This window comes from Schistocerca serialis, chromosome 2, assembly GCF_023864345.2.
Source record: "Schistocerca serialis cubense isolate TAMUIC-IGC-003099 chromosome 2, iqSchSeri2.2, whole genome shotgun sequence".
In the NCBI taxonomy this organism is placed as follows: domain Eukaryota; kingdom Metazoa; phylum Arthropoda; class Insecta; order Orthoptera; family Acrididae; genus Schistocerca; species Schistocerca serialis.
Genome location: NC_064639.1, coordinates 464,426,676 through 464,546,542, shown reverse-complemented (window position 1 = coordinate 464,546,542; position 119,867 = coordinate 464,426,676). Strand labels below are relative to the sequence as shown.

The following is a 119,867-nucleotide window of genomic DNA, read 5'->3' as shown; positions in this document are numbered from 1 at the left end:
ATTAGAAGCATTCGAAATGTGATGCTGCAGAAGAATGCTGAAGATTAGATGGGTAGATCACATAACTAATGAGGAGGTATTGAATAGGATTGGGGAGAAGAGAAGTTTGTGGGACAACTTGACTAGAAGTAGGGATTGGTTGGTAGGACGTGTTCTGAGGCATCAAGGGATCACCAATTTAGTATTGGAGGGCAGCGTAGATGGTAAAAATCGTAGAGGGAGACCAAGAGATGAATACACCAAGCAGATTCAGAAGGATGTAGGTTGCAGTAGGTACTGGGATATGAAGAATCTTGCACAGGATAGAGTAGCATGGAGAGCTGCATCAAACCAGTCTGAGGACTGAAGACCACAAAAACAACAACAACAACATCACAATCCTTTTTGCATGAAATTGTCACTAAGCACCTGCTGTTTACGAAATAGTGTGCCACATGACTACTGAAAAACCTGACACCCAAGCACAAAACGAAATGATTTGTAGCTGCACCAACATTTCTGCAGGGGTATTATGACGATGGTGACGAGTTCCATCTTTTCCTGCACCTCAAAAAATTCGTGTCCTCGAGCCAGCGTTTTGTCAGTGATGAAGAGGTTAAGACAACTGTCACATGCTGGTACAGTTCACATGTGGCGGACTTCTACAACACAGGAATACAAAACTTGATCTCATGGTACAACAAGTGTCTCAATTCTTTTGGTGACTAGGTGAAAACATAGCTCAAACATTGCTGTACCTGTTGTCAATAAAGCTTTTCATGTAACTATGCTGTCTTTGTCCCAAAAAAATAGAGAAACTTACTTTTTGGATGCAACTCACAGTAGTAAAATTTTGTCACTGTTCATATCATCTGGCCACAGTAACTTCATGCAGGTGTCACACAAAGTGGCAACTGTCGAGTTGTTTGTGCTCTTGAGAGCTGCACATGTCAGCAGGAACATTTCTCCAGGCCAATAAGCTTTGAGAACATGAATAATAACATTTTAAACACTACACACACCCACATCAATTCTTTCATCTACGCTCACCCAGATCTTTTGGTCAGCACCAGTAATATGTATTTTACTGAGTACCTCCTTGTAGCACACAGATAAATAGCTATTTGTCCTTGGCTTTGCCACATGTTGAAGGCACTCACCACAGCACTCCTCAAACATGCGACAAGTCATGCAGTTTCCAAAATGCTGGTGCCGAGCCTCCAGGCCACCACAGTCTGCCCTCAATCAGACACAAATAGATTGTGTGCCTTCTGCATTCTACACATGGACATTACAGTCAGTAGAAGTAGAAGTAGAAGTTTACTGTCTCATAACATACCATTTCAAGACCTTGACTTAAAAGTACAGGAGACTTTTCAAAACACAAAAATTGGATTACAATTTTCCTTATAATATCAGTAATATAATACACAGTACTGAATAATTGCTTAATTAACCAGTTAAGAATTTTTCTTCAACAGTAACAAACTTTTAAGATTAACTGTACTAAGTACTTGCTCTCTCCTGCTCAAATTTTCAGGTTGTCATTTATGAATTCTTCTACTGAATAGTAACATTTCTGCTCTAGTTTCTCATATAAGGATTTTTTCAGTGTTTCTAAATTTATGCTGAGCAGTTCTCTTCCTTTCAATTTGTCATAAGTTTTCATACCCATATAATGTGGAGTTTGAGCATAAAGTTTTAAACAGAGGGTGGGCAGCATAACATTATTTTGATTTCTGGTGTTGTAATCAAGTTGAAAATGAATTGCTACAAATAAGTCAGGGTTACTGTGTACAAAGATAATCAGCTCATATATGTATAGTGAGGGCACACTTAGTATACTCAGATTTTTTAGGAGTGGATGACATGATTTTCTTCATCCTACATTGTGCATATTTCTAATGGTGGTTTTCTGAAGTTTTAGTATTCGACACATACGGTTTGAGGTACCCCAAAATACAATTTCATACCTAATTACTGACTCAAAGTAGCTGTGATATACTACTTCACTAAACTACATGCACCGTGCATGTGTCTGACAAGCAAAGTAGCAATCATTTTTTGCCAGATGATTCTGCTATCGACTAGACGGGTTTATATGGATAGTAGGATGGGCCTAATGCTCTGGCTGATCAGTGTACTTCAACTGTAGTATTAGTAGTAGTAGCTTTATTCATCCATAGATCTCTTTTTACAAGGATATAGGACATGTCAAAGTATTTACAAGTTTAGACCAATTTAAAATAAGCTAATTCGTATACACATATATTTACAGACTTCTAGTTAGACAGTCATTAGATTTACTTCAGATATACAATACTTTTTTACAAATAACTTACTGAATAATGTAGTGCCACACTGTACACTCATAACTCACTATCCGTTACTGCACACACTACACGCACATTGTTTCAAAACACTTCACTCATTAGACACACACACACACACACACACACACACACACACACACACACACACACACACACTGGTGATCTCTGGGCCATTTTCTGTACCACAGCTTCCCATTTGCTATCCAGAAAAACTGAGTCAGCATCCCTCCATAATGAGTGAGATGATGAGCTCAGATAGAGGAAGAGGTGTTAGTATTGTGCTGTACATAGCTTGGGGGTAAGTATTTCTAGAAAGGAAAAAAGAAGGAAGCAAACATAAAATGAATGTGTTATGTGGAATGTTGAATGTTTTATAATCATTATTATTATTATTTGTTTGTATAACATTTTTTTATCAAACCCCTACTCTGTTTTAGCTAAGTACTCCTTCAATGTATTAAATGTATTACATAACAGGTACTTTTTAGCTGCCTTTTAAAATAAGTGTATTTTTGCAATTTCTTTAATCTCTTTTGTTAATTTATTGTACAGTTTTATTCCTTGGTAGAAAATGCTGTTTTGAGTTTTATGTTTATTTTTTCTTGGTAAATGTCAGTTGAGTCTATCACTTGTTACATGGTCATGGACAGAGCTGTTTGTGCAGTAATTACCAATGTTATTTTTGATGTGTGCAACTGACTGGTTAATGTATTCACATGGAGCAGTTAAAATCCCCAGTGTTTTGAACAGATCTTTACAATGAGCCCGACTAGTATTTTTGGTTACTATTCTTATGGCTCTTTTCTGGAGTTTGAAAATTAAGTTCATATTTTGTGTGTTTGTTCCCCAAAAAGAATTGAGTGTACATATGAATAATATGTAACTAAAAGACACTGCGTGTTACACACTGATCATAGGATTCTAAGGGCATAACATGCTGATGACATTCTGTTTGCAAGTACCTTTGTGGGTTCACACCACTTCAACTGAGAATCAATATTAATTCCTAGAAATTTTAAATTTGTTACACAATTTATAGAGGTGCCATCTACACTTAATTTAACATTGTTGTTTTTCCTCTTCAAACTGAAATTCATAGCATTAGTTTTCTTTATATTCAATGTCACTTTATTGCTTATTGATTAATCATAAACTTCCTTGAGAGTTTCATTTGCTTCCTTGGCAAGGAGTTCTCTTGTTTTCTCAGTGACTGTAATATTGCTGTCATCAGCGAAGAGAATTTTTCCACCATGAGTAACACTACTGGAAAAGTCATTAATGTATATCAGGAATAGTATTGGTCCTAATATGCTACCTTGCAGAACACCTATATTAATGCATTTTGGTTCTGATAAGTGTTTTACCAAGTGTTTAGATCTATTTAAAGTATGTGTTATCTCTACTCTTCGTACCCTATCTGCTAGGTATGATCGAAATCAGTCATTAGCTACCTCTCTTATTCCTAATGCTTCTAATTTATTTAATAGAATCTTGTGATCGACTGTATCAAACGCCTTAGAAAGATCCAAAAATATGCCTGTGACACAATCGTCTTTATCGAGAGCATCAAGTACAACTTTTGTGAATTCTGCTATGGCTGATTCCATATTTTTGCAACTTCGGAAACCAAACTGTGATTCGCTCAAAAGATTGTATTTATTCATTAATCTGTCATTCATAATTGCTTCTATTATTTTTGAGAATGCTGACAGCAGGAAAATGGGCCAGTAATTTTCTATGTCTTCTGCATTACCTTTCTTAAGCATAGGTTCAACTCTTGCCCATTTTAACTGCTCTGCAAATGTCCCTGATGTGAAGGATTCATTTATTATATTTTTAAGGGGCCTTGTATAATTCCTATGAATTGTTTCAGTTGCAAAAATGTTCAGAGAAAGATTGGGAAAGAGCAATATGAGTCACTTAAGAATGAATTAAATAGGAATTGCAGGGAAGACAAGCTGAAACATCTGCAGTAAAAATGTAAACTGAAAAGAAATGTCATCCAAAGGAGGCAACATTAAGAGTGCAATGGAAATTCAACTGTTAAATGCAGAGAAGACAGGAGAAGATAAGTGGATGCCACCTTGACGATGGGGAGAAGTTTTCTGTTGATGCTGTAGAAGAAGAAATGGAAATTGATTCAGAAAACATAAGGTTCAAGTATCAGAGATTAATAGAGCATTGCAAGACCGTTGAAGTAAGGCAACAGGGATGGAAAACACTTTTTCAGTATTTTGAAATCATTTGGAGAAATGGTAAACAAACGACTTTGCAAGTAATTATGTAGAATCTATGAAATGGAGACATACCATCAGACTGTTGAAAAAAGAGCATTCATACAATTGCAAAGGCAGATAGGGACAGATGAGTGCAAGGGTTTAATGGCCCATGCATCAGAGCTGCTGACAATAATAACACACAGAAAAATGGAAAATAAAACTGAGAAGCTCTTAGATAACGATCAATTTGGCTTTAGGAATTGACACCCAGGAGACAGTTCTGATCTTGCGGTTGATACTGGAAGCAATACTTAAGAAAAATCAAAGTACCTTCATAGGATTTATAAACCTAAATAAATCGTTCGATAGTGTTAAACGGTGCAAGGTATTCGAAATTCTCAGAAAACTGGGAGTAGATGATAGGGAAACATGGGAAATACACAATACATTGAAAATCCAAGGGGGAACAATAAGAAAGGAAAACCAAGTATGAAACACTCTGATTAAAAAGTGTGTAAGACGGGGAGGAATCTTTCACCACTACCTAATGCTCAATTCCTACATCGAAGGAGCAATAAAAGGTATAAAAGAAAGGTTCAAGTATGGGACTAAATTTCACGGCGAAAGAGTGTTAATAATAAGATTCACTGAGGAGAAACATTTAAAAAAAGTTGTTTCTGGAGAGGATCTGCCTTAAGCATAACACAATTTTTATCGATTCTTTTATTTCCCAAGACATGTTTAGCTGAAGTTTCAGCATCATGAGCGGGCTTTTGTTACATTTCTGTTAAAAAGGAAACACGCTGTTTACTACTTGTTGTTGTTGTGGTCTTCAGTTCAGAGAGTGGTTCTTCTGAATCTGCTTAGTGTATTCATCTCTTGGTCTCCCTCTGCGATTTTTACCCTCCATGTTGCCTTCCAATTCTAAATTGGTGATCCCTTGATGCCTCAGAACATGTCCCATCAACCTATCCCTTCTTATAGTCAAGTTGTGACACAAACATCTCTTCTCTTCAATTCTATTCAATACCTCCTCATTAGTTATGTGATCTATCCATCTAATCTTCAGCATTCTTCTGTAGCACCACATTTTGAAAGCTTCTATTCTCTTCTTGTCTAAACTATTTATCGTCCATGTTTCACTTCGATACATGGCTACACTCCATACAAATACTTTCAGAAACGACTTCCTGACACTTAAATCTATACTCGATGTTAACAAATTTCTCTTCTTCAGAAACGCTTTCCTTGCCATTGCCAGTCTACATTTTATATCCTCTCTACTTCGGCCATCATCAGTTATTTTGTTCCCCAAATAGCAAAACTCATCTACTACTTTAAGTGTCACATTTCCTAATCTAATTCCCTCAGCATAACCCGATTTAATTCATCTACATTCCATTATCCTCGTTTTGCTTTTGTTGATGTTCATCTTGTACCCTCCTTTCATGAGACTATCAATTCCGTTCAACTGCTCTTCCAGGTCCTTTGCCGTGTCTGACAGAATTACAACGCCATCGGCGTACCTCAACGTTTTTATTTCTTCTCCATGGATTTTAATACCTACTCCGAATTTTTCTTTTGTTTCCTTTACTGCTTGCTCAATATACAGATTGAATAACATTGAGGATAGGCTACAACCCTGCCTCACTCCCTTCCTTAACACTGCTTCCCTTTCATGCCCCTCGACTCTTATAACTGCCATCTGGTTTCTGTAAAAATTGTAAATAGCCTTTCGCTCCCTGTATTTTACACCAGCCACCTTCAGAATTTGAAAGAGCATATTCCAGTCAACATTGCCGAAAGCTTTCTCTTAAGTCTACAAATGCTAGAAACAAAGGTTTGCCTTTCATTAACCTATCGTCTAAGATAAGTCATAGGGTCAGTATTGCCTCACGTGTTCCAACATTTCTACAGAATCCAAACTGATCTTCCCCGAGGTCGGCTTCTACCAGTTTTTCCATTCGTCTGTAAAGAATTCGCGTTATTATTTTGCAGCTGTGACTTATTAAACTGATAGTTCGATAATTTTCACATCTGTCAACGCCTGCTTTCTTTGGGATTGGAATTATTATATTCTTCTTGAAGTCTGAGCGTATTTCGCCTGTCTCATACATCTTGCTCATCGGATGGTAGAGTTTTGTCAGGGCTGGCTCTCCCAACGCTATCAGTAGTTCTAATGGAATGTCGTCTACTCCTGGGGCCTTGTTTCGACTTAGGTCTTTCAGTGCTCTGTCAAACTCTTCACGCAGTATCGTATCTCCCATTTCATCTTCATCTACATCCTCTTCCATTTCCATAACAGTGTCCTCAAGTACATCGTCCTTGTATAGACCCTCTATGTACTCCTCCCACCTTTCTGCTTTCGCTTCTTTGCTTATAACTGGATTTCCATCTGAGCTCTTGATATTCATAGAAGTGGTTCTCATTTCTCTTTACGACTTGTACACAAATAAATTTGAGTTATTAAGACAGTATTTACAAATTTGAGAAACAGAGAACGTTTTTTTTATGTATTATACCTTGTCACTAGGTGATGTGATTTCCCTGGATTTGTATGTTTTTTATTGCAATTGTTTTCTTTCAGAAACAGTCCAGCACTCATCAGTCACAGGTGTGTGCGGCCGGTCGGCACGCTGGAAATCGGTCAGATGTGCGACATATCTGTTGCGACGATCACAGACGCCTCGCCCAACGACTTACTGCACTTTTGTTGACTGCCAGGTCTCCATAGACTTTGTTCAAGCACCTACGAATAATTGCGATGCTCTGGTTTTCTGCCAAAAGAAACTCAATGATAGCTCTCTGCTTGGAACGCACCTCCGCTACTGGTACCATGTTCAAGGCTACGTATAGCGCCGCCACGTGTCGGAACTCCAAGAAACTATAGGAACTAATCCACGATGTCCGATAACAATTTCCGCATTTTCCAACCGAAATTGGCTGAGAAAAGAAATTTGTTGCATTACTTATTGAACGTCCCTCGAAGTTACGCCATGTCACAAGCAACACTTCGGAGCCCTCTAGCGGCAGAGGGTGTCAAATATATAGACATGGGGAATAACGATGTAGAATGTTAATGACGTTTATTCTGTGATTCTTGAAGTTTTCCCGGCGTACTGAATATTCTATGAGTTTTCTTGTGGGGAATTGCGTGCATCATGTTCGCAACTCTGCTGACTTTGTCAATAGACTGAAGTCACTTCAAATCAATGAAATTGACTTATTAGTGAGCTTCGGTGTGATCTCACTTTTCACTAAGGTTCCACTTATGGACTCTTTGTCACTCATCAGAAATTTCACGGCCGATATAACAGCACTTTTTCATCATGTCCTTTACTCAAGTTACTTTTTACTTAACAATGAATATTTTGAGGAAACTGGCGGTGTTGCCACGGGCAGCTCTCTCTCCCCTCTGATAGCAAGCTTTTTGATAGAAGACTTTGAGGGAAGGGTTCTTGATTCGGTAGAACTTAAACAGAGAATCTACTGACGAAATGTGAAATAAATCCACAAGAACATCCAGTTTAAGATGAAAATAGAGAAAGATGGTTGCTTACCGTCTTTTTGGATGTCTTGGTTAGGAGGATAGTGGTCATTAGAGCATTCTGTCTACCGTATGCCCACATGTACGGACCTCTATTTGCAAGGGTCGAGCTACCATCACGCTTCACGAACTGCCGGCGTCCTTAGAACGTTGGTGCACCCGGCACATTTTGTTTCTGATGGAGACAGCCGTACAAAGGAGCTAGAACGTCTACAGTCGGTGTTCAAAAATAATGTTTACTCTGGATATCAGATTAGTACAGAGCTAAGGAGGAAGAAACATGACCAACCACAACATCAAGAAGGTAAGGAGCCGATCAAGTTCAGGGCGTTCCTTCCATACGTCGGCAACCTTACCTCTAAAGCAGGCAGGATCCTATGGAAATGTCAAGTCAATCTTCCGGCCACCGGAGACGATAGGTGCTCTTCTCGGCTCGTAGAGGACGATCTAGGAGTGCGGAACGCCGGAATTTACGATATTCCTCGCCAGTATGGCAAAGCTTACCATAGATCAGACGATGCGCACAGTACATGAAAGGTCCATTGAAGATGAGCGCCATACTCGCCTTTCGCAGCCCAATAAGTCGGACTTAGCTGAGCATTGTATTACCACAGGACACTCTACAGATTATTCTTCCACAAAATCTTGGCCCCAGCAAGATCCTTTTGGGATAAAGTAATTAAAGAATCTGTGGAAATAGATCTAGCGTAAGATCTTATAAATCGTGGCGGCGGCTTCTAAATGGACAACGCTTCGGACCCGGTGATCTCTTTAATTTCTTCTAAGAGAAAACATTTTATGCACAATGACACGTCTGGTGGCATCTGACGTTTGTTTTTAGCGCCTCGAGTTTATGTTCCGATGGAGGGTGAACGGTTAGTTTCACCTATACGCATCCGCCTGCGCGCCACGAATGGAATAGTATTTGTAGAGGGAGCGGATTTCGATTGGGGACGCTCCTGTGACGGCCGCCAATGCGCATGCGTCTCCGCGCCAATTTTTGGTCTAAAACCGACACCGTCAACTAGCAGTCTTCCACCCCCCCCCCCCTCGCCCTTCCATCCCAGTGTTTTCTCAACTTACTCCCCCCCCCCCCCCCCCCGAGTCCTTTTTCTTTGCCCTCCACTTTCTTCCCCACTCCTTTTTCTCGCGTCCGCACTGCTCCACCCCCCCCCCCTTTTCTGAGTGTTTTTAATCAGCATCATTGACCTCTTTGTTTTTTATGTTTTCTTCACAACTTTTCCGCCTTGTACCAGTTTTAAACAGTCACCGTTTTATCATCCCTTTTTCTATTGTTCTGTCTCCTCATTATGTTTCTTTTCTTAGCTTTATCTGTAGGCTACAGAGCGGCGTGTTAAGCTGCTGCCAGGCCCCCCTCCTGCCTCTGGGGGATGGGGAATCGAAATACAATAAAGAAAAAAACTAGCAGTCTTCAGAGGCGGCCGCTCACCTGAGCCGCGCAGTGTGGCCATGTGGTTTGAGGTGCTGTGTCAGGGATTGCGCGGCCCCTCCCACCGGAGGTTCGAGTCCTCCCTCGGCTTTCTGTGTTGTTCTTAGCTTAAGTTAGTTTAAGTAGTGTACGTGTCTAGGGACCGAAGACCTCAGCAGTTTGGTCCCTTATGAATTCATACACATTTGAACACTCACCCGGCTGGTCCCAGCGGAGGTTCGAGTCCTCCCTCGGGCATGGGTGTGTGTGTTTGTCCTTAGGATAATTTAGGTTAAGTAATGTGTAAGCTTAGGGACTGATGACCTTAGCAGTTAAGTCCCATAAGATTTCACACACATTTGAACATTTTTGAACACTCACCTGAAGGTGGCTGGACGATTGCCGGCCGAAATATTGTGGCAAGAAGTCAACATGATGCGGCTGTAATCTCAGAACCTCATAGAATAATGTTTGTTTTATTACAAAGCTTTCAGGTAAAAGCTTTCACATAAGAAATCGAGAAGCATTACATTTCAGCACACCCTCGTACTTTACGAATGGATCATGTCTTAAGTAAGGTCCATTTCTCACCGAAACTGCATATACAGACTATTCGCAGTCTCACCCCACCATGGACAGGTGGCACGGTGCTCTCGATCTACATCTACATCTACCTTTACATCTACATAGCTACTGCACATATCACACTAAGTCCGTGGCAAAAAGTTCATGGAACCACCTTCACAATAATTCTCTGTTATTCCTCTCTCGAACAGCGCGCGGAAAAAATTAACACCTATATCTTTCCGTGGGAGCTTTGATTTCCCTTATTGTATTAGAAAGACCGTTTCTCCCTATGTAGATCAGCGTCAACAAAAATTTTCGCATTCGGAGCAGAAACCTGGTGACTGCAATTTCGTGAAAATATCCCGCTGCAACGATCAACGCCTTTGCTTTAATTATGCCCACCGCAAATCTTGTAGCATGTCCGTGACACTCTCTCCCCTACTTCTCGATAATACAGCACGTGCAGCCGTTCTTTGAGTTTCCTCGATGTATTCCATTAATCCTATCTGGTAAGGATCACCACCCACGCAGCAGTACTCCAAAACAGGACGGACAAGCGCAGTGTAGACAGTCTCTTGAGGCTTGTAAGTGTTCTGCCAACAAAATGCAGTCTTTGGTTCGCCTACCACACAACATTTTCTATGTGTTCTTTCCAATTTAAGTTGTGTGTAGTTGTAATACCTAGGCACTTAGCTGACTTTGCGGCCCTTAGATCTGATTGCTTTATCAAAAAAATGGTTCAATGGCTCTGAGCACCATAGGACTTAACATCTGAGGTCATCAGTCCCCTAGAACTATGTAAACCTAACTAACCTAAGGACATCACACACATCCATGCCCAAGGCAGGATTCGAACCTACGACCGTGGGGGCCGTGCGGTTCCAGACTGAAGTGCCTAGAACCGCTCGGCCACGACGGCCGGCGATTGCTTTATTGTGTAACCGAAGTTTAACGGATTTGTTTCAGCACTCATGTGGATGATCTCACACATTTTATTACTTAGTGTCAAATGTTCAAATGTGTGTGAAATCTTATGGGACTTAACTGCTAAGATAATCAGTCCCTAAGCTTACACACTACTTAACCTAGCTGGCTGGAGGGGCCGAGCGGTTCTAGGGGCTACAATTTAGAACCGCGTGACCTCTACGGTCGCAGGTTCGAATCCTGCCTCGGGCATGGATGTGTGTGATGAGGTTAGATTAGTTAGGTTTAAGTAATTCTAAGTTTAGGGGACTGATGACCTCAGAAGGTAAGTTCCATAGTGCTCAGAGCCATTTTTGAACTACTTAACCTATGCCCGAGGGAGAACTCGAACCTCCGCCGGGACCAGCCGCACAGTCCATGACTGCAGCGCCTCAGACCGCTCGGCTAAACCCGCGCGGCATTTAGTGTCAATTGCCAATTTTTGCACCATACAGATATCTTATCGGAAACGTTCTGCAATTTTTTTGGTCTTTTGATGACTTTACTAGACGACAAACCACAGCATTATCTGCAAACAACATAAGACGACTGCTCAGATTGCCTCCTAAATTTAAATACAGAATAGCAGAGGACCTATTAGACTACTTCGGCAACGGCAGAAATCACTTCTGTTTTACTCGATGACTTTCCGTCACTTAATACCAACTGTGACCTCTCTGGCAGGAAATCACGACGACATTCTATAAGCACTCAGATTGATTACTAGCCGCTTGTGAGGCTAGCGCGGTGTGCTGGGGCTGGTCACGTCGCCCCTTCCGACCTGACCAGAGAGAAGAAAGAGACGGCCGTGGCTTGGAGCCGGCCGGCGCCGGCACGCGGCCGCCGAGCTGCGGGGTCGTGGACGGCGGCCGGCCGAAGTTCGCCGATAGCGGCGGGTCGCCGGTTCAGCGGCCGGCGCGCTCCGCGTGCCCCGTACGTATCGAGCGCCAGTGGCCGGCCAACCCGCCAGCCTCCATGCGCTACGCTACGCGCACGTGACCCTGGCTCCGACATCAGGGACGCTGCGCTTACACTGCCCAGAGTTCAGCACTCTCCTGCCTGGTCGTGATCTCGTGCCTCAACCCTCTTAACTGCTCACGACACATGTACGAGGGTCACTCCAAAAGAAATGCACGCTATTTTTTTAAAAATCCATCTTTCATTCCACATGTTTGAAAGTTTTACAGTATGTAGATACATCCTTTAGGAACAATATTTTAATTTTCCACATAATTTCCATCCCTCTCAACTCCCTTACACCATCTTGGAACCAGCGCCTGTATACCCGCACGGTAAAATTCTGGACCAATCTGTTGGAGCCACAGTTTGGCAGCGTGCAAAAGGGAGTCATCATCTTCAAACCTTGTTTCACGAAGAGAGTCTTTCACTTTCCCAAAGAGATGATAGTCACACGGAGCCAGGTCAGGGCTGTAAGGCGGGTGTTTCAGTGTTGTCCATCCGAGTATTGTGATCTCTTCCATGGTTTTTTGACTGACATGTGGCCGTGCATTGTCGTGCAACACCAAAACATCCTGCTTTTGCCGATGTGATCGAACACGACTCAGTCGAGCTAGAAGTTTCTTCAGTGTCGTCACATATGCATCAGAATGTATGGTGGTTCCACTTGGCATAATGTCCACAAGCAAGAGTCCTTCGGAATCGAAAAACACCGTAGCCATAACTTTTCCAGCAGAAGGTGTGGTTTAGATTTTTTTTTTTTTTTTTTTTTTTTTTTTGCATGATGCCACTCCATAGATTGCCTCTTCGTCTCTGGTGAAAAATGATGGAGCCATGTTTCATCACCTGTCACAATTCTTCCAAGAAATTCATCTCCACCATTCTCGTATTGTTCCAAAAGTTCGCTGCATACCGTTTTTCTTGTTTCTTTGTGAGCCACTGTCAACATCCTGGGAACCCACCTGACACAAACCTTTTTTAACGCCAACACTTTCAGTATTCTGCAAACACTTCCTTCCCCTATCCCAACGTAGCGTGACAATTCGTTCACTGTGATGCGTCTGTCAGCAGTCACCAGTTCGTTAACTCTCCGCACATTGTCTGGAGTGTGTGCAGTACGAGGCCTGCCGCTGCGAGGACAATCCTCAATATTGCCGTGTCCGCTTTTATCACGTAACCTGCTTGCCCACCGACTAACTGTACTGCGATCGACAGCAGCATCTCCATACACCTTTTTCAACCTGTTTTGGATGTTTCCCACTGTCTCGTTTTCACAGTACAGGAATTATATGACAGCACGTTCCTTCTGACGAACGTCAAGTGTAGCAGCCATCTTAAAGACATGCTGTGACGGCGCCACTCACGGGAACAGGTTGAACTAAGTTTGAAAACAAGCGGGAATGATGTATCTACGCACTGTACAACTTTGACGCATGCAGACTGAAAACTGTATTTTTACAAAAATAGTCTGCATTTCTTTTGGAGTGACCATCGTATCCATCACGAATTTCCCCTCCCCCCCTCCCCCCTCTTTGCTACTCACCAGTCTATCAATCCAAGGAAATAACGAAGAAATCTTACTGCATCTGCAAAAGTTTTGCTGAAGGAAAAAAAAAATCGCAGTACCACAGAATAACTGAGTAGAGCAATGAAATTTGAAGAATACGTTTCAATGTACTGAAGTGATTAACGTTGCAAGTTTATAGGTTAATGTAAGTGTGAGATAAGCCATTGCAAATGTGAAATGCTAATTCATTAATAACTGGTGTAACTGCAAGAATATTGAATACAAGCATGCAGGCGTGGATTCATTGTGTTCTGCAGGTGCCGGATGTCAGTTTGTGTGGTGGAATTCCTCGCCTGTTGCACTTCTTCGCTCAGTACAGGGTCGGTTAATGCTGATTGTTGATGACGCTGGAGTTGTCGTCCGGTGATGTCCTGTATATGCTCGACTGGAGACAGATCTGGTGATAGAGCAGGCGAAGGCAACATGTCGAGACTCTGTAGATCGTGTTGGTTTACAACAGTGTTTATGGGTGAGTGTTATCCTGTTGGAAAACACCCCCTGGAATTCCGTTCGTCAGTGGCAGCGCAGTGGGTCGAATCACAAGGCTGACGTGCAATTTTGCTCTCAGGGTAGGTGGGATACCCACGAGAGTGCTCCGCTGTCACACGAAATCGCACCCCAGACCATCACTCCAGGTGTAGGCTCAGTGGGTCTAGCACGCAAACTATTTAGGGACAAGTCCCCAACTGGCCTCCTCCTAACCAAAACACGGCCACTACAAGCACCGAGGCAGAACCAGCTTTCATTAGAAAACACAGCAAACCTCCACTCTGCCCTCCAGTGAGCACTCGCTTGACACCAATGAAGTCGCAAATTTTGGTTGGTTTGGGGTGAGTGGAATGAAAACCACAGGGCGTCTGACTAGGAGCTGTTCTTGAAGTAATCGATTTGTAGTTCATTGTGTCACTGTGGTGCCACCTGCTGCTCAGATTGCTATTGCAGACGCAGTACGATGCGCCAGAGCCACACGCCAAACACGACGCACTTCCTTCTCGGTAGTGACACGTGGCCCTCCGGAGCCCGCGGTTGTTACGACTGTACATTCTCGTGACCACAGCTGCCACCAGTCTTGAACAGTGGCTACATTCCTGACAAGTTTTTCTGCATTATAGCGGGATAAGAGAAATTTGTGGCACAACTTGATTAGAAGATAGGATCGGTTGGTAAGACATGTTCTGAGGCATCAAGGAATCAACAATTTAGTATTGGAGGGCAGCGTCGAGGGTAGAAATCGTAGAGGGAGAGCAAGAGATGCATACACTAAACAGAACAGATTCAGAAGGATGCAGGTTGCAGTAGGAACTGGGAGATGAGGAAGCTTGCACAGGATAGAGTAGCATGGAGAGCTGCATGAAACCAGCCTCTGGACTGAATACCACAACAACGACATAGCGGAAGGAACATCCAGCTTTCCGTAACAGTATTACACGACCTCATTCAAACTCAGTGATGTGCTGACAATGGCGTATTTGTCGGCTTAAAGGCATTATTGACTAACATCAATTCACCACTTATAACCTCAAAGGTAACAGCCGCTAACAACAGTTACAGCGTGTATTTAAAGCAAACCTGATTTGCATCCTCGTAGGGGCGCTATTACCGCCCCTCTCACGAGAATGGTTCGAAATTTGAATAGGCATCATTTTTCAGATACAGAAATACGCCTATAACTTCCGCTTACGTCTCACAATTCCTTGGTGTTGCAATTTTTTTTTCCATCAGTGTATTACGAACAAAGGTCTTAGTGGTTTACCAGAAACAGACTAACTGTAAATCGCCAGAAAACAGTATTTATAAATTTCCATATAGGCCTAAAAGCGTTTGACACGGTGCCTCACTGCAGACTTTTAACGACTGTACAAATATACGGAATAAATTCCCAGATATGTGAGTGGCTCGAAGACTTCTTAATTAATAGAAACCAACAGGTTGTCCTCAACGACGAATGTTCATCGGAGATATGGACGACGCCAAGAGGACCTTCCGCTATTATTTTCTATACAGGGTGTTGCAAAAAGGTACGGCCAAACTTTCAGGAAACATTTCTCACACACAAAGAAAGAAAATATGTTATGTGGACATGTGTCCGGAAACGCATACTTTCCATGTTAGAGCTCATTTTATTACTTCTCTTCAAATCACATTAATCATGGAATGGAAACACAGCAACAGAACGTACCAGCGTGACTTCAAACACTTTGTTACAGGAAAGGTTCAAAATGTCCTCCGTTAGCGAGGATACATGCATCCACCCTCCGTCGCATGGAATCCCTGATGCGCTGATGCAGCCCTGGAGAATGGCGTATTGTATCACAGCCGTCCACAATACGAGCACGAAGAGTCTCTACATTTGGTACCGGGGTTTCGTAGACAAGAGCTTTCAAATGCCCCCATAAATGAAAGTCAAGAGGGTCGAGGTCAGGAGAGCGTGGAGGCCATGGAATTGGTCCGCCTCTACCAATCCATCGGTCACCGAATCTGTTGTTGAGAAGCGTACGAACACTTCGACTGAAATGTGCAGGAGCTCCATCGTGCATGAACCACATGTTGTGTCTAGCAGCACAGGTAGAGTATCCCGTATGAAATCATGGCGACGAAACTAAAATGAGCTCTAACATGGAAATTAAGCGTTTCCGGACACGTGTCCACATAACATCTTTTCTTTATTTGTGTATGAGGAATGTTTCCTGAAAGTTTGGCCGTACCTTTTTGTAGCACCCTGTATACATAAATGATCGGACGGAAAACATCGTAGAATTGATGAGAACCAAGCGCCTTGCATGGGCATGACATGTCAGTCGGATGGATGATTGCCGATGGTTTTCGAAAGCTGTGGATTATACTCCTTATGGAAGACGCCCACTATAGGAAGACCAAAGAAGAGATGGAGGGATGGAATCCATGAGGACGTGCTGCAGATTTGAACAGAGAATGATTGGCGCCGGGAGGCACAAAACAGAACCCAGGAGGAGGAACCTTGTAGCATCGCGCGGTCCTTTGGGCCTGATTGCGTAAAGTAAAGTAAAGTAAGTAAGTAGACGGACAGGACGGGCAGCAATCTGCGGCTGTTTGCCAATGATGTTATGGTGTACAGGAAGCTGTCGCCGCTGTGTAACTGTAGTAAGATGCAAGATGACCTAGACAATACTTCTAGTTCGTGTGGTGGATGGCACCTAGCTCTACATGTAGAGAAATGTAAATTAATGCAGATGAGTAGGAGAAACAATCCTGTAATGTTCGAATGCAGCGCAATTACTGCGTTGCTTTACACAGCCTCGTCGACTAAATATGTAGGCGTAACGTTGCAGACCGATGTGAAATGGAACGGGCATGTAAGGACTGTAGTGGGGAAGGCGAATGGACGACTTTTATTTATTGAGAAGCCTTTAGGAAAGGGTGGTTCATCTGTAATGGAGACCGCGAATACAACAATAGTACGACCCATTCTTGAGTACTACTCGAGTGTTTGGGATCCCCACCAGACATCAAAGCAAGTCAGAGGAGGCTGCTAGATATGTTACCGGTAGGTTCGAATAACATGCAGTTATTACCAAGGTACTTCGAGACACCAAATGTACACCCATGGAAGGAACGGAACGCTGTTTTCGAAGCACACTATTGACAGAATTTAGAGAACCGGCATTTGAGCCTGATTTCAGAACGATTATACTGCAGCCAACTAACATTTCGCGTAAGGACCACGAAGATGAAATTCAAAAAAATTAGGTGTCGTACAGAAGCACATAATAGTAATTTTTCCATCGCTTTGCGAGTGGAACAGGAAAGGAAATGACTATCAGTGGCACAGGGTACTCTCTGCCACACACCAGGAGTTGGCTCGCGGAGTGTGTACGTAAATCCAAATGAAATAAAAATGTTGCACAAGCAGTAATGTGCACAGATGACCAAAACCTTAGTGTTGTTACTCATATAAACTTCTTGGGATTCACATTCAAGAAAAACATGAATTAAATTCTCGTATCACATTTCCAAATTCGAAACAAGTGAAAATGATCTATATGGTAGGAATTCTTTGAAACATACTAGTGCTGAAGCAGTTAGGGCCGCATACTTTACTCATGTACATTCATTACCGATGTTCGGTATCATTTCCTGAGGAAATGTAGATCAGATCAGCACTGGTTTCAGGAAACAAAATACAATTACAAGAATAATGAAACAAACAAGCAGAATAGAACTATTCAAACCTTTCTTTAAAGATCTAAAAGCACTCCACCTTCCCTACATTTCTGAACTGGCAGTGGTTATGTAAATTACCAAAAGTATACTATGAAAACGTCTTACTAAAAGAAAAAGAAAAAAAGATGCCTATCATTACAGCTTTACTGTATGATTAAATGATGATGGCGTCCTCTTGGGTAAAATATTCCGGAGGTAAAATAGTCCCCCGTTCGGATCTCCGGGCGGGGACTACTCAAGAGGACGTCGTTATCAGGAGAAAGAAAACTGGCGTTCTACGGATCGGAGCGTGGAATGTCAGATCCCTTAATCGGGCAGGTAGGTTAGAAAATTTAAAAAGGGAAATGGATAGGTTAAAGTTAGATATAGTGGGAATTAGTGAAGTTCGGTGGCAGGAGGAACAAGACTTTTGGTCAGGTGATTACAGGGTTATAAATACAAAATCAAATAGGGGTAATGCAGGAGTAGGTTTAATAATGAATAAAAATATAGGAGTGTGGATTAGCTACTACAAACAGCATAGTGAACGCATTATTGTGGCCAAGATAGACACAAAGCCCATGCCTACTACAGTAGTACAAGTTTATATGCCAACTAGCTCTGCAGATGATGAAGAAATAGATGAAATGTATGACGAGATAAAAGAAATTATTCAGGTAGTGAAGGGAGAGGAAAATTTAATAGTCATTGGTGACTGCAATTCGTCAGTAGGAAAAGGGAGAGAAGGAAACATAGTAGGTGAATATGGATTGGGGGGAAGAAATGAAAGAGGAAGCCGCCTTGTAGAATTTTGCACAGAGCATAGCTTAATCATAGCTAACACTTGGTTCAAGAATCATAAAAGAAGGTTGTATACCTGGAAGAATCCTGGAGATACTAAAAGGTATCAGATAGATTATATAGTGGTAAGGCAGAGATTTAGGAACCAGGTTTTAAATTGTAAGACATTCCCAGGGGCAGATGTGGACTCTGACCACAATCTATTGGTTATGAACTGTAGATTAAAACTGAAGAAACTGCAAAAAGGTGGGAATCTAAGGAGATGGGACCTGGATAAACTGAAAGAACCAGAGGTAGTAGAGGGTTTCAGGGAGAGCATAAGGGAACAATTGACAGGAATGGGGGAAAGAAATACAGTAGAAGAAGAATGGGTAACTCTGAGAGATGAAGTAGTGAAGGCAGCAGACGATCAAGTAGGTAAAAAGGCGAGGGCTAATAGAAATCCTTGGGTAACAGAAGAAATATTGAATTTAATTGATGAAAGGAGAAAATATAAAAATGCAGTAAATGAAGCAGGCAAAAAGGAACACAAACGCCTCAAAAATGAGATCGACAGGAAGTGCAAAATGGCTAAGCAGGGATGGCTAGAGGACAAATGTAAGGATGTAGAGGCTTGTCTCAGTAGGGGTAAGATAGATGGTGCCTACAGTAAAATTAAAGAGACCTTTGGAGAGAAGAGAACCACTTGTATGAATATCAAGAGCTCAGATGGCAATCCAGTTCTAAGCAAAGAAGGGAAGGCAGAAAGGTGGAAGGAGTATATAGAGGGTTTATACAAGGGCGATGTACTTGAGGACAATATTATGGAAATGGAAGAGGATGTAGATGAAGACGAAATGGGAGATAAGATACTGCGTGAAGAGTTTGGCAGAGCACTGAAAGACCTGAGTCGAAACAAGGCCCCGGGAGTAGACAACATTCCATTAGAACTACTGATGGCCTTGGAAGAGCCAGTCCTGACAAAACTCTACCATCTGGTGAGCAAGATGTATGAAACAGGCGAAATACCCTCAGACTTCAAGAAGAATATAATAATTCCAATCCCAAAGAAAGCAGGTGTTGACAGATGTGAAAATTACCGAACTATCAGTTTAATAAGTCACAGCTGCAAAATACTAACGCGAATTCTTTACAGACGAATGGAAAAACTGGTAGAAGCGGACCTCGGGGAAGATCAGTTTGGATTCCTCCCCCCCCCCCCTCCCCCCCCCCCCGGCGCAGGTTCGAGTCCTCCCTCGGGCATGGGTGTGTGTGTTGTCCTTGGGGTAAGTTACTTTAAGTTAGATTAAGTAGTGTGCAATCGTAGAGACCGGTGACCTCAGCAGTTTGGTCCCATAAGACCTTACAACAAAATACATATATCTCAGCCGGCCGCGGTGGCCAAGCGGTTCTAGGCGCTCAGGTCGGAACCGCGCGACTGCTACGGTCGCAGGTTCGAATCCTGCCTCGGGCATGGATGTATGTGCTGTCTTTAGGTTAGTTAGATTTAAGTAGTTCTAAGTTCTAGGAGACTGATGACCACAGCTGTTAAGTCACATAGTGCTCAGAGCCATTTGAACCAAACATGTATCTCAGTATTTTAAGATTGGTAACAAGTAATTCATAATTTTACTTGTAGAAATAAGTTGTAAACGTACAGTATATGCTCAGATTTGTGACTATTCAATACGAGTATATGGATCCAATTTGTTATAAGAATTAAAGTGACATGTATTTTTGTCATTGTAAAACCAACAGTTAAAAGACTTCCTGTGCAATATCTTGTGTACGATGTATGTACCTAACATGAGATTTATATGGAAAAATAAATAAATCCAAAAATTACGTACATTATACAATGAAACCCCAAAGAAACTGGTATAGGCATGCGTGTTCAAGTACAGAGATAGATAAATAGGCAGAATACGGCGCTGCGGTCGGCAACACCTACGTAAGACAACAAGGGTCTGGCGCAGTTGTTACATCGGTTCCTGCTGCTACAATGAAAGCTTATCAAGATTTAAGTGAGTTTGAGCGTATTGTTACAATCGCCGCATGAGCGATGGGACGCAGCATCTCCGAGGTAGCGATGAAGTGGAGATGTTCCCGTACGACAATTTCACGAGTGTACCGTGAGACGGCCGGATTGGCCGAGCGGTTCTAGGGGCTTCAGTCTGGAACCACGCGTCCGCTACGGTCGCAGGTTCAAATCCTGCCTCGGGCAAGGATGTATGTGATGTCCTTAGGTTAGTTAGGTTTAAGTAGTTCTAAGTTCTAGGGTACTGATGACCTCAGAAGTCAAGTCTCATAGTGCTCAGAGCCATTTGAACCATTTTGTACCGTGAACATCAGGGATCAGGTAAAACATTAGTTTCCGACATCGCTGCGGCCGGAAGGAGATCCTGCAAGGACGGGACCAACGACGACTGAAGAGAATCGTTCAACGTGACAGACGTACAACCCATCCGCAAATTGCTGCAGATTTCAATGCTGGACCTTCAACAAGTATCAGCGAGCGAACCATTCAATGAAACGCCATCGATATGGGCTTTCGGAGCAGAAGTTCCACTCGTGTACCCTTGTTGATAGCATGGCACAAAGCTTTACGCTTCGCTTGTCCCCGTCAACACTGACATTGCAATGTTGATACTGGAAACATGTTGCCTGGTTGGACAATTCCCGTTTCAATTTATATCGAACGGATGGGCGGAGACAGCCAAATGAATTCATGGACTCTGCATGTTAGCAGGGGACTATTCAAACTGCGTTGTTCGCAACTGTAATATTTAGCTCTGATCAAACAGGCGGACAGATGTATGATTTTTCGGGTATCTTCACTGTGTTGCTGTTCAAACATATCGTTGGATTAATCACGAACAGTTTCGTGTATTATAAACGCAAGCTAATTATCTGTTTATGTCGTATTGTTTAAAAGGGGCAGGATTGCCTTTGGATAGATTGGTCGATATTTGGACGAGTTTTGTTATAGCAATTCACAAAATGCTCTCTTCGGAGCGCCGTTACTTGCTCTACTTTCTGGTTCTAGTGAGGCCGCGGGGCACTGACTGCTGCCTTTAATAAAACTGATACAGAACGTGCCTTTGTCAGGCTGACTGCTGTGATAAAGACGACTCTTTTCGTTAATCGCATCCTAGTTAGACTGTCATATATATGGCGAGCGCCAGCAATAGACATCGTGAACTCGTACGTGATAGCGAAAGGCATGACTTGGACGATGAAATTGGTACACTGATAACTTGTAGGAAAAAGGACAGCCAAGGCGGTGAGCTAAGACATAGGACAAAACCCCTGCAGGGGCAGTCGGTATTTATGTCAGCTTAAGATAACTGAGCAGTTCATCTGTGCCACAGACGTCTCGTCACAATGATATCGCTCTGACGGTTTCCACACACTTGTATATAGGAAGTTCTTCAGTTCAATGGCCATCACAGAGAGAACGTAGAAAGTTTAACGAATCCTAGTCACAGTAACGAGCATGTGGAACGGAAATGCAGCAGTACTAGGCAAGGGACCGTTGTGGAAAACGTGGTGAGGCAGCGACTTCGGATACCAGTTAAATGCCCTGTCGATGTCATAAGAAGCACTTAACGAATCCTGAAGGCAAGTTTGGGTGGTTCCCTAACCCGACTGATTATGATTCGAACTAGTAGCCCAGACTTCGGCTTCCTTCTTTCTGGTTAGTCCTAGTGTAACAGTGTCATTAAAGCATATTACTGGGTTGGGAATAGGAGGAGGGAGGGAACGGGAAAGAGGAGAAAGGGAGAATGAAAAGCGCAACATGCAAATATACAACATTATTCAAATGAAAAGTGCAATATGAAAATACATAACATTATTCAAATGAAAAGTGTAGCATACAAATACATAACATTATTCAAATACAATATGCCGCTATGTAATATTATTCAAATACATATTATTTGAAGAGGAAACAATGTGTCCATAACCAAAGTGTAATAGAAATGTAGACATTTAAGTTTGAATTAAATGAATTACTAAGCTAAAACCTACAGAGACCACACATGGGTCACGTCTAAAGGGCAAGACACATCATAAATAACAAATTTTCCAAACGTGTTTGGAGGGGGGGGGGGGGAATTGGACTATGGATGGATATAATGGATATAGAGTGGGGTGGAGGAGGGCGCTAAGGGCAGGGAAGGGGAGCAATGAGACGGATATTGAATTAGTTGGGGATGGGGGGGCGGGGGGTGGAGGAGTAACAGTATTAAATCAGGCAGAAGGGAGGAGGGGAGCGGCGTTGTAGGCCCGAGGAACTGGAGCGAAGGGTGGCATGAAAGGATTGGTTTCCTAATTTGTCTTTTGTGTAAATTTTGCCACTGTTATCTGATGAGTGTCATAAATAAAGTTTCTAGTGATCAAGACCTTTCCATGGTATTACTACACGCCAAGTTGGGATAGTCGCATACCTTACAAAGGGAAGCTTTCATCAGTCAAATGGAAGAAATTATGATTTTCATGTAATTCAACTAAATTTCAAGGCGCTCACTTAACACAGGAGCTTACTATGTAGTTTCCATGTCCACTGATTAACTCCACGAAGACTCCTAATCAAAATGTTGTAACTCTGATACCGATTTCTCATTGTACGAGGGTATGGCGATAGGCTCTCGACTTTGTACACTTGGGCAATAACGTAAATCAAATGACATTTAGCTGCGCGGAATGTTTAAAAATGTACGACCTTCGACAGTAGTCGAATATTTGTGTTTTTCGTTCAGATACTGAACTAAAATCTCATATCATCATAAAATTGTTTTGGAAAGTTTCTCGCCAACAGGAGTTCATACACAGTAAGGACACGGAGCATCTTTCCATCGGTTAGTAAACGGCGGCTAATGGTTCAAATGGCTCTGAGCACTATGGGACTTAACATCTAAGGTCATCAGTCACCAAGAACTTAGAATTACTTAAACCTAACTAACCTAAGGACATCACAAACATCCATGCCCGAGGCAGGATTCGAACCTGGCTCTGAGCACTATGGGACTTAACATCTAAGGTCATCAGTCCCCAAGAACTTAGAACTACTTAGACGTAACTAACCTAAGGACATCACACACATCCATACCCGAGGCAGGATTCGAACCTGCGACCGTAGCGGTCGCGCGGTTCCAGACTGAAGCGCCTAGAACCGCTCGGCCACACCGGCCGGCAACGGCGGCTAAATCCAAACGTTGCAGTGCTTTTGAAGCGTGCTGAAAACTGTTTCTACGGATCGACAGAACAAGAAAGAGTGCAGTACGGTTTTGGAAGATAGGAAAAATATTGGCGTGTGGAATAACCGACACCAAATGTATATAGAACTTTACAAGAATAAATTGTTGTAATGGTACAGCCCAACACGAAAGTACGAGGAAGTAGACCAAAATCGTTTGTCCTTCACGCCGTCGCTATACAGCAGATGACGCCGCGCGGGGTGGCCACGCGGTTTAGGGCGCCATGTCACGGATTGCACGGCCCCTCCTGCAGGAGGTTCGAGTCCTCCCTCGGGCATGAGTATGTGTGTTGTTCTTAGCATAAGTTAGTTTAAGTAGTGTTTAAGTCTAGGGACCGATAACCCTTGCAGTTTGGTCCCTTAGGAATTCACACACATATGAACACTTTTGAGCAGACGACATCTGTTAGTAGTTCGCAGCCAAAGATCTGCGAGCAGATAAACAACGGGTGCATCCAGCTTTAGAAGTAGAAAGGTGACGTTATTGTGACGTTGGATCTCTCTGCAGTTGCAACGGTTGAGAGTAGATGTATCACGTCAGTCTCTGGGCTCCGAAAATAATCACATCCCGGAAATAATTCACTAGTGTCATAAAAAGAGGTATGGATCATAAAAAAAACAAGAAGGGACGTGTAAAAACTTTTCGAAGATGTGAACGAGGAGAGTAATGTAACCAACAACTCTGTGTGAGGTATAGTTCAGTAATTACAAATACCGTAAGATACTGATTAACGAAGAGCATTAGTATTTAAAATTCAGATTGTCTAAACAATGGTTCAGCGGTCACTAAAGGAGAAGTGCTATCAAGTGAGTTACTCAGAATTTCTACTATCACTCTAAATCAAAACGAGAGCTAGAAAAGAATGTACACTGAATAATTAACTACTTAAAAGGTATCAGGTGAGTCACTCAGAATTTCTGCTGTCACTTTTCAACTCAAAATGAGAGCAAGAAAATACTACACATTGAATAACTAACTAATTAGTCCCTAAATACGCATCAACAGTAACTACGGCAGTATGAGGTTCACAATAAAATGATACGTTGTTTAATAAACAGTTTTTTACTAAGCAGTCACAGTTTATTTATAATTAGGATATTTTTTCTATACAACCCCTTGATCAACATGTATCTCACAAAACAAGAACCCCAGCCAAAATCCAAGAACGCCACTGAAAAGCTGATGCAAAAACAATCACATTCCATGTGTACAGCTGGTGAACAAAAATAAGTAAACACCAAAACCACAACACATTACTCTGTCTAACACGGTGCAGGAAAATGGTTGGCATCCAAAATAGACACATCAAAAAAAGTTTTGCATCACCTCGGTTCCGAGAGTTCCGGAGCCTGTAATAGAGATCAATATAAACATGAAAACCCCACATTGGATGTTGTACCACTGTACAGCGATATCTTCAGAGGTGGTGGTCCAGATTGCTGTACACACCGGTACCTCTAATACCCAGTACCATGTCCCCTTGCATTGATGCATGCCTGTATTCGTTGTGGCATACCACCCACACGTTCATCAAGGCACTATTGGTCCATATTGTCCCACTCCTCAATGGCGATTCGGCGTAGATCCCTCAGAGTGGTTGGTGGGTCACGTCGTCCATAAACAGACCTATCCCAGGCATGTTCGAAAGGATTCATGTCTGGAGAACATGCTGGTCACTCTAGTCGAGCGATGTCGTTATTGTGATGGAAGTCATTCACAAGATGTGCACGATGGTGGCGCGAATTGTCGTCCATGAAGACGAATGCCTCGTCAATATGCTGCCGATATGGTTGCACTATCAGTCGGAGAACGGCAATCACGGATAGTGCAGCCGTTACAGCGCCTTCCATGACCACCAGCGATGTACGTTGGCCCCACATAATGCCACCCCAAAACAGCAGGGAACCTCCACCTTGCTGCACTCGCTGGACAGTGTGTCTAAGGCGTTCAGCCTGACCGGGTAGCCTCCAAACACGTCTCCTACGATTGTCTGGTTGAAGGCATATGCGACACTCATGGGTGAAGAGAACGTGAGCGGTCCATTCGGCATGTCGTTGGACCCATTTGTACTGCACTGCATGGTGTCGTGGTTGCAAAGATGGAGATCGTCATGGACATCGGGAGTGAAGTTGCGCATCATGCATCCTATTGTGCATATTTTGAGTCTTAACACGACGTCCTGTGGCTGCACGAAAAGCATTATTCAACATGGTAGCGTTGCTGTCAGGGTTCCTCCGAGCCATAACACATAGGTAGCGGTCATCCACTGCAATAGTAGGTAGCCCTTGGGCGGTCTGAGCGAGGCATGTCATCGACAATTCTTGTCTCTCTGTGTCTCCTCCATTTCCGAACAACATCGCTTTGGTTCAGTCCGAGACGCCTGGACACTTCCATTGTTGAGAGCCCTTCCTGGCACAAAGTAACAATGCGGACGCGATCGAACCGCGGTATTGTCCGTCTAGGCATGGTTGAGCTACAGACAACACGAGCCGTACACCTCCATCCTGGTGGAATGACTGGGACTGATCGGCTGTCAGACCCCCTCCGTCTAATAGGCACTGCTCATGCTTGATTGTTTACATCTTTGGGCGGGTTTAGTGGCATCTCTGAACAGTCAAGGGGACCGTGTCTATGATACAATATCTACAGTCGACGTCTATCATCAGAAGTTCTGCGAATCAGGGTGGTGAATAACTGTTTTTGATGTGTGTAGATTCCAGTCGTCTCGGTATGGATAAATACAAATTCTGTATGGTTTTCAGTGGGAATCATATATCATTCTTTCTGGAAAATAGTAGCAAGTTCATATATAGCAATCATTCAGTGTTTTCTCCAAAGTAGACATCAAAGGCTCGAGAATATTGACGTCTGATGACTGTGGTGGCCAGGACAGATGCGACAATTCATCCTCGTGCTTACAAAACCAGTCCTGAACGATGCGAGCTACGTGAATAGACGCTCTGTTGGCTTGGAACCCCGCATCGCCGTTAGGGAACAAACATTGTGAATGGGATGGACCTGATCAGCCAAAATCGTCACATAATCCTTGGCGGCAACATGACCTTGAACAGTCATCATAGGGCCCATGGGATACCACAACACGGCTGGCCAAATCATCACCGAACCCTCGCTGTGTTTCACTTTGCGGACGTAAACTCGGCCAAAAGTTGGAAAAGAGCATGAAACTAGACTCATACGACAAAATGACTTTCCTCCAATGTTACACAGTCCAGGTTTTGTAGCCTAGGCACCACATTTTCCCTGTTATGGGCATGTGCATCACTGATGAACGCTTTCGGAATTCCAGCTTATGGAGCTCCTTTCGTGTTATTTATTTCCAATTTCTGCTACCAGTCACTTTTTTTTATTTTATGTTTAATCTAACATAATACAATGCGTTTCGAACATGTTCTGTTCATCTTCAGGCGTTTATACGTACATACGTACACACATAGGGCCTACATACATACAGAGAAATGTTACTTAAAAATAAACATTCTTAAACTAGATTAATCTAGAACTCTTTGTCTATTGTTTGTTACTATAGTGACTGATGTGGCATTCGGGAGGGGGGGGGGGGCAGTGGATGGCTAGAAATCGAAATCATTGATGTCTTCTGCTGGTTTTCTTCTTGTGGTTGACTATGTATGATATCACAGCCTGTATAGGACGCAGACAGATTTGGATCAGTATTTTGTTACGAAAATAGTGTGAAAGTCTTTTATTTGACAGTTGATCACTTTCGATTTCATCATCTTGCTGCTTCACTTGCATCACTGGTGTAATGGCGGAGCTGTTGATTGACATTACACTATTGCTCTTTGTATTTTGTCACTGATTGTCAACATAATTCACTGCAAAAATTGCTTTGACATACATGTAAACATTATGCACACAACACAAGATGGCGGACTGTAGAATGTGAGTCTGTATCGATTGTCGAGATTTTGTATCGATATTATTTGTAGTCAAGTATTCACATTGACACATCTTGAATCTATTGAGTTAAAACTGGCTTAAGACTGTTGAAGAATTTTGAGTTTTTGAATTCAGTTATCTCATTAAGAATGTTATTTCCATGCTTTGTATTATGTATGAAAATTTCCATTTCTCTCATGATAGCCATTCTTTTACTTTTTCCTATTTCGTGTAAAATTTCGAAGTTGTCTCCGATTTTCAAATGGTGGCCTGTGTCTTTAATGTGAGTTGCTACTGCTGATTTGTTATATTTATGAAGCCTGTAGCAGTCTAAATGTTCTTCGAATCGGGTTCTGAAATTTCTGCCTATTTGGCCGATGTAATATTTATTACATTGACTGCAGGTAATTTTGTGAAAGCCAGATGCATCAAGACTTGTATCTGGTGGTTTTATATCGTGAATATGCTTCCTACTTAGGTTGTTGTTGGTGCTGAAGCTGATTTTTACTTCTGTGTTTTTGAATAGTCTTGCTAATTTGTCAGGTACTATTCCAAGATATGGCATTGTTACATATTTGACTGCTGGGGCACTGTCAGTTGTGAGTGTAGTTTGATGTTGTTTGTTCAGTTTATTTTTATCTGTTATGACATGGTATTAATTAGAGAAGGATCATATCCATCGTTCATTGCGATATACAGGGTGTTTCAAAAATGACCGGTATATTTGAAACGGCAATAAAAACTAAACGAGCCGCGATAGAAATACACCGTTTGTTGCAATATGCTCGGGACAACAGTACATTTTCAGGCGGACAAACTTTCGAAATTACAGTAGTTACAATTTTCAACAACAGATGGCGCTGCAACTGATGTGAAAGATATAGAAGACAACGCAGTCTGTGGGTCCGCCATTCTGTACGTCGTCTTTCTGCTGTAAGCGTGTGCTGTTCACAACGTGCAAGTGTGCTGTAGACAACATGGTTTATTCCTTAGAACAGAGGATTTTTCTGGTGTTGGAATTCCACCGCCTAGAACACAGTGTTGTTGCAACAAGACGAAGTTTTCAACGGAGGTTTAATGTAACCAAAGGACCGAAAAGCGATACAATAAAGGATCTGTTTGAAAAATTTCAACGGACTGGGAACGTGACGGATGAACGTGCTGGAAAGGTAGGGCGACCACGTACGGCAACCACCGAGGGCAACGCGCAGCTAGTGCAGCAGGTGATCCAACAGCGGCCTCGGGTTTCCGTTCGCCGTGTTGCAGCTGCGGTCCAAATGACGCCAACGTCTACGTATCGTCTTATGCGCCAGAGTTTACACCTCTATCCATACAAAATTCAAACGCGGCAACCCCTCAGCGCCGCTACCATTGCTGCACGAGAGACATTCGATAACGATATAGTGCACAGGATTGATGACGGCGATATGCATGTGGGCAGCATTTGGTTTACTGACGAAGCTTATTTTTACCTGGACGGCTTCGTCAATAAACAGAACTGGTGCATATGGGGAACCGAAAAGCCCCATGTTGCAGTCCCATCGTCCCTGCATCCTCAAAAAGTACTGGTCTGGGCCGCCATTTCTTCCAAAGGAATCATTGGCCCATTTTTCAGATCCGAAACGATTACTGTATCACTCTATCTGGACATTCTTCGTGAATTTGTGGCGGTACAAACTGCCTTAGACGACACTGCGAACACCTCGTGGTTTATGCAAGATGGTGCCCGGCCACATCGCACGGCCGACGTCTTTAATTTCCTGAATGAATATTTCGATGATCGTGTGATTGCTTTGGGCTATCCGAAACATACAGGAGGCGGCGTGGATTGGCCTCCCTATTCGCCAGACATGAACCCCTGTGACTTCTTTCTGTGGGGACACTTGAAAGACCAGGTGTACCGCCAGAATCCAGAAACAATCGAACAGCTGAAGCAGTACATCTCATCTGCATGTGAAGCCATTCCGCCAGACACGTTGTCAAAGGTTTCGGGTAATTTCATTCAGAGACTACGCCATGTTATTGCTACGCATGGTGGATATGTGGAAAATATCGTACTATAGAGTTTCCCAGACCGCAGCGCCATCTGTTGTTGAAAATTGTAACTACTGTAATTTCGAAAGTTTGTCTGCCTGAAAATGTACTGTTGTCCCAAGCATATTGCAACAAACGGTGTATTTCTATCGCTGGTTGTTTAGTTTTTATTACCGTTTCAAATATACCGGTCATTTTTGAAACACCCTGTATGTTATGGTGTCTATTTCTTGTTGGAGTTCTGTATGTTGAAGTGGAACTTTGTGTGCTCTGTACAGCATTGATCTATAAGCAGTTTTTTGTGGGAGGAGGGATGTGTAGAGGAGTTTGGTATAGACGTGTCAGTGCCAGTAGGTTTTCTGTAAACAATGAAAGCTCCCTTTTGGTTCCGTTTTGATATTTTTATGTCAAGAAAAGGTATGGTTTTGTTTTCTTCCTATTAAAGGGTGAATTGAATATTTTTATGTAGGCTATTTAATTTGTTAAAGAAGTTTGTCATTTCATCCTCTATGCCATCAAATAGAATGAGGGTGTCATCTACATGTCTCTTATAGAATTTAACTTTGCTTGTGATGTTATCATTTAGGGTTAGAATTTTATTTTCTATATGGCTGATAAACATTTCAGCGATTAGGCCACTGAGAGGGCTTCCCATTCCTAGTCCTTGGTGCTGCTTGCAAATTTTATTGTTAAAAGAGAAGTAATTATGTGTGAGCACTAAATTAAGTACATCTACAAGTTCGACGATTTCTAGCTTGTTCATTGTCTTGTTTCTTAATAGGTTCATTCTTATTATCTCAACTGTTTCATCTACAGTTATACCGCTGTAAAGGTTTACAATATCTAGGGATAGAAGCTTGGCTTGAGGTTGTACTGTCAAATCTTTCAAACTTAATAAGTTCATAGCTGTTCTTTATGGAATATGATTTTTCAAATGTGTATTTTTCTACAAATATGCCATTTAGTTCTCTCATTAATTTGTAGACTGGGCTATTAACTGAGTTCACAATAGGCCTGATAGGTGTGTTGGTTTTATGGACTTTTGGTTGTGCTCTGAGTTTGGGGGCTGTTGGGTTCATCACAATAAGGTCTCGCACTTCATTCTTAGTGAAAAGGAAGTTACTGTTGTTGAGGCATTTTCTTATTTTAGCTTGAAACGTTGGTGTGGGGTCAACTTGGACTTCAAGTATGTGGTTATTTGCAAAGAATTCGAGTGTTTTATGTATATAATCATCTTTAAAAATAATAATTGTTGTGGAACCTTTATCAGATTTTACTGCCAGGGCATTATGGTTCCTTTCGTGTTGTTTCGGTGCTGACAAGGTTCGGGAGTGCGACATTCAGTTCTGGAGTGACTTTTGCAGCTTATTATTCATTAAAAGCCTTTTCAATGACCGTCCGTCACGATCACTCAACACACACTTTCGTTCGCGTTGGTGTCATCATCCTAATTTAAATTAGATCCCTAAATTCCTTAATTTTGCTCGGCCACTGGATAGTATTATTAGTAGATTTAATACTAATATTTTTGAGGACAGCTCTCCATACTTGAAGTGCTACAAAATCACTGATGATAGCGATTCTTTACTGTATGGGATGATTATGATGTTTGGTTTGTAGGGCGCCCGACTGCGCGGTCATCAGCGCCCGTACAAAGTCCCAGTTTTTACAAGTCCAATTTTTTTTTCACAATCCAATGTAGTCCCTGTCACGAAAGATGATGATAATGATGAGGACAACACAAACACCCAGATCCCGGGCAGAGAAAATCCCCAACCCGACCGGGAATCGAACCCGGGACCCCGTGATCCAGAGGCAGCAACGCTAGCCACTAGACCACGAGCTGCGGACGAAATATATATGAGTATAAAAGGAACAGGACTGTGTTTGCTCAAGGCAGAATCCTTCTCCAAAAGATGTTTAATTTACGTCAGATATAGAAGGTGCAGATAATGTTAATTCGTTAGAGAAACAGCGTTTCGAGGTGCATCCCGATTTTCGTCAACAAAGGAAAGATTACCATAGCTGTGGCTGAAAAAGCGAGGGGACTGCGGCCTGCTTTCTCCACTAGCCAGGATCGGCCGTTATCACTTGACCTGCTGATCCCGACTTGCAAGCTGCCGCGTATCAGGTACTTCCAATACTTTCGTTCCTACAGCGACTGCCACCTCCTGTTGTCTCATTGCGGTCCATTTAGAGTCGTAATGGTGGTGCTGTACTCCTGAAACTGTTTTACTTCTTCCGGGAACAAAATTGGACTGAAGGGTAGTTAATGTTCTTCCGTCCGAATAGACCTTGGAAGGCCCAACGGTACCGACCGGCCGCCGTGTCATCCTCAGTCCACAGGAGTTAATGTTCTTACAAAAGTAAAATTAATGTTCTTACATAAGTAATAAGAAATCTTTGGATCAATCGGCTTTCGTGGTGGAACTCTCGTTTTTCCATAACTGGTCTCAAGTCGCCTATCGACTCATCATAGTTGTTAGTAGTGGTTCATAGCACTGTGCAGGTCGTTGTGTAGCAATAGCAATAACAGATAAAAGTTCGAATGTTCTTTCTTACTGGCAGCAGTTAAAAGATTAATCAAGCTCATTACTGAGAAGAGTTATCGATAAGTCAAAAAGCGTGCTTGTCGTGTCGGAAGTTAGCAATTGTGAAAATAATATCAATACAATACGAAAGGTCGTTGGAAGGTGAAGTGGTGAGGTCTGTCAAGAAATATGATGAGGGATCAGCTACAGAAATAGACCAAATCGTTCGTGACTACATACATAGCGACCTATTTCCAAGACCTCTTCCTAAACGTAACTCCCGGCGCTTAAAAAAGGAGGATAAAATTGTTGCCGCAGGCAGTCTCTCCTTTCGGTGTTAAGGGGCGACGTTCATGAAACTGACCGAAAATGTCAATCTTCAGACTCGCGGACGACAAGTTCCCAAAGTGACAGTGGTGAAATCGCATCCCAAGCGCCTAAAAAAATGAAGTGTGTGACGCGACCTTCCTGCCACACCCACTTTATGAAGCAACACTTCAGCATCTACTGGCTCTGAGGGATAACAACCCCAACATTCACAAGGAAAGGCTTACAAATTGTATCCTGGAAGTTGTCAAGCGCACTTACAGGTTTCTAGCCGATCATGAACTTCTAAGAAAAGTGGGTTCATAGCAAAACTCAGAATCCCAATGAGGCCCTGTACTCACTCGAATGAAAACGAGGCCCTAAAACCACATTTTCATCTGCTACAATTGTCAAAATTGCAACTTATGATGCAGTATTTGTATTTAATGATGGAAACGTAGTGAGGATGAAGGTCTTAGAGAGGATGGGCTTTAAGATAGGAAATTTCATGCAAGATATCATCAGAAAACTAGATTTAAAGCGCCTCTATGCAGGTAAGAAGTCAGTTGAAGACATGGTTAAGGAAAGAGGGCAGAAAACGAGAAACCAGAAGAGAAGCGTTGAAGGGAAGGAAGACTCTTCGTACAAATCTGGGGCCTTCTGAAGAGGTGACATTTAAGAAAAACGTTAGGTTGAACTTTAAATTGCATTTCAAAGTATATCTCCCTTTATCTCAGAATATGTGATGACTACAATTATTAAATTTTGTGCGTTTATTTCTGTAAACCCAATAAATGATGCCTCAATAGTAAATTTTGAAATTCTGGGTACAAACTGAGATATGGGGCAAAGTCCTTGGAATTTTGCGTGACTTTCATATTATACTTACAGAATCACAATTAAAAAATTGTTGAAGTTCCGCTATTCGATATATTAAAAAACCCTCATGAGAGTACTTGCTATATGGAAAGAGATTCAACACATAACATTTTGAAAAAAGTTCTTGAATAGTTTCCGAGGAAAGTTACGTATATTAGTTTTTGTAATCAAAATTTTTAAACTCCATAAAAATGTTAAATATATATATAATCTAAGGAACTTAACAATAAATATGTTAATTAAATGTAAAACACGATACAAAATTTCACTGTATAGCTTCAAGATTGTGTATTTTGTGCAGTTTTAACTAGTGTGTGTTTTTCATGAACATGCCTCCTTAATCTATCTTCTTCCTCCAGGGTAACCAGGGAACTAATTATCTCTCTTGAAAGTAAAATTTCTCATGGGTTTGGTAAGATGTCAATCAAACTATTAAAAATATGTTCCCCTCATACAGCTATTGTACTCCGTTCTATAAGGCATCATCTTTAGAATGAATTGTTGTCACAGCTACATTATAGAAAGGTGTTAGGTTAAGTGGTAATGAATTCGTGTATCGTATCAAGAAATACGAAATTCTGTTCATATGCAACAGCGTCCCGTGATGCAATGGTTGAGAGAGTGAACTCACCTTCGAGAGGAACATGATTCAGATCACTGTTGGACCTTTCTGAAAATATAGTCTGTCCATCGTGATTTCCATAAATCTCTCTAAATATACAGCTATAGAATGGTTGCTTTAAAAAGCACATTGTCGATTTCGTTCTCCAACCTTGTGCAATCTCGATATTCTTGTATTCTCTTCGTCAGAGGGTTGGTTCGTTGATTTGATGGAAGGGACCAAACATCGAGGTCATCGGTCCCATCGGATTAGGGAAGGATGGGGAAGGAAATCAGCCGTGCCATTTCAAAGGAACCATCCCGGCATATGCCTGGAGCGATTTAGGGAAATCATGGAAAACCTAAATCAGGATGGCCGGACGCGGGTTTGCACTGTCGTCCTCCCGAATGCGAGTCCAGTGTGCTAACGACTGCACCACCTCTCTCGGTTCAGAAAGAATGAAGTAATTGTCTACAGTTTGCTCTCCATTTTGACATCTTGAATATAAGTGAAAACACAAATATGTCCAATAATGTTTTAAGTTTTCTCTAGTTAATTTATTGCTTCCATATTATTATTACTGTTATCATTTCGGAGACTAATTAAAAGGGTGTTGATTTTTGTATTTCGCTTCTTCTTATTTACGAAGCGTCCTCAGCGGTGATTTTTAGAGCTTATTTTCACAAATGAGTCGCGCTGTTATTTTACCCCATTTTCCTGCGTATATCAGAATGTCCGAATTTAGAAATTTGTATACACACGTATCTAACACGCGTATTTGAAAATCACACAGTGAAAGTGAAGTAATTAAGTGAAATCTGTTCCCAAACGCCGAAAATAGAACATTCTGCTGTACACAAGAAAACGAGATACAATTCATTCGCTACTCATATGTGATGAGCAGACCTCAGAAAATAAATAAAACGTTCTCGGTTTTCAAGCCGCGTCAATTCGAGTAAAATCCTCGAGCTTTCGATGACCATCTCCGTGATGAGTTCACTAACTGCAGAGGCTGCTACGGTTTCTCGCTTATATAGGCATGATGACCTCATCAGCAGCCAATCAGTTTGACGCAATGTGGAGCGCGCGCGTAAGTCGACCCGGGCAGCTAACGGAACTATTGCCCGTGGCAGCACCGGTGACGTCAGGGGCCGCCAGGGGCAGGCGCCACGTTTGAAACTGCCGCTCCCGCGTCGAGCATCTGTCTTTGTTTTCTTTCGATGTCCAACGCCCGCCCCCCTGCCCTGCTGAGTGTGTACCCCTGGTCGCTGTTGTAATTGTTGTTGTTTAAACGAATCTCGGCCGCTTCCTTTATAACGGAGTCCCAATATGTAGTTGCATGAGCCCACACTTTTGTATTTTCGAACTGTATTTTATGTCCGTTTTCTATATAAGAGAGAAACCGTAGCAGCCCCGGCAGTCAGTGAACTCCTGACGACGATGGCAGAGATGGTCATCGAAAGCTCGAGGATTTTACTCGAATTGACGCGGTTTGAAAACCGAGAACGTTTTATCCATGTATGCCGTCGCGAAAGACTCCGAGGACACCTCAGGAAATCGCCACTCACTGACACTCGGGATGCTTTCTAAATAAGACGGCGCGAAACGAACAGAAAAACAAACAGTCTTTCATTTTAGATGAATAGACGGACCTCGTCTCCAAGAAGATAACAGCATACGTAGAGTAATAATAACAACAAATATAATAGTGCACTTTACAGCCTGATAAAGCATGTGTGTGGGGGTTAAGGGCAGCACCGTCAGGTGATTTACTTAAGAAGGAAACAGATGAACGTGTTTGTCCCAATAAATTGAAAAGTAAGCAGAAGATCCACGTTTTAATGTCCAGCAAACGACGTTGAGGATAGAGACGAGCACATACTCGGAACTGAGACGTAAGGATGAGAGAAATCGCCCTTGTCGTTTCCAAAGGAACCAGTCTTGTATTCGCGTTAATCTACTTATTAAAACCACGGAAAATGTTGACCGGGCGGGAATTTTAATCCCGCTTCTATCGAATGTGACTCCAGTGACCACTTTACTCGGTTCAAATGGCTCTGAGCACTATGGGACTTAACATCTGAGGTCATCAGTCCCAAAGAACTTAGAATTACTTAAACCTAACTAACCTAAGGACATCACACACATCCATGCCCGAGGCAGGATTCGAACCTGCGACCGTAGCGGTCACGCGGTTCCAGACTGAAGCACCTAGAGCCGAATGGCCACACCGGCCGGCTTTACTCGGTAAATGGAAACTGAAACACGAAGTGAAAACCGGTACAGCCCTCTACTGTTCTCTTTAGAAATGCATTGAAAGCGTTTCTGGGCTACTTTGTAGGCAATATGCAGGTTCTATGGCCTCTGTAAACGTACCTCAAGGATGTTCCAGATGCTCCTGAGGAGACATGCGAGGGGGTAGCCAAATGAAACCAAGCTTATTTTCTTAAACTTATTTATTCACATTTTAAGCACAAAACTTCAGTTCCTTTCAAGATGTTCTTCACTTCCACCAATACACTTATCTAATCTTTTATTCCATTTTTCGAAACATTGTTGAAATTCAACTTTTGCGATGCTTGACAGAGCCTCCGTCTTTTTTTCTTCACCTCAGCACTATCAACAAAACATTTTCCTTTCATGCCTTTGTTCACTCCAGGACATAAAAAGTCAAGCGGGGATACGTCGGGTGAGTATGAGGGGTGAGGAGCTTGGGTAATACCATTTTTATCAAGAATTGTCCTACAGACAGCGCTGTGACTAAGGGCATTGTCATGATGAAAAAACCAGTCACCCGACTGTCACAAATCAGCTCCCTTCCGCCGCACATTGTTGGCAATCTTTTCAAAACTTCCAAGTTGAAAGCCTGGTTAACTGTCTGACCTCCCACATCGAAAAAACAAATCAGCGTTGTTTTGATGTTTGAATTCACCTGACGAACTTCCGTGGGGCGAGGCGAATTTGAAGAATTCCACTGGCTTGATTGTTGCTTTGATTCAGTTCGTAAGTATAGAACCAAGTTTCGTCACCTATTTTGAAAAAAAGTTTGTATCATTTCGAGACTTTTTTCAAAGCACAGCATGCCTCCACATGACCTTGTTTTTCTTCACTAGTCAGCAGTCGTGGCACGAATTTGGCAGCGACCCTCTTCACTCCCAAATCTTCTGTCACAATTCACTGCACTGAACTCGAAGTCACTGCCGACAGCTCTGAAATTTCTTCAGTGGTCCGTCGTTGATCTTCGTTGATGATTGCGCGAATGCTTTTTCATGTATTCGGGCCGTGGAAGGACGACCAGAACGCGGTATGTCATCGATTGACTTTTCACCATTTTTGAAATGGAAAACTACTCAGGCACTTGAATTTTCCCCACAACATCGTCCTTGTACTCTGTTTTCAACATTTCAAGAGTTTATGTTCCACTTTTTCCGAGCAAATCAGCCATTGGAAAAAAGTAAATCATACAGAACAGTGCCAAAACAAGACGTGACCGTCTTCAGCGACGGCATTCAGCTGACTGACTTTGGAACATTCGCTGTATGCGCTCCTAGCGGGAAAACGCAGTACTACAGAAACTCTAACTAAAAGCTAAACTCCACCCGAACTGGCCATGAAGGCCTCACGACACCGACAGGTCGTGTCATCCTCAGCCCAAAGCCGTCACATGATTCGAAGATGGACGAGCATGTGGTCAGCACACCGCTCTCTCGGCAGTATGTCAGTTTACGAGACCGGAACCGCTGCTTCTCTATCAAGTACCTCCTCTGTTTTCCTCAGAACAGCTAAGTGCACCCCGCTTGTCAACAGTACTCCGTAGACCGAATGATCACCCATCCAAGTGCTAGCCCAGCCCGACAGCGCGTAACTTCGGTTATCTGACGGGATCCGGTGTTACTGGTGCACTACAGAAGCTCTGCCCATCTGAACATCACTTCGGTTTATTTTGTGCACCCCTTCGTACCCCCAGTGAGTGCAGTCAATGAGTTAAAACACATTTTCTCTATTAATTTTACTTATACAGGGTGTTACAAAAAGGTACGGCCAAACTTTCAGGAAACATTCCTCACACACAAATGAAGAAAAGATGTTATGTGGACATGTGTCCGGAAACACTTAATTTCCATGTTAGAGCTCATTTTAGTTTCGTCAGTATGTACTGTAATTCCTCAATTCACCGCCATTTGGCCCAATTGAAGGAAGGTAATGTTGACTTCGGTGCTTGTGTTGACATGCGACTCATTGCTCTACATCAAGCGCATCAGTACGTAGCATCAACAGGTTAGTGTTCATCACGAACGTGGATTTGCAGTAAGTGTAATGTTTACAAATGCGGAGTTGGCAGACGCCCATTTGATGTATGGATTAGCACGGGGCAATAGCCGTGGCGCGGTACGTTTGTATCGAGACAGATTTCCAGAACGAAGGTGTCCCGACAGGAAGACGTTCGAAGCAATTGATCGGCGTCTTAGGGAGCACGGAACATTCCAGCCTATGACTCGCGACTGGGGAAGACCTAGAACGACGAGGACACCTGCAATGGACGAGGCAATTCTTCGTGCAGTTGACGATACCCTAATGTCAGTGTCAGAGAAGTTGCTCCTGTACAATGTAACGTTGACCACGTCACTGTATGGGGAGTGCTACGGGAGAACCAGTTGTTTCCCTACCATGTACAGCGTGTGCAGGCACTATCAGCAGCTGATTGGCCTCCACAGGTACACTTCTGCGAATGGTTCATCCAACAATGTGTTAATCATCATTTCAGTGCAAATGTTCTCTTTACGGATGAGACTTCATTCCAACGTGATCAAATTGTAAATTTTCACAATCAACATGCGTAGGCTGACGAGAATCCGCACGCAATTGTGCAATCACGTCATCAACACAGATTTTCTGCGAACGTTTGGGCAGGCATTGTTGGTGATGTCTTGATTGGGCCCCATGTTCTTCCACCTACGCTCAATGGAGCACGTTATCATGATTTCATACGGGATATTCTACCTGTGCTGCTAGAACATGTGCCTTTACAAGTACGACACAACATGTGGTTCATGCACGATGGAGCTCCTGCACATTTCAGTCGAAGTGTTTGTACGCTTCTCAACAACAGATTCGGTGACCGATGGATTGGTAGATGCGGACCAATTCCATGGCCTCCACGCTCTCCTGACCTCGACCCTCTTGACTTTCATTTATGGTGGCATTTGAAAGCTCTTTTCTACACAACCCCGGTACCAAATGTAGAGACTCTTCGTGCCCGTATTGTGGGCGGCTGTGATACAATAAGCCATTCTCTAGGGCTGCATCAGCGCATCAGGGATTCCATGTGACCGAGGGTGGATGCATGTATCCCCGCTAACGGAGGACATTTTGAACATTTCCTGTAACAAAGTGTTTGAAGTCACGCTGGTACGTTCTGTTGCTGTGTGTTTCCATTCCGTGATTAATGTGATTTGAAGAGAAATAATAAAATGAGCTCTAACATGGAAAGTAAGCGCTTCCGGACACATGTCCACATAACATATTTTCTTTCTTTGTGTGTGAGGAATGTTTCCTGAAAGTTTGGCCGTACCTTTTTGTAACACCCTGTATTTTACGTTAGATTCTCCCAGAAGAACTGAAATTGTTAAAGGAGTAGTATGTTTTTAATGTGCCATTTTACGAAATCAAATAATGATGAAAATAGTGTGCGACAGCTAGGGAACACAATAGTAGACAAACTTTCCAGGTAGCAATGGGTTACTGAGAAAGCAGCTTTTAGAGCTGAGCTTTGCTGAAGGAGTCATGAACGGCTGCTAGGAGGTCACAGAGAGTGGATCAGCCTTTGCACCACTGCACGACCTATTAAACTAGCAATCTCACGCATAGATCTACAAACTGAAAGTTATCCCACGTGGTGCCCCGAATTAGTGAGAGGGATAATCGGCAAGGGAGGGGGAAGGGGAAGGGATAAGCTGCAGCAGGCTGGCGACAGTGGCGCCACTCTACCGGCGGCCTTATAACGCACAGGCCGATCGTAGCTGCCGACAGTCAGCTGACTACTTTGTATTGTTTGGCGCATGCGCAGCTCGCTGAGCGTTACACTTCTGGTAAGGATTTCGCAGCGCCGGCAGAAGTACATTCACGTATTACAAACTTTTCACGCGTTCCACACTGATTATGCCCCGTCTAGTTGGTTTGTTAAGGAGAATGTCACTGTGTTCGGTTTATGAATGTGAGGAACTACTCTGAACTTAACAGCGATTTCCTCTAGTTTCTGTGGCAGCATTCGGTTCCATCCACGGACTGTATGGTTTCTTCCCAACAATGTACATTCACCACTTTCATAATCTGGTTACTCATTTTTATCCTTCACTGGGGGAGGGAGACTTTCAAAGTTATTTAAGCGGGTGTCTTTCGGATTTTACACTGAAATTAGTAGTCAGGTTACGTATTTTCCCATTCTGTATGAGAAATATTTTATCTGAGAAAAAATCTTATATAAACGCTTGGATGTATTTTAGAGAAGCAAAGTACGACGTTTATCAACCATATGAGACGAATAATAAATAATTATTCCATTTTCTGCCACTTTTCATATTTTATATCCATCACACCACGTTTTTTGTATGCCTTTTCGTTGCACTGTAAACACATTGTTCGTGTTTTGTTGTTTTTTTGCTTGCACATGCGTAATAAATTCCAGGTTATTTAAGTTCCTCAGTCTGCGATTCTTCGCACCTTTACCTCGTCAAGAAGGCATGAATTTCCTCGGGGTCATGTTTCACGCAACACTCGTCGTTTCAAACGTTCTTCCATTCAAACAGGAGCAAGGCGTTTCAGAAAATCCGCGTCATTATGAGGGTTGTTAAGTTGCAAAATGCTGACTGTTTGATGTTACTTTTATGGTTTTCTATTTCGACAATTTCATTTTCTGTCTCGGTATCAGAAAAATCTGATTCATTTTTCTTTTTCTAAATATCGCCTTATTTCCTACTCAATGTCTTCAGGACACAAAATTTAATGGAACTTGTCCAGCAAGTTATGTTTCGCCATAAGATACAAATTTTTCGATCTTGATTAAAATAACTGTAAAAATTAAACTATGGTTATGTCTAAATAAACAGAGCACCCCTTGTAGTGCTACAGACAGAACTAGTGAAGTGCACCAGAACAGGTTCGAATCCACGTGCTGAATTGATAATTGTTGCCTGGTACTCCGGCCAACACGATTGCTGTATAGACCAGAGGTTATCAAATGTTTTGCACCTACCGACCCTTAAATTTAATGGATTCATTGCTGTTTATGTAGATGCTTTTATTAGCCTTGCATATAGGCAAGTGCGCCTTTCCTGTCCAATAATTTAAATGATTATTTAGTCCACTTCTTATTAATTGATTTCGTTGGCAGTACAAACCCATACCAAATAAATTTACGGCGGCTATTCCAAAGTAAAGGAAGAACGTTAATTTTCGTATTGATGTATCCAGTTTCATATGATTTCATTCAAAGTCGATGTCTAAATGTTACGGTGCTATAGCAGATATCTGAGCATTTCTAAATATACGTTTGTTTCATAGGAAAAAAAAAAGTTTAATAAAATAGAGCATCATGCTCTAAATGGCTTCTCTTCTTTCAAAATAGTCTACTTTTATATCGCTAAACCTGTCAAGATGATGTTGCCAAGGATCAACTGTTGTTACGTTCAAATGTTCCTTTTTTTTAAAAAAAAATGGTTTTTATGAGTGTAGAAAGGAGACTTGTAATTCTGAATTACATTAATTTCACCGCCTTCACTACCTCCTGCGAAAGATCTTGCCACAGCCTCTATAGTTTGAGACCTAAAAAGTTTCCACAATTACTATAGCATAGGATCTCACGCTTCCCAAGTACACAATACGTCACCAGTACAAAGTCGAAGAGATTACACGACGCACTGAATTCTTTACCCCAAAGGTTTAGATTAAAGTTAGCGACAGTGAGGACTTACGACAATAAAACTTACTGTCTAATACACAATGAACGGATGTACAGATTGGGTTACAGCTGAAATAAAAGCCGTAACAACACCAAACACCTGCATGAACTGTCGACAAGAATTTACGTTCACACTCACAAGAACATTATAACGGTTAAAACCTCATAAAATTCATGCTGAAGTACACATACGCGTATTTTCTGCTCCACGTTAAGGACATTTATCTATAAAACTCTGCGTTTGTGTTCGGTCGGCGCTTGAAGATTAACGACTACAAGTCGCGTAAAGAACGTAACAAACAATTACGATCAATATATCAGCAAGTGCCATAAACGACGTATTATTTTTCATGACAGTTGCGTTACCTTCAGTCAATAAACTGTCCACGTTGTTGGGTTGGATTACTGTGGAGTCTTTGGTATCAGATACGAACGTACAAGATCCAACTTGTGTAAAATACCAACACCCATCCACCATACGATATTGCATAAATTACATGCTACACAATAAGAATCGCTAATGAAAGAAATTCGTGGACCGGTTAGGTAATAATGAAAGTTATTGCTAATGTCTTTTGTCAGACCTGCGCTCTCTTAAAAGTGGAAACAATGAGATAAGATTTTCGTCCGTATGAAACCCAGCATCAACATCACGGTCTCCCATCGTGAGTTCTGTGAACGAAGTATTGCTGCAGTTCCAGGTCAGTGCATCTCGTAGCATTGCACCACATCAGATTTCCTTACAAATTATTCATGCTAAGATTCCTCTGAGATCCTCAACATTTTCCCTGCAGATGATTTTCCTAAGATTATGCAACATATCCACACCACTGGCATTAAGAACTGGTCGATACGCAGTCACAGAACGTTTATCACATAGGGTAGACGCACTGCACCCATCGCTGTTGATAGGGCCGCGCCAGTTATAACCTGTTAGAAGGCGGAATTAATGTTCTCATGCATACTGAACAAAGAGTTCGCTACGGTCGCAATTTCGAATCCTGCCTCGGGCATGGGTGTGTGTGATGTCCTTAGGTTAGTAAGGTTTAAGTAGTTCTAAGTTCTAGGGGACTGATGACCTCAGATGTTAAGTCTCATAGTGTTCAGAGCCATTTGAAACAACAAAGAGTTATGTTTTAGCTTTGTTTAGTTACAAGTTAAGTCTTACAAAGAAAAACCACTAATAATAACGATATTTATGAAAAAAAATGTCCCTGTTAACGGTTTCAAACTGACAGATTTATTCTCAGCCAGCTGTTCTCGTTTAAACTGACATTTAGCTTATGCTGCACGTGCGAAGTTGGCTGTTTCTCGCTGTGGTGAAAGCTCCTTGTCTGTTTTTATAAGAGTTAATCTGGGTTTTTGCACAGCCACAATCCCATAATGCCAATTTTCGTCAACACAGAACATGCTGTGTTAGTACTGTCTCAAAAAATTGACTTTTATTATCTCTTTTGATGAAATGGAGTGTTATAGTTCTTAAAGATCTTCACATACGTGCTTTATGTGAAACAACCATAATAATCGGAGATAAATTGTTACTATTTACTTTGTCAAACACTTTTTTCTCTCTACATCCTCTACTACTACAAATTAGCTGTTACAGTGAGCTTCAGCGTTCTAACTCATTCTGGCGTTCGCAAACATAAATAAATAAATTTGAGGTTACCAATGATCAAAAAAATTACATTCATGAGAGATAATCTTATCAAAAGTGATACAGATAGTTGTAAACTCTGTATCGATTAGTTACTTTCAACGATGTATAATCAAACGTTGAGCGTGTCCGATATATAAGCGTATAACACTAAGAGAGAGCAATGGCCGAAAACGTGCCGTTCACTCAGATGTCTAAGCCACAAGAAATGAAGACAGACGTCAAAAAATCTGCACACCACTGAACGAAAACATCTGAGAAACGGAATTTAAGCAATGATAAGTTAAACTCTATGTCTCGCCCCTCAACTTCTAAGATCCCTTCCTGAACAAACATTGTATCGTTGTTGTGGTTTTCAGCCGGAAATCTGCTTTGATACAGTTCTTCACGCTACTCTATCTTGTGCAAACTTCTTCATCTTCGGATAGCAACTGTAACCCACATCCTTTTGAACCTGCTTACTGTGTTCACCTCTTGATCTTCCTCTACGATTTTTACCCCCCACTTTTCTCCAATACTAAACTGGTGACCCTTTCAGAAGGTGTCTAGTTTAGCCAAGTCAAGTAACGCCACAAATTTCTTTTCTCCCCACTTCAAACCACTGCCTCCTCATTGGTTACATGACATACCCATCTAATCCTCAAAATTTTATCCAGCACTAACACTTATATCTATATTCGATGTTAATAAATTTCTCTCCTTCAGAAAAAAGCCTGCACTTCATGTCCTCTGTGCTTCAGTCATCATCTGTTATTTTACGGTTCAAATAGTAAAACTCATCTACTATTTTCAGCACCTCATTTCTTAATCTGGCCGCGGTCTAGGGGCGCCTTGCCACAGTTCGCGCGGCTTCCCCCTTCGGAGGTTCGAGTCCTGTCTCGAGCATGGGTGTGTGTGTTGTCCTTAGCATATGTGGGTTTAAGTTAGATTAAGTAGTGTGTACGCCTAGGGACCGATGACCTCAGCGGTTTGCCCCCATAGGAACTTACCACAAATTTCCAATTTTCCTAATCGAATTCCCGCAGCGTCGCCTGATGTAATTCGACTACATTGCATTACCCTTGTTTTTTTATGTTAGTCTCATATCCTCCATTCAAGACACTGTCCGTTCAACTGCTTTTCCAAGTGCTTTGCTGTCTCTGACATTGCCATCCGCAAACCTCAAAGTTTTTGTATCTTCTCCCTGAACTTCAATTCCAACTCCAATTTTTTCTTTTGTTTCCTTTACTGCTTACTCAGCTTATAGATTGAATAACATCAGCGGTAGGCTACTACCATGTCTCATTCCTTTCTCGTCCACTGCTTCCCTTTCATTCACCTCAACTCTTTTCAAATGGCTCTGAGCACTATGGGACTGAACATCTGAGGTCATCAGTCCTCTAGAACTTAGAACTGCTTAAACCTAACTAACCTAAGAAAATCACACACATTCATGCCCGAGGCAAGATTCGAACCTGCGACCGTAGCGGTCGCGCGGTTCCAGACTGAAGCGCCTAGAACCGCTCAGCCACACCGGCCGGCCTCAACTCTTTTAACTGTCATCTGGTTTCTGCCCAAGTTGTATATAATCTTTTGCGCCCTGCATTTCAGAATTACAGAACGTGTATTCCAGTCAACATTGACAAAAGCTTTCTCCAAATCTACAAATGCTATAAACATAGATTTGCCTTTCCTTAACCTATCTTCTACAATAAGTCATAGGGTCAATGTAGCCATGCGAGTTCCCACATTTCTCTGGAATCCTAACTGATCTCCATCGAGGTCGGCTTCTACAGGTTTTCCAATTCTTCTGTAAAGAAATCGTGTTAGTATTTTGTCACCATGACTTATTAAACTGATAATTTGATAGTTTTCACACCTGTCAGCATCTGAATTCTTTGGAACTGGAATTATTACATTCTTGTTGAAGTCTGAGGGTATTTCGCCTCTCTCGTACACCTTGCACACCAGGTGGAAGAGTTTTGTCATGGCTGGCTCTCCCAGGCTATCAGTAGTTCTGACGGAATGTCGCCTACTACTCGGCCCTTGTTTCGACTTAGGTCTTTCGGTGCTATGCTCGATTCTTTTCGCAGTATCATATTTACCATCTCATCTTCGGCTACGAACTCTTTCTTCTTCTTCTTTCGATTTCGGCCATCTTTGGACCACGTTCAACAATTCACTTGCCCGGCTTTTTGATCTTTTTTTCTCTCTTCCCAATATTTCCTCATCATTTTCGAGTGGTTCCTCCTCCGCTCTTCCGACCATTTCCTGTTATTATTCTTTAGTTTCGTTTCTTCTGGAAAACACTTAATTTCGTTCACTATTTGTCTAAACTTTTCCCTGTCCCTGATTGACTCACGGGTGACATTAAAATAGGCCAAATCCTTTTTCACCATCTGTATCCATTTATTGTTGGTTTTTTCGTTCCTGTTACTATGTTCAAACACTTTTCTTGTTAGTCTGTTTCCATCCATCCTCGACAGGTGACCATAAAACGTTAGTCTGCGTTTACGCATTGCCTCACTCACTTTCTCAATAGTTTTGTATATTTCCTTATTACTCTTTAGCTTGTACTCTTCTCCAATCTTTCTCGGTCCTAATATTTTTCTCAAAATTTTCCTTTCATATCTATAATATTGCCTTCAGGTTCATCCCTCTTGTATAGATCCTCTATTTACTCCGTCCACCTTACAGCTTTCCCTTCTTCGCTTAAGACTAATTTCCCACATGAGCTCTTGATGTTCATTCAAGTGCTTCTCTTTTCGACAATGGCCTCAATTATATGCTGGGTGTATTTCAATCTCAGTCTTCCTCTACAGTTTTTGCCCTCTACTGCTTCCTCTTGTACCATGAAAGTCAGTCCCTGATGTCTAAACAGATGTCCTATCATCCTGTCCCTTCTCCCTGTCACTCTTTTCCACATATTCCTTTCCTCTCCGATTCTGCGCAAAACCTCCTCAATCCTTACCTTATCACTTCACCTAATTTTCAGCATTCGTCTGTAACACCACATCTCAAATGCTTCGATTCTCTTCTGTTCCAGTTTTTCCCGCAGTCCATGATTCACTACCATACAATGCTATGCTCCAAATGTATATTCTCAGAAATTTCTTATCATATTAAGGACTATGTTTGATACTAGTACACTTCTCTTGACTAGGAAATCCCTTTTTGCCAGTGCTGCTCTGCTTTTTATGTCCTCCTTGCTCCGTCCGTCATTGGTTATTTTGCTGCGTATACAGGGTGTTACAAAAAGGTACGGCCAAACTTTCAGGAAACATTCATCACACACAAATAAAGAAAAGATGTTATGTGGACATGTGTCCGGAAACGCTTAATTTCCATGTTAGAGCTCATTTTAGTTTCGTCAGTATGTACTGTACTTCCTCGATTCACCGCCAGTTGGCCCAATTGAAGGAAGGTAATGTTGACTTCGGTGCTTGTGTTGACATGCGACTCATTGCTCTACGGTACTAGCATCAAGCACATCAGTACGTAGCATCAACAGGTTATTGTTCATCACGAACGTGGTTTTGCAGTCAGTGTAATGTTTACAAATGCGGAGTTGGCAGATGCCCATTTGATGTATGGATTAGCACGGGGCAATAGCCGTGGCGCGGTACGTTTGTATCGAGACAGATTTCCAGAACGAAGGTGTCCCGACAGGAAGACGTTCGAAGCAATTGATCGGCGTCTTAGGGAGCACGGAACATTCCAGCCTATGACTCGCGACTGGGGAAGACCTAGAACGACGAGGACACCTGCAATGGACGAGGCAATTCTTCGTGCAGTTGACGATAACCCTAATGTCAGCTTTAGAGAAGTTGCTGCTGTACAAGGTAACGTTGACCACGTCACTGTATGGAGAGTTCTACAAGAGAACCAGTTGTTTCCGTACCATGTACAGCGTGTGCAGGCACTATCAGCAGCTGATTGGCCTCCACGGGTACACTTCTGCGAATGATTCATCCAACAATGTGTCAATCCTCATTTCAGTGCAAATGTTCTCTTTAAGGGTGAGGCTTCATTCCAACGCGATCAAATTGTAAATTTCCACAATCAACATGTGTGGGCTGACGAGAATCCGTACGCAATTGTGCAATGACGTCATCAACACAGATTTTCTGTGAACGTTTGGGCAGGCATTGTTGGTGATGTCTTGATTGGGCCCCATGTACTTCCACCTACGCTCAGTGGAGCACGTTATCATGAATTCATACGGGATACTCTACCTGTGCTGCTAGAACATGTGCCTTTACAAGTACGACACAACATGTGGTTCATGCACGATGGAGCTCCTGCACATTTCAGTGGAAGTGTTCGTACTCTTCTCAACAACAGATTCGGTGACCGATGGATTGGTAGAGGCGGACCAATTCCATGGCCTCCACAGTCTCCTGACCTCAACCCTCTTGACTTTCATTTATGGGGGCATTTGAAAGCTCTTGTCTATGAAACCCCGGTACAAAATGTAGAGACTCTTCGTGCTCGTATTGTGGACGGCTGTGATACAATACGCCATTCTCCAGGGCTGCATCAGCGCATCAGGGATTCCATGCGACGGAGGGTGGATGCATGTATCCTCGCTAACGGAGGACATTTTCAACATTTCCTGTAACAAAGTATTTGAAGTCACGCTGGTACGTTCTGTTGCTGTGTGTTTCCATTCCGTGATTAATGTGATTTGAAGAGAAATAATAAAATGAGCTCTAACATGGAAAGTAAGCGTTTCCGGACACATGTCCACATAACATATTTTCTTTCTTTGTGTGTGAGGAATGTTTCCTGAAAGTTTGGCCGTACCTTTTTGTAACACCCTGTATAGCAGGATTCCTTGACTTCATCTACTCCGTGACCATCAAGCCTAATGTTAAGTTTATGTCTGCTCTCATTTCTGCGGCTTCTCATTACTTTCGTCTTTCTTCGATTTACTCTCAGTCCATATACTGTACTGATTAGACTGTCCATTCCATTCAGCAGATCATGTAGCTGTTCTTCACTTTCACTCAGGATAGCAATGTCATCTGCGAATTGTAACATTGAATTTTAATTCCACTCCCGATCCTTCCTTTTATTTCCATCATTACTTCTTTGATGTACAGATTGAACAGTAAGGGCTAAAGACTACATCCTTGTCTTACGCCCTTTTTAATCTGAGCATTTCGTTCTTGGTCTTCCACTCTTGGTTCTTGTACATATTGCGTATTACCCGTCTCTCCCTATAGCTTACCCCTATTTTTCTCAGAATTTCGAACATCTTGCACCATTTTACATTGTCGAACGCTTTTTCTATGTCGACAAACCCTATGAATGTATCTTCATTTTTTTTTTTTTTTTTTTAGTCGTGCTTCCAATAACAGCCGCAACGTCAGAATTCCTCTCTGGTGCCTTTACCTTTCCTAAAGCCAAACTGATCGGCATCTAACACATCCTCAATTTTCTTTTCCATTCTTCTGTATATTATTCTTGTCAGCAACTAGGATGCATGAGTTGGTAGGCTGATTGTGCGATAATTCAAGCACTTATCAGCTTTTACAGTCCTCGGAACTGTGAGGAAAATTTTTTTCCGAAAGTCAGACGGTGTATTGGCAGACTCATACATTCTACACACTAACGTGAATAGTCGTTTTGTTGCCACTTCTCCTAATGATAGTATAAATGCTGATAGAGTGTTATCGATCCCTTCTGCCTTATTTGATCTGAAGTCCTCCAAAGCTCTTTTAAACTCTGATTCTAATACTGGATCTAATACTGGATCCGCTTCTTCTTCTTTCTCATCAGACAAATCTTCCCCCTCATGGAGCCCTTCAATGTACTCCCATCTATCCGATCTCTCCTCTGCATTTAGCAATGTAATTCCTGCTGCACTCTTTTTGTTACCACCCTTGCTTTTAATTTCACCGAAGGCCCTTTTGGCTTTTCTGTATGATAAGCCAGTCCTTCCGACTATCATTTCTTTTTCGATCTTTTCGCATTTTTCATGCAGCCATTTAATCTTCGCTTCCACTCACTTCCTGTTTACTTAATCCCTCAGAGAGTCCTGGATTTTTCTGAACATTTTTGTACTTCCTTCTTTCACCGATGAGCTGAAGTATTTATTCTGTTATACGTGGTTTCTTTGCAGTTACCTTCTTTGTGCCTATGTTTTCTTTTCCAGCTTCTGTGATTGTCCTTTTTAGAGATGTCCATTCCTCTTCAGCTGTAATGCCTGCTGGAATATTCTTTTCTGCTGTATCTACAGCTTTAGAGAACTTCAAGTGTATCGCGTCATTCCTTAGTACTTCTGTATCCCACTTATTTGCACATAGATTCTTCCTGACTAATCTTTTAAACTTCAGCCTACTCTTCATCACCACTACATTATGATCCGAATCTGTATCTGCTCCTGGGTACGCCTTACAATCCAGAATCTGACTTCGGAATCTCTGTCTGACCATGATGTAATCTAATTGTAATCTTCCCGTATCACCCGACATTTTCCAAGTATACCTCCACCTCTTGTGATTCTTCCCCCAAAAGTGCATTCCAGTCCCCCATGACTATTAGATTTTCATTTCACTTTACGTATTGTATTATCTTTTCAATATCCTCATATGCTATCTCTGTCTCTTCATCTTCAGCTTTCGACGTCGATATATATACCTGAACTATCGTTGACGGTGTTGGTTTGCTGAAGATTCTGATAAGAATGGCCCTATCACTGAACTGTTCACAGTAACACACTCTCTGCCCTACCTTCCCATTCATAAGGATTTCTACTCCCGTTACACCATTCTCTGCTGTTGTTCATATTACCGTGTACTCATCCGACCAGAAATCCTTATCATCTTTCCATTTCACTTCAGTGACCACTACTATATCTAGATCAAGCCTTTGCATTTCCTTTTTTACATTTTCTAGCTTCCCTACCACATTCAAGCTTCTGACATTCCACTGCGCGATTCGTAGAACGTTATCCTTTCGTTGATTATTCAATCTTTTTGTCGTGGTCATCTCTGCCTTGGCATTCCCGGCCGGGTTGAGGAATTTCTCTGTCCGGGGACTGAGTGTTTGTGTTGTCCTCATCATTTCATCATCGAAAAAATGGTTCAAATGGCTCTGAGCACTATGGGACTTAACATCTGTGGTCATCAGTCCCCTAGAACTTAGAACTACTTGAACCTAATTAACATAAGGACATCACACACATCCACGCCCGAGGCAGGATTCGAACCTGCGACCGTAGCGCATTTCATCATCGTCATTTGTCAAAGTGGCTAAAATTGGACTGTGTAAAGATTAGGACTTTGTACGGACGCTGATGACCGTGTAGTTGAGCGCCCCACAAACCAACCATCATCATCATCATCATCATCATCATCATTCCCCTTGGTAGTCCCCACCCGGAGATCCGAATAGGGGACTATTCCGGAATCTTTTGCCAATGGAGAGATCATCATGACACTTTATCAATTACAGGTCACATGCCCTGTGGATACACGTTACGTGTCTTTAATGCAGAGGTTTCCATTGCCTTCTGCTTCCTCATGCGGATGATCATTGCTGATTTTTCCGCCTTTAGGGGCAGTTTCCCACCCGAAGGGCAAGAGAGTGCCTTAAATTTCTGTCCGTTCCTCCGCCATCTTTGATAAGGCCGTTTGCAGAATGAGGGTGACTTCTTATGCCGGAAGTCTTCGGCGGCCAATGCTGATTATTAATCAGAATTGAAGCAGTGTCGGGTTTCGAACCGGAACCGAGGAAGTTTTGATTATGAGATCACAGCTACTAACCATAGACCACGAGAACAACCTACAACTTAGTACTTGTTTGGATTCTTTTTTCTTACAATCAATTTGGATCTACAATAATCACATTCACAGAATTTCAAAGATAACTCGTGAAGTGTGTACCATATAACTTCACGGTTTTGTACGTATTGTTGCTAAGGTTTTAGTTTCGCCGCTCTATATGTTTTACGCGAATTTACTTCAGAATGTAAATTAAAATTCTTAATATTGAACCACATAAAGGTGAATTGGTAAACAAAATTCTTATTTATTCCATATACATTCTTTTTTATTTGCTTCCTTTTTACTAATTCAATTTGTATGTAGCTCAATGTAAAGGATTTTAATTTTAAGTTGAAATCTACCACCCACTCAGAATACTTATGAAGTACAGGCAGAATAACGTCCGTAAGAAGAGGAAATTGCTGCAGCAATGCTCCACATTTTCACCGCTCGGTTCTGAACCGATTCAGTATGCACAGGTGTCGTCGGGGTAGCTGGAAACCTGAAAACCTGCTGGTCGCTTCAAGAAAGTTTCAAATATTTGGCGATGCTTTAGGAAGTTTTCTGCTGCCGTTGATTGTTCCAGCCATCTTCCATGCTGAAATGACCGCTTCGCTGATTGACTGCTGTGCGACACAGTGGTTTTATAGACCTCAGTCGCTGGGTTATGATAAACAAATTTCTGAATGATTTGGTAATCCTGGGTTTTTTTTTTTTAATTCTTGTTCATTAGTGCAGCAGCGACTCTGATCTTCTTACGTATGGTGGTGAAAGACCTACGCCGGCCGGTGTGGCCGAGCGGTTCTAGGCGCTTCAGTCTGGAATCGCGCGACCGCAACGGTCGCAGGTTCGAATCCTGCCTCGGGCATGGATGTGTGTGATGTCCTTAGGTTAGTTAGGTTTAAGTGGTTCTAAGTTCTAGGGGACTGATGATCTCAGTGCTCAGAGCCATTTTTTTTTTTTTTTTTGAAGACTTACTAAGAAACGGTAGTCAGTGCGTGTTTGTGTGACATATAGACCCTGTTATAAGCATTGCTTTATTGAACTGTGAGCCAATTATATATTTTAGTGTGAGCATTTCTTGTCCCGGTGGACCAGCAGTATGCTGCAACTGAGCATGGAAGATCTAAGCCTGATGATTTGAGCACTGTTGCAACGGCATCCTAGGAGGTTCCTTTTTAACTTCTGGAAAATATTTTAGCTGCTACATTCCGGAAATCGAATTTTTAGGTCAATAACCTGTCCAGGGCCACACGTCGGTATTTTAGAATGTTGCAGTATTGGGGAATCTGACATCCAAGTGTGATGTTAGGTTTGTAGTTCGTTTGTTTATTCCGTGGATCGAAAGTTGATACAACAGTCTTTTGAGGACTGGGTCAGAGAGAATTACGTCTGAAGTATTCATCCAACATCTTCAGGTGTTAGTGTTGCTTCAGTTTCTATAAAACATTGATCCTGAGCGATGATGCAGTATCACCAGCGTAAATAAATTTCCTGATCTTTGTTTCTGGAAGGTCGTATGTACAAAAATTAAAGAGGAGTAAGGCCAAAACAGCACCATTTGGGATACCTTCACCTATTTTGTGAAGTGTCTAGAGTTCTCAGGGACTACCTGGAAGTATTTGTTGTTCAGCAACTTGCCAGTTAGAAAAGACAGTTCCCCACACTGATGAATTTGAGCAAAAGTTTGTCACACCAGACGGTACAAGAGGCTGCAGTTAGGTCCCCTGTGTACATCTTCTGCCTCTCACAGCAGCTTTGGATATAAGCTGCAATTGTTACCACTTGATCCTCACATCCTCTTCCGCTTTAGCGCAGCGTTTGTTGATGACTAAGCTGATTCTTTCAAATAATTCCGGGACTTCAGCCAGGTAACACTTTCAGCGACCGCCGATATTTCGGCGGGAGAACACCCCGCTATTTTCAAGGCAAACTGTAACGGACAGGCGGCGTACATGCAAATTTAAAACCTCGGTTCTCGGACTGAAGCAGGAAAGATAACACACACACTGAACACTAGTGCCACCAAAGATGACCAAAGTCAGAGCTATCGATAGTGAGACTATGAATTCGCAGGTGAGTTAGCATTGACTCTGTCCCTCTGTTTTTTGACAAGGGAGAGAGCCGGATTCCAAACAGAGTTTAAACAGAAACCTCCATCCCTGTTAACGAGATTGCTCGCTAATTTAATCTCAACTGCCTCCCTAATAACACTGTCCCAATAGCTGGCCGTGCATGCCAATATCTCGGTGTTATTATATAACATGGGGTGACCAGTATCCAAGCAATGTTCGGCAATAGCAGATCTACTTGGTTGCTGTAACCGTGTGTGCCGTTTACGCTCAGTACATCGGTCCTCCACGTTCCTGATAGTTTGACCAATATATGCCATGCCGCAGCTACAAGGAATACGATATACACCAGCCATACGCAGTCCAAGAGTGCCAACCATCACGGATAAAATACAGAGAGGCTGGGAGTTTGCCAAGGTCAGTGTACGTTTCGGACAGATCGACAAACATCAGCTGATTAATCTTCATCTCTATCAGGATAACGAGGAGATGCTTCGAATTTTACACTGAACATAAGAAGCACCGTTCACAACTTTATTCTCCCCCCTCTCCGCCCCTCCCTCCCCAACAAAAGAATTCGACGGGTTAAAACATCTACCAACGTATGGTGACTTACAGCTAGCATCTGGCACAGCGATTCATTGGCCTCGACAGTGGTAGTGCTGTAGTGATACCAAACGTAGTCCAAATATATCCTCAACAGCTGTGTGTTGCAGGCGGATATAACACGAGAGCTTGTGATCCCATGTACTCACTGATAACAGACACCATCCTGCCACTGAATAATATTTTGCAACATTTTATGTCACCGTCCCAGAAATGTTTACTCACTGCCTCCCCATCTCACCGCGCCTTCCCAAAATATCGCTCCCTGCCGATATGGCTCACTGGCGTGATGCAACGCAGCAGCGAGCTTGCGTGGCTGGCGGCTGGACAGAGCGCGTGCGGAGACGACAGCGGCCTTCGTGTCGCTGCAGGCTGATTAGCGACCAGCTGCCTATCTATTGTACACAGCGCTCCACAAGAGGACCTCACCATCACGGACAACTTGCAACACTCTCAACGAACATAGCGATAGATACCGTTCGGCTGCACCGCGTTTATGACAGTTAATATTAGCAGATAACAAGTTCCTACGTTACATCATTTTTAACGTACATCAATGGCTTACCGGAATATCCGGCGATTTTCTTAGTCATTCATTGTGTCTGATCACTACTGTTTTCACTATTGAGAAGAAACAATAACTTATTCACAAGCGCTAAAAACAGTATGAAACATTAAGAATAATAAATTGAAGCCGGCCTGTGTGGCCGTGCGGTTCTAGGCGCTTCAGTCTGGAACCGCGTGACCGCGTGACGGTCGCAGGTTCGAATCCTGCCTCGGGCATGGATGTCTGTAATGTCCTTAGGTTAGTTAGGTTTAAGTAGTTCTAAATTCTAGGGGACTGATGGACTGATGACCACAGATGTTAAGTCCCATAGCGCTCAGAGTCATTTGAACCATTTGAATAAATTGAAAATACAACATATGGAAGTAGTTTCTGATTAGGTTTTGCATCTTTTTCTATCTCAGAGCTTGTCCCTCCATTTTCTATTTCTATCTCCATGTGCCGCAATCTCGTGCATGGTCAGGGTGGAGACCCTCTTTCTTTAGGTCTACATGGAGGGGTCTAACATATGTTACCTCGATCTTCCAATAGGTCTTTAATCATCGACTTGCAACGACAACCAGTGTTCAGCTCCATCTACTCGATCCGTATCCCTCTCCCGCATAAACGATGGTTGTCACTCCGTCCCTTCCTCATATTTCATCAATTTTTTAGGTCAGTAAGGCCAGATATCCACCGAATCATTTTGGTTTCCATAACTGCAATACGATGTTTACTTCTTTTATTGTGGCCCAATGTCCTGCACAGAACAATGTAACTGGTCTGATTGCAGAGCAATATACCGGATGATCAAAAAGTCACTATAAATTTGATAACTGAATAAATCACGGAATAATGTAGATAGAGAGGTACAAATTGACACACATGCTTGGAATGACATGGGGTTTTATTAGATCCAAAGAAATACAAAAGTTCAAAAAATGTCCGACAGATGGCGCTTCATCAGATCAGAATAGCAATAATCAGCATAACAAAGTAAGACAAAGTAAAGATAATGTTCTGTACAGGAAATGCTCAATATGTCCACCACCATTCCTCAACAATAGCTGTAGTCAAGGAATAATGTTGTGAACAGCACTGTAAAGCATGTCCGGAGTTATGATGAGGCATTGGCGTCGGATGTAGTCTTTCAGCATCCCTAGAGATGTCGGTCGATTACGATACACTTGCGACTTCAGGTAACCCCAAATCCAATAGTCGCACGGACTGAGGTCTGGGGACCTGGGAGGCCAAGCATGATTAAAGTGGCGGCTGAGCACACGATCATCACCAAACGACGTGCGCAAGAGATCTTTCACGCGTCTAGCAATATGGGATGGTTCTAATAAAACCCCATGTCATACTAAGCATGTGTGTCAATTTTTACCTCTGTATCTACATTATGCCGTGGTTTATTAAGTTTTCAAATTTATACTGACTTTTTGATCACCCGTATTTTCGACATGAGACGTCCGGTATCTTGTTACCACAAAGTGCGCCAATCATTGTCCGCCTTTTTAGCGCTGCATTTCTAATGCTGTGTGTCATTTGGCGAGCGAGTGAGCCGTCGTCAGCTATTTTTGAGCCAAGGTATGACCTGTCGGCAGCGTTTTTTGAGAAAAGGTACTTCATAATATCTTGGAAGACCTATACCATCTCTAATGGATGATTTAAATCACAGAAGTGGTACAGGAAATGGGCGACAGACTTAGAGCTTAATTCTATCCAAATAGCAATTCATACTTATTATAAAAATGTGAGTTTATCTCTTACTAAATTTCCGCTGTTCATGCAGTGAAACTGCCACATGAAGTATAACGCTTTAAGTTATTATTCCTTTACTACTAACTCAAATTTGTAACATATTTTGCTGCCAGTATCCACAAATACCACTCAATGTACCTACAATAATATGTCACTGTAAGACACATAGTTCAGGAAATATGACGTCAAATACTGAGATGCATGAAAACTGCCGCATCATGCCCGACGTTTTACTTTATTATTTCTTTATCAACAATTCTATCCGCAATAAATTTCGCAGGAGTATCCACATATGTCGCTGTATGTACCTAAAAAAATAATTATTGTAGACCACATAGTCCAGGATATATGACGTCGTAAACACCGAGATCACAAGTGCCTCTGGTATAGGACGCCTTCTTCTTACAGGTCCCGCACCAGACTCACCCGTGTTTTCGAATTCGTCTCGAATTAAACCATTTTAATGAGATCGGATCACTCCTCAGAGCTTTCAATTGGCGATACTCTCTCAGCGTAGCACTGTAATTGCTGCCGTTTACATACAACAGTTTCACCAACAGTGCACGATATCTATGCTCGACAGCCGCACCGTTCACTTATTTTGTGGCTTGTCAGATGACAATATGCATGTCATACCGCCATACAAACAGTGTTCAGATTTGCACATGGTGGTCAAAATTGAAACTAATTTATTTCCAGCGTAAATCGATTTCGCATCAACGCGTTAGAATATCTACCACGTTCGCTACAGCCCACACTGGACCAGCGAGAGTAGCTGTACTCTAAATATAATCACCCGGTATTAACTCGACGTCTCTAAAGAATCTGTGTCCTATCCCCGTTTCCTTTCGAACTTTAAAGCTCATTTTATCTGGTAAAGTATCATACTCTTTGCAGCAGTTCCAAACATACGAGTTTACGATCAAAGACAAAAAGAAGGAAAAACGACTGTGCCCGATTTCCAGAGAGTCTGAAAATACCAAAAAAATGGTTCAAATGGCTCTGAGCACTATGGGACTTAAGATCTATGGTCATCAGTCCCCTAGAAATTAGAACTACTTAAACCTAACTAACCTAAGGACATCACACAACACCCAGTCATCACGAGGCAGAGAAAATCCCTGACCCCGCCGGGAATCAAACCCGGGAACCCGGGCGCGGGAAGCGAGAACGCTACCGCACGACCACGAGCTGCAGACTGAAAATACCAAACCTGCTTTAATTTCAGTTGGGCTTTTTCTGAACTGAAACAAAGGTAATCTCCGATTAGATGTGACTAATAAGCCAATGTACACTGAAGAGCCAATGAAACTAGTACATCTGCATAATATCGTGTAGGGCTCCCGAGAGCACAAAGAAGTGCTGCAATATGACGTGGCATGGACTCGAGTAATGTCTGACGTACTGCTGGAGGGAACTGACACCATGAATCCTGCACGGCTGTCCATAAATCCGTAAGAGTGCGAGGAGGTGGAGATCTCTTTCTGAACAGCACGTTGCAAGGCATCCCAGATATGCTCAACAATGTTCCTGTCTGGGGAGTTTGGTGGCTAGCGGATGTGTTTAAACTCAGAAGAGTGTTCCTGGAGCCACTCTGTGGCAATTCTGAACGTGTGGGGTGTTGCATTGTCCTGCTCGAATTTCCCAAGTCAGTCGGAATGCACAATGGATATGAATGGACGCAGGTGATCAGACAGGATACTTATGTACGTGTCGCCTCACAGAATCGTCTCTAGATGTATCAGAGGTTCATCACACCAACTGCACACGCTCCACAACATTACAGAGCCTTTACCAGCTTGAACAGTCCCCTGCTGACATGGGGGTTCGTGAATTCATACGGTTGCCTCCATACCCGTACACGTCCATCCGCTCGATACAATTTGAAACGAGACTCGTCTGACCAGGCAACATGTTTCCAGTCATCAACAGTTGAATGTCGGTGCTGACGGGGCCAGGCGAAACGTAAAGCTTTGTGCCATGCAGTCAACAAGGTACACGAGTGGGCCTTCGGCTCCGAAAGCCCATATGGATGATGTTTTGTTGAATGGTTCGGACACTGACGCTTGTTGATGGCCCAGCACTGGAACCTGCAGCAATTTGCGGGAAGGTTGCTCTTCTGTCACGCTGAACGATTCTCTTCAGTGGTCTTTGGTCCCGTTCTTGCAGGATCTTTTTCCGGCCGCAGCGATGTCTGAGATTTGATGTTTTACTGGATTCCCGATATTCACGGTACATGGTGAAATGGTCGTACGGGAAAATCCCCAATTCATCGCTACCTCGGAGATGCTGCGTCCCATCGCTCTTGCGCCGACTATACCATCTCGGTCAAACTCACTAAAATCGTGATAATCTGCCATTTTAGCAGCAGTAACCGATCTAACAAAAGCGCAGACACGTGTTGTCTTATATAGGCGTTTCCGACAGCAGCGCTGTTTTATGTCTGTTTACATATCTCTGTATTTGAATACGCATGCCTCTATCAGTTTCTTTGGCACTTCAGGGTAATATTAACGGCGGAGTACAGGCTGACCTGTGCTGAACACACATTAATAGCACGAAGCACGCTCGAGTGTATTGTAAACACCGGGGTGGTTGATTGTTTCTACTGCATGTTGGTGGCGGTAGCTGTTCTCACGGTCATGAGCTGTAGCAAGCTGCAAGCAGCAGTTTCTCACTATGCTCGTGTTTCGTCTTCTGTGCACAATGGTCTACTTCTGCATACTTGGGATCCCTACATTTGCGCGCTGTACACAGGACACACTGACACTGTACAAAATTATCAGAGCTGCTGAAAACATCAGAGTTCGTCATTGTCATGTACGTTTTCGGGTTAGAAATCCTTATCTTTTCCGAAATCAAGCAGCTTAAAGCTGATCACACAATGTCCTTCGAGGTCATCCTACCCCTTTACCGTTTGGTCTGTAGACATAGGTTTTTATAGACATCCGGCTTTGACCCATACATACGAGTAGTAGATTGTCATGTCATTCGTTTCTACATTGTTGTATTTTTTCTAACATTATTGGAACCTACAGTTCCTGTGTATTCTTATTGTTTCTCTTATAATCTAAATTGTATCCTGTCTAAGATCTCAGAAGTCTCATTTCTGCAGCTTCAGTTCTGTGTCACTGTTTGAACGTTAAAGCATTAAAGGTACAGTCATCGAATTATAGAATTTAAGTATTGCCTATTACCTGGTTTTGTTCAGCAGTGTTTACTTAATCGTACGTAAAAACTTTTGTAGTTTCTTTTCAGTATCATTATTGTGATCGTAAGAGGTATTACAACCCGGGCACTTGAAAATGTGAACTTCTTCCAATACGTTTTTCTCTATTATGATTTTAGCTATAAGATGTTCTTTTCCACAAAATGTCTCAACTTGAGTTTCCTTTGTGAATATCGTTAAATTGCATTGCTTTGCCATTGTATGTAAGGACCGTACAGCTCAATGTAGGTTGTCTTCCCTGTTTGCTAGTATGGCCACCTGCAAAAAGGAGACAGTTAAATACTGTACATCTTGGTGGGTAGGATCTTCCATTTCGTTTTGCCATTTGTTGACCAAACATTCAGTTTCCGGACAAACGAGATCCATACTAACGTTTCTCAGAGTAATGAACCGTGTTACTCCAGGAGTAAGTTTTGCGGATGATAGACCTGCAATGACAGTTTTGCATAGAAAATATGCACACAATAACATCCTCATATGAAACTATACGGTTCCAGAAACCTTTTCAGGTCTCGAACATCTACGATTTACATATGCAGACTGCTGTGACTTACATATGCAGACTGAAGCGACAAATGAAAATATGTACCAAGGACGCGATTAGAACTCGGATCTTCTGCGTACTAGGCGGAAGCGCCTATCACTACGCCACCCTCGCACATTGGCTCCGCACACCTCCGACTGCTCCATTGTTGCCCGTAATAGCTAGTATTTGTCTCTACCGCTCGTCGCAACCGTATAATGGCTTCCTTGATAACGCTTTGTAACTTTTATTTTAACTGATACTCAGCCACATGTGAAACCTGACATTGAGTATCAATGCTCTCTTTCACTCTGATTGCTTAATATTAATTTTTTGTCTGTAAATCTTACATGCAAAATACATTTCAACTAATATGCCAGATACGGGTGCTTCCCTTTGTTGTTGTTGTTGTTTTTGTGGTAGGGCCATTCCCCTTCACCTGACTTCCCACGATAAGCTTTGACTGAGAGGTGTTCAAACGGACAGTTTGATTCATGCCTGTACGCGGGATCGAGACAGAGGCTTTCGAGGCCACTCAATAGAGTGTCACCTTCTCTGGTTTCTCCTTGTTAAAGGAAGTGTGGGGGAGGCGGGCGAGGAGTACCACCACACATTCTCATTGTCAGTCGCTTTTCGCGTTTATTTCGAACATGTGCTTAAAAACACATGCCACAGTGGGAAAATCACTCACCCATAATCCAGCATAACAGTCCCTGAGGACACCCAATTTAGAAGGGTTATAGAAAGATCAGACACAGGCCTCTTCCCCAGATAACAACTCTGGTGTCCACAGTAGACAAACGGATCAGTTCCCCTGGGTGCACAAAGGAATGATTTGTTACAAAGTCATTTCAGAGGAAGAAAATGTCGTACCATCTTCAATAAGATCACGCCTAGTAAACCACTGTGGTGTTGAAATCAACCTTCAGGTTGAGGACAGCTTTAGCTTATGCTGGCAATACAGGGACCACCAGCAGTGAAACGTAACTTGTATTCTCTTTTGATTACGTTTGATTTTGCAGATAAGCCATGGTAGTTGTTGTGATTGATGTCACACGGTGTTTGGCTGTTTGCAGTGTAAACTACCGGAGCGGAGATGTCTTGTAAGGGCAGCAGCTGCCGGTGCCGTGTAAAGGTGGTGGACGGGGGGTTCGCGACTCAGCTGTCGCAGCACGTGGACGAGCCAGTGGACGGAAACCCTCTGTGGAGCGCGCGCTTTCTTGCCACGCACCCTGAAGCCATCGTGCAGACGCACCTCGACTTCCTGCGTGGTGAGTTTGCTACTGTCTCGCCCACTGTATTCATTTTAAGAGTTGCACATCTGTACATCTTTAGTGGCGTTAACAGCGTTGTAGAAGTCTTATAAAGAGCATATATATATATATATATATATATATATATATATATATATATATATATATATATATATATATATATCATAGGTTCCTTAGATCAAAACAAGACAAAATGTCCAGGAAACATCGGCTCTGAAATATTCAATGGGAGAGATACATTTCACACTAGCAAAGATCACCAAGGGCACATAGCTCTTACGTATGCTTTTTAGTGTTTATGTTCACTGGATAATTCTTCCTTGTTTTGTTCCATACTACCTCCTCCCAAAGTATGGAAAGCAAAGAGCTTACAGTAGAAGAAATATGTTTCACAGCATCGAATAAGCCCTTAACGTATGCATTCTAGAATCCATGTTTACTAGATACTTTTGGCACATCTTTGAATTTGCAACACCACAGCTGTTCTGCAGGGTACATATTTCACAAGTTTTTGTAGGTTTCCGGAGATCATTTCTTTCTGATCATGCAAGGAATACCATATGTCTACTCGCTAGTCACACAAATGCCATAAAATACTGACTGACACCATAAAATACTGACTGTGTCCCATAAGGTTCAGGATCAGTCGAGTTTGGTAGCCAAGATATCAAAGTAAGTTAATTATCATGGTTCAAATGGCTCTGAGCACTATGGGACTTAACATCTATGGTCATCAGTCCCCTAGAACTTAGAACTACTTAAATCTAACTAACCTAAGGACAGCACACAACACGCAGTCATCACGAGGCAGAGAAAATCCCTGACCCCGCCGGGAATCGAACCCGGGAACCCGGGCGTGGGAAGCGAGAACGCTACCGCACGACCACGAGCTGCGAACTTAATTATCATGTTCCTCAAACCAAGATAATGCGATTCTGGCCATATGAGATGGACCACTATGATGCTGAAAGATGTTACCCCATTGGAGACGACATCAAGCATGAAATAATCCAAGTGATCTGCAGTTGTCATGGTGTTTTCCATTGCTACTACAGGTCTCATGGAAGCCTGGATGAATGTCCCCATAGCATAATAATGCAAAAACCGGTCAGCGTTCGTGGCGCAGTGCATGATCGGAGATCTGATGTAACAAAAATCGTGATTCATAAAACCAGATGACTCATTTCCATAGATTCACAGTCAAATCTCGATGACACAATGTTCTGACTTGCCTTTCGATTTTTCACGTTTCTTGGATACTTTTGTCTAAAGTATGAACGCTAAAATTAATATACATTATTGTCAGTAGCGGAGTAACCTTCATTCTATGCCACTTTGTTAGCGGAGATTGCATACATTCAGGGGCCAACTTGATTGATTTATGACAACCCCCTTCACCTATCGTTCTGCTAAGTGATAGATGACCCCTGAGGATTTATTTATGATCTCCTCAGGATAATACATCCTTTCGAGAAAGCCTCCTCTTCCCAACCCGAAAATTGGCAGGAAGAGCACTCAGTCTGTGCTGGAGAGCAATGATCTCAATATACGAAATTGTAGCTAATGTCAGTTACATAGCAAAGGATATACTTTTTATTTACAAAGTTCAATTCACGGGGGGGTGGATCCCTCTTGCTCATCATTCCCTGATGTTTCAGAAGATGCAGGTCTTGTAAAATTCTTTAAAAAGAAGTAATTAAATGGATCACTTTTTTCCGATTGTGCAAGGAATACTGCCAAGAAACATTCACCACACGTAATTACACTGTCATAGGTCACACTAAACATATCTGGGGAAAAAACTCCCAATCACATCACTGACTGCTGTATCAAAAACACCACACCATGTGTGCCATCAGTCATGGTCTGGTGGGGAACTACACTAATCCTCCACAAACAAAGCATCAGGTAGTGGCATCCCTTTGAAATCTGATACCAGACTAACCTCCTGCCTGTCTCTCTCCGTCTCTCTCCATCCCTCTCTGTCTCAAGTTTTTAGCTCCTGTTTTTGTGAACCAGTGTAAGCAAACACATACAGACCAAGATGTTCCCACCTCTCATCCTCCCTTCCATCCTCCTCCACTACCCTCATCACTACCTCGGTACATCCCTTTGTTCTCACGCTTCCACTGCTATGGAACACAGATCTTCGAGAAGATGTAGGGAGTGTCTGTCATGTGCCACAATATCTCCTATTTTGTCCTAAACAATGTGGTGGATACCAGGTAAACCCCCAGCTATGGATGTCTAGGAAATGTTCTCTCACTCGGTCAGATTGATTGACTAATTAATTAAATCAATACCCTTTGTGTGCAGCCAGTTTTTCTCTTGGATACTACTGGTGGATAGTAGGACTGCTATATTTGGTGGGATTTGATCCTGCAACTGCACAGTTTCCAAACCATACTCTTCCCCCTTCCGCATTTTTTTTTTCTGTTGCTCCCTATTGGTGGATACTGGGATAGTTAGGTCATCTGGGAGGAAGTTCATTATGTCATAGTTTCAGCTCAACTGCATCCTATGATCTTATACAATCTGTGGAAGGGTTGGATTGGTGTGTGTGCTCACAAAACTACTAAAGGAAACATTAAATTTATTAGTCGGAAATTTTAGATTGCGATTGGGTTTTTAAGGCACTACATAATTCCTAAGATGGCCCTCTCAGCTACACCAGGACAAAGAAGGAAGAGGAAGGGCCTACTGTGTGATAGGACAGTAACAACAACACATACCACTGCAAGACAGAGTTCTCTGCGATGTACTGAAAAACATGAAACATGACACACTTAAACCACGATCCAATCCATTGCAGTAGTTGTCATGGTTAGATGTAGGAGTTTGCTGAAACACTGAGACATCCCACTCGCTCATACCTCGATGTCCACACACAGCGTCTCAGGCCAGAGAGTCGTGCAGCCCTAGTTGCTGCCAAGTACATGCGTCTCAATGGTCTTGCCCTGGCAGCTGCTGGACTCAGCCCTCTGAAGAGGACTGCCTGGCGATAGAGGGCGTCCGGGAACGTTTGGAGTGGTAGCAATCAGATGTTATCAATACCTCCAGCGTCATCGCTTTTCAGTGATCGATATTGAATCTTCTCAAATATCCATGTAAAAATCGGAGAATAAGAGCAACATACGCGATCACAGAGGCTGCCCAACACATACTGACTATTAGTTCGCTATTCACCCTCCTAAACTGTGACGCAGTTGTACCCCACCTGATCACTTTGTGGGGCTTGCACCTTGAGCCAGATATGTCAGTCCATTCTGGTCACCAGCTATTTCTGCCACGTGCACCGCACGCCAAACGGTGTCGTTGCAGCAAACCAGCCACAGATTCATCAATGTAATTCTAATTCAATATTACGATTGGAGCCCCAATCTGGTGACATTCGCCAATGAGCAAAGTATCGGAAATACCTCCTCCTGACGGCTGTGCCTCTGGGACGAATGTCATTTTGAAATATCAATTTCTATATCCTTCGTATGACTGCACAAAATTTTACACAAAAAATCTTTCATGCTCCTCATGGCTATTGATGCATTAAAATCTAAGTTTTCCATGTCAAATCCATACCTCCTGTAAGACCCTACATAGTCATTTACTGTGCACATGTTGGAACACTGACCACAGTAGCTTTAAAGCCCAAACATTATTGAACGAAAATCCGCGTTAGATGGAAATGGTTCCTTTGTTTTTCTTGCGAGTGGTACTTTCATATCTTACGAATAGAGAGGTAATCATCTCATAAGCACGGCTACGAAAAACGTGATCGCGACGACCATGTTGTTGTGATTCTGCATAAAAAGCGGTCTTGGTTCGACAGGCAAACACAAGTATCTTAAAATACTAAACGCTCTTTATAAATCGAGGTGTAGTATTGCTTCTGAGTGAAGTGGTCTTCCACAAAAATACCGCAACATTTAATATAGACAGTTATCACAAAGTGTGTATTAACAGACCGAAAGTGTGGGTGCACATCGTCAATGGTGCAAGCTTATTAAAATCACCCTTCTTATCGAATTTGGAAAGTGATTCGGCTAAGGAACGTTGTATTAAGCCGATCTTTGCAACTCCCCCATGCCACTACCAGATATTTCCCAGGCTAACAAATAGTATTTGTAACACATTCTATCTCGATACCATGTAGACAGTGTTAGAGAGAGTCTGCGTTATATCTACGGTGTTATAGGTGAGGGAGAATGATGATTAACTGAGAATGATCACTCACAGTAGATGATGTGCTGTGTGAGGAATCACTTAAAAAATGCAACGCTAGATTGGAGTCGTGAGAAATGTACAAAATCCTTGACTAATACACTGGCTTTTCAGATCTATAACGTTACACTTTCTGGTAGAAATTCTGTCTGTGATTTGGAATCAAGTCTCTCCATTCAACCCCATACTTGCATTGGATCCTATGGACATATCTTTAAATGATTACAGCTACTGATGAATCATATTCGGGGATCTCTCATATCTCGAAACAAGTCACTTTTTTCGAACCTATCTGCGAAGGATCCCAAACAGCAAAACTCCAGCATTGTTTTAAACAGTCTCTGTGCATTTTCTAACTATTTCTCAGTCTCTGCCACGCCCTCCCTACAGATTTGTCCGTGTGATCATTCCAGTTTAAGTCAGAACTGAGCGCAAGGTCAAGAGCACTATATCTATCTCCTTCTGCTTCCCGTGCAGAGACAGAGTGAGCTGAGTTAATGCAACAGGACCGTGGTTTGACCACTCGGTGGAAATGGGAACATGTTGTCATAGCTCCGCCAATGTGGTACAGTGTGTGAGGCCAGCGCCAAATGAAGCTTTCTCTTGCAACATGAAGTAGTAGAAAACAGTACAAGCAGTTATCATGGTGTTTCTTATAGGGAAACTTACGAAGACTCCGCATCATACAGCAACTGGAAGAAGCACGAGTATTTTTCTACTGAATTGCGATGCATTTCCAAATTACAGACAGGTACCACAGTCCAAAAGAGATCTGCATCTCTCAGGGTGCACTTATGTCTGTCACCCAAACATTCGCACCTTACTCATTATTTTGAACCATGAGACAGAAAAAAAACTATGAACTATAAATCTTCACTATTGCTACCAAATATAGAACTTGATAAGATATTACGGCATTCCACTCTTCCGATACATCGAAAAGAAATACCTTCTGGGTGCTGACATCGAGCATATATGGCTATCGAATTAAATATACTGGTATTGTCCATTGCAGGAGGTGGCCAATGATTGCACAGACCAGTGTAAAGTCCTGTCACCCATACTGTAGGAAGACCATAGCCCACAGACTTACAATTGCAAGAGAGGGTCCCTGTGTTGTTCTTTCATAAGCAGTTTGATACATTGTTTTTCTATTTTCCAAGCAGTGTTTGACTACAGCTTTGTACAATACCATACATTTTGGTTTTCCACCACGACTTCGAGGTCTGGGTGAGGTGCTAAACCGACATTAACTCATTTGGATCCATTGGCTCTCGCAGAAAGCTGGACATGGTGTTAACTATGTTCTTCTCACAACACACATGATAGTTGAAATACAAGACAAATTCAGTGTTTCTTATTGACAAAAATATGGAGGACATCGCAACATATCGAAACTGGAAGAGTTTGCGACATTGTGGAACGTTTCTAAACAGCTGTTTGAAGGTGATGACATTTACATTTAATCTCATCTTTCACAGTGATGGGGCAACAGACATCTAGCTCTTCCATTTCAAAGAAACCAAAGAGCACTGATTCCTCACACTGCAGCTATGTACGTGATCACTGTTTTGGTGCTGGCTACCTCCAGAAGACGTTGCTTCCACCAAGACTCTCTCATTCTCAAACAAGTGATGTCAGTCAATCACGACATGGGAAGCCAACGATGTACCAGTGAACAGATGGGATGGAGAAGACACTGTCGATATGGGACAATTAACTGTAATAAGCACCACAGTTGACAGTGTGATCAATTTTAGCAATTTTAGCAGTTTTTCCATAATTTAAATGCCTACCAGTCACACAGCAGAATGCTTCCCAGTTTCTGCCTCGTCACTAAACCAACCCTCCACTACTTTGCGTATACCATACACTAGATTGCGAATGTAGAGAGATGACTCTGCAGTACGTCCATTCATGGTTAATTCTCGTACGCATACACAAAAGAATACCAGACAGCACCCAATATCGATGCAGCTAGGTTGTTCAGCTAGGTTTTTCTAGCATTTCGATCATAGTGTAGGAAATTAGGAAATATGAATACGATTGCCCATCTTTTCCTATGTAGATGGGAGACACAGAATATTCTCTCATTCATAGGATTAAGTTGGAGATTAAAATATCTCCCTGCATTGTCTTTGACCAACCCTCCCTGCAACACTGCCGCCAATTTAATTTGCAACTTTCCAGAAGTAGGAGGGTACTATACCCTCTACATTCCATGTCTCATGAAGGAACAGAGCGAGTTGAGTCGGTAATTGCTATTCACCAAAGACTGTTCTGAACAAACCTTACTGACAGCACACATCCAAGTGTACAAGATCTCTGCAGATGCATGTATGTTGAGGTGGTTAACAACCCATAATGGTGTATAGTAGCCGGCCGGAGTGGCCGTGCGGTTCTAGGCGCTACAGTCTGGAGCCTAGCGACCGCTACGGTCGCAGGTTCGAATCCTGCCTCGGGCATGGATGTGTGTGATGTCCTTAGGTTAGTTAGGTTTAATTAGTTCTAAGTTCTAGGCGACTGATGACCTCAGAAGTTAAGTCGCATAATGCTCAGAGCCATTTGAACCATCTGTATAGCAGATATTAGAGCATTGTGGCGATATAACGGGTGGCTAAGAAGAAATGTGTGATTTATTCATGATGGAGCTCCAGATGGATGGAGTTTGAAGCGTTTTACGCAAATCAGCTGAGCTATCAATTCTAAAGTATTGTCCTAGTGACTGGGCTCAGTGCCAAGAAGGTATTGGCAAGAGCGAAATGATCATAGAACATGAACACATGCGTTCATAAGGCTACACAGTGAAATGTAGCAAATTGCCATCTTGCATTGAAAGTGTAGCTTGCTGTGGTGCCAGGAGGAGAGCAGATTTTGGTTCTCATGCTTGCACATCTGATGCTGGCTACTGGTCTGAGTTAGCCATGTACTTGACTAATGCTGTTTGCAGTACGTTACACATATTTTCTATGAATATGAAGAAATACGATTAAATATTAATTGATTTTTTCATACTTAGTATACCAAATTGAATGGATAACACAGTCACACTGTTAAAATTTCAAATCAATAACTTCAATACTTTTGGAGATATAAATTATTGCCTAAAACACACAATAACTGTGTTACAGATATAGGCATTGATATTTCAACTTGAGATTCGTCCAAGAGCCACAGTCATCAGGAGGAGGTATTTCTGACACTTCGCTCATTGTCGAATGTCACCATCTTGGGGCTGCAATCGTAATATTTAATTACATTCGGTGCGAGGTGCATGTGACAGAGGTAGCCAGTGACTGAATGAGCTGACATTTCTGGCTTCAGGTGCAAGCTGTCACAAAGGCCCACAAACTGGTCAGGTAGGGAATAACTGTGTCGCAATCTAGGAGGGTGAATAGCGAACTAATAATATATATTGGGAACCTTTGTGACCATGTGTATTGTGAGTATTCTTCAATTTTTACATGGCTATTTGAGAAGATTCAGTATCCATCACTGACAAGTGATGGCGCTGGAGGTATTGATAAGATCCAATTACTACCACTCCAAACATACCCGGACACTGTCTATGGCCAAGTGGTCCTCTCCAGTGGACCGAGGCCAGCTGCTGCAGACAGAGAAAGGGACAGAGCTGGAGAGAGAGATTCAGGAGGTAAGTCTGGTATCAAATTTCAATGGGATGCCACTACCCGATGCTTTGTTTGTGGAGGATTAGCGCAATCCCACAGCTGCAGCAGTCCATGACCGATGGCATACAGAGTGTGGTGCAATTGACGCAGCAGTCAGTGATGTGATGGGAAATTTTTTTCCCCCAGATATGTTTAGTGTGCTCTATGACAGTGTAATTACGTATGGCCAGTGTTTCTTGGCAATATTTCTTGAACGATCGGAAAAAAGCGATCTATTTAATTACTTCTTTTTGAAGTATTTTACAAGACCTGGATCTTCTGAAACAGCACAGAATGATGAGCAAGAGAGATCCAACCCCTGTGAATTGAACTTTGTAAATAAACAGTATATCCTTTGCTATGTAATTAACATTGACTTCAATGTCATATCCCGAGATCTTGCCTCTCCAGCACAGAGTCCTCAACCTGCCAATTTCCAGGAGGGGGACTTGTCGGGGGATTTGAGGCGAAGCCTGAGAGTTTCCCAGAGGGAACAGTGTTAATTAATTGATCAATTTAAATAGGTAGTCAGCTAATTTGATATCGAAAGTACGCTTGTATAGGCGATTTGGGGGGTGGAGGAGAGGCTTGGAGGTTTCCAGAGGGATGCAGGAGGTGGAGGGGGAGGATGGATTATCCCAGGGGATCATAAATAAACCCTCAGGGATCACAGACCACTTAGTAGAACAATAGCTTAAGGGCTGATGGAAGGGGTAACAAGTCAATCAAGTGACTTATAACGAAAGTTACTCCACTACTGACAATAACGCATATTAATTTTAGCGTTCTTATTTTACTCAAAAGTTTCCAAGAAATGTGCCGAAATTGAATGGCAAGGTGAAGCACGGTGTCATCGGGAGTGAACCGTGACGTAATGAACTGTTGTAAACGGGTTTCTTCAAGGGCAGCTCCAAGCCAGATGCCTTGTAGCGTCATTTGCGACATCAGTGGTGTCAAGAGGGAGCCGATTGGAGGGCAGGTTGGTAGTCTTCGTGTCCCCTGATGAAAACTGGTTCTGCCTCGGTGCCAGTGATGGTCATGCATTGGTTAGGAAGCCAGCGGTGGGCCTGCAGCCAACTTGTCTGCTTGCTAGACACACTGGACCTACACTTGGAGCTATGATCTGCGTTATAGTTTCGTATGACAACAGAAGCACTCTCATAGTTATTCCACACACCCTGACTCCAAAACTGTATGTCTGTATGGTGATTCGACCTGTTGTGCTGCCGTTCATGAACAGCATTCCAGAGGGTGTTTCCAAACAGGAAACGCTCGCCCACATACCCCTGTTGCTATCCAAGATGCTCTACAGAGTTTCTACATGTTACCCTGGACTGCTCGATCGAGCACGTATGGGACATCATTGGACGACAACTCCAGCGTCCTCCACATACAGCATTAACCGTCCCCATATTGACTGACGAAGTGCAACAGGCATTGAACCCCATCTCACAAACTGGCATCCAGCCTTTACAACACAATGCATGCACGTTTGTATCCTTACATTCAACTTTCTGGTGATTACACCGTTTATTAATGTACCAGCGTTTCAGTTTGCAATAGCTTATCTCGCGCTTGCATTAACCTATGAACTCTCGATGTTAATCACATAAATTTGTTACCTAGGTAAATCTTTCCTCAAAATTTCATTACTCTACGTTAATTATTTTTTGGTGTTGTGATTTTTTTTCTGTGAGTGTATATCACTTTTGCAGTTTGATTTCATCCGCATCATTATCAATGGACTCATAAGTTTCTTTTCTGGTCATTACTTCTTGTTGTATTCTACAATTATCGATGGTCTGCTGTAAAACGGAAATAGCTGTGTTTTTGTTTTATTTCCAAAATTTAAATAAAGCTCATCTGTGGAATACCAGTCATCTCACAAAAATGTTATAAACTCTTTCTCTGTTGTTTCCTCTGTTGTTTAAACAAATGACAGATCATTTACACAGAGCGTCAGCAGTAGCAGTTCGCGGTTACGTTAAGTTCCTCGAAGATTATACAGCCTATAGACACCATAAATTCTTTAAGAACCAAACTGTGTTGTTTCTCAGTTTTTTTTATCTGTTTGACTTGACCACGTCCATACCGCAACTACAATGTCCATCGGCACCTCCATTCGCATAATCACGACAAAGTCGTTGTCAAGCAAATACCGTCAATCTAAATAATGTTTATTTGTGTTCGTTCTCGTCACTTTTATGATGTGTAATCACTTTAATAGTTGTAATAACATACTGACATAGCTAAAAGTTACTGTATACCCAACCGCACAAATAGGGTTGTGTCACTGAGACATGTTTTGGTCGTTCCTCAAGTTCTGAGCTGAACTGCATACTGGTTACAAGGCACTGGAAAATAGCTTCAATTATATACGCCTTCGTAGTCTAGGTTTCTAACATTTGCTTGCTAGACTGGAATAATATACGACGTAGTACATTTTGACGGCATACACACTAGATTGCCATTACCTTTTCCCTGAACAGTGAAATTGAATCATAGTCGATAAATAATTCCAGCAGATCGCAGCAGTTTAAAAAAAAGAACAGTATCTTTTATGGGTTCCGAGCACCTATCAAGTAATATATATTCTTTTGAGTAGCGACTGGCTCGAAGAAACTTGACGTTTGTGTCTCAATTTCCTGTACGCTTGCTGGAAAGGCATAAACAGAGTTGTTCTTGAACTTAATGTGTTTCAACTTGCCAAGTGCACTTCACTGATTGCCTTTACGTTCTAGTGTTGAGTTTTTGTTGTTAATAGAGTGTTATTAAAGAAAAAGAGAAGACCAGCGACGTAGCCCATCCATCTTGAATAGCAGCGATGAAACCGCTGATTTTCCATGTTATTTCATTTCATTTCATTTCATTACGTCATGAGAAACTAAGGTCTCAGTCAGCATCCAGTTTTGTGACTAAGAACTGTACGCCATCACTTCCTTATTGACGTGCGAATACTGATTATGAATACTTCTTTCACCATGAAGATTTGAACTGGCTACCTCCATAACTATCCAAGAGCCTTTCAAAGGTTCTCGCCTGCATCAAATTAAACAGACATTTGATACAGTATGAGAGGATAAAACAGAATTACTTGTTCACTGTTCACATACATTTGTAAAAATGAAGATGAACCAGCTTTTTGTCTGTGGGGCATGCTTTGTATGAGGTTTTGCTACTTTTGGTTTGCAAAGCACGTATCACAATTTTACGAGTTCTTCGATTTCTTGAGTATAGCTAATCTTATAGCCACCGACCGCCAACTGCCCGTGATGGTCTCACATCAAAAGACTGCATATGATCGGTCGGCATAAGCCCTACACAGTTCCCTCATCGTTTAAGGCGAACAGAGGAACTGCTAGTACGTTCCTCTACTCTATTACGTTGGATGTGCGCTAGCGCTGCCGGTAGTGAGATGCATCAAAACAAAAAGTAAGATGACGGAGATGCTAAAGTATCCTCATGACGACATAGACTAGAACAGGCCAGGCATAACTTCTGAAAGTCTGCATCAAAACTGAGAAGCTGTGTTTTGTTCCAGACCAGTTGTCTCATGGCGTGATAAAGTAACCCAAAGGTTATGGAAATTGGCAGGCTGCCCCCGGTTGAAAACTTGTCAACGTAAGTAGATCACTGTGAGGTAATAAAAAGATGCTGTACTGAAATCTCGTGGACATGTCGTCTATCAGACAGCTAGAATGAAGAAAATTCCCTGGTGGGAATGTAGAAGAAAGCGCAGCCTGTATAGTTCCAAATTGGGTTGGATAGTTCATCGAACACGTGTTTGAGATAGATATTTAGTCTTAATTGTACCTTCTACTAACACACACACCCATGCCCGAGGGAGGACTTGAACCTCCGGCGGGAGGGACCGAGCAATCAGTGACATGACGCCTCTAACCGCGCGGCCACTCCGGGCGGCGATAAAGTCAAGGGTAGTGATAACCGAAAGCGTAGAATTCACTGACGAAATGAAAAGTGTTACACCACGAAGTATCATTGCGATATTTATGAAAATTTGTGGAGATCTTTATCGCATAACGGGTATTAAAAGCTTAAACTTCCATTGGATTCGAAACTGATATTCAGCGTCAACATCAGTAAGAGACGTAATCCCCGCGGCGCGAATTCTCTCTCGTATTCGTTATGACAAGGAAGCGAACAGGCTCTGAACGTCGAGGAATTTCTTGCCACGGCTGAAACACAGCCACGCTGAGTCAGTTCCTGGAGATCGCTGGCTCTGGGCCAGTATGGAAGTATACGTCTTCCCATCGCGTCCCAGACGATACTCTAGTGACGACAAACCAGGGAACTGGGCAAATCGGTCAAGTATCCATGTATTCTTCAAGGCATTTGTGATGTGAACTGAAGTATGAGTCTTGCATTGCCCTCCTGGAATATATCATTCGGTACCCTTTTAATGAAGAAGATGGCAACAGAATTAAACATTGTTGCTACGTAGTGGTATTTCACCAATAGTTACAATATCAGGCTACGCCATACCCAGTAGCTGCTAGCTCCCTACACTATGATTCCAGAAGCTTAGCACATATGGATCTTGAAAATCGCTGCTTCGTTTGACCTTTCAGATAGCCGCCTGTAGACACGTTGGCGTCTATCTCACGTTGATGACGAGACTCAACACTGAACACTGCGTGCCCCAGTTAACTCTGGAACAACACCGCGTAGGTATCTGTTGTCTGCGGTGTGGTGTCGGAGTCAAATCGGGATCTCCCCCCAGCTTTCAGTAATCTGTTCCCATCTGTTACTCTGTCTGTACCCTCTACCCGGATTTCAGCTCTCCTCATGTCTATTCACCAGAGCCATTAGAATAGTCCTAAAGTCTTCTCCTGGCGTAGTCCTTCTGGGACCACCAGTGCCTATTGTTTTTGCCACATTGTTGTCCTGTCCATTTCGTCACCAATTGGTCTCCAGACGCACTACAGCCAACTGCATGTGCAATCTGCGTATATGATGCTCTTAGACTGATGTGACAAAAGTCAGGGGATATATTCTAATGTCGTGTTGCTCGGCGTAGTGCAGTAATTCGACAGTGCGTGGACTCAAGAGTCGCTGGACGTCCTCTGCAGAAATATTGAGCCATGCTGCCTCTACAGCCGTCCGTAATTGCGGAAGTATTGCCCGTGCAGGATTTTGTGCATGAACTGACTTCTCATTATGTCCCATAAATGTTCGATGGGACTCACTTCGGGTGACCTGGGTGGCCAAATCATTCTATCGAATTATCCACAATGTTGTTCAAACCAATCGCAAACGATTGCGGCCCAGTAGCATGGTGCATTGTCATCCATAAACATTCCATCGTTTTTGGGGGGACATAAAGTCCATGACTGGATGCAAGTCGTCTATTCCAGTCAATGATCAGTTCAATTGGACCAGAGAATCCATTCAATTTCATGTAAACACAGCCCAAACTAATACAGAGTCGCCACCATATTGCACAGTGCCTTATTGACAACCTGGGTCCATGGCTTCGTAGGGTCTGCGCCACACTCGAACCCTGCCATCAGCTCTTACCAACGAAAAGGACTCATTAGATCAGGCAACGGTCTACCAGTCGTCTAGGATTCAACCGCTATGGTCACGAGCCCAGGAGAGGCGCTGCAGGCGACGTCGTGCTGTCAGCAAAGGCACTCGCGTCGATCGTCTGCTGCCATAGCCCATTAGTGCCACATCTCGCCGCACTGTCCAAACGAATACGTCCCACATTCATTTCTGCAGTTATTTCACGTAGTGTTGCTTGTCTGTTAGCATTAACAACTCCACGCAAATGCCTGTGATTTGGTGTTCTCGGCACACTCTTGACACAGATCTCGTAATACTGAATTCCCTAACGATTTCCGAAATGGAATGTCTCACGCGCCAAACTCCAGCTACCATTCCGCGTTCAGAGTCTGTTAATTCCCGTCGTGCGACCATAATCAGACGAAAACCTTTTCTCGTGAATCACCTGAGTACAAACGACAGCTCCGCCAATGCGCTGCCCTTTCATACCTTGTGCACGTGCTACTACCGCCATCCGTATATGTGCGTATCGCTGTCCCATGACTTTTATCGCCTCAGTGAAAGTCTCTCATGACATGCACGTTCTCTATGCATGTTGTGTTTGAACTCTTCACCTGAAAATTAACGGCGTATGTCCACAATAACCATTACGTACTCACAGCATTCTTAATCTGTAGGAATGGCTTTTCTCTGTACTGAAAATAACCTCGCACAAAGGTGAAATTTTAATCGACAACTCTAAGAGGCATGGAAATACTGGATTATCAGTCTGGTAGCGTTCGGTCCCGGTGTTCATAATGTAACTCTTTCCATTCTCGTCAGTGCATATAACTTGTCGGTTGGAAACTGAAGTCTCGAGACAAGCTTGCACAAATAAAATTTTGCACCCCTCATTTAAGCAGAAATTAATGTAACTGGTACGGGATAAATGGAGATGTAGAAATTTAGAGTCCTCTTTTCTATGAAATCCTTTACTGTAACAAAATACAAAACTAGCGGACAGCAACTTTAAATCAGAGCACAAAACTGGGAAGATAAGGTGTCATCTCCGTTAGTCGGCCGTTACCCGGTATCCCTACAGTTCTGGTAAGCTATCAGCCGCCCATGAACGTCGAAGTCAAAGGTCCCGGGCACGACATCTCTGTTCACGGCCAAGTTTTATGAAACAGGAACACCAGTGTGGCAGTGGGGGGAAGGAGGGGCGAACAGAATCATGGGCCTGTCTTCAAAGCTGATTATGCACCAGAAAACACACGCGACGCCAAGATATATGTGCACAAGAGCGAAAGTGACTGTTGCTATGCACGAGTAACTACAGATAGCGAGGGTTCTCATGAGAGGGAAAGTTACTTATACGTTTGTCACAGAAAGTTACTGTTGCTATGCAAGGATAACTACAGATAGTGAGGATTCTCTGACCATCAGTTCATACTGACATCCCCATATGCTTCCTTGTTCAAGATTCCGCATTGCAGCAACCAAGCAACTAAGTAATCTACAGCTGTTTTTGTAATACCTTGAGATCGGACATTCCGCCGCTCTTACAGTAACTGCGCTGCAAGCGATTGGTGCGAGCAAGGCATTTGTAGCGAAATAGTCATAAAAACAACGCTGAACATAATCCTGCTTATTTGTACTCGCTCCCTGCAGTATGGTGTGTTTAATTGTTTGATACCTTCTTTTATAAATCCTCAAACTAATCCAAATAACTGAGGGTAGATGGACTCTGAACTTTGATGCCCAACACGTGTACTACAGTACCCTTCACTCTGTAGACAGATACACGTTAACCCGAGAAAATGTAAGTCTCACGGACAAGCTTTTTGTCAGGAAGCAAATTAAAGCAGACAATGTAATCTGTACTGTTGCGACGCGCTCCCACAGCAAGCAATGTCCTCCAATAGAATCATTCCACTGGTCGCGCCGCCTGTGTATGCCTATCTTCAGAATGACCTCCGGGTGAGACTAGCTGAATATTTGATCATCATCATCATCAGCCAATTCAATCATTAAATGATGTGGCCTCTTCGAGTCGTGGTTTCAGGTAGGCTTTCAGCAGTCTTCTCCAAGTGGGACGGTCTTGGGCAGTTCTCTGCCAGGTGTTACCAGCGATCTTCTTGATGGCTTTGTCCCATCTGTCTGGTGGTCTTCCTCTAGGCCTCCGGTGCTCTGTCGGACTCCACTCCAGTACTAGCTTCGTCCATCTGTTGTCTTTTCTTCTTGCGACGTGGCCAGCCCACTGCCATTTCAAGGAACCTACTCTCTCTAAGATGTCATTAACCTTCGTCACAGACCGGATGTCATCTGCCCTTTTCCTGTCCTTTCTTGTATAGGCCAGCATTGATCTCTCCATGGCTCCCTGTGCTATCCTAAGTTTCCCTTTTGTAAATGAGTTCAGTGTCCATGTCTCGCAGCCATACGTCATCACAGGAAGAATGCATTGATCAAATACTGCTTTCTTCAAATTTACTGGCATTTTTGATCTGAATACTTTTGAATTCTTCCCAAATGCTTGCCAGCCAAGTTTGATGCGTCGATAGATTTCTGGCCTTATGTCTCCCTTCATATTTATAATCTGGCCAAGGTAGACATATTCATTGATCTCTTCTAGTAGACTGTCCTTGACCTTCACATCTCCAGCTGGCACCCATTTGTTGGACATTACTTTTGTTTTGGAAAGGTTCATGTTCAAGCCAACCAGCTGACATTCCGATGCAAGATCTGTAACTAAGTTTTGGAGCTCTGCGAAGTCTTTGGCCAGTAAGGCAATATCATCAGCAAATCTCAAGTTGGTAAGCCTTCTTCCATTAACTCTAATTCCCTTATCTTTCCACCTCAACTTTGACATAACCATTTCCAATACAGCAGAGGTTTTGGGGAGATGGGATCGCCTTGCTTGACGCCCCTCATGATGCGGAATTCTTGAGTTGATTCGCCGATGTTAACATAAGCTGAAGAATTCTCGTAGATTTTCCTGAGCACTTCAATGTATGCTCAGGAAAATCTACGAGAATTCTTCAGCTTATGTTAACATCGGCGAATCAACTCAAGAATTCCGCATCATGAGGGGTGTCAAGCAAGCGATCCCGTCCCCCCAAATATTTGATATTGTATTATATATATGTTGGCCAGCTGGCGGTGGTGTTAGAACAATGACCTTGCCTTCCCTGTGAGAGGCGGAAGCCATGCAGTGTTTCTCCACACCGTTTAGAGCTCAACAAAAAGAAACGAACTTGTTAACTGCTAAAACTGTTGGCAATTGGCAGTAGGCTCCATCACTTACTTGCGAGCATGGGGGTTTGATTTCAGAACGTGACCGTGCCTGGGATAAGTGCACAGTAGAAAGGAAGGGAACACAAGGGTAGACGGTTCAGCAAACTGGAAAAATAAGTAGTCAGACATATGGGAAATATCACGCTTGTATACATTCAATGAAAAACGAGACTGAACCAGAAAGCGAAAGACTGACAAAAGTGCCGGTCACTGTTTAAAACGGGTACTGTTTCATAAGGATTCATTGAAGTAATTTAATAGTAAATGTTAATCAAAGCAGAAAAATAGGCTCTGTCTATTGCTAACAAGGTAGTTAGCAAAACATAGTCTATCCGTGACATAAAAGTTCTCAGGGATGGTGTGTTGACAAGTGGTTGGAGGGAGTTCTTTTCCTGGCCCCGAGGGAGATGGCGCAGTGGATAGAACACTGGATTCGCATTCGGAAGACGACGGTTCAAATCCCAATCCAGCCATCAACATTTACGTTCCCTGTGATTCCCTGAACCGCTCCAGGGTAACTCCGCGACCTTCCTCTGGAAAGGGCATGGCAGATCTCCTGCCGTGATCCTAGCTTCTGCTCCGTCTATGATGACCTCGCTGTCTACAGGACGTTAAACTCTAATCTTCCTTCCTTCCTGACGTACCTGGCTTGACTGTGAAGTCTGGAGTGTAGCATGTCGCGTTGTAGCATCTCCGTCGGGACTGAATTACTAATGAAATCCCGACGACGTTGGTAAAGTGAATGTTCCGTAAACCATGGCTTAATGTACAGAGGGGTGGTAATTTTCTCTGCTAGCCAACATTTGATAAACATGCACATCAGTATGCACTGGAAAAAAGCGAAATAGACGCCCTGGGCTAGCGGCTCTTCTTCCAACGGTCCCTCTCCTTTGTTCTAAACGGAAGGACTCATGACCACTAAGATTCAATACGAACGAAGTTCAGACACTGAGTGAGGACCATATGCACTCACAGTTTTGTTATTTCGTTTCCACTCTAGGATGAACCTTTGGATGCCTCATCAAAGTATGCACGTTGATACGAGCAATGATAACCTCTCAATGACCACCATCTTCTGTATTTTAACTAACGAACCTTTGGGTACAGTGTCTCCCGTACCTAGAGATGTTAGTTCTCCTCACTGAAACCAAAGAAGTTAAACATGACAAATTCGGTTCTAAAGTTTCATCATCATCTTCCTTTCAAGTATTAGGCTGTTGCCTGTTCCGAATTCACAAAACAAAATCATTCCCATCGTTTTCGAGGTCTTTCAATATCTCTTTTCACTCTCGGCCTGTAACTCAGGATTGCGAAATTCTGTGACCTGGCATTCTTATGCGGTGTTGTCTTCCATCTTCACGATACTTTTGAATTTCTTCATTCATGTTGAAAATATTTAATCCTGTTCTAATATCGTCATTTCTAACTTCTCTCTTATTGTGCAGCCCTCCGTCTTCCTTAGGGACCTCACATCTGATGGCTGATTTTTTTTTTTTTTTTTTTTTTTTTTTGTGGTAATCTAGCTTTTGCTGGGAACAAGACTAATTGTGCCCCGCAACTTAGGGTAAGGGAGGTGAGGTGAAGCCAACTTCCGTAAGAGAGACAACGCCGACAGAAAATCAGGCAGGTCGCGATACCTAGAGGTGCTACCACCATCAAGCGACTCATCTTGCGCAGCGCACGTAACGCAGCAAGGGGATTGTAAAATTACTGGCGCCGACCGCCGTGGCAGAGCGGCTATAGGCGCTTCAGTCCGGAACCGCGCTGCTGCTACGGTCGCAGATTCGAATCCTGCCTCGGGCATGGATGTGTGTGGTGTCCTTAGGTTAGTTAGGTTTAAGTAGTTCTAAGTCTAGGGGACTGATGTCCTCAGATGTTAGCCGGCCGGTGTGGCCGTGCGGTTCTAGGCGCTTCAGTCTGGAACCGCGCTGCTGCTACGGTCGCAGGTTCGAATCCTGCCTCGAGCATGAATGTGTGTGATGTCCTTAGGTTAGTTAGGTTTAAGTAGTTCTAAGTTCTAGGGGACTGATGACCACAGATGTTAAGTCCCATAGTGCTCAGAGCCATTTGAACCATTCCTCAGATGTTAAGTCCCATAGTAGTTAGAGCCATCTGAACCATTTTGAAAAACTACTGGCAAAGTCACAAACTGCGTCCTAAAGTTTCATTGGATCTAACTGACTCAGCATAACAAAATTTAAATTCCGCACTGTCGACTCACATTAAAAGCCGGAATAAACACCTTTTCCAGCGCGGACCGCTGCCAGACGTTCAGGAAGAGAGTCAGTGAGGTTCTGGGAGGTACCAAAAGGAATGTGGAGTCGTTCGGACTCCAGTGGCGTGGCCACCAGCGCTAGGATTCTAGGTTGAGGATCCATGACACGAACAGCCCGATTCACGTGGTATCGTAGACTCTCGACTTGATTTAAATCCGGAGAGTTGGTGTCCAATGGAGCACGGTAAACTCATCCTGGTGCTCTCCGAACCACGCACGACCATTGTTCCTTCAGAATGACGAGATCACCCAAACAATGCCACAAAAACATTTCCCAGACTATAATCCTTCCGACGATTGGTGCAGAGTATTTACTTTTCACTTTTCACGCCCTTCGTGCCAGTCAGTGGATGTCTAGTTGCGGTACTGGTGTGCAAATTCCAACCTTCTCGACGATGAACAGCAGTCAGCATGTCTGCGCGAAGAAAGAGCCTGCTGTGGATCCCTTACTCAGCAACGTTGACTGAACGGTCTTTTGAGACACTCTGTTGGTAGCCCTTCGGTTCATCTGGGTGGTCAGCTACTCAACAGTTTCGCCCGCACACATTACCGCACGCGTCATTCACCCCTGTCCGCTATGACCCACGGTATACCAGGGTTGCCTGACGCCGGTTTTGGATAGCACCAGTTTGCTATGCGCGGTATACTTTAACCACGGCGGCATGCGAACGGTTTATAAACTTAGCCGTTTCGGAAATGCTTCCATCCCCATAAGTCAATTATCATGCTCTTTCGGACGCCGTTCCCGCACTACGACAACGACCTCATAGTTTTTCGCACCCCCCCCCTCCCCCCAACACACTTCACATAGGCGGTGATCACATTCATATGACTGGACCGTACATGACGACCTTCCTTTAACGTTTGTTAATGAAATAATGCTATTACTTAAGGTGACACCCTCGATAATTGAAATGATAATTACATCAAGACCCTAAGCTTTCGATAGGAGTTGATATACATCAACGGGGACAGTTGAAAATGTGTCCCGACCGGGACTCGAACTCGGGATCTCCTGTTTGCATGGCAGACGCTCTATCCATCTGAGCCACCGAGGGCACAGAGGATCGTACGACTGCAGGGATTTATACCTTACACGCTCCCCGTGAGACCCACATTCCCAACTTAATGTCCACACGCTGCATTCGTAGTGCCCCTGCCCACTACACTCATTACTCGCGGACATGTCCGAAAGAACAGATACCATCTTCATATAGTTAAGGCTAACCGGCTATTGACCTTCTTCTTCTGTGCGGATGCACACGCATTGCCCGAACTCTTACGAGACTTGGTAAGATTGTCTGCCGCGAGTAATGAGTTTAGTGGGGAGGGGCACTACGAATGTAGTGTGTGGACATTAAGTTGGGAGTGTGGTCTCACGGGGAGCGTGCAAGGGACAAATCCCTGCAGTCGCACTATCCTCTGTGTCCTCGGCGGCTCAGATGGATACAGGGTCTGACATCTATGCATGAGATGCCGGGTTCGAATTCCGCTCGGGGTACACATTTTCAACTGTCCCCGTTGATGTATATCAACGCCTGTCGACAGCTTAGGGTCTTCATTTAATTATCATTTCATTCTAGAGAGGTGCATGGTCACCGATGGTATCTGTTGTTTGGGACATGTCCGAAAGAACAGATACCATCTTCGTATTCAATATTTGAGGTTCTTTCCAGATTTTCATCTTCAGTGATCACTGTACAACGCTACACGCTTATTTGTTTGAATCCAACACTGCTATGGAGCATGCATCTGTGCCGTGTTACATCGAATTCTAATAAAGCACTGATGAAAGCCACTGATAAGCTGTCTGTCTCAACAGTATATGGAACAGCGCTGCCGTATCTCACATATCAGGGAAAGTTAATGTAGTCAATCTACAGGGTGCTACCCCAGCAGACTTGTCGAAAGCGGAAGCAGTCAGTCCTAAGAAACTTCGTAACCGATTAAAACTGTGTGTGCTGGACCGGGGGTCGATTCCGACTTCTTTCCTTTCTCGGATAATATAAGTACTGGCTTATATTATGTTGCGAACTCAACAGTAGCTTTCCTGTGTACCTCGATAAACTTGCAACCCGGAGACAAAAGATGTCGAGGGGAACGGCTTAACCACAGCTTACAACTCGTTTCTTATATTAGTTCGCTTAGTAGGGGAGTGGCATCGACGAATTGTATTAGAACAGCTACAAAGCTTGCCTGGTAACTCGGTGGGTAAGAATATTACCCACGAAAAACGAGGACCTGGATTCAGACCCGGCCCAGCGCACATGTACGACCTTCCGGTTCCATACCAGCGTATTCTCCACGACAGTCAGCTGTAGTGCAGTTACGCTGCGTCTGATGACTTCAGGTAAGATCAGAGCCATCGTAGTCATGATCAGTTTGACAAGTGTCAGCGTCTAGCCATCTTCCTGAGTGCGATGGGGATGACAAAATATGTTCCTTCACGAGTGAAGAAAGCTGCTGTTAATGAGACGAACGGCACTGCGGGTGAATCGATTAGATCGTGAAAGATATGAGGCTGGCAGAGAAGATCAACTGGCTATAAATAAAGATTTATACGATCGAGAATGGACTGTAGTGGACTGTAGTGTGTAGTATGTAGTGGACTGTAGTTGACTGTGGAAAACGTCATTGCATATTTTAGCACAAGTTTTGGTCACAGCCAAAGAGTGCTGTAGCGACACTGAGAACATGCTGAACTTTGCCCTGATGCGTGTCGTTACTGCGTTTTCGTGAATGAAAAATTCTAATCCCACTAACAACACATTTTCCTGAACCACTCGACAGTGTGGACAAGCCACGTATGCAGTGCCCTGCATACTGAATTATGCGCAGCTGATACGACAAGTTGCGACACGAATTGTGCACAGGAGCTTCGGATTCATCTGGACCTGAAAATCACATACCTAAGAAATTTCCAAACAGCCTATTGCCAAGTGTTCCAAAAAATACACTTTGCACATTCTATCCATCTGGGTATAAAAACTGCGTTACAGGATCAGATCGTTGTTAATACTTTTTAGGCGAATATGTAAAGTACAGATATGATCATTACTTAGCAGCTTTGAGTAGTATAGTTACTAGACAATCTACAGTCGGATAACGTGACTTGAAACCGCCTAAGCCGGCATATTTTTCTCGTGTCCGCCTAGAAACTGTTGAAGCTGCCATGTGCTAGGGGCGCCATGGGACCGACCTAACCGGGAAAGATCACAAGGCGCTGTTACTACGACTAAGATTGAATGTCAACCATGAGGCACAACCACATTTCAGTTACCTGCAGCTCTGTATTGATTGCGATTTCTTTCACACGGCGCTTCGTGCGTGTTTCAAGAAGTTGATCGGTACAAATCTACGGCACTATTTACTTTTCTGCTGATCGCATCCCGACATCACTTGATCATCTGTATCATGGTGTCTACGAAAACCAGGAGGTAGGAGATGCCTGCGTCCAGATTGATGACATATTTATTGAAGGGGTTGCCTAATGAACAAATAGAGTGTACGGAATACCAGACTAGCTTTGTACTTGGACTGAACAGTTCCTAGCCACTAACACACAGCTTGTCATTCTTACCTGAGAGATATCTTTAACCGTAAAAGTAACTTCAAGAGTACGGTGGAGATTTGAGAAAATGCAGTAAGACCTGCACAGGACCGGCGCTTGAAGCAAGAATTGGCAGATGACCCTCAATACACACAAATGTAACAACTGAGCATAAATAGGTGGAAAACCCGTTATTTTATGATTTCACATTTGTTGAACAGTCACTAAAAACAGTGACATTTCTTAAGTACCTGGAAGTGATTTAAAGTAGAACGATCACATAGCACTAATCGATGAAAGGGCAGATGCCAAGCTGAGATCTGGAGGATTCCTCAGGAAGTGTAGTCCATCCATGGGGGAGGTAGCATACAAAATCTTCGTTCGACCGAGACTTGAGCCTTGCCTCTTAGTATGGGACCATTACCAGACATAGAGAAAATAGACAAGATCGCGTTTCGTCAGAGGTTCGCTTAATAAGTGCGAAAGTGTCACAGCGATATTCATCCAACTCCAGCGACAAATACTGTAAGAAAGACTTTGTGCATCATAATATGGCTTACTGTTAAAATCCGCAGAGTGTATGTTCCTAGAAGAGTCATACTACCATATATTGCTCCACCGTACGTACATCTCGTGAAAAGGCCATGAAGATAAAAAGGACGAGGATTAGCGTAATTTGTGACTGTATCAAGATAGACAGACGGGTGGGGAGCGAAGTGACACTGGTAAAGAAACCACAGACCATAAAGTAACTTGCGGAGTGTAGATATACACTCCTGGAAATGGAAAAAAGAACACATTGACACCGGTGTGTCAGACCCACCATACTTGCTCCGGACACTGCGAGTGGGCTGTACAAGCAATGATCACACGCACGGCACAGCGGACACACCAGGAACCGCGGTGTTGGCCGTCGAATGGCGCTAGCTGCGCAGCATTTGTGCACCGCCGCCGTCAGTGTCAGCCAGTTTGCCGTGGCATACGGAGCTCCATCGCAGTCTTTAACCCTGGTAGCATGCCGCGACAGCGTGGACGTGAACCGTATGTGCAGTTGACGGACTTTGAGCGAGGGCGTATAGTGGGCATGCGGGAGGCCGGGTGGACGTACCGCCGAATTGCTCAACACGTGGGGCGTGAGGTCTCCACAGTACATCGATGTTGTCGCCAGTGGTCGGCGGAAGGTGCACGTGCCCGTCGACCTGGGACCGGACCGCAGCGACGCACGGATGCACGCCAAGACCGTAGGATCCTACGCAGTGCCGTAGGGGACCGCACCGCCACTTCCCAGCAAATTAGGGACACTGTTGCTCTTGGGGTATCGGCGAGGACCATTCGCAACCGTCTCCATGAAGCTGGGCTACGGTCCCGCACACCGTTAGGCCGTCTTCCGCTCGCGCCCCAACATCGTGCAGCCCGCCTCCAGTGGTGTCGCGACAGGCGTGAATGGAGGGACGAATGGAGACGTGTCGTCTTCAGCGATGAGAGTCGCTTCTGCCTTGGTGCCAATGATGGTCGTATGCGTGTTTGGCGCCGTGCAGGTGAGCGCCACAATCAGGACTGCATACGACCGAGGCACACGGGGCCAACACCCGGCATCATGGTGTGGGGAGCGATCTCCTACACTGGCCGTACACCACTGGTGATCATCGAGGGGACACTGAATAGTGCACGGTACATCCAAACCGTCATCGAACCCATCGTTCTACCATTCCTAGACCGCCAAGGGAACTTGCTGTTCCAACAGGACAATGCACGTCCGCATGTATCCCGTGCCACCCAACGTGCTCTAGAAGGTGTAAGTCAACTACCCTGGCCAGCAAGATCTCCGGATCTGTCCCCCATTGAGCATGTTTGGGACTGGATGAAGCGTCGTCTCACGCGGTCTGCACGTCCAGCACGAACGCTGGTCCAACTGAGGCGCCAGGTGGAAATGGCATGGCAAGCCGTTCCACAGGACTACATCCAGCATCTCTACGATCGTCTCCATGGGAGAATAGCAGCCTGCATTGCTGCGAAAGGTGGATATACACTGTACTACTGCCGACATTGTGCATGCTCTGTTGCCTTTGTCTATGTGCCTGTGGTTCTGTCAGTGTGATCATGTGATGTATCTGACCCCAGGAATGTGTCAATAAAGTTTCCCCTTCCTGGGACAATGAATTCACGGTGTTCTTATTTCAATTTCCAGGAGTGTAGATGCCTATGCCTGTGTCGATATAAATATCTGCCTGCAACTAACACAAAATAGGCGAAGAAGCAATTGTAACTACAGTCGCTATATCCATTGAAGACATGGAACTGCAACTGATTTAAATCAGCAATTTCTTTAAGTACGATATTTAACCAGTCGCTTTTTTAAAATTATTGTTTTTGTATCCCGCCTGGAAGGCGGCGCATGGGTCTGCTCCTGTAAACTGAATGGGTAGGGCGAGTGTAGGAAGTGAGTAGGAGCAGGTGAGGTAAGATTCTCTCGGCACTGCAGTGTGAACTAAAATCACCTTTACTTAACTTTGCGTACAGATGAGCACATAGGTGCGAAGCTGTACATCAAGTAACTAACAAGGGAACCTCCCCATCGCACCCCCCTCAGATTTAGTTATAAGTTGGCACAATGGATAGGCCTTGAAAAACTGAACACAGATCAATCGAGAAAACAGGAAGAAGTTGTGTGGAACTATGAAAAAAATAAGCAAAATATACAAACTGAGTAGTCTATGCGCAAGATAGGCAACATCAAGGAAAGAATGAGCTCAGGAACGCCTTGGTCCCGTGGTTAGCGTGAGCAGCTGCGGAACGTAAGGTCCTTGGTTCAAGTCTTCCCTCGAGTGAAAAGTTTAACTTTTTATTTTCAGACAATTATCGCACACAATGAACTTCGCTCTCCAAAATTCCAGGAGATGTTCAGATTTGCTTGGACATATGCAGGATTTGACGGTCTACACACGGACAAATTTGAAAACGTTAAAAACATGTGTTTTGACAGAGCACAGGGAAGAGTGTGCGACTGTGAAACTGTTGCATTCATTTGTTGCAGTTTATGTGACAAACTCTTATGTTTTCATCACTTTTTTGGGAGTGATTATCACATCCACAAGAAAACCTAAATCGGGCAAGGTAGAAGAATCTTTTTACCCACTCGCCAAGTGTACAAGTTACGTGGGTGGACAACATATTCCTGTCATGTGGTGCACATGCCATCACCAGTGTCGTATAGAATATATCAGGCGTGATTTCGTGTGGAGGAATCGGTTGACCTATGACCTTGCGATCAAATGTTTTCGGTTCCCATTGGAGAGGCACGTCCTTTCGTCTACTAATCGCACGGTTTTGCGGTGCGGTCGCAAAACACAGACACTAAACTTATTACAGTGAACAGAGACGTCAATGAACGAACGGACAGATCGTAACTTTGCGAAAATAAAGAAAATAAACTTTTCACTCGAGGGAAGACTTGAACCAAGGACCTCTCCTTCCGCAGCTTCTCACGCTAACCACGGGACCACGGCGCTCTTGAGCTTGCTCTTTCCTTGATGTTGCCTATCTTGCGCATGGACTATTCAGTTTGTATATTTTGCTTTTTTTTTCATAGTTCCACACAACTTCTTCCTGTTTTCTCGATTGATCTGTGTTCAGTTTTTCAAGGCCTATCCACTGTGCCAACTTATAACTAAATCTGAGGGGGTTGCGATGGGGAGGTTCCCTTGTGAGTTACAAGTAGTGGTTCGCCCACTGTGAAATAGAAACAATGTTGCTAGGCTGTCTCCTCGGAATAAAATGGACTGAATCTGGAGCTGAGCTCGTAGATCTCCACAGCGCCGGCTACAGGGCGCTGTCGTCGGTGTCGCTGTCGTAGTGCCAACTAAGAACTTACACCTACGCCGTAGCATAGTAGCTATCGATACCACAATTGTATGATTTATTTTCTGTAGAATTAATTAATTTTAAAGCCACTGTACGCTCATCATCAGGTGGGGGTGTTTAGCAAGATTATTTGGTGGGCCATGTGCGGCTAGACTCTGACGTCGCGTTGCTAGCGGAAATAACGGAAATTTAGTTACTGGTAACGAAAAATTACGAAACGAAAAGATTGCTATGTCTTGGATAATTACAGTGCGCTGCCTCATGGTATCCATAGCACAGCCGTTCTGATAACGTATATTTTATTGGTTATATACACGCGAAGTATGTGTGTGTAACCTGCAAAATGTACGTTATCAGAACGGCTGTGCTAAGGGTACCACGAGACAGCGCACTGTAAGTATCCAAGACACAGCAATCTTTTCGTTTCGTAATTTTTTCGTTACCAGTAACTAAATTTCTGTTATTTCTGCCAGCATCACAATCACAGCATTGAGGTGCACATAGGCCAGATAATATTCCAGTAACATTTCGATCTGATGATGAGCCTACAGTGGCTTGAAAATTAAATAATGCTACAGAAAATAAATCATATACATTTTTTTAAAGTGACTGGTTGTATTTACACCCAAATAAATCGCGAATTAGAATGTATTTAATTTGATTCGTGATCTCCAGTAGAGTTGTCCCTCTGTCCCAACTCCATCAGTACTTTCCATTGCAGATGTTGTGCTAGTTTCTGGGATCACTGAGAGACGTTACTACTTAATCCACCGCGTATCTTGGGAAGATTAAGCCAACTTAGAATTAAATTCCTTACAGAATTCTTAACTGTAATCTTAATTCGGGTATTCTTAAATACTTTTCTCGCGCGCAGTCAGAGGATCCACAATACTCTTCGAAACATAAGACCATGAACTTGTCTGCAACATCCGCTTGTTGAAACCAGTATAAAAATGGTAGAACATTGGAACGTCTCATCTGTTTAATATCTGCAGCTGAACTCTCTCTGAGTACATACAAGGTCTGCATGGCGACCGCTACAGGTTCACTGCAGAAATACCGCACTTTTGTTTAAGAAATTGTAAGTTGCAACTCTCGAAATATCAAAGACGGAAAAGCATGAATGTGGTACGCACTCGAAACCCGCGACTCTAAAAACGATATGGAGGATGGAGGGGGCGGTGGAGAGAGGGGGTGGAGGTAGGGATGCAGAGTTAGGAGCTATCGTGTTGAAAAAGAGGCAACGTTTCAGGAGGAGAGGTTGTGCTGCCATGACAAGCTATGACAACGAGTAATGCGACTCCACATGAAAGATTAAAATTGTCTACTGAATCTGAACTCGAAACTTATCCTTCCCTAGCATCCAGTACTGTACCAGGTGAACCATCCGAGTAAATCACATTGCCCAACACATAGCCACAACTTAAATGCATCTTTCCTTCATTTCCCGACTCATGAAACCTATTTTGAATAGGCAAATATCTGGGTTCGGTTCAAGAGTCCAATGAAATTTAATATGTTAAATGTTTCAAAACACATTTTTAAGTTTATTTTATCCCTGCTGCTTTAGCGGCAACTGCCCAAGTTGGGGTTTTGTATTTTTACAGCTCTCTCATCCACAGTGAAAATGTTGTTTTATGTTGCTGTTGCAAACTAACGGAGTTAACACAAACTTGTTATGCAATTATAAATTGTTGTTGTGATCGATAGTGCAAATGTTTTGTAAGTAAGTTTCAAGTCTTTTGGTTATTTTATTCAAAGAGCTATGAGTCCCAAAAAATTTGGTTAGTAAAAGTATTAGTATTAAATAAGCCCACTTGATTTGTAGCTTTTGTCGCTCCAAGTGAAGTAATCGACTTTGTTAGGCCACTTCAGGTTTCCAATTCTTCTTCTTTCTCTTCTTCAGTAATTCTGCATTTCATTCTCAGTGCCTTTTGACTATGTTCAACTGTGTGAACGACTGAGGAACATCCCTCTAGTGATGCTGATACACAGAGGCGATAAAGAAGCCGAAATTAAAATCATGCAGCCTAACATGTTAGAATATTTTATTTGGAATATTAGCACTGTTAAATCTAAGAAAATTAAACCTCAAGAAAGTAACTGATATAAAATTATTAAAATATTTCCTGACTCGTTTCGTTGCAGCTGGTGCGAATATCATAATCACGAACACATACCAGGCGAGTGTCGACGGGTTCATGAAGTATTTGGGTCTCAGCGAGAATGAGAGCATCGAACTCATCGAGAAGGCGGTGAAGTTAGCCAAGAAAGCGGTGGACACCTTCATGAGCGAGCAAAACGGTTTGGCTGGTAAGGAAAATAATGCTGTTATTATTATGCTTTTGTGCTCGTATTGTTACAGGTTTCTGTTTATTAATTAGACTGAAAATGGTAAATAATGGTAAAACAATGTTATTGATATCACTTGAAAAACTACTGGTATCTTTAGAACGATATGCATTAGAAGTACATGGCTATTTTACCTGAAGACTCTTAATGTATTGTCTACTGGGAAAAGAGAAATGTCGCTATGGGTGCAAAGCGAAAATTTCTGTCTGGTACTGAGTTGGCGTTGCGTAAATGAAATTTTGTTTTTGTTTTACTGACACGTGTTAGGCCTACACAAAATCGTAAGTCAAGTGTCACTTTCATCTGCAGAAAATGTTATTTACAAAAATTTTTAAAGAGGTCATTTTATGTTATTTGTCCAAATTAGTAAATGTGGAATCATTTGTCTTTGATTGTAACCTAGATCACGTGTTTATAAAATTATATGACCGGTTTTGTTTATTTTAGCAATCATCTTCAAAACGTAAAATACAATTGCAGACTATAAGATGATTGCTATCACAATCGAAACCTGTCATAACATTTTATAAATTCGCGATATAGACGCATAAAGATTATATTGAAAATTGAAATCACTTTTCAACATTCGCGACCGTGTCGAACGTTATAAAATTTGTTTGTGAGCTTTTGCAAACAAAAATTAATTAAAAGTTGGCGAAGCTTTGTAAGGAGTCAATTAATACACGGATGAAATCAAACGTAACAGTACTTTCCTGATCGACGTGAAGATCGTTTCAGTACTAAAAACTCAGTTTAAAACAATGAGAAAGTCCACAATGCGGTGTTGGGCAACCCATGATCAAAATAACTGGCGACGTAGACAGGCCAGAAGAAGCACGTAACTTTTACGAGAATAGTTAACGAACAGAAAACTTTATGAAAGAACCAAGATGGGTTCCATATTTGTGTAATGCTATCCAAAAGCAAATGCGGAAACGTATTTGTCATCAAGGTTTGGTGCAATAAAGGAATTAACAAAATATGTCTGCTTGTTTGTTAGCACGTGGATGAGACGCGGTCATACCACTATTAAGGACAGCGTTCTTACTTATTAGCTTGCAAAAGATAGAAGAATAACGAACACTTCCTACGTAAACTTTCTACTTGAAATTGGTGAAATAAGATCTGGACGAAAAAATGCTTGAATTACTTAAGGAAACCAATAAGAAAAGCAATAAGCTTTGAGAAAGACAATAAGCCTCCCTCCTCAGTAAGATACTATGATAACGGGAAAACTGAACGACTTGAAGTATTAACTGTTGAAACAAACATCCTGTTTACCAGATGTGGCACCACATGGTTGTAACCTATTTCCATATCTACAGAAATTTGTGCAATAAGACATTGCTTCGTATTTGAGCAACAATCCTCCTAAAATATCTTCACGAGTTTCAACAACAGATATCTTTGAATGAAAGTCGTGAAAATCTTTTTAGGTTGCTTATAATGTTATCATCATTCATCACCATTACGGTCGGAGGAAGGCAGTGGCAAACCACCTCCTCTAGGACCTTGCCTAGTCGGCGGTGTGGGTCTCCCGCTCGTCCCCTACGCTCCTCGGAGTTTGGTACCTCATCATCATCATCATCATCATCATCATCATCATATAAGAGACTGATGGTGCTGTACTCACATTTTCTGGTGCCTTGTTTCTCTTGTATTACTGTAGTCAAGAAATCTATGTCCGTTCCCCAGCGCGATATTCTATTTCATAGTCTCATATAAATTTCCGTGTACCTTCTGCCATCAGGCGGTTCAGTATTTCGGTAGGGATTGTATCTGTTCCTATCTGTTTTCCATCCTTTATTGCATTTAATGCAGTCGTTATTACTCTTATTCACATAATCTAAATTTTCTAGTTCTAGCATTCTAGATTGGTGTTATGTATAGTACAGTTTTTGCAAGTACTTTTCCCTTCTTTGTCGAATTACCTCACAATTTTTGAACATTTATATTTCATATTTCCTAAGAATTTCTACAGTAAGATTTCAAATATATAACTATCCAATCTTGTATTTCTTACTCTTTCGAACAGAATATCCTACGTTCCCATACTTTCAAGTTCCTCAACCTTCTTACAGTCTCCTTTAAAGGATCTTTTATAGGGTTGCTGATCTTGTTTTTCCATTTCATTATTTAGCCTTCTACGCATTCACCTTGTTTATTCGTTCTTCTTGCCTTTGAATTTTCTAGTGTTTTCTATTTTACAAATCATTTCTGTATGTAGTAAATTTCATTTCTCTGCCGTTTTGTTTTAGTGGTCATTCTAGAGAAAGGCTGCTATTGTGTATTTCTTACGGCTTTCAGTTTTAATGCAAAAGGTGTAACTAAAATAAACACATTGCCCAATTATCTATATATCGGAAACTAGCGTCGTAGCATTTGCTGTGTGAAAATGATTAATAACGAAAATAACTACAGTAACGTATCACTGGTAAATAATCTATTTATTATAAATATTTTATATTCAAGAACTCAGATGGAAAACCAGTCCCAAGCAAAGAAGAGGAAGCTGAAATGAGGAAGGAGTATGTAGAAGGTCCATACAAGGGAGATGAAGTTAATGTTACAGAAGTGGAGGAGGCCGTAGATGAAGTTGAGATGGGAGAATTTGATAGAACGGTGAAAGACCTAAGTTGAAACAAGGCCCCGGAAGAAGACTTCGTGCCGTCAGAACTACTGCTAGCCTTGGAAGAGCCAACCATAAGAAGAATCCTCCCTTTGGTGTGCAAGATGACAGGCGAAATATCCTAAGCCTTCAAGAAGAATATAATAATTCCAATTGCAAAGAAAGCAGATGATGATGAGTGTGAATATTACCGAACTAGCAGTTTAATAAGTCGTGGTTGCAAACTTCTGACACGAATTCTTTGCGGAAGACTGTAAATCTGGTAAAAGCCAACCTCAGGGAAGAACAGTTTGGATTCCGGAGAAATGCAGAAACACACGACACAGTACTGACCCTACGACTTATCTTAGAAAGTAGGTTAAGAAAAGGCAAACCTAAGTTTATAGTGCTTGTAGACTAAGAGAAAGCTTTTGACAATGTTGACTGGAATACTATCTTTAAAATTCTGAAGATATCATGAGTAAAATACAGGGATCGAAAGGCTATTTACAACTTCTACACGGCGGCCGGTGTGGCCGTGCGGTTAAAGGCGCTTCAGTCTGGAACCGCGTGACCGCTACGGTCGCAGGTTCGAATCCTGCCTCGGGCATGGATGTGTGTGATGTCCTTAGGTCAGTTAGGTTTAATTAGTTCTAAGTTCTAGGCGACTGTTGACCTCAGAAGTTAAGTCGCATAGTGCTCAGAGCCATTTGAACCATTTTGAACAACTTCTACAGAAACCAGACGGCTGTTATATATGGGTCGAGGGACATGAAATGGAAGCAGTGGATGAGAAGGGAGTGAGACAGGGTTGTAGGCTGTCCCCAATGTCATTCAATCTGTAGAATGAGCAAGCAGTAAAGGAAACCAAAGAAAAATTTTGAGTAAGAGTTAAAGTTCAGGTACAATAAATAAAAACTTTGAGGTTTGCCTATGATATTGTAATACTGTCAGATTCAGCAAAAGAATTGGAAGATCAGTTGAACGGAATGGACAGTCTCGTGAAAGGAGGGTATGAGAGGAACTTCAATAAAATCAAAACAAGACTAACAGAATGTAGTCGAATGAAATTAGGTGATACTGTGGGAATTAGATGAGGAAACGAGACACTTAAAGTAGTAGATCAGGTTTGTTATTTGGACAGCAAAGTAACTGATGATGGCCGAAGTAGAGGATATAAAATGTAGACTGGCAATGTTAAGAAAAGCATTTCTGAAGAAGAGAAGGTTGTTAAGATCTAACATAGATTTAAGCGATACCTAGTCTTCTTTGAAGGCACACTACTGGCCATTAAAACTGCTACACCACGAAGATGACGTGCTACAGACACGAAATTTAACCGACAGGAAGAAGATGCTGTGATATGCAAATGATTAGCTTTTCAGAGCATTCACACAAGGTTGGCGCCGGTGGCGACACCTACAACGTGCTGACATGAGGAAAGTTTCCAACGATTTCTCATACACAAACTCCAGTTGACCGGCTTTACCTGGTGAAAAGTTGTTGTGATGCCTCGTGTAAGGAGGAGAAATGCGTACCATCATCTTTCCGACTTTCATAAAGGTCGGATTGTAGCCTATCGCGATTGCGATTTATCGTATCGCGACATTGCTGCTCACGTTGGTCGAGATCCAATGACTGTTAACAGAATCGGTGGCTTCAGGAGGGTAATAACGAACGCCGTGCTGGATCCCAACGGCCTCGTATCACTAGCAGTCGGAGATGACAGGCATCTTATCCGCATGGCTGTAACTGATCGTGCAGCTACGTCTCGATCCCTGAGTCAACAGATGGGGACGTCTGCAAGACAACAACCATCTGAACGAGCAGTTCGACGACGTTTGCAGCACCGTGGACTATCAGTTCGGAGACCATGGCTGCGGTTACCCTTGACGCTGCATCACAGACAGGAGCGCCGGCGATGGTGTACTTAACGACGAACGTGGGTACAGGAACGGCAAAAAGTCATTTTATCGGATGAATACAGGTTCTGTTCACAGCATCATGATGGTCGCATCCGTGTTTGGCGACGTCGCGGTGAACGCACATTGGAATCGTGTGTTTGTCATCGCCATAATGGCGTATCACCCGGCGTGATGGTATAGGGTGCCATTGGTTACACGTCTCGGTCACCTCTTGTTCACATTGACGGCACTTTGAACAGTGGACGTTACATTTCAGACGTGTTACGACCCGTGGCTCTACCCTTCATTCGATCACTGCGAAACCCTGCATTTCAGCAGGATAATGCACGACCGCATGTTGCAGGTCCTGTACGGGCCTTTCTGGATACAGAAAATGTTCGACTGCTGCCCTGGCGAGTACATTCTCCAGATCTCTCACCAATTGAAAACGTCTGGTCAATGATGGCCGAGCAATTGGCTCGTTACAATACGTCAGTCACTACTCTTGTTGAACTGTGGTATCGTGTTGAAGCTGCAGGGGTAGCTGTACCAGTACACGCCATCCAAGCTCTGTTTGACTCAATGCCGAGGTGTATCAAGGCCGTTATTACGGCCAGAGGTGGTTTTTCTGGGTACTGATTTATCAGGATCTATGCACCCAAATTGCGTGAAAATGTAATCACATGTCAGTTCTAGTATAATATATTTGTCCAATGAATACTCGTTTATCATCTGCATTTCTTCTTGGTGTAGCTATTTTAATGTCTAGTAGTATATGTGTATGGAGTGTAGGCATGTATAGAAGAGAAACATGGACCATAAACTGCTTAGACAAGAAGAGAACATAAGCTTTTGAAATGCAGTGCTGCAGAGGAATGCTGAAGATTAGATGGGTGTATCAGGTAACTAATGAGGAGGTTCGGAAAGGGATTGGGGGGAAAGAAATTTGTGGCGCAACCTAGCTAGAAGAAGAGATCGGATTGTAAGACGTACTCTGAGATATCAAGGACTCGCCAAGTTATTACTGGACGATAGTGTGGGGTACAAAACTCGTAGAGGGAGTCCAAGAGATGTATACAGACTCAAAAAGATGTAGGATGCAATAGCTGCATGGGTAGCTGTACCAGTACACGCCATCCAAACTGTGTTTGACTCAATGCTGAGGTGTATCAAGGCCGTTATTACGGCCAGAGGTGGTTTTTCTGGGTACTGATTTCTCAGGATCTATGCACCCAAATTGCGTGAAAATGTAATCACATGTCAGTTCTAGTATAATATATTTGTCCAATGAATACTCGTTTATCATCTGCATTTCTTCTTGGTGTAGCAATTTACTCGGAGATGAAGAGGCTTGCGTAAGACAGAGTAGCATGAAGATCTGCAAGAAACCCGTGTTCGAGCTGAAGATGATAGCAACATTCTAAATATAACGTTAGGGTCAAGTTCGTCTTCTGATTTTAAGTGAACGGCATTCTCATTTTATAGACGACGAGATGTTGGCAGATCCCTATTGTGGACAACTGGGTGACGAAATGTCCCAGAAAACCGAGATTTTGTTTTTAAATATATTTTACGAAATTTTATAAGTTTTTAGAGATTTCGCTGTTTTAACCGAATATGACACGATAAATTAACGCAGTTTAGCTTATTCTCTAACATACATAGTCCCACAGTAATCACGGTATCAATTTTGATCTACTGAAACAATAACTTATTTTGAGCAGTACTGTGGCTCGAGAGTATTTGTATTGTTGTAGCAGTTCCCGTTCCTAGGTACGGGGTGGAGCGAGGGGGGGAGGGTTCCGTTGGAGCTAGGCTGGGTGTCTTCGGTTTTCTCCGAAAATGGTTTTGTCAACCTGGATAAAACATACTTCGACTAATGGTACTCTGCAGTGAGGACGAATATTGTTTGCGGCGAACTGCTACTAGGAAAGGCAATTCGGAAAAACTTGTTCCTGTTGGAAAGAACCCGGTCCGAATTTTTTCTTTTTTCTTGGAAGGGTTGTTTAGTGTGTGTTGTGTTGGGACAGAGCGCCCGCTGATCGCGGGCTCGGTGGGCCCGTACGGCGCGTCGCTGCACGACTACTCGGAATACAGCGGCGACTACGCGGACCGCGTGACGCGCCGGCAGCTGGCCGAGTGGCACCGCCCCCGCATGGCGGCGCTGCTGCGCGCAGGCGCGGACCTGCTCGCCGTCGAGACCATCCCTGCGCAGGCCGAGGCAGAGGCCGTCGCGGACTTGCTGCGGGACTTCCCCGCCGCGCGCGCCTGGATCGCCTTCTCCTGCAAGGTATCTTACAATGCGCACACCTACTATACGTGTGAATGATACCTTTTTCTATCGACCTTAGCGTGTACATTTGATAAGTTCGACAGCGCAGTAAAAGCATATGTGTTCTCAGAATGAGATTTTCACTCTGCAACGGAGTGTGCGTTGGTATGAAACTTCCTGGCAGATTAAAACCGGCCAGGCCGAGACTCGAACTCGGGACCTTTGCCTTTCGTGGGCAAGTGCTCTGGTGCTACAGCACTTGCCCACGAAAGGCAAAGGTCCCGAGTTCGAGTCTCGTCCTGGTACACAGTTTTAATCTGCCAGGAAGTTTCATACGTGTTCTGTCAGGGAACTGGCATCAGAGAGCATAACATACTAAGCGCCTTTTCCAAAATCATTTCACTAGCTAACATCGTGCTGTGGTTCCTTCTGTAAACCGCTGCACGAGCCTGAAAATGACATCGAAGTAAGAGATCATGGGAATGGTAACAGAAATTACTCAACAAAGGAAAGTCCACTCGAGACTCGACTTGACGAAATACCAGTCTGATTCTACAAGGAGTATGAATATGTTCTTCTAGCAGCAGTGTACTGTAGAACATTGGAAGAACGAAAAGTGCCCAGTAGAGTTGAAAAATTACCGTACGCCACCGTAGACTGTTGTAAGAAAGCGTAGACTACGGCAGTTTTCCTAGTAGCTTTGGTCGGTTAAGGTCGTGCCCATGTTATCTGTAAGTTACGTGTGTTGCATACATTTCGTACGTTCCCTCATAACGATCGCTTTGTTTGCGTGTCTTACTAAATTGCCCTAATGACCAGGACCGATGAACTGTCTAGAAACCTAGTGTGGATATATAGAGGGCCAGGGAACCAACGTAACATTTTTATTCTACATAGTTATTCTCCTGTCTGCAAGAATGGACTGTCATTCCCCAAGAAACCTTCCAGCACCTGATTGAATGTATGCCTGCGAGAGTGGAAGCTGTCATCAAGGCTAAGGATGAGCCAACACCATACTGAATTCCAGCATTACCGATTGAGGGCTCCACGAACTTGTAAGTCATTTTCAGCCAGGTGTCCGGATACCTTTGATCACATAGTGTACGTTCGACCAAGTATTGAAACGATGTTTTACATATTTTTGTTTCGTGGGTTTTTAGCCTATTTGTTAAGGAAATTGTGTTTTTAGCGCTATGAGACAAAACTGTATAGGCTTTTTTTTTTTTTTTTTTTTTTTTACTGCAACATCCCTCTGTTTCAATGATTTTCGAATAAAACCTGAATTAAACATTGACAATTTCAAATGTACCTGGGGGATGTTTGCAGGATGAGATTTTCAGCCTGCAGCGGAGTGTGCGCTGATATGAAACTTCCTGGCAGATTAAAACTGTGTGCTGGACTGAGACTCTGCCAGGAAGTTTCATATCAGCGCACACTCCGCTGCAGGGTGTAAATCTCAATCTGCAAACATCCCCCGGGATGTGGCTGAGCCATGTCTGCGCAATATCCTTTCTTCCAGGAGTGCTAGTTCTGCAAGGTTCGCAGAAAAGCTTCTGTGAAGTTTGGAAGGTAGGAGACGAAGTACTGGCAGAATTGAAGCTGTGAGGACGGGTCGTGAGTCGCGCTTGTGTAGCTCAGGTGGTAGAGCACTTACCCGCGAAAGGCAAAGGTCCCGAGTTCGAGTCTCGGTCCGGCACACAGTTTTAATCTGCCAGGAAGTTTCATATCAGCACACACTCCCCTGCAGGGTGAAAGTCTCATTCCGGATTCCTGATATTCACGGTACACTGGTGAAATGATCGTACGAGAAAATCCCCACTTCATCGCTACCTCAGATATGCTGTGTACCATCGCTCGTGCGCCGACTGTTACACCACATTCAGACTCACATAAATCTTGATAACATGCCATTGTAGCAGCAGCAACCGATCTAAAAACTGCGCCAGGCACTTTTTGTGCACAGGCTTTACCGACCGCAGTGCCGTATTCTGTCTGTTTACGTATCTCTGTATTTGAATATGCATGCCCATACCAGTTTCTTCCCCCCCATGAACCATGGACCTTGCCGTTGGTGGAGAGACTTGCGTGCCTCAGCGATACAGATAGCCGTACCGTAGGTGCAACCACAATGGAGGGGTATATGTTGAGAGGCCAGACAAACGTGTGGTTTCTGAAGAGGGGCAGCAGCCTTTTCAGTAGTTGCAGGGGCAACAGTCTCGATGATTGACTGATCTGGCCTTGTAACACTAACCAAAACGGCCTTGCTGTGCTGGTACTGCGAACGGTTGAAAGCAAGGGGAAACTACAGCCGTAATTTTTGTATGGTTAATGATGATGACGTCCTCTTGGGTAAAATATTCCGGAGGTAAAATAGTCCCCCATTCGGATATCTGGGCGGGGACTACTCAAGAGGACGTTGTTATCAGGAGAAAGAAAACTGGCGTTCTACGGATCGGAGCGTGGAATGTCAGATCCCTTAATCGGGCAGGTAGGTTAGAAAATTTAAAAAGGGAAATGGATAGGTTAAGGTTAGATATAGCGGGAATTAGTGAAGTTCGGTGGCAGGAGGAACAAGACTTTTGGTCAGGCGAATACAGGGTTATAAATACAAAATCAAACAGGTGTAATGCAGGAGTAGGTTTAATAATGAATAAAAAATAGGAATTCGGGTAAGCTACTACAAACAGCATAGTGAACGCATTATTGTGGCCAAGATAGACACGAAGCCCATGCGTACTACAGTAGTACAAGTTTATATGCCAACTAGCTCTGCAGATGACGAAGAAATTGAAGAAATGTACGATGAAATAAAAGAAATTATTCAGATAGTGAAGGGAGACGAAAATTTAATAGTCATGGGTGACTGGAATTCGGTAGTAGGAAAAGGGAGAGAAGGAAACGTAGTAGGTGAATATGGATTGGGGCTAAGAAATGCCATGCCTGGTAGAATTTTGAACAAGGCACAACTTAATCATAGCTAACACTTGGTTCAAGAATCATAAAAGAAGGTTGTATACATGGAAGAAGCCGGGAGATACTGACAGGTTTCAGATAGATTATATAATGGTAAGACAGAGATTTAAGAACCAGGTTTTAAATTGTAAGACTTTCCAGGGGCAGATGTGGACTCTGACCACAATCTATTGGTTATGAACTGTAGATTAAAACTGAAGAAACTGCAAAAAGGTGGGAATTTAAGGAGATGGGACCTGGATACACTGAATAAACCAGAGGTTGTACAGAGTTTCAGGGAGAGCATAAGGGAACAATTGACGGAAGAGGATGTAGATGAAGATGAAATGGGAGATACGATACTGCGTGAAGAGTTTGACAGAGCACTGAAAGATCTGAGTCGAAACAAGGCTCCGGGTGTAGACAACACTCCATTAGAACTACTGACGGCCTTGGGAGAGCCAGTCCTGACAAAACTCTACCATCTGGTGAGCAAGATGTATGAGACAGGCGAAATTCCCTCAGACTTCAAGAAGAATATAATAATTCCAATCCCAAAGAAAGCAGGTGTTGACAGATGTGAAAATTACCGAACTATCAGTTTAATAAGCCACAGCTGCAAAATACTAACGCGAATTATTTACAGACGAATGGAAAAACGTAGAAGCCGACCTCGGGGAAGATCAGTTTGGATTCCGTAGAAATGTTGGAAAACGTGAGGCCATACTGACTCTACGTCTTACCTTAGAAGAAAGATTAAGGAAAGGCAAACCTACGTTTCTAGCATTTGTAGACTTAGAGAAAGCTTTTGACAATGTTGACTGGAATACTCTCTTGCAGATTCTGAAGGTGGCAGGGGTAAAATACAGGGAACGAAAGGCTATTTACAATTTGTACAGAAACGAAATGGCAGTTATAAGAGTTGAGGGGCATGAAAGGGAAGCAGTGGTTGGGAAGGGAGTGAGACAGGGCTGTAGCCTCCCCCGATGTTATTCAACCTGTATACTGAGCAAGCAGTGAAGGAAACAAACAAAAAAAATTCGTAGTAGGTATTAAAATCCATGGAGAAGAAATAAAAACCTTGAGGTTCGCCAAAGACATTGTAATTCTGTCAGAGACAGCAAAGGATTTGGAAGAGCAGTTGAACGGAATGGATAGCGTCTTGAAAGGAGGATATAAAATGAACATCAACAAAAGCAAAACGAGGATAATGGAATGTAGTCGAATTAAGTCGGGAGATGCTGAGGGTATTAGATTAGAAAATGAGACATTTAAGGTAGTAAAGGAGTTTTGCTATTAGGGGAACAAAATAACTGATGATGGTCGAAGTAGAGGGGATATAATGGCAATGGCAAGGAAAGCGTTTCAGAAGAAGAGAAATTTGTTAACATCGGGTATAGATTTAAGTGTCAGGAAGTCATTTCTGAAAGTATTTGTATGGAGTGTAGCCAAGTATGGAAGTGAAACATGGACGATAAATAGTTTGGACAAGAAGAGAATAGAAGCTTTCGAAATGTGGTGTTACAGAAGAATGAAGATCAGATGGGTAGATCACATAACTAATGAGGAGGTTTGAATAGGATTGGGGAGAAGCGAAGTTTGTGGCACAACTTGACTAGAAGAAGCGATCGGTTGGTGGGACATGTTCTGAGGCATCAAGGGATCACAAATTTAGCATTGGAGGGCAGCGTGGAGGGTAAAAATCGTAGAGGGAGACCAAGAGATGAATACAGTAAGCAGATTCAGAAGGATGTAGGTTGCAGTAGGTACTGGGAGATGAAGAAGCTTGCACAGGATAGAGTAGCATGGAGAGCTGCATCAAACCCGTCTCAGGACTGAAGACCACAACAACAACAGCCAGTTTCTTTGGCGCTTCATTGTATGATACTGGATTCGGAACTACCACACCTATCTACAATAACTGTAATTGAGAGCACAATCTTTCTTTTATATTTCAATCACGCAGTATCATTTAATTTGGACCTTTTAATGTATTTCAGTACAATCTCCCCGACTTAAGTGATAGAGCGCCATCAATAAGCGAATACTCCACGATTCGGGAATGACACACTCAACAAAAATAAAACAAAAATATTAAACGCCGCCGCCTCTTTGACCTTGACAGTTAACAATCAAAGTAGCGCTCTGCTTCTTCAGGCGTTGGCAACACGCGACCCTCTACAGTGTCCTATTTGAAAACAGGCTATCCGACACTTTCCACTCTGAAAGTCTCAGTTTATTTACATACCATTCATTAATGGTCCCACTTTGGTACGCTGCACACTAAACATCGGGCTTTGGGTACGGTCTATTTAACCGTTTGTTGGAAAATTCAAACTAACGAGCCAAGTGATGTTCGCCGTTTATTTTATTCCCCAAAATTCCACCAAAACGCACTCGAGTCGTTGCCTCGGACTTCAAACGACATAATCCGCCACTGGCAGACAAACAGACAAGCCAATTACCTCTGGGCGAGCAGTAAGTCACTAACAATACACCGCGGATAAAAAAATCATATAGCTCCGATATCACCACAAATTCAGTGATTATTATCACATCAGCGCTTTGTTCCAGCTGTGCCTTCCACAGCCTAAATTTACCGCAGTTCACTATAATCGACCCAACACTAAAAATCAAAGAAAAGATCACCCCTGGCAGTTTTTCGCCAATTCTGTGGCTTAACTACTGCTATGAAAATTCATAATAGCTTAAATATTCCAAGATAGGCCTTGAGAAGGGAAAACTCTCGCAGCTAGGGGAATTCACGGTAGTCTCCGCTCAAAAATCTTTCTGATGGCACTCTTAAGCCCATTCCACAGACAACCTGGTTACGCCAGGCAATTACTCCACTCTCGTCCAAGCCTTGCTAAGCCCGATCGCCTTGCGACGAACCAACTCGCACGATGCCTGTATGTAGACAGGCTAAGACCTACATCTGGATTGTCGGGGGCCTGTACGTGAGCTGTCAATCTCTCTCGTGCAAATCCCGCGGGAGTTATTAAAAACGAACAAACACGTTACGCCTCCTCTACTTCTGACAGAGCGTTATCAAAATGGTTCAAATGGCTCTGAGCACTATGCGACTTAACTTCTGAGGTCATCAGTCGCCTAGAACTTAGAACTAATTAAACCTAAGGACACCACACACATCCATGCCCGAGGCAGGATTCGAACCTGCGACCGTAGCGGTCACGCGGTTCCAGACTGAAGCGCCTTTAACCGCACGGCCACACCGGCCGGCAGAGCGTTATCGGCAGCAACCTTGGCATACTGGAGCGGCAGCCGGCTGCTTCGTAGCGCTGTTGCATCATGCTGACTTCTGCGATGGCCAGTGTCGCTTCGCATTTACAACATGCCTCAGACTTCTGTCATCTTGACGTGTACCGTGCATCTAGAACACAGTTTTTTCACACCATCTAAGATACCATACACATCAAACTACACATTTTCATTTGGTTTTAATACATATATGTGTTCGGATGCCGAGCAATAGGAAATGCGAATATACATCTTGTATCTGCCACAACACATTCCCTGTGTAATATAGCTGATTTCTGAAATACTATTTTTGGAAAAGAAGCTGTACACAATGTGCTGTCGGAGTATTTTCAACGTACCTGATTAAAATACCTAAACGTTCATTACTGTTCTAATTGTTTATTTTAATCATATTTGCTTTATGGTTTAAATTGTTATTTTATGTTTTGCAATCAAGTTTTTTTTGTTTTTTTGTTTTTTCGTTTACCGTTTCACACGTGTATTTTTTAACTGAAAATAATAAGTAACTCACTATTATGACAGAAAATAATTACAGTAATGGTAAACTATAAGCAAATGCTTAAAACATATTTTTTACACCATCCACATTAAAATGAACGAAATTTGTTCACGTAATATACACGACAGAAAAGACAAAACAAAACAGAATTCAGCAGGATTTAAAACTATCATGAGTGACCTACTAAATATCATGATTTGTATCATGCATATTTCACTACATTGGTAAGCCTTGACGAAGAGGATTAATTATATGCTAGTGATTGCATCTTGGTTGTTTTGTTTCTCAAGTGCAATTTGACGTCACAATCTTTCAACAGAACTAGATCTGAAAATCGTCTTACAAAAGTTCTTTCCAACATCGGAAGCCATATAAGGTCCACAGCTATACCTGTGCAATCGAGCCGTTTGTGATCATCAAATGGGTACGACGCTCGAAACTGTTTTTTGGCACTGACCACCCGCCTATCCATAGTGGTGAGTTTGGACCGAGAATTCGAGAATCTCTTCTTCAAGCCCCAAATGTCCGTGTGACAGCATCGAAATCTGGTAAATCCAATTAGGTCAAAAGATATTTGAAAACCGTTTTTCTTTCCAATGAGGGAGAAATGTCTGTATTACTTTCAGATTCTTATCGTGGATCCGGGGTTACTTCTGCGATAAGGCCACTGGCGTAAAATAGGAAATGAGCGGTTCAGAATTTCATATGAACCTTCAGTTCCCTGGAAATACATTGTACCGGGACCCTAAACCTTACTGATTTCCTGAATGCAGAAAGATACCTTGCTTGGATATTCAACTTGTCAGTTTTCTAAGCAGAAAACCAAAGGTCTTAAATTGACATATTTGTGAAATCTGAAAACAAAATTTATAATTTGGCGCGTTTCGGCCTTAACTTATTCTCAGAAGCCCAAAATACGTCAAATATAAATTTTTAACAAAAAGGAATCTGTTGCTTTTAAGAGACCCATTACAACAGTGTTCAAGAAGTCCTCACAGTTCACACTACGGTCGTAGGCCTCCTACACTATTTTAAGAGGGCCTGGACGACATGGTGTGTTGTTTTATTATTATTTTGAAATATAATAACACAAAAGCTTCAGTAAACAGTGAAATGAAACTTTAACCAAATAATTAATATACTATGACCTCTACGTGACAAAAAGTTAAAAACTATGGAATTAATAATGGAATGAAAATTGATTTTTATCTTACTGCTGAATTACGTGTAATTTTTATTTTAGGTGCTCTGTTCTTCCATCCTCTTCAGAATAAAAGCTCAAAACAAATTTTATTCTTTTAATTATAAATTTGTTTTTTTTAAAATATGTATTTTAGAAGTCAGTTTTTTCTCCTAATAATGTAAGAAAATATGGAACACTACAGCTTAAATAAATTAATATATTGTTGAATACTCTGGTTCCGTTTTTGTTTTTGTAGCTTTATTATTGGTTGAGATAATGATTTCTAAATATGCAAAGACGATGATTACAGGAAATTGAAATTTAAGATTTGCATGTCATGTTGTTCTCAGTGATAACACGTCAAAATATTCCAGTTCGATTGCGAGTGTATTTTTAATCTTCTTTAGTTCTGTTTTTTCTTTGTTAATGTAGCCTCCTTTGTCACGCTTCCAGCAAGTTTTTCAGTTTCACCAACACACTGCCTATCCACTCGTAGAAGCCCATTTTTCATGTTGTCCCCAGTTTTGATGCTTCATCTGTTCATGATTTTTAATCTGCTTGCTACTTCATGATTAACACATATTATGGCCTCCACCACAGGAATGTGAAAGGCTGACACGCCAAAAAATCCAATTTTTGGGAATTATTCTCAAGTACAACTGTTGAAACTTTCATTTGGATTCTGTATTTTGCTATGTAAACTTTTTCCATGAGCTCAGAATCATGAAAATCTCTATATATTGTGTTTAGTTCTACCAAAACAGTTTCTGGCGTGGGGTGTGCATGAGTATGTTTTTGTCCGTTTGCTTCACATCTATTGTACTTGCACTATGAAGTATTAGGCCTAACGTCACTTCACTGCGGCATAACAAATTCTTCTTTTTTAATACGATTTCCAACAACATTCTTGTGTTAATCATCGTAAAATTTACGACTGCAATTAAACTTCTTTGTTTTTGACATTTTGCGACATTAAATCGATGAAATACGCCTCTAAAAGTCACAACACCGAGTTTACAACCAACTGCTTGCGAAAAGCGTAAGTAAACTGAAGTAAATTATTTATATCGACAGACAGATTGACCGCAATACATCCCTGCTTGCAGTACCGTCGATATGTTCTTCGAGGATAATACATAAGCGAGTTGCTATGGAAACGTCGTCGCCAAAATTAAATAAAAAGGCATAATAGCTAACGTCTTGTGTCTGATAATAGTGTAACAGTTCACCGTTAAAAAAAAAAAAAAAAAAACACCTTGCCTCTGCTTTAAAAAGGCACTTAAACACGAAATGACTAGGAAGTATACGTAAAGCACATATTTTTAGAATCAAGAAGAATTACAAAGTTTTATTCAATGAAGAACAAAGCCCAAATTTCAATTTTTTGAGCCCTCATGACGTGCAAATCTCCTTAAGGGGAGACTCCATCCAAAAATTAAACTTTTATTCTATTTTTCCGATTTCAACCAAATTTTAAAATCATTTCTATCACGTAAAGACGTAGCAAAATCGAAGTTTTAAAATCCAGAACTTCATTGACTTTTCAGATTTGAATTTTTAATGTTATTTTTAATGGTGGTTTTGAAAACCAACTTTTGGTACTCGTCAGTTTTCACATTCAAAATTTTGTAGGTTCATTAACAAGACATAGTTCAACAGTTATACGCATTTATTTTTATGGGAAGTGTTATTAATTTACTTTCAGTTTTTTTTTGAAACTTCAAACTTAAATTTTCTTTAATAATCGGTTCATAAATATGATAACAGAATAGATAAATTACAGGATGAAATTTTTACTCTGCAGTGGAGTGTGCGGCGATATGAAACTTCCTGGCTGATTAAAACTGTGTGCCGGACCGAGACTCGATCTCCGGTCCGGCACACAGTTTTAATCTGCCACCATGTTTCCGATAAATTACATTTTCGATTATATTAATGCACAGAAGTAAGCATTTAATGATTCCTATAAAATTCATTGAGATTGCCTAATATCTAGGATACAAAAAGTTGACAATGCACTGAGAAAAACAGACTCAAGGGGGAATGGATTTTAAAATTTTATTAAACATTAATGCTAGTACAAGACACATACCCACGTAAGTTGACCAGCATTATACTTTTCCCTTCTTACTCTTGTAAAGCTTCTTCTTTTTGTAATTTCAGGACGAGGGTTGCCTTTTTCTTGAATTTTTCTTTCTCCAGGCAGAATCTTGTGGACTGCTTCATTCGTCTCTGGATAAGCAGATTTTCTTCTGAAAGAATGATGGTAAAGGAGTGTTGATACTCTTGCTCTCTTCAGTCTTGAAACATCCCGTACTGAACTGAGAAACAGCTTCTACATGACCCAAATGCATTTCCCTCTTAGACTCAAAAACGTCGCTGTGTCACTTAGTCCAAATGACAACGTGCTGATTTTCTTTTGCATTCTGTCTTGCCACCAGTATATCGTTCCAGCAGAGCATCAGATGCAAGTCTGTGCCAGACAGGTACTACATTGACCCCAATATTCCTACTAACAGGAGTGTGAAAATTATATTTATAACGTCTTGGTAGTTCACCTAGTACTTGGAATTCGATTGAAGCGATAATGATTTTGGGATGAAAGAGTAAACACTTCAAAGATGTGAAATACACATTAAAATATTTCTGGAAAATGTTGAAGATTTCAAACGTTCTGTGCTGCGACAGGACGGGGAGCGCATCTCGCACGGGGAGCGCTTCTGCGAGGCGGCGCGCAGCTGCTGGGAGCGCAACCCGCGCCAGCTGCTGGCCGTGGGCGTCAACTGCCTCAAGCCGCGCTTCGTCGCGCCGCTGGTCGCCTCCCTCAACGACGGCCGCGACGCCTGTCCCATCCCCGTCGTCGCCTACCCCAACAGCGGCGAGAACTTCGACACGCAGCTGGGGGCGTAAGTCTTACATCTCGTGCTGTGGAAACTTCTACCGTAGTTACGGGCGATCAGGTTACAAATACACAACTGGCCATTAGAGTTGCTGCCCCACGAAGATGACGTGCTAAAGACGCGAAATTTAACTGACAGGAAGAAGATGCTGTGATATGCAACTGATAAGCTTTTCAGAGCATTCACACAAAGTTGGCGCCGGTGGCGACACCTACAACGTGCTGACATTAGGAAAGTTTCCAACCGATTCCTCATACACAAACAGCAGTTGCCCGCCATGTCTGGTAAAACGTTGTTGTGATGCCTCGTGTAAGAAGGACAAACGCATACCATCACGTTTCTGACTTTGATAAAGGTCGGACTGTAGCCTATCACAATTGCGGTTTATCGTATCGCGACATTGCTGCTCGCGTTGGTCGAGATCCAATGACTGTTAGCAGAGTATGGAATCGGTGGCTTCAGGAGGGTAATACGGAACGCCGTGCTGGATCCCACCGGCCTCGTATCACTAGCAGTCGAGATGACAGGCATCTTATCCGCATGGCTGTAACGGATCGTGCAGCCACGTCTCGATCCCCGAGTCAACAGATGGTGACGTTTGCAAGATAACAACCATCTACACGAACAGTTCGACGACGTTTGCAGCACCATGGACTATCAGCTCGGAGACCATTGCTGCGGCTACCCTTGACGCTGTGTCACAGACAGGAGCGCCTGCGATGGTGTACCCACGACGAACCTGGGTGCACGAATGGCAAAACGTTACTTTTTCGGATGAATCCAAGTTCTGTTTACAGCATCATGATGGTCGCATCCGTGTTTGGCGATATCGCGGTGAACGCACATTGGAAGCGTGCATTCCCCATGGGCGTACTGGCGTATCACCGGGCGTGATGATATGGGGTGCCATTGGTTACACGTCTCGGTCACCTTTTGTTCGCATTGACGGCACTTCGAACAGTGGACGTTACAAATGCAGATGTGATCCGACCCGTGGCTCTACCCTTCATTCGATCCCTGCGAAACCCTACATTTCAGCAGGATAATGCGCGACCCCATGTTGCAGGTCCTGTACGGGCCTTTCTGGATACAGAAAATGTTCGACTGCTGCCCTGGCCAGCACATTCTCCAGATCTCTCACCAACTGCAAACGTCTAGTCAATGGTGGCCGAGCTACTGGCTCGTCACAATACGCCAGACACTATTCTTGATGAACTGTGGTATCGTGTTGAAGCTGCATGGTCAGCTGTACCTGTACACGGCATCCAAGCTCTGTTTGACTCAATGCCTAGGCGTATCAAGGCCATTATTACGGCCACAGTTGGTTGTTCTGGGTACTGATTTCTCAGGATCTATGCACCCAAATTGCGTGAAAATGTAATCACACGTCAGTTCTAGTATAATATATTTATCCAATGAATACCGGTATATCATCTGCATTTCTTCTTGGTGTAGCAGTTTTAATGGCCAGTAGCGTATATTGTGAACTGTGGGGACAAAAGTCATGGAATATATCCTAATAGTAAGTCGGGCCTCCTTTTGCCCAGCTAGTCCATCAGCTCGATGTGGCAAAGACGCAACAAGTGGTTGGAAGGGCCCTGTAGAAACATTTAGCCCTGCTGCTTCTATAGCCACCCATAATTGCAAAAGTATTGGTGGTGCAGGACTTTATGCATGAGCTGGCCTGTTGATTATGTCCCATAAATGTTCGGTGGAATTCATGTGGGACAATCTGGGTGACCAAACCATTCGCTCGAATTGTCCAAACTGTTCTTCAGACCATTCGCAAATAACTGTGGACCAGTGACAGTACCGTCACTGTTTGGGAGCATGAGGTCTATGAATGGCTGCAGATGGACTCCAAGTAACCGAACAGAAGCATTTCCAGTCAATGACAGGTTCACTCGGACCAGAGGATCCAGTCTATTGCATGTAAACACGGCTCACACCATTATGAAGCCACCACAAGCTTGCAGAGTGCCCTGTTGACAACTTAGGTTCATGGCTTCCTGGTGTCTGCATCACACTCGAACCCCCTCATCAGCTCTTACCAGCTCAAATCGGGACTCATTTGACCAGGCCATGGTTTATCAGTCGTCTAGCGTCTAACTGATATGGTTTCGAGCTCAGGAGAGGCGCTGCAGGCGATGTCGATAGTCCGCTGCCATAGCCTATCAACGCCAAATTTAGCTGCACATCATAACGGATAAGATCTTCGTACGTCCCACGTTGTATTCTGCGGTTGTTTCAAGCAGTGTTGCTTGTCTGTTAGCACTGACAACTTTAAGTAGACGCCGTTGCGCTCGACCGTTAAGTGAGGGCCATCAGACTTGCGTTGTTCACGGTGAGAGGTAATACTTGAAATGTGGTATTCCCGGCACATTCTTGACACTACGAATCTCATAATATTGAATTCCCTAAGTATTTCCGAAATGTACTGTCCCATGCGTCTATCTCCAAGTACCATTCCGCATTAAAGTCTGTTGGTTCTCGTCGTGTGGCCATAATCATGTTGGAAACCTTTGGACATGAATGACCTGAGTACAGATGACAGCTTCTCCAATGCACTGTCTCACTGTACCTCGTGCACACAATGCTACCACCATCTGTGTCTGTGCATACCGGTATCCCACGACTTTTGTCACTTCAACGAACATCTGCACGTGTACCCTACAACACACCCACAGTGTATGACGGAGAGTACCTCCGGTACATCATTTCGCATTTTCCCTATTCCGTTTGTGAGTGATCGATGGGAGGAATAACTGTCGCTAAGCTCCAGTATGAGCTTCGATTTTGTCGTCGTCATTATTTCGAGACATGTTTTCAAAAGGACGAAATATGTTGACAACCTCTTCTTGTGAAAGTACACTCTCGGAATTTCAACAGTAAACCTTTCCAAAATTCACAACGTCACTTTTCTAGCGTCTGCCACTGGTGTTTGTTGAGAATTGTCTTAATGCTCTCGCGCTTACTAAAGGAACCCATGACGAAACGTGCAGCTCTTCGTTGTACCTTCTGTCTCTTCTCTCATTAAAATTGTAACAGTAGGAAGGATAGGAAATAATGAAATTTTACAAGTTGTGGGTGTAGAGTATAAAATGTGTACTTGAAGTGGGATGTACCGGGTGCGATCTTTAGTAGGAAGAGTTGTCATCTATAACAGCAACAATTATTATAATGTGGCTGAGAATCGCGTCATTCCACGCTACTTCAGCTCTGTGTTACAGTTCATCAGGCGTAAGGGCCGGCTGGTACTGCCGCGCCAGTTCCTCGGCAACACATGACAAAATCTTTGCAGTGGGCAACAGCTCTGAATAACATGCTGGTCAGGACAACATTCCAACTCCTTCTGTATACATGTAGACGATGACAGTACGGGCAACATTTGGTCGTGCGTTATCGTGTTGAAAGATAGCATCACAGGTGCGTCAAAGATATAACTGAGCCACCTTCTTAAGGGCAGTGAGTACGCCCTGTACCTATGATGTTAAAACTGTAATATTGATGACCCTTTACGTCAGAAACTTTTATAAATAGAGACCTGAAATTTTTATTAGGTATCGTATAACTCCTTTTATGATTATTAAATAACATTCAAAACATACAGACAAATAATTAATTACAATTTTTTAAAATTATGTTCAGTATTTCTTTAAAAACTCCACTTTTTCCCTTTGTAAGTAAGGAACTGTTAGAGGTAGGTGTATATGGGTGATTCAGTAGCTAAAGCGTACTGAGAGGTTACTAAATGTAAAATTAGATTTAGATATCTGTAATAGTTCCTGAGATAATGAGTTAAATATTTAAAAAACCAAGTTCAAAATTTCAAATGGTATCAACTCACATATGGGGGCATGCAAATTAACACAAACAACCAGGGACATAATCAGCATTCTTTGTATCCTGTCCTCGATCATCCTACAAATATAGATGCTTTCATCTTTTCCTGCCTCTTGCTTCTTCAGTCATTTCTTCTGCTTTATGCAGGGCGTTCATGATTCTAAATCGATCTATGTGTTGGAAGGCTTGAAGTGTGTTGACTCCTGGAGCGCCATCAAGTTGCTCTAGTACCCTTATTCTTCCCTTGTTACCATCATTAAACGTTATTACAGTATCAAAACACCCAGATATAGAGTTTTAATTCCTACAAAGACATTTTTCGGCATGCAGCTCCAAATCACATTATTGAAACACTCATTCCGCTTTTGTGTCCGACCATTGAGACATTTGGAAAGAAGGTTTAATAGCTGGTGTAACAACTTCCATCACTGCAGTTGGTATGTTGTTTTTGTGCACAAATTGTTGTTTTGTACCTGCGCCTGAGCTTTAGAGCACTTGCACCGCGAATCTACGCGCAGTGGACATAAACTGTATAAAGGTGTATCATCAATGGATGATTTCTGGAATAAAGGTAACCCACAAAGCTCTTTTCATTTCTTGTGAGTCATATGGGTCGTATCTTATTGCCTTTCCATAATAATGGTGAAGTGTTTTTATTTATAAGTTTTCCTTTGTCATTTAGAGTTTATTATCTTTACAGTTCAACTTTTACAAAACACTAGATACAATAGGGATATTGCCACTTCTGCTTACACAGTGTATCCAACCTCTTAAATGAACATGAAATCAAGAATAAATAGCTGAGCACCACAGCCTTCTGAGGTGTGCTGACTACTTCCAGCGATATACTCAAGTAAGTCAATGGAAAATGATTATATTTTATTACATTTGCACATTAATGTTGACATGACAAAAAGTACACTTCCAATCGGTATTATTTGACAAATAATACATCATATTGTCCATGAGAGATGTAATATTTTTAAGAGATAATATCCGGAAAATGTCACTTTTAGACCAGTTTCACCATACTTACTGCAACGTCTGCTGGCCGAATTACCGGCTATGCGAGCCAGAGATGATCGTGTTCTGTACCCAATGGCACACTCTACCAACACGCCAGCTGCTGGGTCTTTATGGCGACGACGAATACAATTTAGCGTCGATTCTCCTTAGACACACCACACACGGATACGTCTGTTACGATGCTGTACGCAGAATCGGGATACGCTTGAAAAGACGACGTGATACCACTCCTTTGTCCAGTGTTGCCGGCGAGCACACCACCGCCGTGTGACTAAGTGACGTCAGTGGGTGCGGGGGGCCAGAGCAAGGATCAAAACTTGCTACAAGCGTCAAGCACCCGTCGTTATCCAAAGGCCGCCTCCGCGACTTACTGTGTGCCACTGCCACAGAGAATGTTGTAGTTTATTCTGATTTCGGCCGTCTGCTAACGTCACTCAGTGTCACGGCGGACCGGGGCTGTCAAGACCAGCTCAAGTCGCCCTCCTGCGCATGCGTTACCTCGGTCCTCCGCTGGAACGTTCCAGAGGCTGCTTCCACACCTACGTGCCAGTCCCGGCAGATTTTTACTGCTAGTGACGCTGGCAAACAGAGCTGTCGAAAGCTCGACGATTTTTATTCCAAGTGACGCGGCTTATAAGCCGAGAAGACTTCATCCTTGCACGCCATCGTGAAACCCTCCGAAGTCACAAAATAAGTATTGTCAGTGTCGTGTTGAGTATGTATGACGTCACTCGTCACAATATCTTTACGGCGTGGTTCCAGGTATCAGTAGGATCAATCCACCACTGGTAGGAAGTATCAGGGGGTGAGGTTTGTTACAAATGTATTTATTTTGCCTTATCTGCCCAGCTACTAGCCAACTATAGTGTTATCCTATTTAGAATTTCACATTCTTTTGCTACTTTGACAGAAAATTTTCGATACTTCTCCCCATTTCTTAATCATGTATTAGCCCTCCTCAAAACAGAAACGTATGAACTTTCTTAATCTAAAGCTGAGTATATTAATAATTAAAAATCGTATTGCACTCGATACGTTGTATGGGGTCGTCATTGGAAATTAAAGCAATCGGGCAAGAGTAACATCTCACACAAATCAAATTATACGCTGCTGGGAAAAATATGCAGCACCCCAAAGAACAAGGTCATTTTATTGACAAGAGAAGTGACAGGAATTTCGTCATTGTAGGAGTATATGATAACAAATTCAACCCAAATGAAACACATATCAGCGTAAAGGGTGCCGAAACAGTCGCATCAGTGCACAGTATAGGCCTATCCCCCCAAACCCTCTGGCGGTAACGCAGGTGTGCATTCTTGCATGCAAACCATCATAAAGGTCACGAACTGTATCCTGCGACAAACTTCCCACTTTGTAATTCGTTCTTGCAGACCCTGCAGATTGAGTGAGCTCTCATTTTATCATGTGCCGCACATGCTCAGTTGGCGAGACCAGGGCAGTGTTGTACTTCAAAAGGAGGACGTTGCGTCTTAGCAGCCGTAAAGCAGCACGTCAACTTCCTGGCGGATGAATGGCACGAGCACGGGGATAACAGCCCGTACAATGTAGCGAGCACTGGATAACTTACATTGCAGAAACACCAAATATGACTGCGAGTCGTAACTGATGGCTCCCAAGACCAGGAAGCCTCGGATTTCGTGATTGGATGGCGTTCGGTCGGCCCCTGCTGCTAGCACAGCGCGTCGTTCCTGACGTGTGCCTGTACTTCGCAGACGTCCAGAACGTGGTCTATAATTGCATGGAAGCTCCGTATTCCACTGTGGAAAGCAGCAACACACCGCTCATACACTATGCTCAACAAGTGCAGCAACCCATAGATACTTCCATCCAGGTTCCCACAGACCCACAATGCGACCACATACAGATAACGGAAGCTGGTCAGCAGCAATTACGTACTCATCGGTGGGGCATGGGTGTACCCTAGAATGAATGTTGCGCTGTTAATCTCTAAACTCAGTTCAGTTACTGCCTGCAGAATCAAAAGAGAGAGTGCACATACAGGCCTCCTGAGTGTCATTTGCTCACCGATGACCGTGAGAAATTAATCACTAACACTCCAACCTCTCAGTATACACGTAATACCCTGGAGACACTGAATTCAGTACTTGAGGGTGTTAATTTTTTTCCCAACTGTATAAATGACTGCAACCAGTCTCTGACACTGGTGTGCACCTGTGGAGTCGATCAACTATTGCACTTGCTTTGGGTCGGTGTCTTCACATGTTGGAATTGAGGGATGAATATCCATCCCTTGAATGTATCTTGTGATTTACTACTGGCCATTAAAATTGCTACACCACGAAGATGACATGCTACAGACCCGAAATTTAACCGACAGGAAGAAGATGCTGTGATATGCAAATGATTAGCTTTTCAGAGCATCAGGAAAGTTTCCAACCGATTTCTCATGCACAAACACCAGTTGACCGGCGTTGCCTGGTGAAACGTTGTTGTGATGCCTCGTGTAAGGAGGAGAAATGCGTACCACACGTTTCCGACTTTGATAAAGGTACGATTGTAGACTATCGCGATTGCGGTTTATCGTATAGCGACATTGCTGCTCGCGTTGGTCGAGATCCAATGACTGTTAGCAGAATATGGAATCGGTGGGTTCAGGAGGGTAATACGAAACGCCGCGCTAGATCCCAACGGCCTCGTATCACTAGCAGTCGAGATGACAGGCACCTTATCCGCATGGCTGTAACGGATCGTGCAGCCACGTCTCGATCCCTGAGTCAACAGATGGGGACGTTTGCAAGACAACAGCCATCTGCACGAACAGTTCGACGACGTTTGCAGCAGCATGGACTATCAGCTCGGAGACCATGGCTGTAGTTACCCTTGACGTTGCATCACAGACAGGAAAGCCTGCGATGGTGTACTCAGCGACGAACATAGGTGCACGAATGGCAAAACGTCATTTTTTCGGATGAATCCAGGTTCTGTTTACAGCATCATGATGGTCGCATCCGTGTTTGGCGGCATCGCGGTGAACGCACATTGGAAGCGTGTATTCGTCGTCTCCATAATGGCGTATCACCAGGCGTGATGGTATGGGGTGCTATTGGTTACACGTCTCGGTCACCTCTTGTTCGCATTGACGGCACTTTGAACAGTGGACGTTACATTCAAATGTGTTACGACCCGTGGCTCTACCTTTTATTCGATCGCTGCGAAACCCTGCATTTCAGCAGAATAATGCACGACCGCATGTTGCAGTTCCTGTACGGGCCTTTCTGGATACAGAAAATGTTCGACTGCTGCCCTGGCCAGCACATTCTCCAGATCTCTCACCAATTGAAAACGTCTGGTCAATGCCGGCCGAGCAACTGGCTCGTCACAATACGCCTGTCACTACTCTTGATGAACTGTGGTATCGTGTTGAAGCTGCATGGGCAACTGTACCTGTACACGCCATCCAAGCTCTGTTTGACTCAATGCGCAGGCGTATCAAGGCCGTTATTACGGCCAGAGGTGGTTGTTGTCGGTACTGATTTCTCAGGACCTACGCACCTAAGTTGCGTGAAAATGCAGTCACATGTGAGTTCTAATGTATTTGTCCAATGAATACACGTTTATCATCTGCATTTCTTCTTGGTGTAGCAATTTTAATGGCCAGTAGTATATATATATACACACACAGAGAGAAAGAGAGAGAGAGAGAGAGAGAGAGAGAGAGAGAGAGAGAGAGTGAGTGAGAGGGGGGAGGGGGGGGGAGGTTCTCTGGATCGGTGTCATTCATCAAATGTTCAAACGTGCGTGAATTCCTAAGGGACCAAACTGCTGAGATCATCGGTCCCTACACTTGCACACTATTTAAACTACCTTACGCTAAGAACAACACATACACACACACACCCATGCCCGAGGGAGGACTCGAACATCCAGCGGGAGCGGCCGCGCAATTCGTGACAGGGCGTCTCTAACCGCGCGGCTGTCATTCATCAAAAGGCCCTTCTGTTGCAGCGGTAACGAAGGCTGTGCTTGTAGGTGGGTGGACGGCGACAACTGCAAGCCGGTGGAGACGTACGTGCGCGACTGGCTGTCCCTGGGCGTGCGCTACGTGGGCGGCTGCTGCCGCACCACCGACCAGGACGTGAGCCGCATCCGCGCCGAGGTGAAGAAGTGGCAGGCGGGGCGCGCCGCAACCGGCGCCGCCGCGAACGGCCACGCCTGAGCTAGCCCTCCGCTGCCTCGTCTAACGCCTACTGTCTTTCATTTACACACTGTGCTGGAAAACGTGTTCTGTATTTCGCAAAATTATAACTTTACTCTAAAAAGCAGCTAATCATCCTTTTTTTATTTATCTCTTTTATTTACAGTTATTTTGATCGTATTCGGCGAATTTTAGACAGCTCACCATTTTCCCGCTCTTATGAATCATCGTCAGAGCTAAAATAAAAATGGAAAAAATATCGGTGAAATCCTTTGTGCAATTATTTGCCTAAAACTGAGAAACAAAATATCCTGCTGGAAAAAAGGAGACCCTTTTAGAGGTTTCCATTTCTGTCAAAATTTATTGCTGTAAAATGCATATTGAGTACATGAAATTAACACATCAATAGCACAGCAGTTCCGAGATACTAGTAATCGACCAATGCTGAAACACACACATCAGTAAGTGATATAGCCCCCATGGGCGGCAATGCAGGTGCTGTCTCTGACATCCAGTCGATCGTACAGGTGACGAATACTGTCCTGCGATACGTTATGTCACGCTTGTTCCACCTGTTCTCTTAGCTCTGTAAAAGTTGTTGGCTGCCGAGTCGCACGAGTCACTTCTCGTCCCATCATATCACACACGAGCTCGGTATTGTGCTGGTCAGGGAAGCTGCTGCGCGTCTTGCAGAGCGTGTTGAGTTTCACAGGCAGTGCATGGGAGAGGATTATCCTGTTGGGACATCTCCTTCCTATTGCAGGAATGGCAAAAGAATGGGTCTAACAACTTTATGCATGTACCTTAGCGTCCCTTACAAAAATACCAAAGGTGAACGAGAGTTGTAGCTTATCGCACTCCAGACCGTAAGGCCAGGGGGGGGGGGGGGAGTCAACGTGTCTTGGACGAGTGCATTCTGCGAGACAGTGGTCACCAGGTTTACGTCGTACGGGCGTAAGACCATCACTTGCGCGCAGCAGAATCTGCTTTCATCGCTAAGACCACAGCACGCCATTCAAAGTGATCCTCTGATTGCATCAGTCGAGCCGTGCTCGTCGATACTGCGGCGCGAGTGGAAGACAGGCTAGATGTGTGCGTGCCCGTTGTTTACACGTCTGGGCTCACAAGCCCTCTTATCTATGCTTTGGTAGCTGTACGATCTACCACTGCTGACCTTACAGTACGACGATCCTGGCGGGCGTCTACGCTGCGTCGACGTCCAGAACCTCGTCTACGAGAGTGACAACGTCGACGTGACCACTGATACCACCATAGTTGCACAGTTGACGCAGCACGTCTAACGTTTGTGGCGGTTCTCAAAAAGGAGCATCCCGCCAGTCGGAAGGCCATAATTGGACGCCTTTAAAACTCGCTCAGTTGGCTTTAGGAAGCACGAGTGCGCCTCCGTGGCATGGTTGCCAGCTTGCTCCACATGTTTGCATCACACTGATCCATCTGGCTGTGAGCATTCGCTGTTAAAGGGTAGACAAAGTCGGCGCTCTGGTAGCTATGTCACCACGCTGTGTGTTGGCGGACGACGTTGAAACGATTATCAATACAACTATGCTCTCCCAGGTGGCATATGGTCGCCATCGGATCCAAATCGACGTCGTCTTTCCAGGTGTACTTTTTTTTCGGCAGTGTAGATCAGAGAAACATTTGACTACCTCATTCCCTCTGCATTACTTCGATCATAATTAAAAGTGGTGTCAAATGTTTCTCTAATTTATTTCATTTCTTGCTTTTAGATATATCATTTCACAGTACATTTGAGCGACTTATTAATTTTTTTATTTTTATCTTCAGGTTTTTCTACCACGAAGCATGATCTTATTGACATCTCACTTGTCTTTTAGTGTCTTCCGTTATTTAAATCTCCAAAATTGAATACTTCATTCCAAAAAGATCACACAAATGAATTTTTTAAACGAAAAATAGTTAGGCCTTGAAGAGATGAACTTTTTGACACTTCATTTACATAGCTAGCAAAAACCGTTCCTAAAAGTATTTTAATTTTACCGCAGACCACTAATTAAATTGTTACCTTTATCACTTTTAAGTAATTAAATATTTTTTGCAAAACTAGACCTCACGCTGCTCAGTTTCATATCCCATTTATCGGCTACCCACACTTTGTTACGGCTATGGAAATTTGGACAGTAATCTATTGAGTAATTTTCCCTCAAATCACTACTTACAATCTTCTTAATTACCGTGATTACTTAATTAATGACACACCGTAAAATGCATACAGTTTTTACGATCACTTCCGCTGCCTCGACTTTTGTTTCAGTGGGTTTGTTTAGCATTCGTCACTTTGCTGCTGCAATTCCAACAGCATATTCAACAATTTTTTGGTTCATGAAAGGGCTTTGTTGAATTTTTCTTTGGAGTGGTCCAGAGTTTCACTGGCACGAGGTTTCATCTGTGTCTGAGCAGAGGGTACACCTCATCTTTTATAACGACAAATGGTGCCTTCATATCACTACCTAGAAGGACGTCATCCTCAGGAATGTGAAGCCCGCCTTGTGCTACTTTATTGTAAAGGACAGACGTCCTGAAAGTGTCACCATCGTTTTGTTTCTTATATTCTGCATCGTCAATGAAAGTGAATTTACGGTTTGCATCAGACGCAACCTGCACAACTATTAGAAAAGTAGCTTTTATAATTAAGGGACATGCAGCCAGACTTTTTAGGGCTTAGAATTCTGTTGTGCTTCCCATCGATGGAACCTATACAAGTCGGAAACCCCCACATCTTGTAGAACATATCAGCTATTTCTTTGAATTCTTCCTCCGATGGTGGCCTCATATGCACTGGTAAAAACTGTTAGACTGTCACAGAAACGATAGTTGTTCCTACTCTAAATTCTACTGCTTGGCCTGCATACGAGTTCCCAGTTCCCTTGAACTTGAATTTTAAAAAAGAAAACTATTACTGTCCTCTGTCTATCTGTATGAGTACTTTGCCTACGCTATAGAAGTGGTTTTTCTGTAACATTTCTACAAAGATATTTTCCTGATTATTCCAGCAATATGCGATGTTAAGAAAAAATGAAAATTCTTCAATAGAA

General features: G+C 43.0%; 1 protein-coding gene across 1 annotated transcript; it reads left to right on the top strand.

The window, feature by feature from the left end:
• Positions 1 to 40,036: 40,036 nt before the first annotated feature.
• LOC126457372 (homocysteine S-methyltransferase YbgG-like) lies at positions 40,037 to 116,925 on the top strand. The gene is made up of 6 exons (XM_050093624.1): positions 40,037 to 40,139; positions 61,230 to 61,424; positions 89,947 to 90,111; positions 96,693 to 96,952; positions 107,536 to 107,753; positions 116,628 to 116,925. Exons 2-6 carry the CDS (start codon positions 61,250 to 61,252, stop codon positions 116,812 to 116,814), a joined length of 1,005 nt encoding a protein of 334 aa, XP_049949581.1. The 5' UTR covers positions 40,037 to 40,139; positions 61,230 to 61,249; the 3' UTR covers positions 116,815 to 116,925.
• The last annotated feature ends 2,942 nt before the right edge of the window (positions 116,926 to 119,867 follow it).

What these genes read in the sequence shown, in the direction of transcription:
- LOC126457372 (XM_050093624.1), top strand. Translation starts at nt 61,250, where the DNA reads ATGTCTTGTAAGGGCAGCAGCTGCCGGTGCCGTGTAAAGGTGGTGGAC. An exon ending in CGAGCAAAACGGTTTGGCTG is followed by an intron (nt 90,112 to 96,692) that starts GTAAGGAAAATA and finishes GTGTTGGGACAG; the next exon opens with AGCGCCCGCTGATCGCGGGC. An exon ending in GGATCGCCTTCTCCTGCAAG is followed by an intron (nt 96,953 to 107,535) that starts GTATCTTACAAT and finishes GTGCTGCGACAG; the next exon opens with GACGGGGAGCGCATCTCGCA.